Source organism: Heteronotia binoei, chromosome 5 (genome assembly GCF_032191835.1).
Source record: "Heteronotia binoei isolate CCM8104 ecotype False Entrance Well chromosome 5, APGP_CSIRO_Hbin_v1, whole genome shotgun sequence".
Classification (NCBI taxonomy): domain Eukaryota; kingdom Metazoa; phylum Chordata; class Lepidosauria; order Squamata; family Gekkonidae; genus Heteronotia; species Heteronotia binoei.
In genome coordinates, this window is record NC_083227.1 from 111,573,688 (window position 1) to 111,694,328 (window position 120,641).

Consider the following 120,641-nt stretch of genomic DNA (forward strand, 5'->3'; position numbering starts at 1 on the left):
AGATCTTGCCTCACTAACCTGTTACATTTCTTTGAGGGGGTGAACAAACATGTGGACAAAGGAGACCCAATAGATATTGTTTACCTTGATTCCCAGAAAGCTTTTGATAAAGTTCCTCATCAAAGGCTCCTTAGTAAGCTCGAGAGTCATGGAGTAAAAGGACAGGTCCTCTTGTGGATCAAACACTGGCTAATTAATAGGAAGCAGAGAGTGGGTATAAATGGGCAGTTTTTGCAGTGGAGGACGGTAAGTAGTGGAGTGTCACAGGGCTCAGTACTGGGTCCCATGCTCTTTAACTTGTTCATAAATGATTTGGAGTTGAGAGTAAACAGTGAAGTGGCCAAGTTTGCAGATGACACTAAATTGTTCAGGGTGGTGAGAACCAGAGAGGATTGTGAGGAACTCCAAAGGGATCTGTTGAGGCTGGGTGAGTGGGCGTCAACATGGCAGATGAGGTTCAATGTGGCTAAGTGCAAAGTAAGTAATGCACATTGGGGCCAAGAATCCCAGCTACAAATACAAGTTGATGGGGTATAAACTGGCAGAGACTGACCAAGAGAGAGATCTTGGGGTCATGGTAGATAACTCACTGAATATGTCAAGACAGTGTGTGATTGCAATAAAAAAGGCCAACGCCATGCTGGGAATTATTAGGAAGGGAATTGAAAACAAATCAGTCAGTATCATAATGCCCCTGTATAAATCGATGGTGCGGTCTCATTTGGAATACTGTGTGCAATTCTGGTCACCGCACCTCATAAAGGATATTATAGCATTGGAAAAAGTGCAGAAAAGGGCAACTAGAATGATTAAAGGGTTGGAACACTTTCCCTATGAAGAAAGGTTAAAACACCTGGGGTTCTTTAGCTTGGAGAAACGTCGACTGCGGGGTGACATGATAGAGGTTTACAAGATTATGTATGGGATGGAGAAGGTAGAGAAAGAAGTACTTTTCTTCTTTTCTCACAATACAAGAACTCGTGGGCATTCAATGAAATTGCTGAGCAGTCGGGTTAGAACGGATAAAAGGAGGTACCGTACTTTTTCACCCAAAGGGTGATTAACATGTGGAATTCACTGCCCCAGGAGGTGGTGGCGGCTACAAGCATAGCCAGCTTCAAGAGGGGGTTAGATAAAAATATGGAACAGAAGTCCATCAGTGGCTATTAGCCACAGTGTGTATATATATAACATTTTTGGCCAGTGTGACACAGCGTGTTGGACTGGATGGGCCATTGGCCTGATCCAACATGGCTTCTCTTATGTTCTTATATTTTGTTTGTTTTTCTCCTTTCCCCCTCACCCTCTTCTGAGAAGTTAGTTCACCCTATGCATTCCATGCATTCTATAAGCTGATCTCTTTTGAACTTGTCAGTATGTATTCCCTATGTAGGGAGTTTATTTTGCAGCTTTTAATTTTGATCATATTTTATCTAATTCTTGAACTTTGTCTATCTGAACCTGATCCTAGCATAATGGTATAGATGTGTTATTATAGGTTTTTGTCTGGGGGGAGGGAGGATTTAAAGGGTTAAGATTTTGTGACTATTTGACTGCACTTGTTGTATATCGTTTTTTAAGTACATTTAAAAAGGGAATTAACAAAAATAAGTTGGAGGCTCTCCACACCCTTCAATGACGTTTGATGTCCAGGTGATCCTCTCCCTACATCCCATTGAAATTACAACTGCAATAGCTCGGCTCAGAAAAAAAGTTTATTGGAGAGGCGTTTTGAAAAAGCAGTGAACAGTGTTTGGACACAGCCATGATATACACCCCGTGGGTCTCAAGATCTGTTGCAGCAAATATTACTTTCTTCCGCATCTCCTTTGCCTGACTTCTTCTGACCCACGGATTTTAAATCTTAGAAATTCCCGCTTCCTATACCTCATCTTTTCAGGGAGAATCGGACCGTTCTCCTTCCAAAAGGGGAAGGGAGGCTTATTTCCAGAGTACGGAAACGTATTATTACTAAGCACACACAAAAATATAATTTAAATACTGCTGGAGCTCACCACTCCAGTTACTGTTTAGCCGCCCTAGCCCTTTCGAACACCGCCCCCGAAACAAACAGCGCCATAAAAAACACCCGAAGCTACTCAGAAGGGCGGAAGTTTCTTCGCCTCCCGCGTCTAGGGCGCCTTTCCCGGTACCGTCACTTCCTGTCTCTACCGGAAAGAGCTGAGGAAGGAACCGAATTTGAATCCGGTAATCTGGCGAGGCTTACTTTGGTGACGAGGAGGATAAGAGTTCTAGACAGGATTGGGCCTGGGAGTGGTTCTTACCTGCTGCTACGCTTTAGACAGGAACCAGGGCGTTAGTAGGCAGATTGGGTTGTGGTTATTGTGGGGAGGAGTCGTCTCTGTCTTGCGTGGGCAAAAGACTCTGGGCTTTGAATAGCTGCTTAGCTGGTAGATATCGGCAGACGAAGTCATGCCAGGCGTACTTATGGGAAATGCTTAACTTCTTCCTCGTACGCAGGCATTGAGGTACGTGAGTAGTTTATATATTCTGAGTGTGTGAATAGGATAGGGCACGATGGCAGGTACACGGTATTGGTGGTTTTTCAAAAAAAAAAAAAAATCCAGTAAGTGCTTCCCCCACTTTGGTAACTGGCTGTGGTAATGGAAAGGCTCCAAAGGCGACAGGTGACTGGGGAAAGAAGGGTTTCTGTTTTTGTTTTTCCTGTTTGGGGTGGTTCACTTTTGAGTAGGAAAGGGTTCTTTGCTTGTGGTCTGAGAGCTAGTGTGGTGTAGTGGTTAGAGTGCCGGACTGAAACTGGATATTCAAACTCCCACTGGTTTGTGTAGTTTATTGGTCGGCACTGAGCACAATCTATGTCACTCAGCCTAACCTTGTTTACAGGTACACGGGCATTGCCTTGAGCCCCATGGAGCAAGGGTGGAATAGGAAGATGGAAATAGATAAAAGTGGTGGTACCTTCCATCCTTTTGGGGGGGTGGGGCAACAATGGGGTACTGCATATCACTTATGGTGAATCTGCTACCAGTACTGGGTGTCCAGCCACTTAGTCTCTGAGTTCTAAAAAGTCAATATAAAATCTGTTGTTTATACTGATCTGATGTACCAGTCAGTATGCTAAGGAGAAGGGGGATTAGCATACAGTTATACTATTGTTCCTTTCTTCTCTTATTGAGTGGCAGCCATCCAAGGCTGGTTTTCCTTTTACAAAGAAGAGTTCAGTCATTGCACTGTGGCATTTTCTTTGATTTTGCAGTTACAGAGAATGCCTATCCGTGCCCACTGTACTATCTGTTCTGACTTCTTTGACAATGAGAGGGATGTGGCAGCAATTCACTGTGGACACACCTTTCACCATTTGTGGTGAGTATAAAGGGATAGTAAGAGTGGTGGAGAAATGTCCTTGAAGATCAAGACTGTTTCTGTTCTTTCCTCATTACTTATTAGTGAAATAGTACTTGGTGCCATTATACTTGTTTTATTCTGTGTAGTCTTGCTGTTTCTCAAAACTATGAATGATCAAAGGCATTTTGGGTGCCTGACACTGGGTGGAGGCAGTGATGATCAACAAAGTAAAAGTATGAAAGAATGAATATGCCTGCTGGGATTAGGACAAGATGACTTAGAGTCCTGGTCCTAATAAGAGTGCATTTTTAAGAACTCTGAAACAGAAGAAAATACTGAATCAAGACATAGATATAGGAAATTATGTCCATGTAGAATCAACGCTACAAGAGGTGATGTATCGGCCATGGTGGTATGGTAGGAGCATAGGAAAGGAAAGGTCCCCTGTGCAAGCACCAGTCATTTCCAACTCTGGGGTGACGTTGCTTTGACAACGTTTTCACGGCAGACTTTTTACAGGGTGGTTTGCCATTACCTTCCCCAGTCATATACAATTTCCCCCCAGCAAGCTGGGTACTCATTTTACTGACCTCTGAAGGATGGAAGGCTGATTCAACCTCGAGCCAGCTACCTGAAAACCCAGCTTCCACCAGGGATCGAACTCAGGTCGTGAACAGAGCTTAGGACTGCAGTACTGCAGCTTTTAACACTCTGCACAACGGGGCTCTTTAGAAGCATAGACGGGGTATCTATATACTTTTCACATTACAGTATTGGTCTGTGTGAAATGAGTTCACAACCCTTCCTTTACTGTGTCAGTCATTCCTTGTTTTTCATGTTCTGTCAGGGATGCCTATTAGGCCTATTCAAGATGTTCTGAGATGCTGGAAACAATATTAAGACTATAACAGAAAAAACGTCAGGGTGAAACTATATTATCAAAACATATATGTAACAGGAAAAACCCTTTTGGCCTCTACTTCTGAGTAGACTCTGCTCCTAAATAATCTAAGGTGAACAATATAAATGTGCACAAAAGGCACTTTAATATTCCAAAGCTTCTACCTTAAACAGACTGCATTATGAAACACAAGAGTGCACGCAGGCACTTAGGCATAACCTCTGTTCCCAAACAGTCTGCACTAAAATGAATTCTAACACTCTACAGAAAAATAAATCAAAGTGCACACAGGCACTTTTAGAAGGTTAAGAGTCTGCTGTTGACTCATAAACCAAAATAATGAGAAAACAGTCTGTAATGAATTCTTTCATCCAGATTGCCTTCATAGAGAGAGAGTGATACAATGGTCCTTTGAGAACCCACTCCATCTTTACAAAGAATGAGCTAGAGCCTTGTGAGGAAGAGACAGGATTTTTGGGTTCTACTTAAAAGTCATCAGTCTTGAAAAAGGCAACGAAACGTTTGACACCAGCTAACATGTACTGGCTTTATGTGGATGAACTTATTATTTATCCTACACCTCACTATAAAAACAGTGGACTGAATGTGCAAGATGGTGAAGGGGAGGGATGGTGGCTCAGTGGTAGAGCATCTGCTTGGGAAGCAGAAGGTCCCAGGTTCAATCCCTGGCATCTCCAAAAAAGGGTCCAGGCAAATAGGTGTGAAAAACCTCAGCTTGAGACCCTGGAGAGCCGCTGCCAGTCTGAGAAGACAATACTGACTTTGATGGACCAAGGGTCTGATTCAGTATAAGGCAGCTTCATATGTTCAATGTTCATATGTGAAGAGGGATAATTTGTTTCTTTAACTATCTGTGTGCAATCTGGATGAAAGAATTCATTACAGACAATGTTCCCTCTAAACCAGGGGTCCTCAAACTTTTTAAATAGGGGGCCAGTTCACTGTCCCTGAGACTGTTGGAGGGCCGGACTGCCGTTACTGTACAAGGCCGCGGGCCGTCAGTTCTCTGTCTTCTGCATCTCTCTCCCTTCCCCACACCACACACCCCGGCCTGGGAACTCACCTCGGTATCACCTCACACTCTGTCTCCGCCACCTCAGCCCAGTGCTGGAAGTGTGCGCTGCTAACGCGAGTTTAGGTCGAATGTCACTTCCGGTCTGATTTTGCCATAACCCGGCGGGCTGCATAAACGTCCTCAGCGGGCCGCATCTGGCCCACGGGCCATAGTTTGAGGACCCCTGCTCTAAACTGCAGAGTCTTCTGAGCAACAATTCTACGTTGTGAGCTACTGCATAAATTGTTGTGTGGGGTCAATTTTTCTGAGCTAAGACACAATTTTTCTGAGCTAAGGGGGCTGCCTCTGTGTCGAACCCGGAAGCTGCAGCTAGTGCAGAACGCAGCGGCCAGGCTGTTACTAGGACTCCCGAAATGGGAGCACATACAGCCGAGGCTGCGTGAGCTGCACTGGTTGCCAGTTACATACCGGGTTCGCTACAAAGTGCTGGTTATTACCTTTAAAGCCCTATATGGTCGAGGACCGGCCTACCTGAAGGACCGTCTCTCCCCATACGAGCCCCAAAGAGCACTGAGGTCAATAGGGAAGAACAAGCTGACTATCCCTGAGCCAAAGGAGGCGAAATTGCAAAACACTCGCGCACGGGCCTTCTCCGTTGCAGCTCCGTGCCTGTGGAACCAACTCCCGGAAGAGGTGCGGGCCCTGCGGAGCCTGGACCAATTCCGCAGGGCCTGCAAGACCATCCTCTTTAGGCAGGCCTTCGCAGACTGCTGACAAAGGATGGCCCAACTGATGATCCATCAAAGTGACTCTATATAATGATTTTTGCCATTATGTAAACGGACAGAATAGCGCCAGGAACATCATTGTGTTGTTATATGATATAAATTGGAATGGTTTTTAAGATATTATTGATTTAAAAGACTGTATAACTTTTAATGCTGTTTTAAATTACTGTATTTATTGTATAATGTTTTATCTGAATGTTGTTAGCCGCCCTGAGCCTGCCTAGGCGGGGAGGGCGGGATATAAATAAAATTTATTATTATTATTAAGACAAAAATGTGTGAGCTGGAGGTTAAAAATCTGTGAGCTAGCTGATGCTAACTCAGCTTAGAGGGAACATTGATTACAGACTGATTTATTTTTCTGCGGACTGTTTGGGAATAGAGGTTATGTCTAAGTGCCTGCGTGCACTCTTGTGTTTCATATTGCAGTCTGTTTAAGGTAGAAGCTTTGGAATATTAAAGTACCTTTTGTGCATATTTATATTGTTCGCCTTAGATTATTTAGGAGCAGAGCCTACTCAGAAGTAGAGGCCAAAAGGGTTTTTCCTATTACATATATATATGTTTTGATAGTATAGTTTCACCCTGACATTTTTTCTATTATAGTCTTGCTTAAACTCAGGGAGCCCCCCTCCTTTTTTTCTCTCTCTCTGTAGGAAACAATATTAAAGGAGGGTGGATAAATCTGTTTTTTAATCTATGAAGCAAATTGTGTGTGGATGGAAAAAGATGGAGCTCTGTGCGTTGCAGTGATATATTTAGTTGCCTTTATTGCTTTCTGTTACCTGTATGGCTTAAATTAAGAAGCTCTTACATTTATTTACTTAAATCTGATCTAAACATAATATCTGGTCTTTCATCCCTTAGCCTCATCCAGTGGTTTGACACTGCTCCAAGTCGGACTTGCCCACAGTGCAGAATTCAGGTAAATCTGAAGATACCTGTAAACATATAAACTGGTTTATAACAGTGCTGTACAGCTATTATATTGCTAGTATAGTTGAGTGTACAGGGGTATAAATCCCACTTTAGTTCTCTGTGGGACCTATATCATAAGGCTGCATTGTCATTCATGCTTGTAGTCATGAATAATTTTGCTTAAATCTAGCTGTAACAAGCATGTCTATCGGGCATGTTCTTAGTGACTCTAATGTTTATGCCCTAAACTGAAATTTTCCCATTGATCCTCATTAGTACACCTTAGAAAGTATTTGTTAGGTGATATCTGTTCATCTATAAGAGCCATTGCTTTTACTCTGGCACAATTTCAGTTTTACAAGTTTGGTATTTAGAGCTTCCCTGTAAGGTCAGGACTTTGTTGGTGCTGCTTTTGATTATTGTGAAACTCTTTGTTCCACTCTGGCTTTCCACGTTTGTTCCAAGCTTTGGACATTTTAAATACCTGACTAATTTCAGTTTTTTAAACTGGAGCATGTGTTCTTTGTGTTACATTTTGTGGATTTTTTCCAAACAGAAAATTTGTGATTTGCTGTAAAACAGTTATTTTAACAGCCCACACATGGCACCCTGTCATGGGTGATGAAGATGAACTGACATCTGAGCCCTTAGCAGGTCCCATAGTGCTTCTGAGCCTATAGCCAGCCCCTCTAGTGCTCCTGAGGTTGGCAGCATGCTGCAAGCAGTGACACACCCCATCTCATAATATGCTGTTTTACAGGCCATAGACTGGGTTGTTCTTAGTGGCTATGCCACTTACTTTCCTGAGCTGTTTCTGCTTCCTTCTTGAATCTTTTTTTCCTTTTTTATGCACTCTCATTCTATGGTCAAGGCTCGTGCAAGGTTCTCCCACAAACCTTTCTCTCTTATCCTTTCAGCCTTGCTTTTATTCTTGCCCCTATCCTATTTCCTTCCTGATCTTTCTTTTTTGGGGGGAGGGGGGATTGCTTGTGCCCCTTCTCCACTTATCCCTTTTGTATTTTTCTTCCTTTATCTTACAGAATAAACTGTACCTTACAGCATAATAAATAGTGGTTATGTATAATCATTTGGGGTTTGGGCTGCATTTGTTTCAAGATTTGAAAAAGCCAAATTACAGAGCTTCTTATCCATGGTAGGTGCTGAACCACTTTACAGTTAAATAAAAATGTTTGTTTTAAGTCTGCTCATTATGAGTGAAGCTCAAAAAAGAGAGTCAGTTTATAGTGGATTAACTAGCAACTAGGGTTACAAACTGCCTGGAGAAAAAGTATCCTGTCCCTTTAACTGAGGCTTAATGGGATGATATATACCACCATGCCATAAAGACTCTTCAGCTGTCTGTTTCTACACGTTAAAACTCTACTAAAGGTATAGGACACTTTTCTGCAGGCTTGTTGGCAACCGTACTCACAGCGACTACAGAATTCAGACTGAGAATTTGATCTTATACACACACACCACAGAGTTTCTGGCCCTTATGACTACAAGGATACTGTGTGGAAGTTTTTATTTACTTTATTTATAGCCCAGTTTTCTCCCCAATGGAGACTCAAAGCCACTTACAACATTCTGTACTTCTCCATTTTACCCTCACAACAACCTTATGAGAAAGCTTAGACTGAGTGTGTGTTTCTGGCCCAAGGTCACCAAGCAAGCGTCTGTGGCAGAGCAAGAATTTGAACCTGGGTCTCCCAGATTCTAGTCCTGTATTCTAACCACTGCACCACACTGGCTCTTTGTTGAAGTGTGTAACCAAAACTTGCTGAAATCTTAGAAGGCTCTATAAGATTTCCTGGGGTTGCATGTGGGATTTTAGTCTCCTGTACCACTCTGCATTCATCCTCATCACTAAAGGAGCAAGAATGTGCCATGCAAGAGAACAAGGAATTGCAGAATAAGTCATGCAAAGCAGAACTATCTAAGTGTTTCTTTTGGATCATTTATAAAGACTTTTCTTGTGGAATTTTGATGGCATTGGCACAGTGTGGATTAAACAAAGTCCTGTTCATACCCTGATCATTGAATTCAAGTCATAAGCTTAGCACTGGATTTGAATCTCTTGGGCAGCAACCTTATATGTGTCAAGGCAGTTAGTTTTTCAAAATTAAAGTTTCAAAAGCAGTCTATGACACAGTAGAAGACAAGGATTGTGGTCTACAGATCTTAAAGTCAGATGCCCACTGTTTACAAGAAAGACTTGCATATACTTAGGTGAGTTCTTGGGCTAGTGACCATAATGTAGTAGTAGTATTGGTGTAGTAGGAATTGTGGTTAGTCTTTGGTGTTAAATCTGTGCCATATTGCAGGGGTGGCCAACGGTAGCTCTCCAGATGTTTTTTTTTTCCTACAGCTCCCATCAGCCCCAGCCAGCATGGCCAATGGATGGGGCTGATGGGAGTTGTAGGCAAAAAGCATCTGGAGAGCTACCGTTGGCCACCCCAGCCATATTGAATTGTTAGGGAATCTCAGCTTGCAGGTGCCATGCTGCATGTTGCCTTATTATTTTGATCCTGTCTTTTTTCAGTCTTTGCCAGGTCTTGCCCCTTATTGCTCTTCTGACTTGTTGATTCCCTTTATTCTTCACAGCCTCTTGCATCTCTGGGTTACCATGGAGTTATCACAAAATAACATCTTTTGTAGCAGTAACTATGCAATTAGCTGGTGTCATGACTGTATATAATACTTAAAACACAAAGCTGTAGCTGCGTGGGGGAGTGGGGAGAACTATCAAATTCAATTTCGATGATTTTTTTTTCATAAAGCAAGCAGCACATAGTTGGATTTGGCACAGCATGAGCTCAGCCTCAGCTGCTGAGCTGAAGCTGCCAAAGAACAAACTGCACACATTTCCAAGGTGCTCTTGGTTGTTTTTTTGTTGTCAAAATTCCAAGCTCTGTGTTGGAATGATGGCTGCAAATTTGGAAAGTCTGTTAGTGGAATAATGAGCCAAAGGATTTCATAGTGGTATTAGCCATGTGAAGGGTATCATCTGCTGTCGTGTGTCACTTCAGCGTGCTAGACAGGATACATTAACATCCCTTTCGGTGCCTGGTCTACCAAATGACTGTCTTTGAGTCCTCTATGATAAAATCAGGCTCCTTCATTTTAGGTCTAGGGAATGATAGTTGTAATATATCTACTGAAAAGTCAGTACTTGCATTGTCTTGCAGTAAGGTGGCACATGGTAAGTTTTATGTTTTCATTGTACTCATTTAAATGCAGAGCTTCTTCAGTTGGAGGAAAATTCCTTGGTCTTGGAAAAAAGTTCCACACTTAGCTACCTATAGTTTTAAGGTTCCTCCCCCCCAACCCCACCCCAAGTTATGTCCTTGTTCTTTCCATTTTGCATGCAGGTTGGCAAAAGACATATCATCAACAAACTGTTCTTTGATGTTGCCCTGGAGGAGCCATCAGGCCGGGATGCAGAAAGTCTACAGGTAGACTTGCATGCAGCAGCTTATGCCTATAATTAGGACTAATAACCACCCCTTCCAAGTAGATATGAGATATTATTGCTTTAGGTGAGGTCAAAGTTGCTTCTAAATGTGTTGCTTAATTCTGAACTCGTTTGCCACCTCCTGTAAACCCACAGAGGTTGGGCTCCATGATCTGCTCAGTGTCATCAGTTTTAAGCAATTCTGCATTCTAGAAGTAGAATGAAATGAAAGCAGCTACCTAGAGTTCATTTATTTGTTTATGAAGACCATTTATAAGTTCACCTTTCTTCCAAACAACTGGGATACAAGTCATGTAATAGATTAAAAATGAAAGGAAACACAAAGTTTAAAACAGCAAACTATTGAAGCTGCTAGCATAAACCTTATAAATGACATCCCTGCCCCTAAGAACCAACAGACTGTGGAAGTCATCAAGAGATTCTAGAGGCTCTCTTAACTGTTACAAAACTGCAGAAGAGATGGGGCCTTCCTAATTTGTTCTGGAAGGATGTTCTGAGGGCCAGAGCAACTACTGTGAAAGCCTTCAAGTAGGCACCAGCAGAGCACTCCCTCAGAGGTTTTGGGAGAACCAATGGTAGTGCTATATCCTGAGATAATTCTCATAGCATTCACTTCCTTTTCAGTTGCCTTAAATCAGGGATGTCAAACATATGGCCCACGGGCTGAAACTGGCCTGTTTGGGGCTCTTACCCAGTCTGCAAGCCACTGGTGTGAGGTAGAGAGGGCAGGAGATTGCTTGGGGAGGGGATGGGCAGGTGTGCATGGTGAGGTGTGCATGGTGATTGTAGCTGTCAAGAAATAGAAAGGAAATTGCTAGGGAGCAGGGCTAAGAGGCTGAAGTAACTTGGGGGGGGGATGGCAGTGAAGGCAGAAAGAGGAGGTATGGTTTTTTCCCCCTCCTGGGGGATTGGAAAAGCTACTATATAGGGGAGGGCAGAGCCAAGCAGCTGGCATTGCCACCACGATGCCAACTAGCTTCGCATATTTTCAAACAACGGCTGTGAAGGGGATTGGCAAGAGCAGGCACTTGGAGCAGCAGTTTGCCGATGAAGGGATAAGGCTAGCAGGGAAGGGAGGGAGGAGGAGGGCCAGTGTGGGGGTTGGGAGGGGCAACTGGGCTGTCTTGTTCATGCTGCTCTGAGGGAAAAGATGTCCTGACCTTGGAAGAGAGTGGAGGAGCAAAGGGGGGAAAGGGTCACTGCTGCCATCACTGCATATCTGAATGGCCACAGAGGAGGTACACATCATAGGGGTGGTGGTGGTGGTGGTGAGGATGGGGCAGTGGAGAGGGGAGGCTGGTGTGCCTCCTAATCTTCAGGGTTAGGACGGGCAGAAAGAGGAAGCAAAGAGCAAGAGATGGATCATATCTGTGTTTAGCTGCTGAGGCTGGGCACATGGTGGAATGCTGGAAAACTACTTTATTTACTTATAAGGAAGATGACTCATCTCCTAAAAAGCATTAAACATATACAAAGTAACTAATTTGTATGGGAATGCAAGTTACTTCCCCCTTTTATGGTATTCCTTGGGAAAACTGTAGTCTTGCATATGATTAAATACATTCATTGGGGTTTTTGTGGGTTCCTCAGTAAATCTATTGCTTTCACTGCTAGGAATCAATTGTTTTTGCTTGTATTTTGAGGGGAAAATAATGTATTTAATTGGGTTTGCCTGCACCCTTTATAAAGTTTATATCTCCGGTACCTGGCATTACATTTTATGGCATGCATGGCCTTACCCAACCAAGCGAAAGCCATGTAAGATCTGACCCTCCTGACAATTAAATAATAATAATAATAAATTTTTATTTATATCCCGCCCTCCCCACCTTGGCAGGCTCAGGACGGCTAACAACATTTTATAAAAACATACAATAGTAGATAAAAGCCTTAAATTTAACAATATAAAACATTAAAACATTGAACTTAATAACATTAAAACCAATCCCAATAAGTGCAGTTATTCAGCGGTATAGGTCTTCAAACCGCATTGGCGGATCTTTAATTACCGATCTTCTTAGCAGTCCAAGTGTGCAAGTTTAAAAAGGGCGGTCTTGCAGGCCCTGCGGAACTGATCAAGGTTCCACAGGGCCCGCACCTCCTCGGGGAGTCGGTTCCATAGGGTAGGGGCCGCGATTGAAAATGCCCGTGCTCTAGTGTTCTGGTATTTAATCTCCTTCGGCCCAGGGATGGTCATTAGATTTTTCCCGACTGACCTCAGTGCTCTGGGGTTCATACGGGGAAAGACGGTCCCTCAGGTTGGCAGGTCCTCGGCCATATAAGGCTTTAAAGGTAATGACCAACACTTTGTACTGGACCCGGTATATAATCGGCAGCCAGTGCAGTTCACGTAGCCCTGGCCGTATATGTTCCCGTTTTGGGAGTCCCAACAACAGCCTGGCCGCCGCGTTCTGCACTAGCTGCAGTCTCCGAGTCCGGCACAGAGGTAGCCCCAAGTAGAGGGCATTACAGTAGTCTAGTCTTGAGGTGACCGTTGCGTGGATCACTGTTGCGAGGTCCCGGTGCTCAAGGAAAGGGGCCAACTGCCTTGCCCGCTTCAGATGGAAGAATGCTGACTTGGCGGTGGCTGCTATCTGGGCCTCCATCGATAGTGAAGTCTCCAGTAAAACACCCAGGCTCTTTACCTGGCGCGCTGCTTTCAATAGCGCACCATCGAAGGCCGGGAGAGCTATTTCCCTTCCCAGAGCGCCGCGACCCACGCAAAGGACCTCTGTCTTCGCTGGGTTCAACTTCAGCCCACTCAGCCTGAGCCATGTCGCAACAGCCTGTAAGGCCCGGTCGAGATTCCCTGGTGCGGGGTTGGGCCAGCCGTCCATTAGTAGATAGAGCTGGGTGTCATCTGCATATTGATGGCAACCCAGCCCAAACCGCCGGGCAATCTGGGCAAGGGGGCGCATTTAGATGTTGAACAACATCGGGGAGAGCACTGCTCCCTGAGGCACCCCACAATCCAGTGTGCGCCTCCGGGACCGCTCACCCCCAATAGCCACCCTCTGTCCCCGACCCAGGAGAAAAGAGGAAAGCCATTGCAAGGCCGACCCCTCAACCCCAATGTCGGCGAGGCGGCGCGTCAGTAGCCGATGGTTGACTGTATCAAATGCAGCCGACAGATCTAACAGCATCAGCACCGCAACGCCACCTCGATCCAGTTGCCGTTCCCCAGATGTCACCATCTGACACTTCTTTCTTAAAATATTGTGTGGATCAGTGTAATTGTGCTCCACTAAGACTGCTGTTTATTACCTGCTAGTGAGAGCGAAGAGAAGGTTGTTTGTAATCTTTGCACTTGCTAGCTATTAAAGGAATGCTGACAGAGTGTACTCTGAAGAAAGCAGAAAGCTCACAGCCAAAATTACTAAAGACTGAATAATAAAGTTTACATGTATGAAAATTGTCTGTATCAAATCATTTTAGAAAATAAACAATAAATACACAATTTGTACAAAGGCATACCAATATATAGCTCACAAAATTTATGTACAGATTGATTGACTCAAAGTCTTAGACCCCATGAACAGCAGGTGTGTGTGTATACATATATAATGTTCAGTACAGAATTCTCACTGGAGCTCAGGAGAAGCCAGCCTTAACCATTTGACTCGATGTTCATGAGATTTACTACTAATGGATGGTGCTAGTCTTTTGGGTCCCTGGTCCGGTGTCTGCTGAAGTTAATTGTGAAACAGCTGATCACAGCTAGTGGCTCATTGTTAGAACACGCGGGGACACCAGAGATCATTTTTCAAGTCCACAAGAGTGTTTAGAAAAGAGATTATCTCTACAAGAAGAGACTGTTGCTCCTGTGTGGCAGGAAGAGCTTCAGTGAGAATTTTATATTGAACATTATATATGTATGCACACACCCCAGCTGTTCACGGGGTCTAATACTTTGAGTCAATTAATCTGTACATGAATTTTGTGAGCTATATATTGGTATGCCTCAGACAATTTTCATACGCAAACTTTATTATTCTGTAGTAATTTTGGCCGTGAGCTTTTTGCTTTCTTCAGGTTTCATTATATGGCTTCCTCTTATTGTGCAGTTCTTCATTTTAAAGGTTATGACAGAGTTTTCTCTGCACTAGATTTCTCTTAGCATTTAGTTATGCTTTTACTATTATTATGTCTAGGCCATCATTTTTCACTGTAGGCCTTTTTCTCTTTAAACAAAATGTCAGAATTGGAATGTAACGTGTGTATGCATGTATTATATGAGGAGGAACTTTTGTTGGTTCTAAAAGGAAGAAATGACAAATATGAACCTTAAAGTATTCTGTTAGTTTTGTGCAGAAATGTTTTAAAAATATTTAATCTAGAAATGTGTTCAAATCACTCTGTTAATGTTTGGCACCGTGAGCTGGCAATGAAAAATCCTGCATGGAAAGCTACATGAGTTTTCTTCTTTTGACAATAATTTAATCTTAACAAAATGCTATTTCCTTTATATCAAAATTGTTGCGGGGGGGGGGGGGGGGTTCCATTTACCTTAGTATAATGGGACTCTTCTACCCTCTTGTGTTGAAAGCAGGCATCTGCAGTGGTTGCCATTATGAACATTGCCATGACAACAGGGGGTGTTTGTGCATGCGGGACAAAAAATGTGCACAGTGGGACCAGGTACAGAAAGAAAATATGTTTTTACAAATCTGGGGAAAGCTCCAGGTATGCAGGAAGCTCTCTAAAATATTTTTTTCCAAAAGGAGAAGCAGTGTATGGACTTGAGCACACAATCACAACTTCAAAATATTTTAAACAGAGGTTGAGGTCTCTCAAGATCACAGCAGGCATTATAGAGTTGCCTAGCAACTCCATACAACCAGGTATTTGGGGGAAAAATAGAGCAGCCCACAGGAGGGGGAGAAAGCAGCAGCAGTATGGTTGGTGGGAGAGGACCAAAAGGCAGTGGTGACATCTGGGAAAAGAGAAAGAAATGGCAACAGGGACGGGTGGGAGAAGGAGATGGAAACAGGATGGGAGTGTACAAGAAGAGGAAATGGAAACAGGATGGGGGTGTACAAGAAGAAGAAATGATAGCTGGTAGGGATGCTATTCCCTTTCCTCCATGAATTCTTGCAGGTCCACCTCTTGAGTGTGTGTTTACATATAAATAAAATAAATGCATAATTCTCAGATGCTGGTTATAGTTCCATCAGAAATGAAAGTAATGTTCATACAGAACAGATTAAAACCATCCTTCTATACATGAACAGTCATGGTAGTTTTGAGGCTTTAAAAATAGTGCAAAACACACAAGCATTGCTTTGTGTAAGAATTGCTTTTAAACAAGTCAGATGAGTTTTCAATGGACCAGCTATAGAGACAATCTCTGTGGAAAAAGCAATTATCTTGTCAATAATTTTCTTCTTCCACATTCCCTGTATTCTGTTAGAGTCTTTTTCTGGGTGGTAGTTCTGTTATTTCTGTTGAATCCTCCAATGAAGTCCTGTACCAGTTGCTGAAGCATCCCCCAATGAAAAGCTATTGTGGATAAGGATCTTTGAGAGTTAAATGCCGGGCCATTGCAGCAAAAGCTTGCTCTTGCTTTTTTATGGCTACGAGTGCAGTCTATTAACAATGAAAGCTGAAAGCCTGTACAAATGAATCATGATAACTAGTATACTTGGCTAGCCAATATTGTACACTGAAGAAAAGGACTGTGGAGTGCCAGGAGTTGCTTTGAAACATGAAATGGTGAAAACCACATTTTCCAGGACATCTTGAACAATGCTGTGTATGCTTCCTTCAAGGAGCACGGCTAATAGACATCAAATGGGGGAGGGGGGATTGGTGTTCCCAAACCTTTTGCCAGCCTTGCACAATATTATGCTTTCTCTTTTTAAATTTTGTTCCAGTTTTCTAAGCTGTACTCCAATCTTAATTCATACATATTATTCTTTTTGCTATCCAAAGCAAACCCTTGACTGCCCCGAATAGCTGCAGCTTCTGGATCCAGACTGACCTGGGAGATATTTTATTTCCACTCCCCTGTAATTCCAAAGCCATCACCACTTCCCTGTTTATATTTTACTCCGGGATCATCACTTCCAGTTTCTTTACTTTGACACAAGCACACAAATGGAGGCAGTTACCAGCTGTATTCTCCTCTGTCTTGTATTCAGCTTTCTATAAATCTGAATAAATAAATAAATGTTTGGACTCTAATCTGGTTTATATTGTTAGCCTACCTGTAAAACATCTGGTTACTCCCTGTCAGTGGGAGGGAATGAGTGGAGATTCTTGATGTTGCAGTCATATAGAGAAAAAGGGGACCTAAAAAACCCAGTGCATGCACATAAGCTCTTCATACAGCCAAACTATCTCTTCAACTATATTTCACTCCATATTCACTGGACATCTAATCTTTATTGACCATAAAGGGTTTCCTGAATATATACCTGTTGTTTTCTGAACTTTTCTGTTTGCCAGTGTCTTAAGGCAGTGAGAGTCCAGAGAGATGCACAGTGTTCTAGGGTTCCCCATGAATGCCACTATTTCACCGTCATGATTTCTTAGCACAGCTTCAGTACCACTGGTATTTTTGCACTTCTGTTACATTTTTATGAATTTCTAGCTTGTCTAACCTTTACTCTTTCCATGCTTCTCTCACTGAGTCTACTGTGGATGTTTCCTCCACCAAATAGAGATTTACCAAAAAGTGAGTGCTGTTTTCCGCCATTCTCTATCCACCATGCTGTGCCCTTGTTAGTGTCAACAAATACTGTCTCTTCTTTTAGTGGGCTGTTTTCTTCCTTCTTGAATATTAAATATTGCCAGATGTTATCAAGCTCCCTTAGGTGCTTTCTTGGCACCTCTTCCTCAGTTTGGTTCCAATCAGTTTGTCATTGCCCTTTCATCAGCTGCTTGTACAAATTAACTTCTGTATCCAAAGTCATTTAAATGATTACTAAATCTTTTGGTTTGCCTCTGACTTAAACATTTCACTATAGCTCTGTCCAAAAGCATGTGTATATGGCTCATTAGACTGTATCCAAACACTGAGTTTGCAACACTATTGCACGCCAGTGTGTTATTCTTCAGCTACTAATATTAGTGGCAAGTATTCAGTAATAAAATTCTGTCTGGCAGGATCCCCAGCTTTATTGCCTTGTTAAGTTAAAATGGTATGGAAATTCTTCCACAGTGTCTTCCCCATGAGACTCCTAAAGTTTCTCACCAAAAACAAAATGACAATGTGAGAAACAAGAATGACAAGGGTAAGACAAAACAGAGAATTTTCCCTTGTAATATTCTGCCTTGAAGTGTTGCCAATTTTGATGTGTGTGCACACATATGCAAAACATTCTGTTCTAGATTGATACCATTGTATTTTTTAGATCTAACTCTTAATTGTCTATCATATTTGGACACTCTGAGTGTGAAGACTTTTTGCATAAGATTGCAGAGGGTCACTTAAGAGATAAATCCTAAACTGGTCTACTTGGAAATAAGTCTTATTTTATTCTGCAGAGTTTACTCCCAGGTCAGTATTTTTAGGATTGCAGCCTCAGTGGTACTTCTAAACTATGCTGAAGACTTGAGTTGTGGTGCAAGCTAATTTGGTTCTCTATGTACTGTATTTCAGAATGAACTAGACAGGGTGAAAGCCCAGCTCTTCTTGAAAGGTAAGTTGGAAAACAGAGTTTGTTCTACATCAAGATCTGTAAGGAAAACTGGGAGTGACAAGGTTTGTGTGGTGGTTTTATCCTTAAGCCGTGTTTAAGATTAAGAAATGAAGGTAAAACTCCACCCACAGATAGATATGTTTTGGAACACTTGCTGACCAAGGCTGAAAGGGCTATGCTTAGCCATAAAGCTGAGATGAGTGAAGAGCTGGATTAGAATACTCAGAACGCTTAAATTTATTGCCTCTTTGTTAAGAAATTCGTATCTACCTAATGTCAGTGGTCCTGTTGTGGAAAACTGTAGCAGGGTTGCATACAGCTGAGAAACCAAATAGAAGTAGGATATTGGAAAGCAAAGGGGAAGGGAATTTAGCTTGGTGTCCAAATGACAGTCCATGTGCTGACTGCTCATGCACTTCCATTGTCTCACTGCAGTAAAGAGCATTGTAAACTTTAGTTTTTGAAATGGTTTATGGAAGCAGATGAGTGAGAAAGCCCTGGAGACTTTGTTAATAGCTTTAAAGCAGTGTCTGTAGGCAGCTTGTCTTGAAATTTGGGTAATAAGTGGCAAAGAGAAAATGTCACTCTGCTTGAATGACATAAATCTTAAAAACATGAGATGGTTCTGTTTCTAAAGAACTTTGTTCATGATTAGATTTTCTTGCCTTTCCCTGAATGTACGAATTAAGGAGCCAAAAATAAGCTAAGCTTTTTCCCGCCTAAAACAAAGAGGAATTTGATTAACTTGCCCCAAGTGTTTGTACTGGTGCATCCTCGAAATAATAGCGGCAATTAGTAATGTTGAGCTATGCTGAATTAAGCAGCACATTAAATCTCACACATTTTTCTAGGGAGCCCTAGTCAGGGTCAAAAAACAATGTATTTGCTTAAGGTTCTAGGTTCATCTCATAAATTTGCCTTTCATGTGGTGCTGTAAAAAAGTCTTGATGGTACTGTAGACACATACACTGGAGTAGTGTGTATTTGCAGGGATTAAACCAAGTATATTTGAATGATATCTCACCCAGCAGCAAAGGTATGATGTTAATGAGTGACAGAAATAGAAGCAGAACCCTATAGCAGAATAATGGTTCAGTATGTCAGTGCTCTCACCACTCACATCAACATCCAGCAGGTGTTTCCAAACACACACTCAACATACAGGAATTCATACTGCAAGAACAAAATATAGCACCTTCTAAAGCTTTAAAAGTTTGATTCCCAAAAGTCTTTGGTTTGTGATTGTGAATGATGCTGTCTCCCTCCCAATGTACCTAAACTTGTTTTGCTCCTGAGATGGTAGTGGCAGCTAGTTTGCTGATGTTTGTTTATTTATTTTATTATATTTATATCCCGCCCTTCCCTATCGGGCTCAGGGCGGCTAACAACAGTCAACAATTTGATAACAGATTTAAATTAAAATAAAACATTATTAAAATATTAAAACAATTTTAAATACAATTTCAGATGGCGTTCAGTCTTGTTCAAAATCATTTATGTTAATACTGTGGGATGGTGGATACTACGCACCCCCGTAGATGTTAAGAGCACCTCCAGTTAGTTGTTAAAAGCCTGCCTGAACAGGTATGTCTTGCAGGCCCTGTAGAATTGTGGCAAATCCCACAGGGCCCTGGTCTCTTCATTCCAGAGGGCAGGCGCAGCCATGGAAAAGGCTCTTGCCCTCGTAGTAGTCAGATGGGCATTCTGTAGCCCAAGGATCTTTAACAGATTTAACAGATGTTGATAAATGAACTGGCTTTGAAAGAGGACACAGGGTTAATCGGGTATCAAAGGAAGGTTTGACGTTTTTTGGAGCTACTGACAAGGATTACTTGATGTGGCAATATTTTGTAATGGATCAAATTCAGTTATGTCAATCCAGTGGCATGGACAGAGTTCCAAGCCATTTCTAAATCTTTGAAAGTTCTGTGTGCTTCATTCACAGTTTAGGCCGCATGCTTGCCCTTAGTTCACAGGGCTAAAATAGATTATAAGTATTATGTTTTATTTCAGAAAAGGAGAAACGGGATTGCCAATCTGTTGTTGACTCACTGAGGGAAACCCTGGATGTTCGGAATGCCACCATCGAATCTCTTCAGAAAGCTGCATCTGACATGGAAATGCTGTGTTCTACTCTCAAGGTGTGTCAAGTTTTCTTATAATTACGCTAAAGTGATTGGGCTTTGTTTTCTATACAGATGTGAAAACAGCACTATTTCCATATTTCTAAAACCAAGTGAGAAATGTGGACATCCATATCTTGAATAGATTGTATAGTATCGTTTCTAATTTCTAGCACTGGCATCCAGGGATAATAAGCCTCTTGACACCTGGCAGCATGTACAAAGGATAAACCCCCTGGAAGCCAGGCTAGTAACCTTATATTTTAGAGAGATGCTAGGCAGGGCTCTTTTTCTAGCAGGAGCTCCTCTGCATATAGGACCATGCCCCCCTGATGTAGCCAATCCTCCTGGAGCTTACAGTAGGCCCTGTACTAAGAGCCCTCTAAGCTCTTGGAGGATTGGCTACATCAGAGGTGTGTAGCCTAATATGCAGAGGAGCTCCTGCTAGAAAAAGAGCCCTGACTAAGTGATTGCAATGTGTTGGCACCTGGATTTGTTCCCATTTGACCTAATCTGAAAAACTCAGGATATACCCCATACTTCCTTCCTGGTTTTGGAGGTCTGATTTAGGCTTCTGCTGTACAATGATGCGTCACCTTCTCAGTGACAATGTTGCTTGTCAAGAACTGAAATGCATAAATTAAAAAAACTTATGATGGGATCCAGCCTATCCTATGCGATGCCAAACTGACCTCCTGCAAAGATAGTTTATATGTCCTTGGACAACGTAATGATGTTGAGATGGAAAGGAAAACCTGAAAATATAATTTATTGTAGTAAAAGTTGAAGACATTTAAATAAAAATTGTTCTGTCTGTGTTTTTTTGAAGGAATTTGAATGGTTGATTACAAATACTTGTTTCTGCATTTAGATGTCTACTAATACAGATGTTATTTTCTGAATTGGCAAAGGGGACAGGCTTTATTACTTATGTTGGTTCATAAACTGTGTGGTGTTTTATCATGCAAGTTTGGAGGTAGACTGGAAGAGGGAGGTCACTCATGCTTTTCATTCCTATGTCTATAAACTAACCTCCCAGGATGTTGGATGCTGCAATATAATGCACTTTGTTTGCTACTTCCCTTGATCAGGCAAATTTAGCAGCAGCTGTTCTAAGGCGCTGGAAGTTATACCTGTTGATAATTTCAGACAAACCCCTCCCCAGTTTAAAATGGTATCTAGGATTGCTATTGTGTCCTATGTCTGAACTGAAACAAATCTATTCTAATATCTGCAGTCATTCTGTTAAATATACTAATATATTCATTTTTACTTTTGATTTTTGCTATACTGTGTGATCCCTTTCTAGCAATTATAGGAGTTAAATCCATTCTGTCTGGTCTGGCATTATGGGATTGTTAGGGATGTATCTCACTGCAAGACATTGAGTTTTTAGCTGCCACTGAGTTTGCAGAAACAATAAAGTAGCAATATTAAAATGAGTTGTAAAAACTAGGAGATGAATAGAGAAGGGGTACCATCAATTCCAGTTAGCTTGAGCCCCCATCAGGTTGTAAACAATTTTAGACATTGTAACAAGGTGAAGAGCTAGAATTGTCTGTTGCCAAATGCATTTGGAATCCATCACTTTCTGCACAGAGTAGAGCTTTAATATCCTCTTTAACATATTCTAGCCATTGACAAGTCTTTTCTCTGAAGCCTGATCAAACAGCATTGCTCTTTTCTTAGTTTTCAGTGTTGAGGGAGAGTAGGCAGGAGCCTTTGAAGTGTGTGTTAAGCTGACCAGCCCAATCAAAGTCTGGGAAATCACAAGCATATTGAAGAGGGGTTTTTTTCTCCTTCAGATCTGTTGAATCTGTGCAGGTACCATAAAGGAAACTGTTTGTCTCAGTATGTTTGTAAGCTGCCATTGCGTAATTTAAAAGAACTGCTACATGAAGACTTGGAACTGAACTGAATGTTAACTGCAAATAATTGTTCAAGCACTATAATATGATAGTAGTTTACTCATGAGCAGTGAAAAAAGAACTCGAGCAAGATATTTCCCCGATTGCAAAAGAGGAGACATAATTATGTGCATGTTTCTCCCTACCATATTACACTGCTTTTGTTGCTGCATGAGCAGTCATTTGTAGATAGTGTGTGAATCGGTTCAGTTTTCATGTGAAAATTCCTTAATTATTTTTATCACTGTATACTAAAGAAGTAGGATCGGGAAGCACATAGACTGGAGAGATCTGCAGAAAATATGTGGCCTTTCTTCCTAGAACTTCCTGTCTTACCTCTGAATGGTAACTTTAATAATCAGTAATAGAGATGTCATGGATCATCTCTCATAATCAGCACAGAAGAGTTACAGCACAAATATGGAAAGCAGGGTGGATTATTTCAACTGTGTGGGATTTTGAAACCATCTTGATCCTAATAGCAAGAGCAGTAAGGATGGCTCAGAGTTCTGTAGTGGGTTGCCATGGAGCTGCCTTCTAGGCACTGATGGTATTTCTCTTTCTCAGAAACAAATGAAGTATCTGGAGCAGCAGCAAGAAGATACTAAGAGTGCAAAAGAAGAAGCTCGAAAACTGCGAAATAAACTGAAAACTATGGAGAGGTTAGAACATGAGCTTTGCCTGCCTTTCTTTCTGTGTATGCAGACTATGTTGATAGCTTTTTCACCTTTCTAGAAGACGTTGGACTATAATATATTGGAGTTAAAGCTTTTTAACAAATAGCTTTCAAACTGGTATTTGGATTTCCTATGTCTGTCAGTGGAGGTCAGGGACTAATGTGACCATGTTATGATTTTAAGTCAGATGTTATCTTTGCTGCATATTACTTCCTTGACATCCTGTAAGAGCTTAATGCAAACAAAGAACTTTATACCAATCTGTGCCATGATGGGAGATTTACTTGTATTGCTGACCTCACCCCAAAATGATTCTGGATTGGAAATGTCTTCAGGGAATTCTTTTATTAAAATAATTAGTCCTTTGTACATGGCACCAGGAATGCACATTCAGATATTTCAAGTCCAAAACTATATCCAAAAAATACCTTGTCAGTATTTTTCAGATATAACTGGGCAGGGCTTTTTTTGAGCAGGAATGCAGCTTTGGCTGCCTTGGCATCAGAGGATGTGGACTAATTTGCAAATGAGTTCCCGCTGGGCTTTTTCTACAATAAAAAGCCCTGCATCTGGGTATCTGGACCAATATTTGGAATTATTAGAGTGATGGTAATGTGGTCCCGGATATTTCCAGAAATATTTGACAGTATCTGGGGCTGACAATTTAAGGCTCCCAGGCCTGTCTTTCTTCCATTTAACAGGTTTCCCAGCCAATGGGAAGGAGGAGAGAGAGAGCTCTTCTGGGCAATGGGATCAAATGACAAGGGGTGCACTGGAACTGGCTTATCAGTCATCACAATTCTCTCACAGCCTTCCTTGGCTTTCTGAGCATGGACAAAGAGGATAAAATTGGAGTTCTGGTGGTGCTTGCTGCTGCTCTGGTCTGTGCCATGGATTTCTGCTACCTGCCTGGAAAGACCTTCTTCTGTGCCTGAGTAGCCTGAGGATTGGTTTCCTCACAGTGGACTTTATTGTAAAACATTATTTGGAGTTTGTGTTTGATTTTGCATGCTGGGTTGTGATTTCTTGGTTTTATTTTGTGCTGTTTTTAAAAGAATTTAAAAGGCTTATGCTGCTTTGTTGGATTCCCTTCTTGGCTTCTTTAAAAACTTTTTAATTGCTTTGCATTTCTTCTGTTTCTAAAAGTTAATTTCTAAAGGGTTTGTCCTTTGGGGGGTAGATTTTGCAAGTTGTATTGGGCTTGCCACATTAGCCCTGAGTTCTCTTTGGCTTCTGTGGTTTGGCACTGGCTCTTTACTTTATACCCCACATTTCCTCATTATTCAAGATGGCTTGCAACAGTGAACCTTGTTGAAGTTGATTTGACTTTGATTCTCTTATTTGACATTGGTTGTGTTGGCCGGCCACATTGCGTTGTGAGTCTGTTGGAGTTCTCTGGTTTGATGTTAGTTCTGTTGGGGTTGTTGTTTCTGTTTGCATTTGCATTTGGCCAGTGGTTGCTCTTGTGTATTTGGCAGTTGGCTTCTTTGTCTTGCAGAAGGCATTTTTTTCCTCATTGGAAACAGAGGAGACAAGTAGGCTGGTTTGGGGGCACCTTGTTCAGGCATTGATAGAATTGGACTCCTTGATCCAATATGCTTGAAACTTGTGGGGTCTTCTATGTACAGGCAGGACTAGGTTCCCTGCAATTTTGGTGTCACTGGCTTGAAGCCATTTGAGTCCCACCACAGGAAATAACGGACTAAAAATATATATATTCCATGGGGAAAAAATCAAATCCCAAAACAGTATTGGAAACCTGAATAACCAGAACACTAGTATGGAGATTATTCCTGAAATCTGAGAAATATGACTTTTTTTTAACTGCACATCCTTACATGGAACTGCTAAAAACTTTGCATCCAAGCTTAATTGGAAGATCTCAGCTGGAAGTGGGTCAGAATAAAAACTTACTTCAGAAATGGAATAAGAAAAAAAATGTAGACTAGTTTACATCTATAAATGTCACATGAAGTATTCTTTTTCCTGAAATACTAATACTCTGAAACATTTAATTTTGAAGAGATTATTCCATTTGATAGCATTATTTTTTTTTCTAAATAAAAGTATCAGATAAAGTTCAAAATGATTTGATAAATACTTTCTAGCTATTTTTAAAATTAGATTTCCTCCCAATTTTTAATAGTTTTTTGGTTACTTTACATCACCCTATAACTTCTGTCTGATGTAAGGACGTTTCTGTTTTGTTTCTTTTCTTATATACCTTGTAATCAACCACGTCTACACAAATATTCATTCCTTAAATTCTGTCACTGATTTTGGAGTGTTGATCATGTAATAAGATGATAAAACTTAATAATTTAAATAGAACATACTTTCTATTCATGGCCAAATAATTTAACTGGGGGTGTTGCTGTAATCCATCAGATTCAAGTTTCAGGCTGAGTATTGCTCCACTACAGCATGTATATGTCCAGGCCAATCTGCTCTGATTTCCATTTGGGGGGCAAAATGTTCAGCAGCACTTGTACCTGCATGTTCTTGAGCAAGGTATTCAGGGGGGTGGGGTTCAACTGGATGGACAATATCTTGTGCAAGTACCAAGGTTATTTTTTTTACGTAGACTGAAAAACTAAAATTTCTCAGCCTTCCTTAGCTTTGTAGCAAATCCAATGAAACTGATGAGGGATTTATGCATATTGTCACTTTCACTTCTGCCTTGTAGTTTGTGCATCAAATAATAATAATTGTCCTATAGAATTGTGTGTAGTATAGCCAAGCGATCCTAAGATTGTATGGCAGCCCAAAATTGTAACTCCTTTTGCAATATACACCGCTAGGTGGTAAGCTAGACTTTTTTTGTGCTGAGAGAGCTTTGAAAGAACTGTGACTGACCCAAGGTGACCTAGCTGGCTGCATGTGGAGGGGCTGTGGAATCAAATCCAGTTATCTAGATTAGAGTTCATTGCTCTTAACCACTATAGCATGCTGGCTCTCTATGTGCAGCAGTAATACACAGGGATACACAAGCAAATGGGGGAAGAGGTTGAAGAGGCAAAATGCATACAAGAGCAGCAGTTGTTGAGAAACACTGCAGATGTTCTAGGGCCGTCTTGAAGTTTCTTTGGGCATCCAAACAAGATGAGGCAGAACCACTGAAAACTTCCCAGAATTATTTTTTGCCCCTTCTCTCGTTCTTGTATGTTTTGTCGTGCATATGCAGCAAAAAGTTCCATAGAAACTGCCAGTATAAGTCAGATAGTGGATATCTTTGCCCAGTGAACATTCAAAACGTTGGCTCTTAATTCTGGCAGAAGCTCCAGGTTATGAATGCACAGTCATTATCCATTTTAGGAAGTTGTTGCCAATTATAAATATATTCAAGCAATATAATTGAACTTCTAATCCAGGGGTGGGGAACCTCTGTCCCGAGGGCCGTTTGCAGCCCTCAAGATCACTTGATCTGGCCCTCGGGGATTTCTGGGCCACATAGCCTCCCTGAGGCCTGGCTGGCCAGCCAGGATCACTGTAGGGCCTGGAAAAATCACTGTCACAGTTCAGGTAAGTTTCCTCCTCATTTCTTTATTTCCTTTTATTTCTGTTTCTTCCCCCCATTTCTTTGTTTCCCTTTCTTCCCCCTTCATTACTTTCCTTTATTTTTCTTCCTTCCCCCATTTCTTCCCCTTTCTTCCTCCCTTTCTTTATTTTCCTTTATTACCCTTTCTTTCCCCCATTTCTGTATTGCCCTTTCTTTCTATTTCTTCCCCACATTTTTATTTTCCTTTTTTCTCCCCTTTCTTTCTATTTCCCCCCCATTTCTTTATTTCCCTTTCTTCCTCCAATTTCTTTATTTCGCTTTATTACTCTTTCTTCCCTCCATTTCATTTTCCTTTTTTCTCCCCATTTCTTTCCTTTTCTCTCCCCTTTCTCCCTTCCTTCCCTCCTTCCTTCCTCCCTCTCCTTCTCTCTCTCGCTTTCTCTATGTGGATCTCGAGTGATGGGCATTGTGAAGGACTGCTGCTGGAGTATTTGGGTGCCTTTAAAGGTCTGCTGGGAACAGCTGCTGTTTCTGCATGAAACAAGAGATGGGGTGGTGTCAGGGGTGGGGGGCAATGTTCCCTCTAAGCTGCAGAGTCTTGTGAGCAAAAATTCTACTTTGTGAGCTACTGGCATTAAAGCTGTGAGCTACTGCATAAATTAGTGTGCTCTGGGGTCATCCTTCCTGAGCTAAGACAAAAATGTGTGAGCTGGAGGCTAAAAATCTGTGAGCTAGCTCACGCTAACTCAGCTTAGAGGGAACACTGGTGGGGGGTGGGATCCAGTTACTACCAGTTCAGTTTGTACATGATTATCCCAGATGGTGTAGCCTAATATGCTAATGAGTGTGACCTAATATGCTAATATTAGGGGATGTGGTCTAATATGCTAATGAGTTTCTGCTGGGCTTTTTCTACAAAAAAAGCCCTGGACCTAGGCATTTGCCTAGAGCAGCGAGCCAGAGGTGTGTGTGCCAAATTAGGCTCTTCTCACATGACTTCAAATAGAAAAAACAATTATTTGCATTAATTTCACCAGCCTAAATTGTTCTCCCCCAGAGCACTGTTTTTTAAGTTGATAATTTTTGTATGGCCCGCAAATGATATTATAAATATCCAAATGGCCCTTGGCAGATAAAAGGTTCCCCGCCCCTGTTCTAATCTATCACAAGCTCTTTCAGAAAATAAAGCTGATTATTTTATGTTCTTTAATATAGTCAACAACTTTCAGTGTGGATGTGCTTTAAAATGAATTTTGTCTGATCAATATTTTTGCATATAATCTTTTTGCTAAAGTAGTTGCCCGAATTTTATAACGATCATTTAGCGAGGAAGCTGGTGGATAAGATTGTAAACTAGATTTGGGTCTCTCCATGTGTTCCTCCAAGTCCCCTCTCAGTTTCTATGCATGCCAAGGACAGAGAATTATCAAAGTATATATAGGGTAAGTCTGGACCCTCTTATGTTGTAACCTCTAATGTTCTACTTGGCCTTCAAGTTAAATATTTGAGCCCTGACCTGGATAGCCCAGGCAAGTCCAATCTTGTTAGATCTTGGAAATTAAGCAGGGTCGACTCTGGCAAGTACTTATATGAGAGACCTCCTTGGAATACCAGAACCAGAAGCTGGGGCAGACTTTATTCAGCCATCTCTCCGAATATTCTCCATGTCCCCAGTAGGGATCAGTCACCAGAAGTCACCATGACTTCCATGTGCACACATGCACAAAAATGTGTACATAAAAATACAAATACCCCCCCAAATTTAAATATATACTATTTCTGTATGGAGTTGGTAGAAGGACCAACTGTGGCTCCAGTTGTCTATGAGGTCTGTTTCCCAACCCAGAACCTGAGTACTTGATACTCTGCTACAAACAACCTCATATCTGAGTTTGTTTGCTTCAGGGATTTTTAAAAATACCCACTGGGACAGTTTAATTCTATACAACTGAAGCATATTGCTGTGTATCTGAGCCCAGAAGTGGTGAGGGAAAAGTCCTTACTATCCTGTCTTACGTAATATATGTCAAACTGTTTTAGTATTAGGTGGAGCTCAGTTTAGCGGCCACTGTGCCATTAAAAATCCCTCAACCTATCTTCCTTTCATCCTTCCAGGATTGAGCTGTTACTCCAGGGCCAACGTCCAGAAGTGGAGGAGATGATCCGTGATATGGGAGCAGGGCAGGCAGCAGTGGAGCAGCTTGCAGTCTATTGTATTTCACTGAAAAAGTAGGTTTTAAAACTGAGGTAACATGGTGTTTGATTGTGAATTTCCCAAATGAAAAAGGCAGAGAAAAGCAACAGATTTCGGCAGCATGTTGGTTACACTACTGATATATGGTGAAATATAATTAAGGTGGTATAGAGGGAAGATTTCAACACAGCAAGTCTACTTGTTGCATTACTGACACATTCATTGCTATGGAAACAGCCTTCAGAGCTTTGCTGGAGTGCTTAAGAGGTGACTGTTTGATGTGAACCAAGGGAACAAATGATTGTCATGATTCTGAGTAAGGCAGCATGGCCCCTGAATATTTCTCCTGTGCAAAGCAGAGTGCTTTATGTAGCTGTGGCAATAACTATGGTGTAGTCACCAATCCTACTGTGTTTGTTAGAGGTCTTTCTATTTATACCATGTATATTTCACAGTTTGTGCAGGCAGTATCTCACAGCAAATGGGTAATCACGACTTTTATTAATGAGCTTTAGCATGAAGTACCTGCATTGTAATCAGTAATTTCAGTGCTGTTTTATAACAGCATTAAAATGTTTTCAGAAGCTTTTTTTTTTTTTTTAAAGCAAGCGTTGCATCTCATTTCAGTAAGAAAGGTGCACAATATTGCATGTGACTTTTCATTGTTGAAATTCTTTACATTCTGACATGGAAATAACACTGTTGCAGTTTTGGTGACTGCCCCCCTCCCCAAAAGGCAGAATTCTGCCTTTCCATTTTCCCCTCATCCCAAAGCACATGTTTTTTCACCTACTTTATAGTGTTCCTGTGTCCTTAACACTGTACAAATCAATGTTGGCTTGTTCAGCAGTGTTTTCTCTTTAAAATGTGCTTGTGTGCATAATAGAAATTTCTGCAACCACTTAAACTGTGAATTGAATATCTTCTGTCTAAATATGATTACTGGCTCTAGCAAAGAACTTCTTGCTTGGAAGTCTGTTTCACAGACTGACTAATTTGAATCCTTTCCAGGGAATATGAGAACCTGAAGGAGTCTCGGAAAGCATCAAATGAGAAAATAGAAAAGTTGAAAAAGGAGTTGTTTTCTGCAAACCACAAGGTAAAGGGAGAGTGGCTTTTGTGAAGATTTGTTGCTGCAGCGTCTATGCACAACTGTTAAGAAAAATCATTACCTAAATAAATCCTCTTTAGCACAGTTGTTGTCCAGACAGTTATGTTAGCTATGAGGGTAACTAATGGTTATACTGGGAAGTTGAGACACAGATTCCCTAGAACTGATGTGTGGCAAAAAGCACATTGAGAAATCTTTTTCCATAGCCCAGTCACATTGTTTGCTATTCTGGCTATTCCATAATATGGATTCTTCCATAATAAGTATCAAAACAGCAAAGGGCACATAGTTATACATAGAGAACTGCCCAAGGACAGTTTACTGTCCTAAATCAAAGAATATCCGTATCTTTTCTGTTGAACATATTATTCTGTATTAGTATCAGGAAATTGTATTGTGGGTGCAGGAATCTTGGAGGACAGAACAAATTTAAGGATAATCCTTTTGATTAGCTCTTCCTTGGGATCTAAATTGATGAGTCAGAGCCCCCTCTGCAGGATGAGGGCTGGTTCAGAATATCTTTCACAAAGAAGCTGTTCCTGGTTGAGAGGTCTTTATTACTTTTCTTAAAAGAAAAAACCTTCAAAGTCTTAAAGGTGACAGAAGAGTATCCTTTTATTAAGTACATCCATTATAAATACTGAAGTAAAAGCTTTGTTATAGAGGTTTGTTGTGGGAGGGCCAGTTTGGCGTAGTGGTTAAGTGTGCGGACTCTTATCCAGGAAAACCGGCTTTGATTCCCCACTTGAACCTGCTGGAATGGCCTTGGGTCATCCATAGCTCTAGCAGAGGTTGTCCTTGAAAGGGCAGCTGCTGGGAGAGCCCTCTCAGCCCCACCCTCCTCACAGGGTGTCTGTTGTAGGGGAGGAAGATAAAGGAGATTCTGAGCCGCTCTGAGACTCTGAAATTCGGAGTGGAGGGCAGGATATAAATCCAATATCATCATCCCCCTCTTCCTCTACCTCCTCTTTCTCCTCCTCTTCATGTGCCCCCATACTGTGTATTCTGATACTTAGTATTTTATCTGTAGTTACAGAAAACTGTTCTGGAGTTAAAGAAAACAAATGAGGAATTAAAAAGCACCCAGACAGATCTGAGAAATGCAGATAAAGAGATCACGGTAAGGATATTTCTTAAAACTGCAGTAGGTGCTTAGTATTTGTGACCCTATAATTATGCTCCCTTGCCCTCCCACCTTACAGTCCAGTTTACTTTCTAATCTACTTCACTAGGGAGAGAGCAATCTCTTTTTCTGAGTTCCAACATAGTCCATCATTGCAGTTTTCAATTTTCTTTTAAAGAGTCTGAAGAAGAAGATAGAAATCTTGCAAGATACCTTAAAAGTGCCATCAGTAACCGGTGAAGCGCTCAGTCGGCTTGTTTCTGAAAGGTTTGCATTACAGAGAAATGATGCAATAGAGAGAAATTGTATCAACAATACTGTACAATGGGAGCAGTAGAAGGTTGAATGCTTCAGAACAATCCCCAGAAACAGAGGGTTAGATCCAATGGTACATGTGGAAGTTGCTGATGGATGTGGGTTTTTTGCTGCACTCTTCTCCCTCAGCAGGCCTTTCCAGACCTAGGAAAAGCATAGTGGGATGCACTTGGACTAACAGCCACACAGACTTTGGGACTGACAGTAATGAAGGAGAAAGCAGTGTTCTTCTTCTCTTCTCTCCCCCACCCTACTTGCTTTGGCAAATGAGAGGTAGCTGGACAGCTCTGTCTCTTTGACAATTATGATACTACTTTTGCTGCCTCTGGGTGCAGTACCATGGCAACTGAAGTGAATCAGGATGCTTCATTGCAACTTTAAGTGCTGTCTTGGAAGTGGTAGCCCTGACTTGAATAGCATTTTCTACTTTTAGATAGGTGGGCCTAGGATCAAAATGATGGTTTTATTCCAGGCTTGAGAAGCTGAGTGTAAATGACAAGACCCTGAAAGGTGGGATGTGAATGTTTTAATAAACAATATTTTATCATAGTAGCCTGTCTTTTGTAACCAAATCAATTTAATGTGGTGTTTTCCCTAACCCTTGATCACTGAACATCAGAAGCTCTATACACATTGGTAGCTAAATTTATGTATTTGTGCCATCAGATAGGTAGAAGACCCAGTATGGAGCTATGATCTAGGCAGTGCAACATTCATAAATTAACCTGGAAATTGAGATAAATGCACCTTATAGTATACCAATCAGTTGTGCTACTCACTAGTGGTGGTTTGTGTGTAATTTGATCTTGCAGCCCAGTTCCTGTGGAACTACTCAGCCCAAAGCTCCATCGACCAGCTCACAGTGATAACATTGACCTGAATGCCACTTTTGATGTGGAGACGCCAAAGCACCAACCTCATAAGACAGTCCCTGCACCTGCCAAAAAGCTTAAACTGGATAAAAAGTCGTGAGTCATATTCCCTTGCTTCTGCTGGCCCTAGGTGTGTGCTTGGTCTGACTGCCATTCCTGTTTTCACGCCTGCTGAAAGCAATTCTCCAACCAGTTCACATTCCATGGTCATTGCTTTCAGCTGGAACATCTTGTTCAGAAGTTTTTTCATTGCTGTAGAAGAATGAAAGAAGCTACTACGTACCCAGGCTGCTGTACATAAAAACTAAAACTTTTCTCCCAGCCTGCTTATTATCATTTTTATTTATCATGCAGCTAAAATTATTAGATGCCAATAAATGTTTGAAAGACAATTCCCAGCCTGTAGGCTCCCAATCTAAAATTGACTGTAGGAAAGGTAAAGGGTAGATGGGGAGGACAAGGTAGTAATATGTAGTAACATACAGTAACATATTATGCAAATATATGCTCTTGTGCTGAACTAGTATTTCTAATTTATGTTGTTTTTGATAAGTTCTTTCTCTGTTCCAGCTGAGTACAAAAATATGAAGGGAGACTCTTTTCTAATCTCAATAATGAAATATAATTAGAACTTTAAAAATAGATAATGCAGTATTATTGGGACACATTGGAGCTCACTGCTCCCTCGTTTGCTTCTCATTCAAATTGGAAACTATTGGCTATAAGATACGGCAGCAGTTTGCATGGGTTGGTTTTTTTTAACCTTTGGATGTTTTTTCCCTGCAATTTCTAAAAAGTGAAAATTTAGAATTTGGGGTACATTGAATTCATATCTGAATTTTCACAAATGATTACACTTCTGAAAGTAGATTGGATCATGTACTCATGTGTGTATGTGTTTTTCAGGGCCTCTGTGACAAATCTATCAAGAGTTCTGAAAGCAACAGTAGAGGTATAGTAATTCAATAAAAACAAACGGGATCCGAAAGGACTTCCATGGGATTTCTGATTTTCCATTATCCCCCTACCCACCCTACTTCCTCTTTCTCTCATCAGTCCCCAAAGCTTGCTTCCTTTTCCCCTTCCCCCTATCTGCCCCCTCCCCAGTAATAAGAACATGAGCCTGCTGGATCAGACTAGTGATCCATCTAGCCCAGCATTGCATTTCACATGGTAGCCAAGACCCTCACCTTGCTGTTGCCTCCTGCCCTGGTATTCAGAGGTTTGGTACCTCTGAGGTCTGTTCAGAACAGTGACTAGTAGCCATTGATGAACCTCTTCTCCATGAATCTTTCTAACCCCCTTTTAAGTCTATATATGCTCTTGGCCATCATTGTCTCTCTGGCGCTGAATTCCACAGTTTAACTGCTTCTTGTTCTGCTGCTATTTGCCAAGAATTTAATTGGGTGCCTTCAAGTTCTAGTATTATAGAAGAGGGAGAAAAAACTCCACCCCATGCATACTTTTATAAATCTCTATCATGTCTCCAGTAGCCTTCTTTCTTATAGGCTGAGAAGTCCCAGATTCTTTAGTGTTTCTTCATAGGAAAGATGCTCCAACCCCCTAATCGTCTTGGTTGTTTCCCTTTGTACTTTTCCCAGTTCTGCATTGTTCTTTTTGGGATACAGCAACCAGAATAGCACATAGTATTCAAAATGAGGCTGCACCATAGCTTTATATACAGTTGGTCATTTTGTTTTCTATCCCTTTTCTAATAATTCCAATCATGGAGTCTTCCTTTTTCATACTGAGCCAACATTTTCATTGATCTATCTGCAGCATTCCTAAGATCTCTTTCAATCTCATTGTCAGCCAGTTCAGACCCCATCGGTATATATTTATGGAAATTTCCAGCTTTCCCTTTTTTCCCTTCTCCTAGCAACCTCTCCCTGGGAAAAGACTGGCCAAGTCATGTGGTAGCAAGTCACCTGGGTAAGTTGCATGGTGGCTGTTGCCAGATGCAACCAATTTTTGCAAGTTGCACAGTAGCAAGTTGCCCACATGAGTTATCAGCTAGCTGCTGCCAGACCTGGGAGAGTCTCATGACAGCAAGTCACTTAGCAGCCACTGCCAGGCCTGGCCAAGCTATTCAAATTGTGTGGTAGAGATTCATTTGGGTGAGTCCTTTGCTGGACACTACCGGAGTCAATCAATCAGGGGAACATGGGGGCCTTTTCCAGGGCTGTTTTGGCCTTCCAGTCTACCTCTGCTTCCCCATCACTGTCTTTGATTTACAGAAACCAGGGCATGGAAGGCTTGGGAACGTTATTGTGGTTGCCTAGTGACCCCCAAAATGGCCACTGAGATCTCAGATGGTAGTCTCTTGAAAGCTCAGTGGGCATCCATTTCTTAAAGCTATATATGTTGCTTTTATTGTTTTTTGGAGGGCGGTAATCCTCAGTCTTTTAATTTTTTTTAGAGTTCAAATTTTTCTGCACACCTGGGACTTCCTTCAAGCTTGTAGAGAAATCCCCCTGCTTGTCCCTGGCTCTACTTTGTGGATTTATTGATCCATACCCTATGGCCTGATTGATTTTCACCAGTTCCCTTCACTTGGCAGATCTCCAAGATCTTCCCTCATGCTGTCCCAAGGCAGCAAGGGTGGAAGGGAGATAGTTCAGACTGGAGGAGGCAGGGGAGCCATACTCTGTGGCTGCAAATCCCTTTTATCCCTAGAAGCCTTCCAGTGGATCCAACCTATGAGCATCTGAGCCAGTGAATTAAAAAAACCTGAAACCTTCTCTGTTCTGTTTTCTTTAGCAATATTTAGTATTCCCAGAGTCTACTATTTAATTTTCCATACTAGACCAGTCTATCTACTGCATACTACTAAGTGGAGAGGAGGAGGAGATTGGATTTATACCCCACCCTTCACTATCCAAAGGAGTCTCAGAGCAGCTTACAATCTCATTTCCCTTCCCGTCCCCACAACAGATACCCTGTGAGGTAAGTGGGGCTGAGAGAGCTCTCCCATAACTGCTCTTGAGTAGAACAATTCTGAGAGAACTTGTGGCTGACCCAAGGTCACATCAGCAGATGCATGTGGAGGAGTAGGGAATCAAACCCAATTCTCCCAGATAAGTGTCCATGCACTTAACCACTACACCAAACTGGTGTAAATGTATGTTAGCACTGTGAAATGTCCATTTGGAAATAAATTATCACAATATAGGGACTTATGAAAAATTCTAACAATTTTACACCATGCCATACAGGGAAGGGGAGATTGAGATTAGAAATGTTTATCCTGAGCCTAATTTTACACACTCTGTCCTCTCTTTCTTGCTCTTTCCTGGTTAAAATTATTAAAGGCTCAGGTGGACCAATTTCCCTTCTTCATTTTCATTGTTTTTGTTTCATCTTTTATCCGATCCTCAATGGCTCCTAACATTCCATGGCTTTTGGAGACAATAAATATGCCCAGTTCTGGGAGCATGTTTACAATCTGTACCATTACAATTTGTAATTTTTTGTTTTTCTGTAAACTGAGTCCTCAGAGTATGCAATCCCCTCTACCTTGTCTATAGGTGACCATGTTTTTCTGCCATACAGTTAGAAGAGAAATAATATAGATCTAACTCTTAAATGTTCAGAACTGTTCAGCTGATGCAGAAGGTGAGCATCTAGAAGACTTTCTTCCTGCTTTCATCAGAAATTCAGTTCTGTCCAGAAGACCACCTGGAAGCAGCCATTTGATGCCACAGAGGAGCATAGGAATAGTAAGTTGACAAGGGTCTGATCATAGCCAGCAGCCCTCCCCACTCTTGTACTCATGTATGATGCAATTAGTTAAGACAAGTTAATCTTTCCCTGTGGGAGCTTCATTGCTTGTATTGTGGGAGAACAGATTTTTTTTTTTGCACAGCTCTCTTGAAACTTCAGTTTGTTTTCATGGTGTCACTGTTCGCTGTACAACTTATCAGCTATGTAGGGGCTATGGTAACAGGAAGAGTACGTGTCTTTTCCTCACATTCTGAAAGGGGTGGTATACAGGGAGTTCTTCATTTTCAAGTATTCTGATTTCAATGAAGTGCTATAACATATCACAGATGGGTTTCAATTAGAGTTTGGTAGCATAGCTATAACTTTAGAAGGGAACTTGAGAAGCTCAGTGCTTTTATTGCTTAAATTTGAGAATCCTGATTTTGGACCATGCTTATATAAATCATCATGTGTTCTGGCTACCAGGTCCTTGACTGTCCCCAGTTTGTATGCCCATATCAGCAATTTAACTATTTGTGTTATGCTCCATAATGAATAGTTTTCTTTACAAGAAAGGATATGATGGTGTCTGTATTTATAGCTACTGAATTATCTGCTTTGTAGGTGAGAATGGGCTATGATGGCCTGGGAGGCAGAACCAAATTCATACAGCCTGTATCCTTTTCCTAAAGACTGTTGTGAAGAAACTAGAAGGATCTGAATGCAGTTTTAGTGGTGCCAAATGTAGGCTGAATGGTACTTTCACCCAATAAAACAAATTATAGAAAGCGACACTTGCTTAAAACAAATTCCAGCTTGAATAAGGGGATTTTTATTGCTGGAATTTGAGCAGTAAAGGGTAGCTGGGGGGAAATGAATGCTTGAAACAAACCCTACAGAAACTACATTGATTCAAAATGTTATAACATGTAGTTATTGGGAGGAGACAGTCCCTCAACACCAGGCAAAGATTCTTTGAACGTTATCTTATGAAGTATTAGGTTATAAGTTTGTTCTCACCACAGAGTTTATAGGAGTCTCTTATTCTTTAATTGTGTAAATATATTTCCTATTTGATGGAAAATATGCACAGGCTGGTTCTAGCTCCCAGCTTCTACAACAAATAACCTATTATGAGAATTGGAAGCAAATTCTGTAGATTCTGTATATATTTAAAATGCCTGCAGAATTTTGATTGAAGACTTGCTTCACAGGAAATATTCTTTCTAGCAGAGCTGTGTTCATATTAGGGGTGAAGATTCACCCCACCCCAATACACAGGCCAGAAATGAGTAATTTCCATCAAGAGCTTATCTCCCCATAATGAAGAGTGTTCACAGCAACTGCTTAAGATACAACTGTGTGAGGCTGGAAATTGCAAGGTAGCACAGAGGTGAAGCTGCTGTTGAGTGATGCTTCAGGCAGGTAGAAATAATGCTAGGCAAGGGACTTGTCCACTAACATCTCTCAGCAAGCCTCTGGCTAGTTGAAGAATGTTTGTCTATATTAACAGCAAAAGCTTGATCTCTTTTTTCCCAGCTGGGGGCTGAAGACTTTGACCTTAGAGGAAGGATTGGGATGAGGGTGGAATCTAATCAGTGCTCAGATGCAATTATTTATATATTTGATGTATCATGAGAGAGGAATTTCCAGTTTCTTTCTCTTTCAGCTTTCCTGAAATAGCCAGCCATCAGTTTCCTTAAATTATCTCATTTCAGAGTATCCCTGCAGAGATTCGCCCGCTGCCTGTGAAGGGCAAGAAAAAGAATGTTTCTAAACAAACAATAGCAGCAGCTTCTGCTTCTGGCATTAGTCAGGCTAAACTAGACTGCTTCCTTAAGTAACCATGGATTTTGTTAGCAAAAAAATAATACTAATCAGAGGCCTGGAATCTTCTAGCACAGCAGGCAGGCATTCTGGTGACCCCTATGCAGTGGACAGAACACAGGGGAAGTTGAGTACTATGTTCCCCCAGCTTTGGGTTCATGTGACATTTTATTTCCTGTAAATTGAGCTTGGAAGAACAGCCTTGCTATGCTGCCAGCACTTATAGGGAAAGGACTAAAAAAGTTCCAGAATTCCTTGGGCCTTTGGTATCCTGAAGGACTATTCTGTATTATACAGCTGCTGAACCATGGGAATATGGCTCCTGTGAGCTGGACAGCAGTATCAGCTACAAAAGCACACAGTTGGAGACCCAGAGATGTTTAGAGGCATCCTTTCCTTAAAACCCACCTGCAGCAGGAGCATCTCTTCCATGGATTCCTTCGAACTTTATAATGGGGAGAAAATTCTGCCTGCAGCTGTTGAGCTGTGTGGGACTTTGAGCGACCTGAGAAGAGGTCAAGACAAGCACTGGGGTAGTTCTTTTTCTAACACTACAAGTGCAAAATCATGCCTTCTGCCAAAACTTTTCATATCTCTCTGAGCTGCTGTAGCCAGGACAATGATATTTTGTGCTATTTTGGAGGGATTATTTGATGATTAGTAATGAATTTCTGCCTTCCTCTCACTGTTCCTGCGTATTGGCTAAAAATGCTGGTTTGTGTTTCAGAGTTTGTGCTTCAGTAATTATATCAGAATGCCTGCTTGCAAAATGAGACAAAATTCCTGTCTAGCTTGGATAGGAAATCTGAGCAGGATAAGAATTTTCCCTATCTCCTCTTCTGCGAAGCCCCACCTTATCTTTTGTCCTTAAGGAGTTTGTGTGGCAGTGGTAGCAGCTGTGGCAGAAGCATCCTTTTAGTCTTTTCTTTGTCTCTTTGCCTCCCTAACCACTAGCACATGGCAGGGTTGGATGGTGTCTCCTGTGGACAGGAGGGCAGGTAAGGAATTGTGGTGGGAGATACATAGAATTCTGTTTTGTTCTTGGTGACATCAGATGTGCCATGATGCTCTGAGGGCATCAAGAACTTTGGTTCCCTGCTCAATTCAAATGAGCTTTTGGACTTGCTGAAATTTAAGGTGTGCTTTTTTTTGTGGCTTTTTTTTGCAAGTAACTTGTATACTTCACAATTCACAAGGAATTATCTAACTGCTAAAGAAGCCTTTAGGGTATAGAGGTGTGGGCTTACAATCAAGGAGCACTGATAGTTTGTCCCTTAGGTGAAGAGAGGAGAAATCTTCATTATATGCTGAAGGTTTCTGGTTAAACTCAAACCTGCCCCATCCCTTCTGATGCAAACCTGGAGACCTCAACCATCTGGTGATCCAGATATTCAGCAGCCTTTTTCTCTATATTTTTCCCTCCTTAAATTAACAATGTTGTTGAATAGCAAATGCCTTTTTATCTTGTAACATCCTATTCTCTTGGTTCAGGTTTTCAGTTGATTCTTGTCCTTGGTATTCTGCCTTATATCATAGAACAGTGAAAGTAGTATTATTCTTTCAGTTTATTTGCTTCATTGTCTTTGGAGAATATGAACAAGAAATGCACAACAATATCTTTCCCCTGTAATAGGGCCATTCTAGGCTCTTAGTGCTGTGTCTTTGCTTTAAGGTACAGCAAAGTAGGTTCCCAGCTTAATCTTATGTAATGGAAGTTCTGGGTGAAGAAATATTATTTGTCTGAAACTAATCTAGTTTGTGGCATTGTTCAGATTTTGTTTCATTTGCCTTAAGAGATTCTGGCAGAATGTGGTACTGGCCTTAGACTTAACTTAGTCTTTCACATCCTGCAGGAATTTTATAAAACCAACCTCATTATAACCGGAAAGACACTGTTTTTACAATGAAATGAAAAACTAGTCACAGATCTAGCAAGCTTTGTTTGGAGTTCCTAGTTGAACAGGTGTGCTCACACTGAATAAATATTGTATAAAATATTCCTCTTTTGTTAAACTGAAGGGATATAAACTTAAGCTTTATAAGGCACTGCTGTATGCCGAGGCTTTGCAAGCACACATGATGAAATATACATCAGCATCTGTGACAGAAGGCTTGCTGCCTTCCTCCAAATGATAATTTATGATATAAGGAACTAGAATCCCTCTTCTCACAGCTATAACTCCTGGGAGTTTGAAAAGGCTGAATTCCACTAAGGCATTCCCTTTTCTTTTACTTCGCAACCCCATGTAGAAACATCAGTCAGTTAATTTATCTACTTCCCAATGATGATCAGGCACCGAACAATCACCAAGCCTGTTTGGGTTGGGTCTTGAAGGTGAAATAGAATTGGATGTTATCTACCACCTGGAGATAGCAAATGGTGTATCTGTGTTTTTATCAAGTGACCTGGTGTGTACCTTGAATGAGAGAGCTACTATCCACACAAGAACCCATATCAAAACTTTAGGTGGGGTAGACCAGAAAAGTTAACCATCCACAAAATGCGTTACTCTGTCCACTCCCCATATCCAGCAACTGGGCAGTCTATGGCATCCTGTTAGACTGAAATAAAAGTACCAACTAGTCTCCAATTGACACCCTTCCCTGCCTAATCATTAGAAGCAATTCTTACTGTATTTTTCCTTAGGAATAGTTATTTACATTATCAGTAATTCCTCTGAGGAGTTTGCAGTAATATACATATTATACTATTTTAGCTACACAGCTCCCCTCTGAGGTAGCTGAATGATCAAAGGTAACCTGGAGATCCAGTGGCATTGCTAGATCATCCTTGTCACAAGTCAGATACTCTTTCAATTGCCCTGAGTATACAAAAAGGGAAGGGACAGAAGGAGGATAAATGTTAAGTAACCAGTTTTGAAACTTCTATTCTAAGAAACAATTACGTTATCCTGAGAATACCAATTAATATCTATTGTCACATCAATATATTTCAATGAAGGGTTATGTATGGGAATGCCAACGGATAAGTAAGATGTACCTATCCTTGCTAAGTGGTTGGCAGAGTCATACATGTGCAGTCCATGCCATACCCAGGTTAAAAGGCAATCTGGCAGGAAATATAAATTTGACTGCTTGAGGGAAAGTGACTCTTCATCAATTTTAGCTTTAAAAGGAGATTAGAAACAGGATGATATTGAGATCCATCCCAGTTTCATTGACAATTCTAACCCTCCCTCCACTGCCCCCCCCACACCACCCTTGATAATATATTAACAATTGCAGGAAGCAAAGAAGCCAAGTTTAACTGTTTTCATTACAAAAAAAATCAGCTTAAATCTGGCTTTGCAAGTCAGTGTCCAGATGCTCCCAAGCACACTCAATAGGCAGAAAATTACATAAACATGAAGAACTTCCTTCTCTCTAAGGCCTCTTCTGTAAACCAGAACTTATAATGTGGTTGTAGTGGATGCCTGGGCACTGCAGCTAAACCAGCAAGACCATTGAGATGGCAGCCGTCAGTGTCACTGGGCATCCTAGTCTATCCTGAATTTGTCTTTTTGCATCTTCAGAGAATGGATCAAGTTTGAAAAATTAGATCTGAACTAGTGCTTTCAGAAAGCGCTCTTGTTGCCTTAAGGATGGTGTCATTCTCTCCCCTTCCCCCCCAATATTTTAAGAGAAATTTCTAATTATTTCACAGGTGATAAAAAGAAAAGGTTGGAGGTTTCACATTATCACACTTTCTCATTCTCTAGATCTTTCTTTTGAATCTTAAAACACTTTCCTTTTCTGGGTTTGCTTGATTTGTAGAATACTGCAGCCAGGTCAAAATCAAACAAAAGCAAGCCTGTTCCTCTTATACAGCTCAATTTGTAAGAACTGCTTTTGTGAGGAGCCATATCCCCATCTCTCTGATCATGTACCTCAACAGGGTCTTGTGGTTTAGAGCAAGAATTGCTTGGGGGCAAGACCTCTGCATTTCCCTCTGTTCTATACCTATCTTATTTTGCTTCTGTTATTGGGCAATAAGGTGGCATTGTAACATAAAAATGAACTGAGATAAAACAAACATATGAAATGGTATATTCAGAATCTGCTGTTTTTTCTTAAGTCAATGACCAGAGGCATTTTCTCTTGCAATGAGATTACTGAGACAAGGGCAGGCCCAGTTTTCACTTCCAATAAAATTTCATTACCTTTTTTTTCCAGACTTGCATGTTTTTCTCCATATTGACTCATCTCTCCTAAGGGGAAACTGTCAACTCCAATTTAGCCTCAAACCTTAAATTTTGCAATAACCAATTTTTACAGAGCTGAGAGAAATCATGGTTCAGGAGGAGGGAAGCATTAATAATAATAATATTGTTTACCTGAGCATTAGCTCACAGTCTTTGCCACTGAATCTTTGAGGCTTTATGGAGAGGTCGAGGAGGTGAAACTGATCAACTCCCTTACAAAAATGGGATAAATTACACAGTAAATTGTATCATTTAATTTTTCCTTGTCAGAGGAAAAATGAAGTTTCCAAATAATGAAGTGAATGTACTTCTTTCAAGCAGCCTTGGGCTGTTTGAGAATTTCACCATAAACTGCCTATCAAACAAGAAGGTACCTTAGAATATATTTATCTGTGTAGATGCAGGGGTTTCAAACACGCGGCCTAGGGGCCAAATCAGGCCCTTCGAGGGCTCCTATCAGGCCCCTGAGCAACTGGCTGTAATCTGCTTTCTTCTCCCTCTCCCTTGCTTCCTTCTGCATAACAGCTTGCTTTGCCAGGCTTGTTCAATCACATGGGAACTACAGAACAAAAGCTCTGTTTTCTCTATTGGCTGAGGCTCCTCCCTTGGAGAAGAAGGGGAAGAGAGAGAGAGCTTGCTTTGCCAGGCTCTCTCAATTGCACGCAGAGCTACTGAGCCAAGTCTCTCTTCCTTCTATTGGCTAAGGCTCTTCCCCCTCCTGGTCCCCAGGGACGGAAGGAAAGAGCCAGAGCTTCCTTTGCCCAGTTCTCTGGATCCCATGAGAGAAATACAAAGAAAGCACCTTTAAGTCCAACAAGTACTAATGTTTTAAGTTTTTAAAAAAAACTTTGTGTCCTTTATAACGGGTGGCCAATGGTAGCTCTCCAAATGTTTTTTTGCCTACAACTCCCATCAGCCCCAGCCATTGGCCATGCTGGCTGGGGCTGATGGGAGTTGTAGGCAGAAAACATCTGGAGAGCTACCGTTGGTCACCCCTGCTTTATAAAGTTTATATCTCTGCTACCTATTCTTAAATAGGTACACACGGCCCGGCCTGACATGGCTTGGCCCAACAAGGTCTCATTTATGTCAGATCCAGCCCTCTTAACAAATGAGTTTGATACCCCTGGTGTAGAATGTATCTATCTGTGCAATATTCTTAGTCAGTTACTTAGTGAAGGCACTGATCTGCTGTTTTCCTCCTAAACTGCCACACTGACCTCGTTGGGAATGCTGTCAGAAAGCTCAGGAGATGGAGGTAACAGTGTAGGTTTGATCTGTGATGTTGTAATCTGAAGCAGAGTTAAATCTTTAGAATTCAACGGGTATAGAAAGATGGAATTCTGCTTAAGGACTGCATTGTAAATAACCTTACACGGTCTCTTTTCTCCTCTCTGATTGGCTGTGTATTGGGGCTCTAGTGGCTTTGTGACATCACAATACTATGTCCCTGCCTTTTCCCCAAGGCATGGTAACATACCTGGTTTTACCTCCATTTACTGTTTTGTATCACTTGCATCATTTTATCTTGTACCAAGAGCTGACAAGCTGGTTGAATCAACTGGTTGCCAAGCAGCTTCTATATGCTAAGGCTTCAGACCAGTTCCATACCACTGAGAAACGACTTTACCTAAGAATACTGACACGGAGAAGAATATTTTTTTGAACTACTAGAAATTCTGGACTGGAAAACTTTTGTCCAGAAAGTGATCATGAAATTCCGTAGACAACACAGTGCTGGAAAAGGACACATGGGAGAAGGTAGGTCCGACAGAAGCTGGGCTACTGAGAGAGGTAGAGTGTGAGGGAAGAAGCATGTAGGGGATCCAAGAAAGGAGAAATGGAAGAAGCAGAGACTGGAAAAGACAAGTATAGTATAGAATTTATATTGCTGCCAGTGCAACACAGAGTTGGCATTTTAATAAAGTGGGTAAATCAAGGCAGGAAGAGAAGCTCAGCCTGGCACGTCTATCCTCTCCAACACAAGCCTTTCTTTATTACTGGATTTCCATACACAGTACTTCCACTTGGACATCTTACTAGTATTGCAATGCACACCAAGGGTTTTTTCCCTCCTGCATCATCTGGTCATTGGAGGTCAGAAAATATTGAGTTTGTTTTTTGGCTGCTGGTATGCCTACTCAGCCTTAAGGACCTTCTCTCAGTGTGTGTGTGTGTGTCCTCTTTTAAAAAAAATTAGTTCTGCCAGTTGTGCTGTTAATGAAAGAGGTCAGTAGTCTCTAGGAATTTTTTAACCAGAGTATGAAGCCTGCATCCTTCCCTGTTTATAACCATCCTCTTTTCAAAAGTACACTGCTCCTGAACATGGAGGTTCCACTTAGGTCTACCTGTAGATAGGCTTATCTTCCATGAACTTATCAAATCCCCTTTTAAATCCATTTAAGGCAATGGTCATCACCACATTTGAAGCAGTGAATTCCCTAGATCAGTCTTATTGAATTAAAGTATTTTCATTTGTCTGTCCTGTCACTTAATTTAATTAGATGAATATTAGTATTATAAGAGCAAATGAACATTGCTTTATGAACTCTTAATGCCACTCACATTGTAGAAGCCTCTCATGGGTGGAAGGTACAGGAAGAGAACATATTCATTCTAAACTAAAAAATCCCCAAATGTTTTAGCTTTTGATTATGGAGAAGGTGCTGTAACGTTTTATTTATTTTGCCCTTTTTTGAGCTTCCATGCCAGTTTTGTAATGAAGTGATTAGAATCGTACATAGCATTCCTAATGTGGCTATACTATAGATTTCTATAAAGGTATTATACTAGTTGTTTTTTTTCCAGTCCCTTTCCCAATACCTAGTATAGAATTTGTCTTGCTGCCAGTGCAACAGAGTTGTCATTTTAATAAGGCTCTTTATCATATTTAATAAGCCGCCCTGAGCCTGCCTTGGCAGGGAGGGCGGGGTATAAATAAAAAAATTATTTATTTATTATTTATTATCTACTGTGACCTCAATTTCTCACTTGAGCATTGGTTTTCTATATTCTGCTTGGCTCTATAGTTCCTAGTTTAATTTTTGTGATGATTTCATATCTCTATTATACATTTGCAGTGGTATTCACTATTTGTTATAATTCTGCATTTCATTGCCATATTTGACAGGATCACAGTCTTTAAACCTCTCGCACGTGACCTGGGTTCAAATTTCCTTTGAGGTCATGAAACACATTGGGTGAGCCCTGGCCAGTCAATTCTCGCTCAGTCTAATTTATCCAGGTTTGTGGGGAGAAAAGAATGTGATCACCCGATATGCATACTTCAGTTCCTTGGTAGGTAGGGGCTATAAATGTGAGGAATGAATGAATGGCAAAAGGTTCTCTGCAGGGCTTCAGGAACTAAGAAGAAGGTGGTGGTGATTTATGAACAGGCCAGGGTGTTTTTATTTTATTTATTTTATTACACTTGTATCCCGCCCTCCCGCCTATCCCCTTTTTGTTTGTTTTGTTTTTACAATCCAGTTCAGAGAATTATGAAACCAAGCATGCTCAAAAGGATCCACAGCTGGGGAGGAGGAAGATAAATTATATCCTTTTTTGGATGTGGTGCTGGTACCATCTAGTGGTCTATCTAGGTAGTGGCTGAATAGTATTATTCCAGTAGAACAAATTTTTGAGTCCAGTAGAACCTTTAAGACCAACAAAGTTTTATTCAAGGTGTGAGCTTTTGTGTGCATCTACACTTCCTCAAAATGTGTCTAAGGAAGTGTGTGTGTGTATATATAAAAGCTCACACTTTGAATAAAACTTCATTGATCTCAAAGGTTCTACTGGACTCAAAAAAATTTCTACTGCTTCAGACCAACATGGCTGATCTAGTATTCTAGGATTCCTGGATCTAGTATTCTAGGATTATGATAAATATTTTCTTAATGCCAATCGGTGTATAAGCACATAAGAAAAGCCCTGGTCTATCAGCCACTGGTCCACTTAGTCCAGCATTCTTTTTACTCAGTAGCCATCTAGATGCCCTAGAAGGCTAAAAAAAACAGCACAGGCTAGAGGCCACATCTCCACAGGACTGCTTCTTTGGAAATGACAGATGAAAAGCATATTGGAATGTAAAATCTGTTAACAAGAGCTAAGTCTTCCTGTCGTGGAAGCTTGTGACACCTCTGGGCCAGTCACACAAATGAGTAATCTGAAGGCCTCTATTTTTGAATGAATATTCCCCCACATAAGTTCTTCTGTAAACAAAAAACAACCCTTACTTGAGGGGGGGGAGCTAAGAAACAACCCTGTATTCATATCAGAGGCTTGCAATCTTTCCCAAATACTTTTCCATATTGTCCACCATAAGCATTATTTTATCCTAGGCAGGCTCTGTTTTGCAAGACAAGCCCAGATATATAAAGAATTTGCTTGTCTTTCTGCTAACTAAGGTCTTTAAAACACACACATGTCCAATATGAAAGAGGAGGGAAACTCTTAGTTGGGCTTACCCTAGGAGAGTTAATGGACTATATATTTATTTCTGTAAATTTATAGTCCACCCTCTTCCATAGTGGGCTCAGGGTGGATTCCAACATGGTAAAAGAATTAAAAACCAACAATACAGCAATCAAATAAATAAACAACAGGGCAGTCAAACAGTTAACACAGATTAAAAATTAAAACAAGCCATTAGTTTAGAATTAATTTAAAACAGCATTTATGGTGTGGACATATAAATTAGACCATACTTGTCACAGCTTAGGTGTCCAAAAGATGTCAACTATATTGGCCCGATTTTTAGCAATCAAGATGGCAGTCAGTGCTGGGAGGCCAGTTAGATGGTGTAATAAAATAAGGACGCCCGCCTGTCTCAACCATAGGCCTGGTGGAACAGCTTCGTCTTGCAGGCCCTCCGGAATGGCAACAAATCCGGTAGGGCCCGAATCTCCTTAGGGAGCAAATTCCACCAGGTCGGGGCCAGAGCCAAAAAAGCCCTGGCCCTGGTTATGGCAAGCCGGACATCCCTTGGGCCAGGGATGGTCAAAAGATGATGGCTGGCCCATCGTAATGATCTCCGGGGCTCATATAACTGCCTATCTGTTCCTTTTAGGGTCTCTTCTCATGTCTCTCAATTCAGAAACTGTACAGCTTACTCTGGTCTGGCTGACATATTACTTTTTGATTATTATAACTGAACATTAATCCAACAAAAGATATTGCAAGTCCTCTGATTCCAGCTGGAATGGCATGGGTACTCAGCTTTCTCCTGTTGAAATCCACATGGTTTTAAATACCTAACTTTGACCAGATTGTGCCATTAGTATTATATACCATTTCTTTCACTGTTCAAAGTATCACGCAGACATCATCTAGATAATCCTTACAGCAGCCCCATACAGTAGTTTGGCATTAGTGTTCCTGTAGCACAGACTAGAGCCAGAGTTTTAGACTAGGATCTGGGAGACTCAGGTTCAAGTCCCAACTCTGCCATGGAAGCTTGCTGGAAGACCTTGGAAAGTCACATGCACTCAGCCTATCCTAACTCACAGGATTGTTGTGAGGATAAAAAGGAGAGGAACAATAAAAGCTGCTTTGGGTCTCTGCTGAGGAGAAAGGTATAAATGTAATAAATGCCATTGAGAAAGGTGCCAAAATCCTTTGGATGATATTTATCATGTGTATTTCAGGAGAATCAGTATTCATTACACAGACACATGAAGCTGCCTTATGCTGAGTTAGGCCCTTGCTCCATCAAAATCGGTACTGTCTACTCAGGCTGGCAATGACTCTCCAAGGTCTCCAGCAGGGGTCTTTCACATCACCTACTGCCAGACTTTTTAAATTGACAACACCAACAAACACCTGGGGCCTTCTGCATGCCAAGCAGATATTCTGCCACTGAGCCACAGCCTCCCCTATCAGGGCAACCCGCCATCCCTTTACATAGTTTGCACCATTGGAGATGCAAAACAAAAAGAAATGTGCCATGTGAAACATAATGAAAAAAACACCACCCAGTCATTTTTTGATATGGTAAAGTGGGCCTCTGTGTCCACCTGCAATCAGACTACACATGGAAAGCAAAGGTTGTAGGTCTTCATACTTCCAGACCTGGGATCTACATTTAATGCCCAAATCACAGCGTGGGCCCCACTTAACAAGTGCATGATAGGAAAGTGCAGGACAGGAAGACAGGTAGAGTGATGAAGCCAAAATTGTGGACAGGAGACCAAGAGTCAAGGACAGGAAATATAAGCCAAGTATCATCAAGTGTACTGTAGTGAGAAGGAAGCTAAGGACATGAAGGAATCCTCTCCGCTTGCCTTTCTGTCCTCTCAGGAGGTGTGGAGTCCTTAATGTCTGTATCTGCACACTAGCAGCAGTTCCTTCCAAAAAGCAGCAAATAAATATGACAGATGTTTAAGGACTTACAGCTCATCAAATAGGGATTTGCAACCCACCTGAGGGTCCCAGCCTAGGAGTTAGTCCACTGTTTTAGAATATGCCTGATGATTGGTGACTTCTGCAGCCTGAAATACATTGGACAAAGATTTCAATTTCCCCTAATGATTTAAGACATAATTGACTGATACATGAGAGACCCATAATCTGACTTCTGTCATCTTTAATTTTAATTAGAATAGAAGTAGCTGAGGGGAGAAAACTAAATTGGGGAAATGGTGTTGAAGGCCCATGTTCAGCAGCATGGCTACAATCCAATTCACAGGCGCGCACAATTGCTTTTGAACAAATTTAAAGATGTCAGGAGATCCAATCACAAATCTCATGTAGTTGTCTTATGTGTTTCTACATCTTTTATTTGGCGCTGTATCATAGGGTAGTAGCCAACGGTGTTTCCAATTTCCTTCCTGATCCCTTTTGCAAGCTGCAAAGCTAAACAATGGTCATGTAGACTTCCAATCCTTTAATAATTTTTATTTCTCCTTTATCTCCTTTTCCTACATTGCTACAACTGTTCAACAAAACGTATAAAAACCTGTTGATTCCCTAAAAATATATGATCCTGGAAGCTAAGACAGCCATGCAGGACTAGGAAACACTGTTGCAGCTTGTACTGTTTCTCTCATTGCAAGGAACAGGGAACAGTTTCCCTGGCAGGTAGCAGCAGTGCTAGACAATTCTGCTTGCCAGAACTGGCATACTGTACAAGTCTCTACTTGTGCCACCACTGAGCCCCTTACTTCAAAGGTGGGAATTGCAAATAAGAGGCTCTTTATTATTAATAAAACCTCCCACCTGAAAGTACACTTCGAGGTTTCAGAGAGTCATGACTTTCAGTTGTAAATTTCCATTTTGCAAGCCCCTCTCCTAGTAGTAAAAGCAACAACACTGTTAAAAGCAGGCTTTTTCATGGGAACAAGTTCTATTGTGAACTAATTCCCAACTGTGCCCCCTATCTGAAGCGCCTTAAATTCACAGATCAGGATCACACTAATGCGAAACATATTTTTCTGCAAACTTGGGGCACTCCCCATGTTTGCAGAAAAATGCAAAAAGCTTTTAAGAACACACCAGGGGGTTAAATTTCCCCCATTTTTTAAAAAAGTTGTCTACACATGCAGACAATGCACTTACCAGTTGAGCTGGCAGCAGAGGTGGCTGCTGTAGATAACTCTGGACCAGCTGCCATGGTGACGGATGCCAGAAGTAGCCAAGGGCCCTGCTGCTGCTACAGCAGATGCCGGCAGAAGCTCTAAGCCTGGCCACACCAGCAGAGCACTTGGGGAGCCACTCCCTACCTGGCTGCCAAGATGGAGCACTGTGGGAGCCATTCTGAGCCCAGCTGCATGGCAGAGGACTCAAAGAGAGTCTCTGGAGGCAACCACAGTAGTGGAGGATACTGGGAGCCAGTCTGGGCTCAGAGTGGCTCCCAAATGCTGACGCTGTCACTGTAGGTGGGTGGTGGGGCCTGGAGTTGTCATGGAGGAGGAAGAGATGGCATTCTCCACACCCCCCCCCCAGCAAGTCTTGCAGGCCTCTCCCACTTGTTCCTTCTAACAACAAACCCTGTAGTTCATGAGCAACAACAGATGTGATATCAGATAAGGTGGCTGACAAAACGTATGCTGTTCTGAAAAGTGTATGTGTATCTATTATGTTTTGATGTTTTCACAAATTACCTCTACCTAATCCACAATTGCTCTACCTAATCCAAATAGTCACCTGAAGTATATTGACAATTGTAGCTTATTCTTTTGCCTTTCCAAAGAGCCATGGCATGAAGAAATTATATTTGATATAGTTTGACACATGAGAATGGATCCATGCTATGTGATTGTTATTCAAATGCAACTGGATAATATTACTGCAAAGAAACATCTTTTAGTTTGATGAGATCAGCAACTGTTCAAAATGTGTTATGACAAGGGGGGGATTTTGAATCCCGACTGCTGCTGCCAATTATGAGACTTGCGTGACCAATTTAAATAGCACTTCACTAAAATTGATCACCCTGTCACTATTTGTTTGAAAAATTTAACCCTCAAAAAACAGCACAGTAGTATGCAAAGGGAAGGATTAAACAAAAGCTGTTTTATCAAAACAAACTGGCAGGGAAGGGGGTTAATATGTTCACAGATGTTTGGTCTTTAGCAGATGTAAACAGACATTTAAAACTACACATAGAACACTTCTGAAGTGACTAGCTACACATGATACTGTTTCCCTGAAATTTGCCTCACTTTCCCTAAAGGTTTCAAATATCTTTCTGGTTTAATTTTGGACGACTGGACTATACTTCTAGTTAATGTTTCCACTTCACAATTTCACACAAACTTGAATGCCCTGTGCTTTGTCCCAGTGGATATAAGACCAAGGTGTTTGAACTAGACCTTCTCCTGATAGTACAATAGTTATTATCTGCCCAATCAGACTGGAACCTGGGCATTTGGCTCCTTTTGAGGCACTGTCACTTCAAAATTCCTTTTCCAAAGCCTGATCTGCCAGCCTTTCAGTCTTTTTCCCCTTTTGGACACTAAGCTTCATAAAGGGACCGTTTTTCCCCTTAGATGTACTTATTTGATTGACAAATACAGAAACTGTTCTTCACTTCTTAGAGCAATCTCTCACCAGTCTCTCATAAGATTTAAAATCCCACTTCACGGGCTCTGCATTAGACTCTATCTTGTGACTTTTGTCACACTCTCAAGAACATCTCTAAAAGACCTCTGGTCTTTTCTCCAGTCAATCTTCAATTCCCTTCAGCTCCATAACTCACTTTTTCAACTGCCTAACTGCCACTCTCCTTTGACAGTTTGAAGCAGTCCACCGATGAGAGTGAGTTCTATCAGCATTCACTCAATGGTCCTTCGAATGCATATTGCTGTTCATCACATAAGTGTTACACTATCTTTCCACAATTGCTAACATTTAATATTTTATTAAAATATTTTTTAATGTTCAGTATCTCTGTAACCATCTTCTGAATCATCAAACTACAAAGTTCACATCCATTTTTTTTTGTTTTCTGGTTGCAACATGTTTGTAGTTTCCTCATATAGGACAGGCCATTGACAGGAATGGCAACACTTGCATGATAGCACCTCCAAAACTGCAGCTGCTACAGGTATTTGTCATAGAACGGGTAGGGAACATTGGCTCTCCAGATGTTTTTTGCCTACAACTCCCATCAGCCCCAGCCAGCAGGGCCAATGGCTGGGGCTGACAGGAGTTGTAGGCAAAAAACATCTAGAGAGCCAACGTTCCCTACCCATCATAGAATCATAGAGTTGGAAGGGACCTCCAGAGTCATCTAGTCCAATCCCCTGCACAATGCAGGAAGTTCACAAATACCTCCCCCTAAGTTGCTGATGTATCCTATTGATGACAAAATTGCCACTTCTGTCCGTCAGGCACACTTGGCTGACCTTCTTTAAAAAAACTCTGTAGTGATTTCCCATGTCTTCCTTTGTTGACAATGTGTGTCCTGATGAGGTTTCCCTCCCCCCTTTTCTCAGTAGTTTCAAGGGCATTAACTTAAAAGTACTCACAGTGACACAGCCAGTGAAGGCATATAAGTCCACCCAAGGTGGCATGCACACTCTGTCTAAAGTGAACTTCTGAATTTGCTTAGGTCAATCAATCTGATGTGACTGTCATTTCACATTTCACACCTTGTTCACTTGCAGATATCCAAAGCACAGCATGAGTACATATGCATCTTTTGGAACACCAAAAGATTTTGCCCCACCCTTTGCTGCATGTAATGCACGCAACATCCTAATGTCAGCTTTTTCTTGTGTAGACCTCAGCTCACACCCTTCCAATGGTCTTTTGTGATCTTGAAACAGGCCTCCTCACTTAGTTGCATAAAGAATAATCTACAATTGTCTAATAGACTTTAGGTGACCATGTGGATTAGGTAAAGCATCTGCAGTAAATGATATAAAAATTGGGAAATTTACTTTTCCCTTGATTTATGCCTTACATCATGAAAATGGTAATTATACAGGTATTGTTATTTGTTCAGGGACTCAGCCTCTAAAAGTGCTTTAAAATTTGAAACTGGTACCTTGGTTCACAAGGCTCAAATCAGAAAAGGAAGGGGAAATTGTTTTTAGTCACCTTGATGGCATCATTTAAAAACTCTGTACATATACACATTTCAGAAAAACAGAAGTTTTGCCCCTAAATCTGATACCAATGCATTAATTTTTTGGCTCTTGGGGCATGGACTAATGGTCTGCAGATGGACAGGCCTGTTTCACCACCAAGGCTGAGATTTCTGAACATATGGAACTTTGTAAGTATGAAAAGTATTTGTGAATTTTGAAATACCCCTCCCCCTCGCAAAAAGACTTGATGAGGACTGAGCATGTTGATGGGCCTTAGAACATTAAGAGCAGCTAAAAGTTAAAAGCTAAGGAAAATGAGGTAATTGGCCAATTCAAGCCCCTAAAAGTGTCCTGGAAGGCAAAACTGAGATTGTTTCCAATTGTTTGTTATCTCTCTATGCATTTTTTCATGGGCTAGGCATGTTCCCAGTTCCCAGCAGGGGAAAGCCTTACTTCAACAGCCACTATGTGCCTTTAAACCTCAGCAGTCTTAGAATACTCTTGCAACTGTTTGTGTTTTGGAATGTGTGTGCCTTTAAATCTCAGCAGCAGGAAAGCAGGGGGCAGAGCAAGCAGGCAAAGCCACCAGTGTGTGAAGCTGTGAGAAAGGCAGAGAGCAACATCCATTTTGCATTCATTTCAGAAGTCATTTCTATAGTAAAATGTATAGGAAAGAGCTTAAACCTGATTATGGGATGGAGGAAAACTCCACCCCCTAGGCTGTTCTTTCCTGTTCCTGTCTGAAGCAGCTGGTAGAAATACAGCAGATTGTTACATTCAGCAGCTCCCATGAGTAAATTGTCCCGGTGAAATCACGCAAGCGTGGGTTGCAAACTCTGTTTATTTTGGTTGCTTTGTGAGTGTCCGTTAAAAAGCTATGAAAATATTTCCAAAGCCCGACAAGGGGACTTGGGGGGGGGGGCGAGATGACAAATTTCACTTTCATTTAGCGGAAGTGCAGTTGCCAGGGAAGGCAAAATAAGTGGATGAGAAAATGAAGGCCTGTATTCAGGGGAGCGCTGCTGTACTTTTTATTTATTTAGGGAATGGGAAAGTCTCCTGGCTCCACCCCTGAAGTTCCCAGATATTTCCTGAGTCAGTCCTGGCAATTCTATTATGGGTCCTTAAGTTGTGATGTGTTAATATAACATTTTCTGTCTTATTTTTATTAGAATTGTAAAATCTAAAAGTCAGGAATTCCAAATTACACCGAGTTGCAGCCTTATCATTCTCTTATTTAAAAATTCTCAAAACGATGAAAATCGTTTAAATAGTTTTCTGGACCTTTGTATGTTTAAAGATCCAAGTGGGCAGCCGTGTTGGTCTGAAGCAGTAGAACAAAGCAGGAGCCAAGTTGCAGCTTTAAGACCAACAAAGTTTTAATCAATGTAAGCTTTCATGTGCTCTAAGCACACTTCATCAGACGAGGAATCAGGTACAGTGAGCTGTGGTTTAGAATGCAGAATGGTACAAATTTAAGATCCAATGACAGAATAGTAAAATTAACGAATTGCGCAAACCTTTGATCTGGGTAGCATGAGCATGAGAAAGCAATAAAACAGTAGCATGTCAAAATGTGAGAATGTCTGTTAATCACTCTATTGTTATAAGCCTGGGTCAAAAAGAGGGCATTTCTTTCTCATAATACAATAAAATATAGTGAAAATGGGTTAAGTATATGTAATGAGATAAACAGCCAATATCCCTATGTTGAGTATGTCAACACAAAAAAATTATTCTGATACTCTTTTCTAAAAGATAAATACATTGGAATACTGTGGATGTTGTAAACCCACTCAGTGAGAGTGGGTTTAGCATCTGTAATGAGATAAAAAAAACAATATCCCTGTTCAGTCCTGGGGAGGTGTTTGTTCCAAGTTTCATAATAATTTGTAATTCAGCAGTTTCTCTCTCCATTCTGTTCTTGAAGTTCCTTTGCAGTAAAACAGCTACTTTGAGGTCACCCATTGAATGCTCTGAAAGGTTAAAGTGTTCTCCCACGGGTTTCTCAGTTCTGTAATTTCTGATGTCAGATTTGTGTCCATTTATCCTTTGGTGGAGGGTTTGTCCTGTTTGCCCTATCTAGAGAACGGAAGGGCATTGTTGGCATTTAATGGCATATATAATGTTGGATGATGAACAAGTGAATATTTAAGGTATGAATCTAGTATCAATGGAACTGACATTATTTTAAAGCTGCTAAAATTAAGGACTTTATTTGCCTCCTTGGGGGGACCACCCTCTTTGCCATCTTCAGAGATGTCTGCATTATATCAAGTAAAGTAAACAGGCTAGGACTGTGGAACTCCTTTCCTTGTGCTTCACTGTTGAGTTTCTAGCTTCAGCAATGCTGTATGAAAAGCAGCTACTTGTTTTTTGTTTAAATCTATACACGCCTTTTATATCAGCTGGCTAAATCCGTTTCTGGTTTTGTACTTTTTTTGTGTTATGGAAATGTAAGGTAGAATATATACTTGGCAGGAATCAGTTTTGACAAAAAAAATCTGCTCTCCTGTAAAATTCAAATTCAGTTTTACTGGTGTCTCCAATTGTTGTTTGGCGCATACACCCAATAACATCTATCAAAATCAACATACAGCTAACAGAAAAGTATCAAATATTGTTTTCAAAAGTCTCCCAATCTCTCTCACACCTTGTATTTTTATAGACAAATGAACCTAGTGTAGTATAGAAGGAAAGTTAACAAACTGTGTTTCCTGATTTAAATGTCACCTCTGCCACAAACTCACCAGATGGCTCCAGGCAAACACTCTCTAAGCTCCATCTGTAATAGTGCTCTATTGAACAGTAAAGTGGTAGGCTCATGTGCATAAGGAAAGGTGCAAAACAAGCCCCTCAAACAAATTATATATTCTCTACCTACTTGGGCAGCTCCCCAGCAATGCATAAAAATAAGTCTTTGTACCGTAAGGGGGAGAACCCTACTAATGACAATTCTCTGCATTGTGTACAGCATGTCATATCTTATACTTTTTTGCATTGTTTTCTAATTTTGTACTCCTTGCCCTATTGCATTTTTTATATTTTGTAATCCCCCTTAAGTCTCAGCAACAAATTATATATTCTCTACCTACTTGGGCAGCTCTCCAGCAATGCATAAAAATAAGTCTTTGTACCGTAAGGGGGAGAACCCTACTAATGACAATTCTCTGCATTGTGTACAGCATGTAATATCTTATACTTTTTTGCATTGTTTTCTAATTTTGTACTCCTTGCCCTATTGCATTTTTTATATTTTGTAATCCCCCTTAAGTCTCAGCAAGATTGGTGGACTGAAGTAAATAAATAAAATGTTCCAGGACAGTCAGAATGTTGGAAGTGACTAAGGACAGGGGTAGACAGCCTGCTCAAGCCCTAGAGAGTTCAGAAAATCCTTGAGATGAAATCTTAAGTGCTAGAAGAGAATGTTCACATTATTGTCTCCTGCAGTGATTCCTTGTAGAACCACAGCTTTGGGGAATAATAACACTGGTCTACAATAGAAGGAAAATGTGTGAAGTACTTTGAATACAAAAAGCACTATTTACTCCATTGGTCCACAGTAATGGAAGAAAGAGTATCTAGTACTCTGAACACTTTTGAGGTTAGGGACCTTCTTATATTGAAGAAGATGAAGAAGATATTGGATTTATATCCCCCCCTCCACTCCAAAGAGTCTCAGAGCGGCTCACAATCTCATTTACCCTCCTCCCCCACAACAAACACCCTGTGAGGTGGGTGGGGCTGGAGAGGGCTCTCACAGCAGCTGCCCTTTCAAGGACAACCTCTGCCAGAGCTATGGCTGACCCAAGGCCATGCTAGCAGGTGCAAGTGGAGGAGTGGGGAATCAAACCCGGTTCTCGCAGATAAGAGTCCGCACACTTAACCACTACATCAAACTGGCTCTGAAACTCGAAAGGTTCTGATTGTTTCCCAGAGTTATTAGTTCAACTTTTTGTTGTTGAAGCCTACCTTTGTAGCACAGTCCTATAAAATTAAATATCACAAAAAGAAAAACTACTGGTTCAATAAAGAATGTAGTCAATTTAAAAAGGTACAACAAAAAAAATCATAAGGAAACATCGTGATCCAAGATTTCTTCAGATTCTATTTCAACTTAAATACAAATTTAGGCCTGTACTTCAAAATAAAAAGTGTGAAGCTGTAAAAAAAGAAAAAAAACAACTTGGAGTTCACATAATGGCCATTGAAAGTAATAATCCAAAGGAATTTTGGCAAATGGCACCACCAGCATTTTACTCCAGGAAAGTATTACCTTTCTGTATCTCTGCTCAAAGTTGAAACATATTTTACTATATTTTTTTTTTTGCCTCATCAACTCCAAATGAAGTGCCTTAGGAGCACACAAAAGCTTACGTTCTAAATAAAAATTGGTTAGTCTTAAAGGTGCCACTTGACTCCTGCTTTGTTCAACTGCTTCAGACCAACATGGCTGCCTGCTTGGATCTATCCAAATTGGGTGCCTTTGACCACTTGCGATAATTTTTCTCCCTGGCCACCAGTCGCAAGTGAAGAAGTTGAGAGCTTAATTAGAAAAGTGAAATCAAGCAAAGCAGCAGGATTCAATATCATCCCCTATGAACTTCTCGTTCTGACATAAGCTTTTGGAGTAAATTGCTTATGTCAGCATTTTCTCTTATAAATCGGATGGGCAAAATTCCTGAGACCTGGAAAAGAGCAGTAATTGTCCCAGTATGTAAGAAAGAGAATAGAATAGATCCATTATATTATAGACGTATTAGCCTTTTATCTATGTTGAGCAAATTATATGCATCCTGGCATTAGCAGATACTTAGAGTGGGCTTATGGAAATAAAATTGGACCAGAGCAAGCTGGATTTATGAGAGGTCTACAATAGACTATTATGCAGTTCTTTATTATTTAGCAAAAAAAATCACATCTGTTCCTAATGGTCACTGGTACATTGCTTTTATGAATTTGTAGGCAGCTTTTGACTCAATTCCTGTAACTGTGGTATAAATTAGACATGGACCCTAAGCAGGGTGGATTTAATTTAAATCATAGTTTTCTACATAAAGACTCATTTTTGCTGGTATAACAATATTCACAATTAGATGAAGATTTCATTTTTAGAATAACTGTTCATATTAGTTTTACATTTATATAAAAATATTGATTTTAACACTATTAGAAACACGTTATAGATAGGTAGAGGAACTTCATTAAAATATTCCCAAACTTGGTCTCTTTTACAGCCTTTTGCCATTAGGTTTTCTCCTTCAGGGAAAGAATGTGATAAACCTCGGGTTATACATACAAAAGATCCAAAGTCTTGTGGAGTAGTCTGCTCAAAAAGTTTCACTTTCATTTTTACTGCTTGCCCCTCCCTCCTCACACTTAAGTTTCTTCTTGTGCAGATCTATTCCCCTTGAATCGATCTAGTGCAGGCAGATCTATTCAACGAATAGAAAAAGCAATCTTTTTCTATTCATTGAACTTTTTGAAACTTAGCACTTAAGGGGTTGATTCTGTGTACATAGGTTTGTAGAATAATGAGATTAATGTCTTTTTCTCAACTCTATTCATTTTATAACATTTCTGCTGTGTAGAAGAGGCATGTGATCTCTGCAGACACAAATTACAGTTTTGAGAACTGCAAAACCAAGCATCTGTGTTCTGTGATAATATCTTGTAGCTAGAGAAACTGCCCAGTAATCTTACAGAAACCTCTGGAAGAGCATGACATTGTGAATGGATTAATAGAATTTACCGTATTACCGAAAAATTTAAACATTGCATGAATATACAGCCTTATGCTTCAGAATTAAAAACTAATCCTTATTTCATGATGGAATAACCTTTGGATGATACCGCCTCGGTGGGGTAGGGCGGGATATAAATAAAAAAAATGAAAATTTTCCTCAAAAAGCATTTTATTTTTAAAAAATCTGATTTAAATGTTAAAAATCTGATTTTTTTTTATTTTTTTAAAAAAATCATTTATTTTTATCCACCTTGACCCTAAGCTGTTCTGGTTGAATTGCCAACTATATGTTCCCACCACAGCACAAGTACAATGTAGTGCTGAAGGACATATATCAGATTAGATCAGATTTAGATTTATTAACAGCTGACGGCCAGTATAATTGACAGCCTTATAAAAAGTGGACTGCAGTTGCAGATAAAGGTACCTTTAAAAGCTTCCTGCAAGTTTTTTTTTAAAGCAACAACTGCCCCTTGGAAATGAAGGGTCTAATCCAATCAATTCCCTGTAGAGCTAGTTTTCTAGCTGAAGCGTCTTCTAAAAGCGAACACTGCAAACATGCGAGTTGGATGATGCAACTCCACCCACCACAGCCTACAATGGTGCTGGCCACTCGTTTCTACCTCTGATTTCACACCTTTTCCTCTCTGCGCTTCCCTGTGTCACCCTTTACTCCTCCTCTCTCAATCAAATGTTATCTAACTTCTACATAAGTAATATTATGCTCTCTAAATGAGGTGAAAATCCCATGCTCTGATCTTGGCTGAACTGGCAATACCAATATTTTGTGCTCATTACGCAGTAATGTGTGTGCTAGGACAGTCTTTTTTGTTGCTGTTTTTTACAGCTTCACACTTTTTATTTTGAAGTACAGGTTTGCTCCAATTGATAAAGGTCTACATGTTTCAACTATGATAAATCTAAAGTCATGGTCTTTCTAGGTCACAGTCTCCAAAATACATCTGGAGAACTGGAAAGCAAACGTTTGAACAAGTTAATCAGTTTTGTTACTTAGCAGTCTACTTCAAGACAAATTTGTGATTGAAGATCCTCCATCTTAAAAAATGTTTCAAAAAGGCCCTGATAACTTCCAAAGCCATTACTCTTTTTTCTATACTAAGGGCAGGCAATATCTTCCTGCTGCAGTGAAAGTATTAAATTCCAAGGTAGAAACATTAGTTCTATACAGCACTCTGTTTTAGATACAAGCTAGTCAAGAAACATCAGACCAGGGGTGGGCAAACTTGCTTCACGTAAGAGCCACACAGAATAAATGTCAGATGTTTGAAAGCCGCAAGACATGAATGTCAGATGTTAGAGAGCCACAAAAAAGGAAAGCAAACAGAAGAGGGAGGAGAGGTGGAAAGAAAGTAACTTTAAATGTGTTCTCCAAGCTGCTAGCTTGCTTGGAGAAGTGATTTAAAGAGACAAATGCCTTCTCTAAACCAGCCAATGGGTGCTTCAAGAGCTACACAATACATACGAACGAGCCATATGTGGTTCCCGAGCTGGAATTTGGCCACTCCTGCATTGGACCATCCACTGACAATATTTTTGTGTAGTCTTACTGGAGTTCCTAAATCTGTAACAGGAACAGTTTTGAGATCAAAACTTGGTGTTCACTTCCTTGAAGCCTAAGCTGGGGCAGCTGCCCTTAGGATGCAGTTAAAAATTATATTTGCTTTAGAAAAAAACAGTTGCCTTTTATTGTTAAGAAAGGACTCTCATATAAGCTCTTGGAAACAACTGATAGAAACTTGGTTATCTATGTTGGGAATTCAAATTCCTGAGTTAGAGTTGATAATAGGCTTTGAGAGAGCTAGAAAGATAATTTTGGAGCATTTATATTATTTTGATTTTCTAAGCTCTTATTTTAGAGTTCCACTTGGGATTGTCCTATCCCAGAAGTCTACCACTATACATTAAGTGGTTAACTGCACCTCATTATAGGAGAGCTTATATGATCCCTCTGTGGGATTCTATACCATCTGCAGTAATGAATGGTCATTCTAGGAACATGCCCTCAAAGAGGCTGTGCTTATGTGCTATTGAGAAAACTGATACACAGGGACACTGTTTATTGGAATGTCCCTTTTTCCCCTCAAACAAAAGACATTTGTGGATTATTTCCTCCCCAGGTGGGATGGCAGATGGATCAATGAATGGAAAATTAGGGAGACTTCTGGCTGAGGTAGATTAGAAATTACTTAGGCTGTTGCAAAAAAAAATGTTACAAAAATTATACATTATAGCAAGCAGAAAATTATTTTAAGATATCAGTTTACCCTGGATTATACAGATTCTAATGTGGCACCACTCAAAACTTGTAGGTTAAATGAGTAGTATCATTTAAGTAAGTAAAAGTGCTATATACATGCTTATTACTGTTAGAAATCTTAGCCATCTTGATCACCTGTATTCTGTGCAAAGAAAACACACACCTCTATAATACAGCAAAACTTAATGGAATGTCCTTCATACCCACAGGCCAAAGTTAATATCAAAATTCTTCCAAGAAGGGATGTACTTTGATTAGGAAAGCACTTTTTACTGCCACACAGATGCTGCTAATTCTGTTATATGAAACAAGTAAAGCCTTTAATGTGTTCTGTTTCTTTCCCTGTTATTTTGCTTGTAATTATTATGACTTTAATAGATACCTTTAAAAACTGCCTTTTTATCTCACCCTTCCTTCAAGGAGGCCAGAAAAGCATTATGTTGTTCTTCCTTCTCCATTTGATCTTCTTAGCAACCCTGTGAGGTAAGTTAGGCTCAGACAGTATCACTAGTTCAATGACACCCAGGAAGCTTTGTGGTAGTATGGGGATTTGAACCCCAGATCTCCCAGATTCTAGTCTGACTCTTTAACTACTACATCATGCTGGCATCTGTGTTGCTGGTTGTTTTTTGTTATTGATGTTTTAGGGTCCATTTGGTGTTTGAATTTGTTGATATTTTGATTATTGGTACATGGGTTTTACATGGTTGTGAAATGTTCTAGACATCTATAGTGCAGTAGTATATTTGAAATAAATAAATCCATGGCCCAAAAGACATGTTTGTCCTCAACTTGGGCCAGGGCCTTTTTGGCCCTAGCCCTGACCTGGTAGAATAAGCTCCCCATAGAGATCATGGCCCTGGAGAACTTGTTGCAATTCTGCAGGCCTGTAAGGCAGAGCTATTCTGCCAGGCTTTTAGTTGAGGCAGCGGACATCAGAAAGGACCAGTCCCTCCCACTCCAAAACACAAACCTTCTCAAATCTGCTCTGTCTTAAAGTGCCTATCTATTTGGCTTGAACCACCATTGAGCAGACTTATTAAACAGCTGACCCGACACAAGGAGTAAATGTTTGCCATCTTAATGCTATTCATTAGCTTTAAACTAATGAAAAGTGGGGTTTTTTGATAATATCATATATTTATTGTACTGATTCTGCAACCAGTATATATCCATTAAATAAACTGAATTTTCCCTTAAGATGTGGGGGAGAACTACCGTTTCAGGGTAAAACGGACTTAGAAGCAGAGAGTTGAGCTTGCTCCTACTTATTCAACTGGTACATTAGATTAATGCTGGTAGTCCTAACGAAGAGACTAGATTGTTTTTCTTGTCAGGAGGCAAGCTAAGCATGCTTTCCAGATACTCTCAGTCCCAACCAACTGGATAAAGCCCAAACCACCACCAGTTTGCGGTAATCACATAATCATCGCTGATCAAACGTTTCTACAGGGTTTCCAGAACCGATTCGACTAAATACAGTAGCGAAAAAAACCGAGTACGATCGTCCAGCTTCAAGTCCATCAAAGGTTATCGTCAGTCTTCATCCTCCCACTGCGGCTGCGGGTTGTTACATACACGCCTCACGCGACTGAGTCGGTAGCAGCTTTTCAAGGAATGGCCAGCACAAGAAAGGACCACGGGGGTGGTGGGGATTTGTTCCCTAGGCAGCTCGTGATAATGATAAATGTCTCCGCTTGCACCCAGCCCACTCCACCTAATACCGTCTTTTCTGGACCACCTCCCAAATAACATCTTCGATCACGTAGACTCGTAGAGCAAGGTACAAGCAAAACCCCCTGACCTCTCACCGCGCCTCCACAACACAAAACACACGAATACGTACAACTGTCTGCGCGCGTCTCTAGCTCTGCCCCACCTAGTCTCTACACTACCGGAAAAAGTTAGAGCTCGTTCGTAAATAGATTGCAGGCTTTTATAGCGCCTTTTCCCGGCAGCCTCCGCACCCCAAGCGTGGATTGGCTGCTGAGACGCGAGGGGGGCGTGAACGCGCACGTCGCGTTTTGTATGAGCGTGGACGCGCTTTCCCTCCCGCCCCGCCTCAGCGGTTTCCGTTCTTAGCCGCTGCCGGAGTTTGGGCCTGTAGAAGAATAAGGAAGCTGCGCCAGGGAGGCACACAGGAGCCCTTTCAGGTAGTGGGTAGGAGGTGCGGCAGAGCTCCTTCGGGGCCCTTTCTGTGTTTCACGTATAATTGAGGGGAGGCAGGCAGGGGGATGAGGCGAGGCGAATCTAGCCCTGCGTGGCCGCTCCCTGTGCGGCCTGCCCCACCCGCCTGCCAGTGGCCGCTGAGGGAGCGGGAATCTTCGCTGCCCTTCCTGACGACGCGGTGAGGATAGGAAGTTTTCCGCTGTTGTTGAGCTGGGGGAGGGAGTGAGAGTCGAGCTGCGTCTTCTTTCCTCGACTTTATTGCCATTGCGGTGCGTGACTCGAGTGGACCGGGGGGGGGGGTGTATTTTGCTGATTCTTTATCGTGAAAATGCCTTGGCTTCCGCCTTCACCCTCTGGGTGGAGTTCAGGAGCTGTTTGGATAAGGGGGAGGAGAGAGAGGTGGGTCTCCAGGTGGACCTGGGCTTCAAGAACATCATTTTCCATGCGGTTATTTCGTTTCAACATAAAGTTTCTTGCTTTTATGAGGGCGAGTAACGAGCGGTGTTTTCAACTGTCTTTGAGTTCGTTCTGTTTTTCTCCTTCCTCCCCCATTTTGTAACCTATTACAAAAAGAGAGCAGGAAAAAGTAAAAATCTCTATGGAGATGAATGCAAAACTTAACGATTTAACAATTCTGTTGCTGTATCCTTGGTTCTTTCTCTTTTAAAAAATGTTTTATAGAGTTTCAATATGACCTTTTGTTTTCAGTTAAAATATTAAATAGTCCCTGAAAACTTACTGTAAAGTAAATGATTTTAAAAGCCCTCTTTTTTTAGTTGGTTAGTGATTTAAAAGAGACACTAGTCATATTCATACAATTCTTCACGAGTCTATGTTTTGAGGCACCTTTTTGTTAAAGTATTTCCTGATGATGGTGATATGTATTTAGGCATAAGAATATAAAGTGTTTCATGGACACTATTTTGTTTAAATGGTCTTCAGAAGTATGCTAGTGTCTCCAAATTGAGGCCAGAGCACAATGGATGACTTGAGGCCACCAGGAATTCTCTTGACCAAGTTGTGAAGTCTCTAGTTGAAATTTTCCTGAAAATCATTTTATGGACAGCTAATGGGGAGAGCATTGTACAAGCCTGAGTTCAAATCTACAGCTGTCTAGGAAGCTTATTGTTATTGGCCAGTTATTGTGTCTGGTAGGCTAGTTAGTGTCTCCTGGGCTAGTAAGAAATAGATGAAGTTTATGCTTTTTAAGAGAAAAAAGCAAACTGTCTTGCTACTAGTATCTCTGCCTGGTTTAGTATACATAGTATGTACAGAAGATGTTTGGATCATGTCTGGATCATACCAGGAATAATAGTCTGGAAGACTGTATCTGTTCTTAAAATGGGACTTGGGCCCCAAACCAGTATGGTAATGTTGACATGGATGAAAAAGCAAATTAACAGTAGTGGCCTGAAGTACTGCTAGGTCAAGTGGTAACTACAGGAAGTAACAGGCAGATATTGGTCAGCACCCCTGTTCCTGAGTAGCTCATTTAATATAATGTCTGCTGAAATCAACAAGCTCATCTTGCTATCCACCTATCAAAACTACTGAAGGACTCTAGCCATATTGTTATGATTGGAATTGCTATGGCAGTCTTTTGTGTTTGCTGCCTCATAGTACTACCCTCCCATCACAATTGCAGGTAGAAAGAGAGCATTTGTACAATATTCTCAAACAAGATTGAAATTCAGATGTGTGTTGTGGTGGTCACTTTTCATAAACTAGAATTCCCATTGATTTGAGCATTCATGATGTCAAGTGACTTGGATGGATGCAATGTGAAAATTGTCACTGGATGTTTTGTATGTAGCTTGGTATGTGCTGATTTTGAAAAAAATAGAATATCAGCTATAGTTAATAAAACTTTTACTTCCTGCCCAGTAGCAACTCTTCACAAGCATTCACATACCTTGTTGCTATTAACAAACCATGGTAAACTCCTTCACCCTCATTTCCAGGTTTTGGCACACTCTTGCATTGAGAACTGTTGGCTTACATAAGAACATAAGAGAAGCCAATGGCCCATTCAGTCCAACACTCTGTGTCACACACCACCACCTTCTGTGGCAGTGAATTCCACATGTTAATCACCCTTTGGGTGAAGAAGTACTTCCTTTTATCCGTTTTAACCTGACTGCTCAGCAATTTCATTGAATGCCCACAAGTTCTTGTATTGTGAGAAAGGGAGAAAAGTATTTCTTTCTCTGCTTTCTCTATCCCATGCATAAACTTGTAAGCCTCTATCATGTCACCCCGCAGTTGATGTTTCTCCAAGCTAAAGAGCCCCAAGCGTTTTAACCTTTCCTCATAGGGAAAGTGTTCCAAACCTTTAATCATTCTAGTTGCCCTTTTCTGCACTTTTTCCAATGCTATAATATCCTTTTTGAGGTGCGGTGACCAGAATTGCACACAGTATTCCAAATGAGACCGCACCATCAATTTATACAGGGGCATTATGATACTGACTGATTTGTTTTCAATTCCCTTCCTAATAATTCCCAGCATGGTGTTGGCCTTTTTTATTGCAATCGCACACAGTCTTGACATTTTCAGTGAGTTATCTACCACGACCCCAAGATCTCTCTCTTGGTCAGTCTCTACCAGTTCACACCCCATCAACTTGTATTTGTAGCTGGGATTCTTGGCCCCAATGTGCATTACTTTGCACTTGGCCACATTGAACCTCATCTGCCACGTTGACGCCCACTCACCCAGCCTCAACAGATCCCTTTGGAGTGCCTCACAATCCTCTCTGGTTCTCACCATCCTGAACAATTTAGTGTCATCTGCAAACTTGGCCACTTCACTGCTTACTCCCAACTCCAGATCATTAATGAACAAGTTAAAGAGCATGGGACCCAGTTATTGCTTGCCCTTTCCTGTTTTTCTTAAAAGTAGCCAATAAATCTCTCTAATGGATTTGACCTGAACAACGTCCATGTAAGTTTCTAATTCCATTTAATGTTTAGTCTCGTTTAAATCTATTTTGCCTTTCACTGTTCCTGAGATGTGCCAACTGTACTATATTAGTATCCTGGATCTTCCATTCCCTAGTGTAATGTGTTGGAGATGGGGTACCCTCTGAGCTTATTCTTCTTTCTTGTTTCTTCTCCTTCTGTTTTGGTGAGGGTATTTTTCCAGATTACTTGGCATTTAAATCAAAAGTGCTAGTTGAGTTAAATATGTCACATGTAAACACAGGTGTGAAAGTGAGCTGATATGTGCCCATGTGGTGTGCTTTTAAGAAAGCGGCTGAAATGTTAGGTCCCATCTTCTGCCTGGAGTTCTCCCAAGTGTCCCCCCCCCCCCCGAATAGTGCCAGGAAATTTTTTTTGTCCTTTGAGCATTAATTCTTGCGTTGAACATTAATTCTTAAATGGTTACTGATTTGTTTCTTAATTACCTATAGCACTTTGGTAAATGAGCATTTGATTCTTGGTTGTTTTTCATGTCTGAGATCCACCTTTGAAACCAGTTGTATTTTAACAGTCCCTCATTGCAGAAAGATTTTCATACCAGAGCAGAATGGAGAAAGTTGAACAGTTGCCATTTAAAATAATTGCTATGCTTATTATTAGTGCAGTTTCTCTGTAAAGGAAAAGGTTTACTTGATGGGATGTTGTTGAAAATGCAGAATGTAGAAGTAATCCAACCTTTGTTTTGCTGTTTCCCATTTTACTCACATATGACTTGTACATGATATTTCTTGCACACCTAGGAAAAGGGATTACTTCGGCATTCAGTTGGAGTGGGAAACTCTATCATTGTTTGACAAACTACTTCTTGGTTTTATTATTTGCAGCCAAGTTGGTCTGAAGCAATAGAACAGAGTCTGAGTCCAGTGACACCTTTAAGGCTAACAAAATTTAATTCTGGGTATAAGTTGTAATGTGTGTGCACACAAAGTTATATCCAGAATTAAACTTCGTTAGTCTTAAACTTTGTAAGTCTTAAAGGTGTCACTGGACTCAAACTTTATTTATTATTCGTTGCAATAGAGATTTATTATTTATTCGTTGCAATAGAGATATAGACTTGAGATATTGTGAGAGTGCAGAACAGATTCAGGTTGTGAAAGCATCACCTGAACACACTTTTCTTATGAAGATGTCTTTTGAGAAGATTACAGTGGTAATGTTGTGGGGGAAGAAGATAAAGGAGATTGTAAGGCACTCTGAGACTGATTCAGAGAGAAGGGTGGGGTATAAATCAATGGTCTTCCTTCCTTCCCCAGAGGACCAGGAGGGAGAGGACCATCAACCAATGGAGAAAATAGAGGTTTTGTTCTGTAGCTCCTGTGCTGTTGAGCAAGCCTGGCAAAGCAAGCTGTGATACAGAAGGAAGTAAGAGAGGGAGAAGAAAGCAGATAGCCAGTTGCTCGGGGACCTTATTGGAGTCCTCCAGGGGCCTGATTTGTCCCCCGGGCTGCATGTTTAACACCCCTGCCCTAACCTTTTCCTATGTTGGTCTTACGGGGACTGTTATTTCTAGCTTTTGTTTTTTAAAAAGTCTCCTCATAGCATGGTCATGTTGTAAAGTGCATACATACATATTTTATCTTTCTGTGATAAGAAAGTTTTAAGAGTTTTAATAAAGATGTGTGTTTAACATTTGTTCACATCTTACAGCTGTCAAGGATCTGATGTTTCTTCTGTGTGGCTCTTACATTAAGCAAATTTGGCCACCCTTGCTCTAGAACAACATGTAATGCAATATGGAGTCTAGAACAAAAAGACAGAATTGCCTAACATTATTTCCCTTTTTTAAGCAGAACTTTCACTGCTAGTTTGAGTTTCATTTGTACAGATATGGGGTGCTGAGCTGATTCCCCTTTCTTGCTGTAGCTGAGCTGATTTCGCTTTCTTGATAATTCCCTCTTGCTAACCCTCAGCAGTTGATTTTGTGAAAGGTAGGTTGTTGGAGAAAGGTACAAGAATCACTTGTTAACTGTGTTATGTACTGTGCAAATTTGCACATCAATATTGAGCTCGAGTTTCGTGATATAGTTTGAATTATCTTGCTATAGTATCTTGAAATACCAGGGGCAGTAGTATGCCCCTGTCTGCAATCAGGTCTTTTATGCACCTTTTAAAAATGGTATTTCAGAACAGTAGTCTTCATAGTACACACATAACATGGCAGCTTACCAACATTCAGTGAGTGGAGGAATCCAGGCATCCTTCAACCTAAAGAACCTTCCTCCAACTTATTGGGTCTTCCTCTAGTGAAAGAGCCACAAGTTGGAGGAAGGCTTCAGTTTTTACTTAAAAGAAGTGGGAGGAGCCATCCTAGTAATTTCTGACATTTCTGTTCCTTTACATTATTTACCATTGTTACCTTTTAAATATTTTATTCCTGTTCCTTGAATAATAAATCTTTCTGCAGTGATTCAGAGAGGATCACCTTGTTGAGAGCAAATGTGTTGCCTCTCATGCTTTAATTCTCCTTTCTAAGATAGAAAATATCCTAATGAATTAATATGTATCTCATTGATAGGAGAATGTTTTAATTCTCAGATCTATGCAAGTGGATATAGAATCTTGACATATTAAATTATCTACTTTTATTCCAAGGATCTCAAGGCAGTTTACATGGTTTTTCCCCATTCCTCAACTTTTATCCTCAAAACAGTCCAATGACATAGGTTAGAGAGACAGTTAACTTGTTATCTTTGTTGCAATCTAGTTAATATTTTTTTTGAAATGTCTTCCCTTTATAATTCTGCACTGAATTCACTAATATCCAGAAATGAACATGCTTTACAATATATAATTAAACAGGCCTCTACAGATCTTACTAGGGATGAGACCTTCTGCTTAACGTAAGATGTTCTCTGCCCTTTTGCCAAGTTGAGAAACTCCTGTTCTCCATGCCCACGCGGCTTTGGAACTGGAAGAAGGCACAAAAGACTAACTGCTTCTGTCTGATCCAATATACCATTATAATATAAGAGCACTTCTCCGTGTATACATTCCTGAGTCTTGTGGCATGCGCAGAGGACATGCACTCTGGGAGTAGTAGTCTAGTAAGACAAGGCAAAATGTATGGATTCTTCCAGTTCATTGTGAGTTTATTGCTACAGAGAGGTTCTGATAAGATTATCAAGATTCAGAGGCACTGAAAGTGGGGCACTTGTAATGATTTAATTAGAGTATAAGAGACCTAATTTTCTCTGGTTTTATTTCCACATATGGTGCTTTGTTTGTGCGGTTTGTGACTCCAAATGAAGTGAAGAAACTCGGTTGACTGGAGTTAATACAAGTGATCGCCTTTATTGCTTCTTATGAGGGAACAGATGGTGACTACAATTTTGTACAGATGCCGTCTACTAAGCAAGCAAGAGCATCCCTGGATGCAGGTGATTAGATGCACCCAGTATTCGTTAAAAACTACCATGCAGTCATGCATCCCTGTGAATTTGGAACCCTGTATAAAGGAGATTAATTCTTGTACCCCTGTACAGTTTCACTTAACCTCCCCCCAACAATGTTATTAACTTTGAAATGGCAAAAGCTATATGCCTGTCCCCTCTCCCCTTTCAAGGTTGATGGGGAGCTAAATGAAACTATGTTGGGACCCAAGGATTAAATCTCCCCTTTCTTGTTGGTGTCTCCCCAGTCCAAACTGAGAACATACAGCCTAGGTGCTATTTATAATGGTCAGAATGCTAAGACCAGTTTTTAATAGCATTAAGCAGTTTTTGATTTCTGGATAGGTGCACCATATGTAAATAAAATCATCACCTTGTTAGTTAGACCCTTCTGTTAGATTTTTTTTTATTATTTAGTGCTATAGAGATCACCTTGAAAACATTTAATGCCTGCAAAAAAGACCATTGGAGGAGGAGGAGGAGGAGAAGATGGTGATGGTGGTGGTGGTGATGATATTGGATTTATATCCTGCCCTATACTCTTGAGTCTCAGAGTGGTCACAATCTTCTTTACCTTCCCATCCCCACCCCCCACAACAGACACCCTGTGAGGTAGGTGGGACTGATCTGCTGCCCTTACAGCAGCTGCCCTTTCAAGGACAACTTCTGAGAGAGCTATGGCTGACCCAAAGCCATTCCAGCAGCTGCACATGGAGGAGTGAGGAATCAAACCTGGTTCTCCCAGATAAGAGTCCACACACTTAACCACTACACCAAACTGGCTCTGGTACTTTTGCATAGTTTTTTGTCTTGGTTTTGGTCTCAAATCATATTTTTCCCGTTAGCATGGTTGTGACATAGCACCAGGCATAAATGAGCTTTGAAAGAGGAGCTTCAGCCTCATGCATGTGATTTCCATCTTCTTTTCACTGGCTGCAAGTTAGTTCCTGGATTTTGTCAAACCAGAGTATTCCATTACATTTGAACCACTGTACCATGGCTTTCAAATCCTACCTTCATTGAAATTGCAGATTATACTGTGCTAGTTTCTCTCTCTCGGCTTGGCTTCGCGAACGAAGATTTAAGAAGGGTGCAATAGTCCACGTTTGCTGCAGGCTCGCTGGTGGCTGACAAGACCAATGCGGGACAGGCAGGTCCGGCCACAGTGGCTGCAGGGAAAAGTCTGATTTGGGGTTGGTGCTGTAGCAGTGCGATTCTTCCTCAATCTCCTTTTGTCCTCAAGACCAGCTATGCGTGCGTTCTCAAAGGAAGAGACAGCCTGGTGGATGGTGTGCCTCCATGCTTTGCGATCTGAGGCTAGGTCAGACCACTGGTGATGGTTGATGTGACAGGTGCTAAGGGATTTCTTCAAGGAGTCCTTGTACCTCTTCTTTGGTGCCCCTCTATTTCGATGGCCGGTGGAGAGTTCGCCATACAGGGCAATCTTGGGAAGGCGGTGGTTTTCCATCCTAGAAATATGCCCTGCCCAGCGCAGCTGCGTCTTCAACAGCAGTGCCTCGATGCTGGTAACCTCTGCCCGCTTGAGGACTTCAGTGTTGGTCACAAAGTCACTCCAGTGGATGTTGAGGATGGTGCGAAGGCAGCGCTGATGAAAGCGCTCAAGGAGTCGCAGGTGATGACGGTATAAAACCCACGATTCGGAGCCATAGATGAGGGTTGTCATCACAACCGCTTTGTAAACATTGATCTTTGTGCCTTTTTTCAGATGCTTGTTGCTCCACACTCTTTTGTGCAGTCGGCCAAATGCACGGTTTGCCTTTGCCAGCCTGTTGTCAATCTCCTTGTCGATCTTGGCATCTGAGGAGATGATGCACCCCAGGTAGCTGAACTGCTGGACTGTCTTCAGAACTGATTCACCCACAGTGATGCAGGGAGGGTGACAATCTTCCTGGGGTGCAGGCTGGTGGAGAACTTCTGTCTTCTTCAGACTAACTTCTAGGCCGAATAGCTTGGCAGCCTCTGCAAAGCAGGACGTCATATGCTGCAGAGCTGATACCGAGTGGGAGACGAGTGCAGCATCATCAGCAAACAGTAGCTCTCGGATGAGTTTTTCCATTGTCTTGGAGTGTGCCTTTAGTCGCCTCAGGTTGAACAGGCTGCCATCGGTGCGATAGCGGATGTAGACACCATCGTCCTCATCTAGATCTACTGCGGCTCTTTGAAGCATCATGCTAAAGAAGATCGTGAAGAGAGTTGGCGCAAGAACGCAGCCTTGCTTTACACCTGTGCCTATTGGGAAGGGCTCCGAGAGGTCGTTGCAGTGTCTGACTTGGCCTCGCTGGTCTTCGTGTAGCTGGATGATCATGCTGAGGAACCTTGGGGGACATCCTAAACGTTCCAAGATTTGCCACAGGCCTTTCCTGCTAACTGTATCGAAAGCTTTGGTAAGGTCGACAAAAGTCACATACAGACCCTTGTTCTGTTCCCTGCATTTCTCTTGGAGCTGCCTGAGAACAAATACCATGTCGGTGGTGCTCCTGTTAGCTCTGAAGCCGCACTGGCTCTCTGGGAGGAGTTCTTCTGCAATGGTGGGCACCAGTCTGTTCAGGAGTATTCTGGCAAGGATTTTGCCTGCGATGGAGAGCAGGGTTATCCCCCGGTAGTTGGAGCAGTCTGACTTTTCCCCTTTGTTCTTGTATAGGGTGATGATGATTGCATCGCGAAAGTCCTGTGGTAATTTGCCTTGTTCCCAGCAGGTGACAAGTACTTTGTGAAGTGAGCTATGTAGTACTGTGCCCCCATGCTTCCAGATCTCTGGTGGAATTCCATCAACTCCTGCTGCCTTGCCACTTTTCAGTTGCTTGATGGCTTTAACAGTCTCTTCTAGGGTGGGGATCTCATCCAACTCTGTTTTCACCGGTTGAAGTGGGGTGAGGTGGATTGCTGAATCTTGAACTACGCGGTTGGCACTGAAGAGAACCTGAAAATACTCCGACCACCGGTTCAGTATGGATGCCTTGTCTGTGAGGAGCACTTGGCCGTCTGCACTATGCAAGGGACTCTGAGCCTGATATGATGGACCATATACTGCCTTCAGGGCTTCGTAGAACCCTCTTAAATCACCAGTGTCTGCACACAGCTGGGTTCTCTCTGCAAGCTTGGTCCACCACTCGTTCTGAATGTCTCGAAGCTTGCGCTGGAGGTTGCTACATGCAGCGCGAAAGGTTGCTTTTTTCCCGGGACAGGAGGGCTGAGCAAGATGTGCTTGGTAGGCAGATCTCTTTTTTGCCAGTAATTCTTGGATCTCTTGATTGTTCTCATCAAACCAGTCCTTGTTCTTCCTTGTGGAGAACCCGAGGACTTCTTCAGAGATCTGCAGGACGGTAGTTTTTAGGTGTTCCCAGAGTGCTTCTGGAGAAGGGTCTGTGGGGCAACTGAGGTCCTCAATTCTTGACTGGAGTTTTGCCTGGAAGGCAGCTTTAACTTCAGCTGACTGGAGGCTGCCAACCTGAAACTTCCTCCGAGGGATACCTCCTCTCCTGGGTGTGGGTTTAAAGTGAAGACGGAGATTGCAGCGTACAAGACGATGATCCGTATGACATTCTGCGCTGGGCATTACTCGGGTGTGTAAGACATCTCGAAGGTCTCTCTGGCGCACCAGAATGTAGTCGATAAGGTGCCAATGCTTGGACCGTGGGTGCATCCAGGTTGTCTTCAGACTGTTCTTCTGCTGGAAGATAGTGTTGGTGATGGTGAGCTGGTGCTCCATGCAGAATTCTAGCAGGAGGCGCCCGTTGTCATTGCAGTTGCCAATGCCGTGTTTGCCAAGTACTCCTTTCCAGGCTTCCGAGTCTTTACCTACTCTGGCATTGAAGTCGCCAAGGATGATCACCTTGTCCTCTGTAGGGGTCTTCCGTACGAGGTTGCGTAGATCAGCATAGAACTTGTTCTTTTCTGCAGGATCTGCTTGAAGGGTTGGGGCATACACACTGAAGAGTGTTGCATGCTGCTTGTTTTGAAGTGGGAGGCGCATGGACATGATGCGATCTGAGTGACCTGTTGGAAGGTTTTCGAGTTTGGAGGCAATGGAATTCCTGACCATGAAGCCAACGCCAGAAAGGCGGCTCTCAGCCTTTGACTTACCCGACCAGTAGAGGGTATAGCCAGCACCGTGTTCTTGAAGACTACCTTCCTCAGGGAGACGGACCTCACTGAGAGCTGCTATGTCGATATTCAACCTGAGAAGTTCGTGGGCAACTAGAGCAGAGCGTCGTTCAGGGCGACCACTGCCTACTGTGTCAAGCATGGTTCTGATGTTCCAACACGCAAGCTTTAGTCTTTGCACACTTTGTGAGGCAGGTGCATGCCTTTTCTTTGTTGTTATTTTTCGACCGCAAGTAAGGATGCCCGTTGACCGCGGCTAGCCAACTGGGGTGGGGGAGACGAGCTTTGTTTAGGCCACCTTTTCTAGGCCCCTCTCCGTGTGGAGCAAGCAGTGCTGTCCCTAGATAAGGCTGCTTGGTCGTTCAGGGTGCTGCCGAAAGATGCTTTCGTCTCCAGGTTAGCATCAGGCGACCAATATCCTGAACCGCCTACATGCAGGATCGGGACTGCGGCTTCCAGTGGCACCTTCCACCTGCCGTTTCGCCCCTTGCCTATCGCTGCAGGACTTGATGCGTTGTGGGTTGTGTGTGTGGATATGCCCTTCAGGCCTGCGCAGAGGGATTTTTTAGGTGAAGCGCAGTGTGCGCGGTACTGGCTCCACCCTTTCACCTGGGGGTCATCTGCCATGGCCCAGTAAGCCGGGACGCCGGCAGTGAGTCCTCCAGGTGGTAGGTGTTACATTAACGAGCTCTATCTGCCCGGGTTTGATGTTAGAGTTTTCCTTCTCTTAGGCTGACGAAGTTGGTGGGCCCAGCCTGCCCATCCGGTTATACCGCCGGACAATTCGGTCGCACCATGACGTAGCAAACTCTGTGAAAACGGGGGGGACCAGCGAGAAGGTGTTGCTACGGATGCAGTAATGCAGGAGAGGCCATTGCAGTGACCATCTGCCAGGCATAGCCAGACAGTGACCACGCGGCATTCACTACACCGGGAGAGGAGAGGCTATGTATTGCGCATGCACTTTCCCTGGGGGGGTAGGATTCCCAGAGGGAGCCCACCCCCCACCACCCCCCCCACTGTGCTAGTTTAATTTAACAGAAAATAATATTTTTCAGAAAAAAGAAGCAGCTAATTATTACTGCAGAAGGGGGCATAGGATGGAGTGAATCCCTGTGCTTAGGTGTTTTCATGTGGCATTTGAACCATGCCACTGTAGTGATCTCCAGTGTTCATAACTAATGCTTCTAGTGTGTATTTGTAAAGGAATTCACAAATATTTGATAGTGAATTCAGAGTAAGACTTCCTTTTTTGCATATTTGCTAATTTTGCATTTGTCTGACTTCAAGTACAGTGCTAGGAGTTCTCTTTGTTTTCTGTATTGTCACTGAACATAAATGCTCTTTTTCCTACTGTTACATTCTGAAAGCAGGAGTTCATTGTTTTTATATAGCTAGTTTACAGAAAGACAGTCACAGTTGTATGTATACTTGGAGGTGTGCCCAATTTATGGAGTTCAGAAAGAATTTTTCTTTGTCCCAAGATCTCAAAACTAGTAACTATTGTTGCTACACTCTGTCAAAAATTGCAGACAGCATCAGACCACTCTTGGGGTTGATTCCTGTTCAAGCCCATAATGTCTTGGAAATATGGCCTGACACTTCTGAAAGTCTTCTGGTTCACATGGGAAAACATAAATATTCACATTGTGTTAGCAAATTATGTAGGACAAGTTAATCTGTTTATCTTGGAGTTACTTGCTTCTAGCTTGGGCTGTGGAAAGTCACTGTATTCTGCCATGCAAGCCTACCATCACAGAATACATCCTGTCTTTGTGTGTGTGTGTGTGTGTGTGTGTGTGTGTGTGTGTGTGTGTGTGTGTGCATACACCATTCTTTGGGTCAAGGAAAGTGAGACTTCGACAGCTTGTAGCATGAGCTCTGCGTTGTGGGCAAAGTACACAGTACTGTAAAGAAATTCTGCCCCCTCCCCTTCCTTCATCAGGTTTATTTATCTTCAGTATGCTAGGTTGTATTTACAGCTCTAGGTATGCTAGGTTGTATTTACGGCTGCCTAGTTTGCTGCTTTCAGAAAAGAATGAAGAATACAGAAACATGGATACACACAGATGTGTAAAAAATTTCCAGATATTCTATGAATTTCTGGTTTATTGTGGGTAGGCCTGTTGAGTCTGTAACAACATCAGTGCATGTTAAACTTAGCCAGAAATTTGATTTTTCTTTTCAGTCTGTTCTTTAAGTTCAGTCAACTTCAAAATAATGGTTCCAGACCTATTCCTAGTCAGATTTGGTTAATTTTCTGGTTAACTTTTTTTTTATTGTGTTCTTGTATGTCAGGACTTCTGCCCATTTTGTTTATGATGATACGGCAGTTGTTCACTCACAATAGTTGCTCTTACCGCATGGAGCTAAATCAGAAGAAAGTTTCTCCTCACTTGTGCGTCCTTTTAATAAAATGACAAACACTTCCATTTTATGTGTGAACAAAAGTAGCTCTCTGTATCTTCCACTATCATCACTTTTTGTTCCCTTTAAAGCCATTGCCTTTTCTTTTATGGGAAGGAGGAGGAGTCATATCCATGCATGCCCTTGGCTCCTCATATGAAAACAGCACCAGCACCATTTCCCAACTGCTTCTCCTCCTCTGTAATATACAGTGTGCACTCTTGCTCTGGACAGAAAAACAGTGTGCTTTCCCCTGCTTCAAATCTGCTATTTACCTTTTTCCAGGGAATACAGAGGCGATTGTGTATTTTTTTTCCAGCTGGGCAAGTTACAAGGGGGAGGGAAGGTTTTACGAAAAGAGCAAAGGAGGAGTTTCCCCATTCAGGCACTACAATCTGTTCTGGAATGCTGTGATTTTTGTACAAGCTGCCATTTTCTGTACAGCTTTACCCGCTGAATTCCATGTTGTGATTGGTAGCTTTTTGCTTTTTTAATCAGCTGATTATGGTTGTGTGTAGCATAGTTCTTAATAAGCTACCTAGTGGGAATAGAAATATTTAAAACAAATTAGGGCTTTTGGTGACTTCCAAACTAAAGCAGCGAAATTGATCATAAATTCTATCACTATTAAAAATGATATATTAAAGATGATTTCTGTGAGCATAGGTGAAAAATACATCTGTTGATACATTATTAGTTTTAAAATATTAACATTGAAAACGTAACTTTGGTGTCTAGGTTCCTTTTAAAGATAGAAAAATGATGTTGATGTGAAAGTGCATGGGAATTCAAGCCCTGTTGCCCATGTGTCCCTTTATTCTTAATTGTTTTTCTGTAATTGGGACAGGCACGTAAGACCATTTTTTAAACTATGTATAGCTTTGTACTCACGGCATCTAATGTTTCAAAACACATATTTTTGATTCCAATTGAATGGGATGGGTATGGATAGTCACTGGAAGAATGTTCAACGTCTGGGTACAAAAGTGACATTACATTGGATCCAGCACTAGGACTGTATGAGGTCCATGAAAGGATGCTTAACTTCTCTCCCCCAACCATTTTAAGCAGTTGGAAAACATTTTCAGCTTTGTGGAGCATTTGTGTAATAATTGCACAGGATGTAAGGATGCAATGAGGAGGGAGAAAAGGAGTGAAATTTCTCCCTCTGTCAGCAGAAGAGATGGTAGGAAGTGATTTTACCCTCTTCCTCCTCTCCAATGCCCCGCCCCCTGCATGATTGTGACTGCACATAGGTCCCACAGCCTAGAAGTAAACTTTCCTGAGGTTGGAAATGGTGGGAGGGGTGAGCTGCAAAGATATTGACAGCCTTCAGCACCTTCTTCTGACGGATCATGGGATCCAATCCATGCTATTTTGGTGTTTTCCTGGGACTTGCCTCCACTTCTGCTGCAGACTTCTGATTCCCCTTCGTGCTGTTCCCAAAGTTCCTTAGTCTGTGAGCAGCAACATTGTTGGAGGAGGGAGGCAAGAAAGTCGTGCTGCTGATAGAAATTCATTTAATCCGCGGCTTAGATTTCACCAGAAATTTCCAATAATTCCATTTGCTGCTGTGTTCTTTACAGACTGCTTATCTTTTGCTCTCCTTTTTCAGATGCTATATTTTAATTCAGTGGTGTCAAACATATGGCTGAGGGGATGGAACCAGTCCATCCAGGTCTGTTATCTGGCTCATGAGTAAGGAAGAGAAGACTGATGGTGGCAAGACCAGTGAAAAGACCCCTATCAAGTTGACTGGCTGGACAGTCCCCCCTTCCTCTCTCTCTCGGGCCAGGCTGCGCATGTGCAGCCGCCACCCCCTCTCCTCCTGCCAGAGGTGGGGAAGTCACCACCTCTCAGTCATTGTGCATGTGTGGTGGGCCCCTCCGCTTTTGCTTCAGCAGCAGAAGTTGCTTCTTTTGCCACTACCTCCACCATCATCTTCACTGCCCATCTGTCTCACTTTCTCTGTCTGGCTTCCGGCCGGGCCATGGGACGGAGACGGTGTTGGTCGCCTTGATGGATGACCTCCAGCAGCAACTGGATCGAGGCGGCGTTGCGGTGCTGATGCTGTTAGACCTGTCGGCGGCATTTGACACAGTCGACCATCAGCTACTGACGCGCCGCCTCGCCGACATTGGGGTTGGGGGGTCGGCCTTACAATGGCTTTTCTCCTTTCTCCTGGGTTGGGGACAGAGGGTGGCCATCGGGGGTGAACGGTCCCGGAGGCACACACTGGACTGTGGGGTGCCTCAGGGAGCAGTTCTCTCCCCGATGTTGTTCAGCATCTATATGCGCCCCCTTGCCCAGATTGCCCGGCGGTTTGGGCTGGGTTGCCATCAATATGCAGATGACACCCAGCTCTATCTGTTAATGGACGGCCGCCCCGACTCCGCCCCAGGGAACCTCGACCGGGCTTTACAGGCTGTTGCAACGTGGCTTAGACTGAGTGGGCTGAAGTTGAACCCAGCGAAGACAGAGGTCCTTTGTGTGGGTCGCGGCGCACTGGGAGGGGGAATAGCTCTCCCGGCCTTCGACGGTGCGCCATTGAAAGCTGCGCACCAGGTAAAGAGCCTGGGTGTTCTACTGGAGCCTTCATTATCCATGGAGGCCCAGATAGCAGCCACTGCCAAGTCAGCATTCTTCCACCTGAAGCGGGCAAGGCAGTTGGCCCCTTTCCTTGAGCGCCGGGACCTCGCAATAGTGATCCATGCAACAGTCACCTCAAGATTGGACTACTGTAATGCCCTCTACTTGGGGCTACCTTTGTGCCGGACCCGGAAGCTGCAGCTAGTGCAGAACGCGGCGGCCAGGCTGTTGTTGGGACTCCCGAAAGGGGAACATATACGGCCGGGGCTACGTGGACTGCACTGGCTGCCGATTATATACCGTGTCCAGTACAAAGTGTTGGTCATTACCTTTAAAGCCTTATATGGCCGAGGACCCGCCTACCTGAGGGACCGTCTTTCCCCATACGAACCCCAGAGAGCACTGAGGTCAGCTGGGAAAAATCTAATGGCTATCCCTGGGCCGAAAGAGATTAAACATCAAAATGTCAGAGCACGGGCCTTTTCAACCGCGGCCCCTGCCCTATGGAACCAACTCCCTGAGGAGGTGCGGGCCCTGCGGAACCTTGACCACTTCCGCAGGGCCTGCAAGACCACCCTTTTTAAACTTGCTTACCCAGACTGCTGAAGAAGGCTGTTAATAAGGATCCGCCAATGCGGCTTAAAGATCTAGACCGCTGTATATAAACTGGCAGAACTAGTGTCAAACATCATCAGCACTGTCAGACTAAACTATTTAATTGTATAGACTGGTTTTTAATGTTGTTAAATAATGTTTTATATCGTTTTATATTGTCAAATTTAAAGGTTTTATTATATTGTATGTTATTGAGAAATGCTGTTAGCCGCCCTGAGCCTGCCGAGGCGGGGAGGGCGGGATACAAATAAAATTTATTATTATTATTATTATTGTTGTTGTTGTTGTTGTGGTGCCCAAGAAGTGGCCCTTTGGGAGGAGGGAAGGGAGGGAGAAACTCATTATGTGGGAAGGTGGTGGGGGCCTGCAGACAGAAACAGGTGTTGGGGGAAGTGTAGGAATGGGAATAGCAGTGTATTTGGGGGTTGGGGTATAAGGGACTGGAGGGAAGGGCACAGAAGTGCATGCATTGGAGTGTGTAGTGGGAACTGTGCCGTGAAAGCCAAAGGAGTGGGGGGGACAAATATAGTTATTTGGGTGAAGGAAGGTGTTGAGTGTTTGGGGGGTGGCATACAAAAGCAGGGGGTGTAGTTGGAGGTTAAGATAAAACAGGAGTCTTGAGCCACCTTAAAGACTTATGAGATTTTGTTGCATCAATTTTATTTTTTAAGCACCTCTACCTTGCTTTTCTCCCCAAATGGGACCTCAAACAATTTACAGATATCATTCTCTCTATTTATATTTTTCTTCTCACAAAAGCTCTGCAGGGTATGTTATGCTGAGAGAGTGACTAGCCAAAGTCACCCAGCAACTTCTATAGCAGAATGGTATTTATGAACCTGGGTCTGTCAGTTGTTAGTTTCCACGCTCAAGCGTCTGCATCGTGGGGTGTATATATGTCTTTGAGGAAGGTTAGGCCTCCCAAGTGGGACTGAAGTAGAAGGAAAGGAGTGGTCAGTGGGCGAAGACTTGATATTTGGAGGAAAGTTATAGATGAGTCACACAGAGGTGGTTGGAGAAAAGGGCTGATTTAGAAGTTCTGGTCATTGACAAGCGGCTGGTGAATTTGTGCAGCATTCATGATTTTTGTGGTGGTTTGAGGAAGTGTTGAGGTCAGTGGCTCCAGTTCCCTGGAGAGTTTATATTATATGTGTACATTTTGAGATGGGCTTCAATAACTGAGGGAGAAACCCTGCCTTTCACACACACAAATGCTTTCACAGTTACAGAGAAAAAATGTTAAGATCTAGTGCAGTGGGGATGGGAAGTGTATTTCCAGAGATGGAAGAAGACCCCTGAGATTACTTTGGGGGGGGGGGGTAAACAGGAAAAGTTTCTCTAAGATGGGAGTCGTACTCAAAACGGATTACACATAGTGAGTCAGTACAGTCAACAATATGTAATGTTTCACTTCTCCCACCTACCAGTGAAAGGATATCACAAATCACGGGTAGGTGGGGAAGCAGTGTGATGTTGTATTGAAGATAAGCTTTCTGAAGTTCACGTTAGCAAATTTTACCCGCTTTTGGATCCCAATTACCCCAATGTAACATTTTTGCTTCTAAAATTCTAAGTTTGGGACAATGCACATCTGAACAGCTATTTTCTGTAATAAATGATAAAAGTACATTCTCAGCTTAGATACACATTGAAACAGCATACTCAAGTACAAACATTGACTCCAGATTGCAATAATTCAGGGCAAATTGTGTTAGTTATCACAGACTGATAAAGGAAATAGTGTAAGATTGTTCATATTTTAAGCATATTTGTATTTTGAGTTAAAAATATCATGAATTGGTTTTGCCTTGTCCTTTATATAGTTTATATCTCTGATTCTTGGTATTAAATTTTAAGGGACGCCTGGCCTGGCCTAACAAAGTTACATTCTGGCCTTCATAACAAGTGTGTTGACACCTCTGTTTTAATTGTCTTAATGAATGGTTATCAAAATTTTAACTAATGTGGTTTCCCATTACTCTTAAGTGTGTGTGTGTGTGTATGTATATGACCTTGGATACTGCATTGATCAAATAAACTCAGAGTATTTGATGTCAACCTACCTAATATTGCAGAATTACTACGCTGAAATGTAAAGGCTAATATACTCCGCTCTGAAGAAAATGTGCCTTAGGAAGGGCTGGTGATATCAGAAGCAAACCTGTAAATTCCATGACTGCAGCAAATTGGTATTGGCTGCGCAATTCAATTAAGGGAATTGCAACTCTTTAGAGTGAGAGCATTTATAAAAAAAATAACTTACTCCAATTATCAAATGTTTAATTTGTTATGCAAGTGGCAGGAGCTATACTTGGTTTAAAGTAACTTCTGTAGAGCAGAGCATGCACTTTCCAATTTAAGGCAAGATAGAACTTTTTTGTTTTTGGCTTTTAAAATTTTATTTTTCCCTAGTCTTTTCTCTGATTATATATACTGTTTGCTCAGGCACTAATGTGAAATATTTTCTTCTATTTGTCATCATTCCTTTTCTCTTAACATTGCTAAACTATTGTTTTATAGTTCTTTGTCTAATGTAGCTTTTTAAGCTTTCTTGGAACCAAGTTCCATCAAAAACTAAAATACATGGGTCAGTAACAGCTTGGTGCTTGCACCTTTTTATGTGAAGCACATTTTATGATATAGTCTCATTAGCAATACTTGCACACAGTGGGGGTTACATTTATGTTCATGTATCTGTTGGCTAGATGTTTATCCCCCCCCCCCCAAAAAAAAAATTACTATCTAGCAGGTTGTCATTCTGACTTTCAGACTTCGTGAAAATTTATGCTTAGAGTTGCACGGGTGGCTGCCCTGAAGAGGGAGAACTAGAAGACATTATCCTCAAATATAAATACCAAGCACTAATTTGATTGCAAATCAGCATTCTATAGGGTGGATAAAAATCATTGATTTTTTAAAAATAATAATAAATGGATTTTTAAAAAATAATATGTATTTTTAGGAAAAATCTATCTAAAGATAGTTTTCTATTAAGAGACATTATAGTCCAAAGGTTATTCATTATGAAATAAGGATTTAGTTTTCAGTTATGTATTGTGGGGCTGCATATTCATGCAGTGTTTAAACTTTTTGGTAAATGAATTCCATTAATCCATTCACAATAATATGCATTCCCAGAGGTTTCTGTAAGATTATTTTGAGCAGTTTTTCTATCTAGAAGATATTATCACTGATGCTTGGTTTTACAGTTCTCAACACTTTGAATTTGTGTCTGCAGAGATAACGCCTCTTCACAGTAAAAATGTAACAAAATAAACATACAGAATTAAGAAACTTCAGTCCTATTGGTCCTCTGCAAATCTATGCACACAGACTCAGCCACTTAACTCTTAAGTGCTAAGTTTCAAGAAGTTCAGTGAATATATAGATTGTTTGGATGGAATATCTCTGGATAAGGGCCTGGATAAGGATGTTAAGAGCTAAGTGTGAGGAGGGAGGGGCAACTAGTAGAAATGAAGGTGAAACTTGTTGAGCAGAACACTCTAGAAATCTTGATCTCGAGTGTGTCCTCATGGACGCGTAAGCAAATACAAGGATACATATGCTATGTATTGTTGTTTTGATTAAATAAAGCAATTGAAATTGTTTATTTTTATCCTTTAAATAAAGTACAGCAAAAAGTTGTCCAAATATGAATTATTAACCTGTTAAACTGGAGATAGTTCACCTTGTAGTGATTTTATTATCTATGTAACAAGAACTAACCTTAAAAGTCATTATACTAAAATGAAACCTTTATCTGGATTGTAAATCTTAAGGACAGCAAGAATTAGCCTTTATGTAGAAAACTATGATTTAAATCGCATCTTACTGACTAGTGATTTAAATCTTGATTTAAATCAAATCCACCCTGCCATTCTATATTTTCTGTTTTGTTCTAGTACTTGGGTCTAAGCAAATTAAAGTTTGCCTTTGTCTTTTTAATTACTATGGTGGATCCTACAAACAGTGATCAGGTAGTGATTACAAATCTTTCCCACCTCCCTCTTCTACCTGACTTCCTGAAAGTTTTTTCTTGGAGTGGCACAGATGGCTGCTCTGAAGAGGGAGAATTAGAAGACATCACTTCATTGCCATTTTGTTCTTGATAGCCTTATGTATAACTGAAAGTCCCTGGTAGAACAGTGAAGAGCAGCACCACTGCCTGATTGTCATCACAACTCTTTCCCCCACCCTTTATGTTTTGCATAGGGCTCCTAAGATCTCTAAGCAACTGCTTTTCAGAGGCCTAAGGGTGACCTCCAGAGGCAGTGGGAGATTTGCAATGGTAATTAGAACCAGCCCCTGACAGCTTCAGACTTCACTGACAATAAACTGTCACTTACTCATTGGAATCTTCAGAATGCTGCTGCTTTGGGATCTAGCTCATGGTACAAGAGTGATTCCTAAGAACATCCAGCCCTGCTGGATCAGACTAGCAGTCCATCTGGAGGGAAACTACAGGGCATAGAGCCAAGGCTCTCCCCTATGTTGCCTCCTGGCACTGTTATCCATGGGTTTACTGCCTCTGAATGTAGAGGTTAGCCTAGGATGGACGCTCTCCTCCATGATCTGTGTAATCCCCTTTTAAAGCCATCAGTGCTTCTGGCCATCAATATATCTGCTGGCAGTGAATTCCACATCTTCATCACTCATTCACATTTCCTTTTGTCCACCCTAGAATCAGAGTTGGGATGGACCTCCAGGAACATCTAGTCCAACCCCTGCACCATGCAGGAAATTCACAAATACCACCCCCCACACACCCCCAGTGACACCAGCTAGGCACCCAAATGGCCAAAAAGCCCTCTATTATCCCTGGCAATACAGTCCTGGGGAAAAATTACTGCCTGACCCCAGAGTAGTGAACAGTATTCCCTGGGCGTGTTAGAAAGGGCCATTAGAGCTAAGCATTGATGCAACCTATCCAGCCCTTCTTCTCATGATCTGCCTATATTGACAGAATTAATTAATTTTATTCGGTTTTTAGCCTGCCCTTCCTGTAAGACAAGCTCAGGGCGGGTTACATCATAAAAACAATCAACAATAAAAACAATAAAAGACCAATTTAAAATATCAGCATTGCTGTCAGATGGCCATCTACCCTTTTTTTAAAAACCTCTAAGGAAGGAGGGCCCACCACCTCCTAAGTTCTTCCTAATATTTAGTTGAAAACTATTCTGATTTAATTTCAAACTGTTGGTTCTTGTCCAACCTTCTAGGGCCATAGAAAACAATTCCACACCATCCTCTATATGACAGCCCTTCAAATACTTGATGATGGTGATCATAACACCTTTCAGTCATCTCTCCAGGCTAAACATACCCAGCTCCTTCAGCCTTTCCTCGTAAGACTTAGACTCCAGATCCCTCACCACCTCCTGAGGAAGCCTATTCCACTGAGAAATTTCTAACCATCAGGAAGTTCTACCTGATGTTTAGTCGAAAACTCTTGTGATTTATTTTCAATCCATTGGTTCTGGTCCAATATTCTTCTAGGACAACAGAAAACAACTCAGCACCATCCTCTATATGACAGCCCTTCAAGTACTTGAGGATAGTTATTATATCACCTTTCAGTCATATCCTCTCCAAGCTAAACATACCCATAAACATCTCAAAGCTTCAACCTTCCTTCATAGGACTTGGTCACCATCTTCATTGCTGGCCTCTGGACACATTCCAGCTTGTCTATATTCTCCTTAAATTGTGGTGCCAAAAACTGAACACAATACTTTAGGTGAGGTCTAACCAGAGCAGAGGAAAGCAATACTAGCACTTCATGAGATCTGAACACTATATTCGGGGTGTCAAACATGCAGTTCGGGGGCCGAATCAGGCCCCCAAGCAACTGGCTGTCATCTGCTTCCTTTTCCTTGTATCATGCTTCCATCTGCATAATAGCTTGCTTTGCAAGGCTTGCTCGATTGCACAGGAGCTACAGAGCAAAACCTCTGTTTTCTCCATTGGCTGAGTCTCCTCCCTTGGGGAGGAAGGGGAGAGGAATAGCTTGCTTTGCCAGGCTCTCTCAATTGCAGAGCAGAGCCACTGAGCCAAGCCTCTCTTCCTTCTATTAGCTGAGGCTCATCCCCTTCCCAGTTCCCCAGGGAGGAAAGGAAAGAGCCAGAGCTTCCTTTGCCCAGTTCCCTGAATCCCATGGGAGAAATACAAAGAAAGCATCTTTAAGACCAATGAGTGCTAACGGTTTACGCATGTTTTAAGTTTTTAAAAAATATATTTTTATTTGTGTTCTTTATAAAATTTATATCTCTGCTACCTAATCTTATATGGGTACACACATGGCCCAGCACGACATGGCTCAGCCCAACCCGATATGGCCCGGCCCAACAGGATCTCATTTATGTCAGATCCTGTCCTCACAACAAATGAGTTCGACACCCCTGCTATACATGATACAGCCCAAAATTGCATTTGCCTCTTTAGCTACCACATCACACTGCTGATTCATGTTCAGTGTATGGTCCACTAAGACTCTTAGATCCTTTTCACACTTACTACTGCCAAGACAAGTCCTCCCCCATCCTATAATTATGCACTGGATTTTTCCTACATAAATGCAGAACTTTACATTTATCCCAGCTAAAATTCATTTTATTTGTTTTAGCCCAGCTTTCCAGCCTGTCAAGATTATCCTGTATCCTGACTGCCTTCTACTGTATTTGTGACCCCTCACAATTTACTATCATCTGCAGATTTAACAAGCATTCTCTCCATTCCTTCATCCAAATAATTTATGAAGATATTAAACAAAACAGGTCCCAGGGCAGATCCTTCAGGCGCTCCACTTGCCACTCCTCTCCAAGAGGATGAGGAACAATTAACAAGCATTCTTTGTGTGTGATCTGTCAACCAGTTACAGATCTATGCAACAGTAATAGGATCCAAACCACATTTTACCAACTTGTCAACTAGAATATTATGAGGAACCTTATCAAAAGCCTTACTGAAATCAAGATAAACTGTGCCTTCAGCATTCCCCTGATCCAGCAAGGTAGTCTCTTTCTCAGAAAAAGAGAGACATGACACTAAAGTGTGACATGACTTATTCTTGAGAAACCCATGCAATCACAGCCATCCTTTCTAAATGCTCAAGGACTGACTGATAATTTGTTCTAAAACTTTTCCAGATATAGACATCAAGATGACGGGTCAGTAATTACCTGGATCCTCCTTTTTCACCTTCTTGAAGATGGGGACAATATTTGCCCACTTCCAATCTTCCAGCATTTGTTCTCCAAGAATTCTCAAAAATAATGGTCAGAAGCTCAGAAATTATGTTTACAAGTTCTTTTAGTACCCTTGGATGCAGTTCATCTGACCCCAAGGATGTAGTTTTATTTAAAGCAACTAGGTCTTTATGTAGTATCCCATGTCAAACCTAGGCTACAGCTCCCTTCCCTCATGTGTTCTGTTTTTGACATTTTGAGCACCTTTTCCCCCACAAGAGAAGACTGAGGAAAAGTAGGAATTGAGCAGTTCTCTTCATCACCTGATACAATTTCATTTTTCCTGTCCCTTTTTCTTACTTTGAGCATAAGAACCCTTTTTTCCTTCTTTTTAGCATATCTTGTTAAAGCTTTAGCTTTCCTAACTTTCTCTCTACAAGCACTGGTTATTTGTTTATATTCATCTTTGGTTATAAGGTCCTCCTTTCTTTTCCTAAATGAGTATTTTATTTCTCAAGTCCTTAGAAAGCTGTTTATGGAGCTACCTTGGCTTTTTTAGGCTCCTCCCATTTTTCTTTCTCATAGAAATTATTCATGATTGTGCCTTTAATATTTTGCTTTCAAGAAACTCTCACCCTTCTTGAACTCCCTTCTCAAGTATTTCTGGCCATGGGATTCTACCCTTCTGATAAGAGCATACACAACAAGAGGAAGCCATGAGATAAATGCCTACAAAAAAACTCAAAGGTTCACGGCTGCAAATTACTGGCAACAAATTTATAATCAATTTAAAGAATATAATTGTGAAAAATTTCAAAAAAGTGCAGTGTAAACATTAAAATTTCATATATGTTGTGTTCATCCAAATTTCACTTTGACCTGATAAACTCCCAGTGCAACCGGCAGACAACAAACCAGCAGTTCAGAATGCACTTAAATCCACTCCAATCATTCCATTGATTCAGAGGCAGACAACAGTGCCATTCTTCAGAGACTGTCAGTGGCAAAGAAGCTTAATCCCAATTCCATAGGTTGGTCATGGTGCCGCATGCTGGAACCAGCCATTTCTCACGGAGTCTTCTTCAGGTGTTCACATTGGGGTTATACAGATCTTCATATCTGAATATAAAAATATTATCAACCATGCTGTTCCAGTCTTATACACCAAATTTTAAAATGCACGTTATAACTTACATTCATACTTAATTCAAGTCAAAGGTGCTGGTTCCTGCAAGGACGTTCAGGAAGAATGCCCAGGAGCCTCACATTTTAGAAAGTCTTAATTTCGCAAAGCTGCAAACATGCCACTAAATGCTTAAAGGTACAGAACTATATTACAAGACTATACAAAACATGAATCTTCTGAAACAGGATGCATTTTAACATAGAAAATACAAGAAGACACCATCTGCAAACCAAAAAACCTCATAAATAACAAGAAAAGTCCAAATTCACATTCAAACCATTGGGAGCAAGGGTACCTAATTTGAAAGCCCAAAAAGTCTCTTTCCTAAGTAGTACCTTCTTTATATTCTGCTCCAGACCAATTTTCCCTTCAAATTTATACAAAACAAAAAATTGGAAGTCCTCTGCTCCATGTCCTTTCTCTATAAAATGGCCAACAAGAGGGGTGTCTGGCATGACCAGACGAACCCGGGATTTATGTTCCAAGATCCTAGTCCTTAATTGTCACATGGTATTTCCCACATATCGTTTAGGTCACGGGCAGGTCAAACAATAGACTACCCGTGATGTTCAGCAATTGCTAAAATGTTTTAGGGTGACCCTCACCCCATTGGGACTCAAATTCTTTCCCTTGCCAGGATTGGGGATAAACTGAGCAACCAGAGCGTTTTAAATGGCCAACTACATTTAAAGATGTACTACTTTCTGTTCTCAATCTCGCTCTCACCAAGTGGTCTGGAAGACTTTTAATGCGTCTGAAACCCACAAGAGGTCTGGTTTCACACCCTGGCACATCAGATAATAAGGGCCAATGTTGATAAATAACCCTGCAAATAGACTCAGATAGCGGGGTGTAGTCAATCTACTCTGTTTGTTTTCTTCATTTCTCCTAGATCCTAGTAGGGTGGTCCTATCTATATCCCTTCCTTCCTTCTAGCACAATCTATAACCTTCCTCGGATATCCTCTCCTCACTAGATCTTGTGTGACCCTATCACATTCGTTAAAATTTTCTATCTCAGTTGCATTGTGTTTTAACCTAAGTAACTGGCCATAAGGGAGATTTTGTCCCAAGTGTTTGGGATGGAAGGAATTATATTTTAGATAGGAGTTTTTATCTCTTGGTTTTCAAAATGGTTTTGCAGCCAGACAGTCATTACAGTCCCGGTAGACCATCACGTCTAAAAAATTGACGTGTTCACTATTGCCTTTCCCCAGAATATTTTATGCCGGGATGAATGCTATTCAGCCATTGAATAAAAGGATGTAAGGTCTCTCTATCTCTCAGAACTTAAAAGATGATGTCAGTATATCTAAAATACATGATTATGCTGTTATGAAATGGATAACCAATAATCTTTGCAGATTATTAAATAACCTGGAACTTTGGCATTTGAGGACAGCACACCCTTTGCCAAATCCTGAGCATCCAGAGTGACAATCTTTTCCAACTGGACAGTAAACTTAATATTGGAGAACTAAAATTACCTCTCAAGATGTGATTCTTCGTTTTACACACAGAGAGACTGTTGGGAACAGTCTCCCACCAGAGTGTCTCATATATTCCAAGCCACTCCACATTGGCTCTGATACAGACTCTGCTTTATTAGACTATTCTCCCTCTGAGTACAGGAGGACATCTTGGGTGCTTTCCACCATCTTGTCAGGGAGGCAGGAAATAGAATAATTCTTCTTCCTCTTCCTTGACCCTGGAGCACCCAGATCTCCTCAGTTTCTTTCCTGCCTCTAAAGGGAGAGCAGCTAGCTAGCTTAGCTCCTAGAAGATAGGAAGCAATTTTAATCCTATTCTTTATTCCTAATCTAATTCTTCCTTTTTTTCCAACCTTACTCCTCTGTCTAACAATCTTCTTAAGTTCCAGTGTTACACTGAGCTACTTTCACTTTCCATCTGCCTTCACACCTTCACAGTAGTTGGGAGAGCGGCGCAGCTGCTTTTGAAGCGGCGCAGCTGCTTTTGAAGCGGCTGACTCTTTTCTTTTTTTTCCTTGCCTTCACTTGCGGAGCGCGGCAAAGAGCGGCGGATAGAAAATTTCAGGGACGAGTTCCTAGAAGACGCATCCTCCGTAAGTCCTCGCACTGAAGCTGTGGGAGTGGACCCCGGGACCGGCATGTCTTCCTGGCTTGCTGCGGTTCCCGGCAATGTTGCCCGTTTTAGTGACTTTAGTCACCGCGGGCCGAAATGTCCAGGGGCTTCAACGGAAGGGCTTGAAGTTCCTCCCCACCAGAGGCTCGCATCTGATGGCAGCCATTTTGAAGGAGGATTTTTGGCACGCATTTCTCCAGACAGGCGCCAGGAGCCTTATGCTTTGCCCCTTGGGGTGGTTACCAATCTCCCAGCGGGAGACAATACAGGAGGCCAACCCCTATCGGATCACGCCTCCACGGTCGACCCAGCCCTAATACAACAAAGTGGTAATGTACTGTACCCTAAAGGACCACTTTCTATTGAATTTATGACTATGCTCCAGCAAACAATTAGAGCAGAAATGTTTAATGCCTGTCAATCAGGGGCTATGGGCATGGGGTCAGTGGGATCCAGATCTCCTTCCCCTCCTTCTTCCTCCTCAAGGCACCCAGAGAAAAATCTTTCCAGAGAGCTCAACTGGCCAACTAAGGCAGCCAGAAAAGAGATCTCTAACTCTAGATTGTTAGAGGAAGATTCAGAGGAGAATCAGTCGGATGTGGAGTCACAATCCAAAGATCAAGAGAGTTTTATTTCAGATGAGGAAGTGGAGGATGTCTGTGTCCCAGAGCAGTCAGTTTGCTGCTTTAAAGCTGATGACTATCAGTATTTGTTAACCAGAGTCATGGCAGCACTGGCGCTCCAAGATTCTGCCTCTGGTGAGGAGAATCCCAGTACCGAGACCAGTCCCAGGAATAAGACTACTGAGGATAGGGAGTTTTTCCCAGGCTCACACACCACTACCAAGGTTTTCCCTTTTCCACAATTCTTTGAGAGACAATTAAAAGCTGAATGGGGAAAATCTAACTCTAATCGGCAGTTTCCTGCCTTTGTAAAAAAGTTATATGATTTGCCTGTTTTTACAAACAAAATGTTGCAGGTTCCAGTAATGGACGCACCAGTGACGGCTCTTCAAAATCCGGGTTTGGTGTCAGAAGACAGGCACGGTTCCATTAGAGACAATTGGGACAAGAAAATTGACCTAGCCCTCAAAAGATCACATGAGGCGGTAACTATGGCAATTAAGGCATATACTGCATCGTCTATTGTATCTAGAGCAGTCATAGTCTGGGCTAGGAGACTCTCTCAATTGCTACCAGAAAATAATAAGAAATTGATGGAGGGAACCACCAGACTACTTAAAGCAGCAGAGTTCATGGCTGACGCTTCTCTAGATGCCCTCACCTTCTGTTCCAGAGGTCTGGCGTCAGGGGCAGTAGCCAGAAGAGGCATCTGGCTTAGAGCATGGCCTGCAGACAACCATTCCAAACAAATGGTGATATCGTATCGGTTTCAAGGAGAAAAGCTCTTTGGTAGTGCCTTAGATAAGAACTTAGTGGAAACCAAAGACAAAAAGAAAGCCATACCAAGGAACATTCGCAGAACTGACAGAAGAAGCTTCTATTCTCAGTCCTTTCGTTCCTCACACACATTGCCAGATCAAGATCCCATGCAGCCAAGACAACCCTTCAGAAAAGGGTTCAATAATCCTAGATTCAACAAGGAGAATTCAGAGCGTAGAGACAAGCAGGACCGGGAGCCAAAATTCAACAAGGTGTGACTGGACTTCAACTCCGGTAGGGTGAAGACTTCAATATTTTCAAGATGTTTGGGAGGCTTCCCAAACAGATTGCTGCACATTAGAAATCGTATCAGGCGGGTATGCAGTAGAATTCAAAAGCATTCCACCAGAACGTTTTCTGGTGTCCCCGATCCGGAAGAACTCTACAAAAAGATCTATAATGAACAAGACCATCACACATCTCTTAGAGATCAATGCCATAGAACACGTTCCAACAGATCAGAGGGGTCGAGGTGTTTATTCAATATTCTTCACAGTTCCCAAGAAAAATGGGGACTGGAGAGCAATACTCAATCTGAAGTTTCTCAACAGATTCATTCATCTACGACACTTTCGTATGGAGACCCTGAAGTCAATCACAGAGGTCTTACAACCAGGAGAGTTCCTCACCTCACTGGATCTCACAGAAGCTTATTGGCACATTCCGATCCAGCTATCTCATCGCCTGTTCCTTTGGTTCTGTGTGGGGAACAGGCACTTTCAATTCAGAGCGCTTCCCTTCGGTCTAGCCATGGCCCCCAGGGTATTCACGAAGGTGATGGTAAATGTTGTAGCACATCTCAGTCAACAGGGGATACACGTTCATCTATACCTAGACGACCCTCTGATCAGATTGGCATCCAAACGGAAAGCTCTGTCGGATGTCCAAGCAACTATGCAGTGTCTACAGGAACACATATTTCTTATAACACGTATTTCTTCTAGAGAGCCAAGAGCTCTCTAGAACCAACACAAAGGTTGGAACACTTGGGGATGATTATAGATACACAAAAGAACTCTATTTCTTCCGAACGACAAGATACAGAAAACCAAGCAACTCATGAATTTAGTCATTCGGAACACTCACACTCCATTATTGACTTTAGCCAAATTGATGGGTTTGCTCATCTCAAACATAGATGCAGTTCAGTGGGGCAGATTACATACAAGACTGTTACAAAGTTTAATCCGCCCTCACCAGTACCAGATCATGACAAAACAGAATCCACAGATCACATTAGAGGTTAAGAAATCTCTGATGTGGTGGTCCAGGGATTCCAATCTGCGACAAGGGAGAGTTTACTATCTTCCCAGAGAGATGCAGCTGTTCACAGATGCCAGTCTGTCAGGTTGGGGAGCAACGCTCGACAACATACCAACGCAGGGTCGATGGTTACCATCAGAAACCCAACTGCCGATCAATGTATTGGAACTACGAGCAATACGCCTAGCCCTGTTATTCTTCACTGATTGGTACAGAAACAGCATGTACTAGTAAGAACAGACAATGTGGCTGCAAAGTCCTACCTGAACCATCAGGGGGGGCTCAAGGTCAGCTCTGTCCAGGGAAACAAAGACATTATTCAACTGGGCAGAACACCACCTTCTTTCCATCAGGTCAGAACACATCAAGGGCATTGCCAGTGTTCAAGCAGATTGGCTCAGCCGAACGACCATACAACCAGGGGAATGGAGATTAAAGACGTCAATATTCCAGCAGATCGTCAAACAGTTTGGTCAACCTATAATGGACATGTTTGCTTCTCACAACAACTACCAGGTAACAGCCTTTTGCACCAGATTTTTTCACCCGGCTGCAGCAGCGGTGGACGCACTGACAGTGAGTTGGCCTCAGGGCCTACTGTATGCCTTCCCCCCCCCAATTCCGGTGTTATCAAGGTTTCTTCGACAGATACAACATCAGAAAGCACGGGTCATATTAGTAGTGGTGGCCACGATGCCTATGGTTCTCATCTATCCAATCAACCACTCAGCATCTCCGGCTAGAAATCGTTCCAGACATGTTGACTCAGGGTCCAGATTGGCTGCAATTGACCGTGTGGAAATTGAACGGTCTACATTCCTGAAGTTAGGTTATTCTTCAGAGATCACTGACACATTATTGGCCTCCAGAAAGAAGTCCACCATTAGAATTTACAATACCACTTGGAAAGTTTTTCATAGGTGGTGTCGCAGAAAAGCAAAAGAGTGTGTGGACTCTTATCTGGGAGAACCGGGTTTGATTCCCCACTCCTCCACCTGCACCTGCTGGAATGGCCTTGGGTCAGCCATAGCTCTGGCAGAGGTTGTCCTTGAAAGGACAGCTGCTGTGAGAGCCCTCTCCAGCCCCACCCACCTCACAGGGTGTCTGTTGTGGAGGAGGAAGATAAAGGAGATTGTGAGCCGCTCTGAGACTCTTTGGAGTGGAGGGCGGGATATAAATCCAATATCTTCTTCTTCAATTCAAGACAGATTGGAATTTCTACAAAATGGATTACAATCTGGACTGAAACCAGCCACCTTACGGAGACAGGTAGAAGCACTATCTTCCATATTGGGACTGATACAAGGTAAAGATCCCTCGAGGCACGCACATGTACAGAGGTTCTTAAGGGGAGCCACCCTCAAGTGCCCTCCACAGACTCATAGGTTTCCGACGTGGCGTCTACACACTGTCTTGTCTGCACTCACTAAAACACCCTTTGAGCCTATTCAAGGCATTTCTCTAAGATGGTTACACTCAAAGACAATCTTCTTAATAGCGATCACTTCAGCAAGAAGGGTGTCGGAGATCAATGCACTGTCTGTAAAGAAAGAACTTTGTATTTTTCACAAAGACAAAGTAGTTCTTCATACAGATCCTACTTTTCAACCCAAGATTGTGTCAAAATTTCAGAAGTCTCAAGAACTTCACTTGCCATCATTTTGTCCAGACCCTAAGGGAGACCCTTTACAGACCCTAGGGAGTGAATGTGGCATAATTTAGATGTCATACGCTGTCTAAAAGCATCCAGGTTAGGATTTATGTGGAGCATTCTCACTTCTTGTCAGATTAAAGCTCTTTATGTTTATGAAATTGCCTTAATTAGCAGAACAGAAAATGCAGTTTACAGTAGTATTACAGTATAGCCCCATCAGCTGATGTAACATTGGCATGACACAAATGTAACATCCAAAGAACCATGCAATTCTGCTTGCTCAGTGGATTTGCTAAAACAGCAGCCCCCTATGCTAAACAGATGCCACTAAAACACAGGATAATTTTATAAGCCATTTGTGAAGAAACAGGAGTCGGTTAAGAGGGATCAACTTCCACTGTTCTTGAACAAGCCCTTGGTTATGCCTCAAGTAGTTCTGTAAATGCTAGTTTATGTACATTTGTATTATTAAGCACAGAATCCTGAGTACGTTGTGTAAAGGGTGCACATACACCATTATTTCTCTGTTAGGATAATCTCCTTAACCCAGCTGAAACAAATTTGTGGACTCAAGTCTGAATTAATTTTCTTTTTCAGGCTAGTTAGTCAAGCAAGACAGCCTGCTCATGGCTGAAAAATTGAATCTATGAACATTTGCAGGTTAATTAAACATATCAAGCTTTAAGGTTTTGTTGAAATCTCCTAATTTGCATAAAATGTTAGTACAGAATTGCTTAATGCACCATCAGAAAAATTGTGGCTTGGCTAAAGCTACAAAAATCATCTAAAAATTGATGCTTAATGTCTTTATAGGTGTAACATAAAATTGCATTTGTCTTACGTTGAATTTCTATATTTTGGTGCAGAACAGAATGATCTGTATACCTTTTATCGTTGTGTGTACTAGTTGAAAAGCTGACACAAGTCACCAAAATAATGCATACAAAGCAAGTTTTGTTCTGTTTTAAGTCTTTAATTTAGAACGCTAACGTGGCAGTTGGCAGCAGCTTACCTCATACACTTAATTTAAGTTCAGGAAAGTAACTTTTAATTTTTTTTACACGCCATTCAATTGATAATGCAGAAGAGATTCTGCAGCATTAGCAATGTATCCACATATTATGTTGATCCTATGGTTAGGATACTTGGCCTTTTGTAGCATATAAAACTTGGTAGGAGGGGAGAAACCTTGACAGAACCAAAGGAAGATAGGAGAAAATAAAATAAAGCTACCGTATTTTTCGGACTATAAGACTCACTTCCCCCCCCCCCAAAAAAGTGGGGGGGAAGTGTGTGCGTCTTATGGTCCGAAGGTACGTGCCTTCGGGGGGGGGGGTGATCTGCTGCCTCTTCCTCCGATCCGGCGCTTCCCCCGTGCCTGCCTGCCTGGCTCCATCTTCTTCAGGCAAGCGCTGGGATTGCTCCACGTGGCCCCAGCGCTTTGCAAGCGCCGGCTGCGGAGGGGGCAGCGTGCTTCCTTCTTGCCTGTGTGCCTGCCTTCAGCTGTGATGTTTAAAGTAAGCGCTGGGATTGGAGGTGGGAGGGAGCGATCCCAGCACTTGCTTTAAACATCACAGCTGAAGGCAGGCACACAGGCAAGGAGAAAGCACGCTGCCCTCTCCACAGCCGGCGCTCGCAAAGCGCTGGGTTTGCGGAGGGGGCGGGTGCTTCCTACTTGCCTGTGTGCCTGCCTTCAGCTGTGATGTTTAAAGCAAGCGCTGGGATCGCTCCCTCCCTCGCTCTGTATGGCGAACTTTCCACCAGCCATCGAAATAGAGGGGCACCAAAGAAGAGGTACAAGGACTCCTTGAAGAAATCCCTTGGCACCTGTCGCATCAACCATCACCAGTGGTCTGACCTAGCCTCAGATCGCAAAGCATGGAGGCATACCATCCAGCAGGCTGTCTTCCTTTGAGAACGCATGCATAGCTGGTCTTGAGGACAAAAGGAGATTGAGGAAGAATCGCACTGCTACAGCACCAACCCCAAATCAGACTTTTCCCTGCAGCCACTGTGGCCGGATCTGCCTGTCCCACATTGGTCTTGTCAGCCACCAGCGAGCCTGCAGCAGACGTGGACTACTGCACCCTTCTTAAATCTTCGTTCGCGAAGTCAAGCCGAGAGAGAGAGAGGGTGACCTAATATGCTAATATTAGGGGATGTGGTTTAATATACTACTGATTTCCTGCTGCACTTTTTCTACAAAAAAGTCCTGGACCTATGCATTTGCCTAGGGTGACGGGCCCAGTGTGTGTGTGCGCACGTGCACCAGATTAGGCTCTCCCTACATGACTTCAAATAGAAAAGTAATTATTTTATTAATTTTGCTGGCCTGAATCATTCTCCCTCTGTGGAGCACTGTTTTTTAAGTTGATAATTTTTATGGCCCATGAATGATGTTATAAATATCCATATGGCCCTTGGCAGAAAAAAGGTTCCCCACCCCAGTCTTAAAGGTTCCACTGGACTCTAGCTTTCTGAAATTTCTGTTTTGCTGAACTTTTCCTTTAGGCTAGTTTGCTATGCTGAAGAAATTGGTTTTATCCAGTGGTCCCCCTTCTGCTAAAAGAAGACTTTTCTATTGATGGAAGGCTTCTTCTGTTGGAGAAAGGAATCCTTCCTCTAATGATAATCTTGTCCAATAGAAGATTCTTCACTTAGCCAAAAGGAATAGTTAGATCAACCCATTGTGCTGATGTCACTTTTGGTCTTACATTGACATGGGGACCTACAAGGATCTCATAAGGTAGGGGAAATTCATACACACATCCTTGCCCTGCTAGCTCCTGCCGTTGCCATAATGTTGTTCTCTCAGTCCTGATGCTGCCACTTTCTGCCCACCTCTCTAAGTCAGTCCCCATTTCCTTTAAATGTATGGCTATAATGCTGATCATGACATCACAATATCTGTAAGCAATTTTTTTCCTTTGACTTGCACAATTGCAAACTTAGCTGTTCACTTTGGGGGGGTGGTCTCTTAAAACTTTTGCAGGTACTTTGGAAGTATTTATGCAAACTTGGGAATTTCCATGAGTTTGTAAAACCCTTCCCAATTGTGTGGATTCTGGGGCCATTGTTGTAAGTTGTAATGAACAAGTAGTCTTTTAATTTTCAAGACATTTTAATTGTTAAGTTTTCTGTTTAAATTCCAACTGTATTGTAAGTTGTAGACAAGTTGCATCTTTAAGACCAACTAAGTTTTACTCAGAATGTAAGCTTTTGTATGCTCTAAGCATATACATATGCTTAGAGCATATGAAAGCTTACATTCTAAATAAAATTTAGTTGGTCTTAAAGGTGCTACTTGTGTACTGCTTTGTTCTATTGCTTCAGACCAACACGACTGCCCACTTGGATCTATCTGTATTGTAAGTTGTTTTGTGGGTTATTAATGAGTGGTATAAAATATGAACACCTCTCTCTCTAGATATTTATTCAGACTGTTTCTATACTGAGTCCTTTTCAAGCCAACTTACAGTTAAAAACCATAGTATAAAACATAAATAGCATTAAAATGTCCATAAAACAGAAAACCATTAAAAAGCTGATAAAATACAACCCCTAATTAAAAGCTTAGGTTAAAAAAAAGTGTTTTAGCTTGTCGCCTAAAACTAAAGTAGGCACTAGGTGAGCCTCAAAGGAAGAGGAATTTCAAAGGCCAAGGTGCCACAACAGAAAATGCCCTGTCACATTGCCATCTGTCTCACCTCTGAAGGGCAGGGGTATGAAGAGCAGGGCTTGGGAGGCAAGTCTCCCAAGGTAGTATGGGGGGGGATGGTCTTTGAAGTACACTGGCCTCAAGCCATGAATGGCCTTAAAAGTAAGAATCAGCATTTGGAATTGTGCCTGGAAACAGATGCATAGTTAGTGAACATCTTTTAGCACAGGTGTAATATGTTCCCTGTAACCAACCAATGACAAGACCCTGGCTGCCACACTTTGGATCAGTTGAAGTTTCCAAACTATTTTCAAAGGCAACTTTATATAGAGCACATTATAGTAATCTAACACGGAGGAGATCTGAGCCTGCAACTATAGACCAGGATCTAGTAGCACCCTCAGCCTATGACTGCTTCTTCAGGGGAGCGCACCCTCTCCAGGACAGGCTAGCTCTGCTTTTAAAATTTAGCCTTTAGAAGCATCAACACAGTGGGTGGCCAGTTCTAGTTTTCTTTCTTTGTTTTGCTTCTGGGCTACCAAGTATTGATATTCAATGCAAATCTTCTGTATGCTCAGTGAGAATATATTTCATTGAACTCTAAGCATAGCATATCCTTTTAATTGTCAGGGCTGACTTCGGTGGGGCAGTGAGGGCTCCACCTCTCTTTGTATTTCCAGCACCCTGCCCCCATTGGCTGGGGAGGGATCCACGGGACGGATGGTGCTGTGGTTTCTCTGAAGTATGCTGCTGTCCTACCTGCCTCAGACAGAGGGAGCAGAAGGCTGGGAAATCCTTGCCTGGCTTTTCTTCCGAGTGCCAGAAGTTTCTGCCACCTCTTCTCCTGCTCCCAGGGCTTGTGGCAGCAAGGAGACAAGCAAGCTCAGGCAGCAAGGAGGGGGAGGGCAAGCCTAGCACTAGAGGTTGCCACGTCCTCTTCTTCTGCTCCTGGGGCCACCGGTGGCAAAGAAGTGGGTGAGCCTGCTGGTTAGGGCTTCAAATAGGGGGAATTTGGGATCAGAAGGGGCACTTCCCACTCTTGGAGCTGTCCGACTGCACCAGCCACTCTTGCAGCCAGCCTGCAAAGTGCCTGGCTGGGACGGAGCACACGGCTGGGGCAGAACTGAGGGGGATGTGTTGCTTCCTACTTGGTGGGAGGATCTATTGCCATGCCTTGTTGCTTTAGTAGAGCCTCTTCCCCACTCCACCACTTGGGCAGACCTGCCTTTGCAGAAAAAAAGAGGGGGGCGGCACAAGAGGCAATCAAGGAAGGGCTCCTCTGAGGGACCCCTTTGGGTTGTCTGGTGGGCTGTCTAGGGGGTTTGCACACAGGCTCCTTGGGATCAGGAATGCCGTCCTTCCTTCAGGCTCCTCCCTGCCATGCCTTCCTGCAAGTGGCACAGGAGGACAAAGAAAAGCTCCAGCAGCGAGTGAGAAGGGAAAACTGAGAGGGCAAGCTGAGCGCTGGAGGTTGCCAGTGCCCCTTCTCCTGCTCCCAAGGCTGGCGGTGGGCCCAGTAGCAGCCACCAGCTGCTTAATTAAATTACTGCCCCCCATTGGCCCTTCCAAAAATATTCCTGATTACAGCCCTGACTGTGGCATTTTTTACCATTCTCATGTGTGAGCTGAAAGTTTAGAGGCATGAGAGTGCTTCTGTTAACATTTTGTATTTTGGCGAAATATCTTGGACTCACTGAGGGTGCTCTAAGTAAGAAATCCACGGTATGCCAGTCTTTTTCTTCTCATGGTGCTATATTCCTCATAAAAGATCTATATGATGACACATTTTTACTTCAAGATTGACAGATCAGAAGATTTAAATAGGTTGTAGACTGTTCCTTCTTAGTCAAGGTACCTAGCAAATAACATGCTTTGGGAGGCGAAAAATGTGCCAAATGAAATTATATCCATTAATGCTGTACTGTCCTGAGGTTCTGCTTCAATTTGATTCCCAATCAATTCCTTTAGGTTAAATAGAGCCTGATACCAGTTACACAGATCATTAAGTCTTGTTAGAGTGCTGTGCAAATTTCTCAGCCAAAAATTAACAGATACTAGAGCACTTAATAATAATAATAATAATAGATTTTATTTATATCCCACCCTCCCCGCCTAGGCGGCTCAGGGCGGCTAACAACATTCCATACGTTAACATAAATAGGTAAAACTTTAAATTTAACAATTAAAAATTAAACATATAAAAACCAATTAATTGAGTTAAATTACATAATTTAAGTTACATTAAATGTATCTGGCAGCAATAAAACTGTTCTGGCGCTGGTTCTGCCAGTTTAGTGCTATTAAGATGAAAAGTTGATTGCAAAGATGTATAAATTGTTATTGAAATGGTCTACAGAAGACGAAGTAGTAAAATCTCAAATGATTAAATGGGCAATAAATAGGAATAAAGAAATTTCAATGGAGACATGGGAACATGGGAACACCTATGGAAGAACTCTATGAAAATATTGACATGTAATAATATAAAAGAAAACTTTGAAAATGCAATACAGGAGGTATATGACACCTAAGAAGTTAGCAAAAATGAACAAGCAGGCATTTGATCGGTGTTAGAAATGTAAAAAGCATGAAGGCTCTTTTTACCATATGTGGTGGACATGTGAAAAAGCAAGACAATTTTGGCAATTGATTCAAGAGATGTCAAAGATTTTGGGATATGCAGTTAAAAGGGCACCAGATACCTTTCTGGTAGGATTACAAATGGAAAATTTTCCGAAGCAAGACAGGACTTTGGTGTGGTATATGTTGTCAGCTGCAAGAACATTATTTGCACAAAGGTGGAAGGAAGCTGAAATACCAGATAAATGGGACTGGATTTTAAAAACTACATTGGAGTGAAATGGATAGACTTACTAGAATCTTGAAAGACAGTGATGCAGAAAAATTTAAAGATGAATGGAAGAAGTTTCAGGACTATATTGAAAAGCAATATAGAGTTAAGAGACATTTGGTGGTTTTTGAAAGTATAACCTGAAATTGGGAGAAATGGGGGAGACAGGTGATTAGAAAGAATTTTTGGAATCAATATACGATAGCTCCTTTTATTAGCAGTTAGAAAATATAGTGATAATTACAACAGTTGTAATTGATGTGATAATAGATCGATGAAAGATAAGTGTAATACTGTGGGTGAACTAGAAGTTCTCCCTAAGAGGCGGAGGACATCTTGGGTGTTTCCCACCGTCCAATCAGGGAGGCAGGATCAAAAATCTTCCTCTTCCTGTTGCTGTGGGAACCACCCTCTTGCTCAGTTCATTTCCTGCCTCGACAGGGAGAGCAAGTTTCCAGGATAGGCTCCTATCCCTTTTTCCTTATTCTTACTCTTAACTTACAAAAAAAAAAAATACCTTCCTCTTCTTCTTATATTTAACCCTTCTACCTTCTACCTTCATTTCACCTCTCTTGAATAATTTTCCCTTTACCTCAACTCTGAGGGAAGGGAGCGCTGAACAGGCTCAGGCCCCTTTAAGGGACAGCCGCAGCGCGAAGAAAAGGCGCGATGCAACGCCGTCCCAGGGACGACTTTATGGATGACCCCGACTCCGATGCCTGGCATGGGGCTGAAGAACGGGGATCCTCCGGAGCCGGCATGACCCGCGGGCTTGCGGCGGCTACCGGCAACGTGCCCTGTAGGGGCGGGCCGCCGGCGAGCGGCAGAAAGCGGCGCTGGTCGTCCTCGGCCACAGAAGAAGCGCGCGCTGCGTTCTCTTCCCCCGTCGGCCATTTTGAAGCGCGAAAAACAGCGCGAAGCGGGCCCGGGCAGCGGCAACCCTTTGCTGAGCAGCAAGGGCTTCCAGAGGCCAACCTCCAGCCAGGAGACTTCAATCACGGCCTCCAAGAGAACGCACAGACATCTCAGCCCCTGGTGGGGCAGGGTAACGTACCCTCAATGGGAACTTCTTCTTCTTTTACATTTGATTTTTTAGAATGCATTAAGCAAACAGTAGACAGTGCAGTCAGAGCTGCAACTCTTAAAAGACCTTATGCTGCGAGCTCTGTCTCTTCCTCCAGGTCTCCCTCCCCAAAGAGGTCCAAAAGCCGTACCTGGCTCACCAAAGCACAGAAAAAGACCCTAGCAAGTGAATGTGCAGGGAGAGCGGGATCACCTGAAGTGGATCACTCTGAGGATTCTGAGAGGGAGGACCGGGAGGAGGGCGAGTTTATCTCAGATGAAGAAATAGAATGCAGTGCAGATCCAGAGCCTTCCTTAAGATTTTTTAAAGCAGAGGAGTATCAACCACTCCTAGCCAAGGTACTGGCAGCCTTAGACCTCTATGAATCACCTGAAGAGCAGGAGGCTAGTTGTCCCCTAGCAAATCTTAAGAACAAACCTAAGGGGAACACAGAGTTCTTCCCTTGGTACCGTGCCACGGATAAGGTTTTTCCTTTCCCTGAGTTTTTTGAACGCCAGTTGAAGGCGGAGTGGGCCAAACCCAATTCTAATCGCCAGGTGCCAGGTTTCCTTAAAAAATTGTATGCATTGCCTTCTTTTGCAAATGACATGCTGCAGGTACCGCTGGTTGATGCGCCAGTGTCGGCCCTGCAGTCACAAGGACTCTTGTCTGAGGACGGACATGGATCGGTTCGAGACAGCTGGGACAGAAAGATCGACCTAGCTCTGAAAAGAAACCATGAGGCCACGGCCTTGGCAATTAAGGCAGCGGCTACAAACTCTATCGTGTCTCGTGCAGCAATCGTTTGGGTTCGACGCTTAACCCAACTACTTCCCAACACAGATAGGAGGATCCTCGAGGGCACCAATAGACTTCTGAGAGCGGCCGAGTTTTCTGTGGATGCTTCTTTGGATACTCTTACCTTCGCCGCCAGAGCAATGGCGTCATCGGCAGTAGCGAGAAGGGGGCTGTGGCTTCGGGCCTGGCCGGCAGACATTCATTCCAAATCAATAGTGTCTTCCTATCCCTTCCAGGGTGAGAAGCTGTTTGGAGACGCTCTGGACAAGATACTCGTGGAGACACGTGATAAAAAGAAGGCTATGCCTAAGTACCTCAGACGTCCAGAAAGGAAGGGCTTCGGATCCAGTTCCTTTCGAGCTTCAAACAACAACTCCAAGCCAAAACAGGACTTTCGAAAGTCACCCTGGGGGCAGCCCAGACAAGGGTTTCGCAAGAACTTCGGTAACCAGAGATTCCAGAGGCACCAGTCCGACAGATCGAATAAGCCAGACAGGGACTCTAAGCCCAATAAGGCCTGACTGGACTTCCATTCCCGTTGGGGGTCGCCTTCTTCATTTCCAGCAGATCTGGGCGACTTCACTAGCCAACTCTTGGACTTTAGAAATTGTCTCCCAGGGATACGCCATAGAGTTTCGAAGAACCCCTCCAAATCGTTTTCTTGTATCCCCTCTTCGTTCAGACCCAACCAGGAGAGACATCACTTTCAAGGCAATTCATCACCTATTGGAGTGCGCAGCGATAGAACCAGTTCCACAGAATCAGAGATGTCAAGGTGTCTATTCGATTTTTTTTACGGTTCCCAAGAAAAACGGGGACTGGAGAGCAATCCTGGAATTGAAATTTCTGAACAGGGCCATCAAACTCCGTCACTTTCGTATGGAGTCCCTCAAATCCATAACGGAAGCTCTCCATCATCAGGACTACATGACATCTTTAGATTTGACAGAAGCATATCTGCACATACCAATTCTTCTGGCACATCGCAAGTTTCTGCGTTTCTGCGTGAACGGGTCGCACTTCCAATTCAGGGCTCTACCATTCGGCCTGGCAACAGCACCCAGGGTGTTCACCAAAGTACTGGTGAACATAATAGCTCTGCTCAGACAACAGGGGATACATGTACACCCGTATCTCGACGACCTGTTAATAAGGTCATCGTCCATGAGGAGTGCCCTACAAGATGTACAACACACCATCAGTTGTCTGCAACAACACGGCTTTATAGTCAACCTCTCCAAGAGTCATTTGCGCCCGACTCAGAGGCTGGAACATCTGGGCATGGTCATAGACACGAACCGGAATGCCCTCTTCCTACCAGAGGACAAGGTGCCGAGAACCAAGACTATGGTAAATCAGGTGATCAAGGAAAGTTCATCATCCCTCCAGTCCCTGGCAAGACTCATGGGTCTGTTGGTCTCGAATCTCGAGGCGGTCCAGTGGGGACGATTCCATACCAGGTCATTGCAGATGTTTTTACGACCTTACCAGCTCCAGATTATGGAAAAGCGTACCCTGTCTCTGACAGTACCTCTAGAAGTGAAGAAGAGTCTAAGATGGTGGACAATAGATACCAACCTACGACAAGGGAAGATCTTCTGGGTGGAGAAGGAGATGCAGATCTTCTCAGACGTCAGCCTTTCAGGTTGGGGGGCGACCCTTGACGAGAAGCCCACGCAGGGTCAGTGGTCCACCAGGGAAGCAAAGCTCCCGATCAACCTATTGGAGCTCCGGGCCATTCGATTAGCACTACTCCACTTCCAGGACCAGATCATCAGTCAACATGTCTTAATCCGGACAGACAACATAGCGGCCAAAGCATATTTGAACAACCAAGGGGGATCCAGGTCCTCAGCTCTGTACAAGGAGGCCGTGAAGTTGTTCAGCTGGGCGGAAGACCATGTGAAATCAATCAGAGCAGAGCACATTCAGGGAATCTGCAACATCAAGGCGGACTGGCTCAGCAGAGAGAGCATTCAATCCGGGGAGTGGTCGCTCAACAAATTGTTGTTTCAGAAAATAGTGGATCACTGCGGTCTACTGATCCTGGACCTCTTTGCATCAGGTCAAAATCACCAGCTTCCAAGGTTCTTCACAAGATTCTTCCACAGCTAGGCAGAGTCCACAGATGCTCTAACATCCCCGTGGCCTCAAGGTCTTCTTTACGCCTTTCCTCCGATACCTGTCATTCCAAAACTGCTCAGAAGAGTCAAGCTTCTGAGAGCCGAGATTTTGCTGGTTGCTCCCTGGTGGCCGCGACGTCCATGGTTCTCCTCAATTCACCAGATGTCGACAACGGAACCACTCCACCTGCCTATGTGGCCAGACGCGCTATTACAGGGACCGGTGTGGCACCCGCATCCCGACTGGCTGCGATTGACCGCGTGGAGGTTGAGAGGAGATCGTTGCTAGATCTGGGATATTCAACAGAAGTAGCTAGCACTATCTTAGCATCCAGAAAAGACTCCACCACACGTATATATAACGCCTCATGGAAAGCCTTCCACAGATGGTGTCGAAGAAAGGGGGTGGACCCTTTACAGCCTTCTATTCCGAAGATCTTGCAATTCCTCCAGGATGGCTTACGCACAGGTCTTAAACCGGCCACCCTTAGACGTCAGCTGGCAGCACTTTCATCAGTACTTCACCAGGTGGAGGGGTACAAGTTGTCAGCTCACCCTCATATTCGCCGTTTCCTAAGAGGAGCCTCACTAACATCTCCTCCTCAATCTCATCGTTTTCCTACGTGGCGACTAAATCCAGTGCTGTCAGCCTTAACCAACCCCCCATTCGAGCCTTTAATGTCGGTTCCTTTGAGGATGCTGCGTATGAAGGTCATCTTTCTGGTGGCAATAACATCGGCCAGAAGGGTTTCCGAACTCGGGGCTCTATCCGTCAAGTGGGAACTATGTGTATTTCACAAAGATAAGGTGGTCCTCTACACAGACCCCACCTTCCAGCCGAAGGTTTCCTCTAAATTTCATAAAAACCAGGAAATCAACTTACCATCGTTTTGCCCGAATCCCAAACATCACAAGGAGAAGGTATGGCATACACTGGATGTGCGTAGAGCACTAAAGATCTATCTGGCCAGAACTGAACAGATTCGTCAGTCAGAGTCTATGTTCATCAAAGTGCCCGAGGGGATTACCGCTCATTCAACAAGAAGCGCAGCAACCAACGCCGCACTTGAGAAGAACGCTTCGGTCGAAGAAGTTTGCAAAGCAGCCACGTGGTCATCTGTCTCCACATTTGTCAGACATTACAAGATCAACACTTATGCCTCTGCGGACGCAGCCTTTGGCAGACGGATATTGCAGCACGTGCTGCCCGATTAGGGCGATCCCTCCCTGACTAACACTGCTCTGGGAGCACCCAAGATGTCCTCCGCCTCTTAGGGAGAACGACCCTTGGCACTTACCGTGAGGGGTCCTTCTCCTAAGAGGATAGGAGGACATCTTGCCCTCCCGTCTATCGCCCTATCTGTGGAATGTTATATCTCTTTTCCTTCTGGCTAGCACCAAATTTCCAATGTTTATTAGGTCAAATACTATGACCTGTCCTTTTCTCTTTATACCAGTTGTTTTTTCACAGCAATATCTTTCGGATTAAAGTTGCAGTTTTTGATGTTTATATATAGGTTAAGTTATTCATACTGCTGCTCGGAGTCACCCGAACTGAGCAAGAGGGTGGTTCCCACAGCAACAGGAAGAGGAAGTTTTTTGATCCTGCCTCCCTGATTGGACGGTGGGAAACACCCAAGATGTCCTCCTATCCTCTTAGGAGAAGGACCCCTCATGGTAAGTGCCAAGGGTCGGTTAAGGTGATATGATTTAGTATATTGAGATAAATAAGTTCAGGATGTTCTAACAATGTCCTGAAGGAAAGCTAGAAGACCAAATTATAAATAGAGATATAGAGATGTTTGGTCTTCTAGCTGAAGGAAAGCTAGAAGACCAAATTATAAATAGAGATAAAGAGATGTTATTAGATTTTATGTAAGTTCTATAGTGCAAGTTCCTAAAACGGACGGTACCTTAATTGTTTTTTCTCAATAGCTTGAGGCACCGACGGAGGTCAAAGAAAAGAGGTGGGGGAAGTGAGGGGGGAAAAAAAGAAAATGTGTAATGATAAGGATTGAAATATTGCTTTTTTTCTTTTTTATTATTTGAAATACATTTCAATATATTGCAAAAAATTAATAAATTTGGTTAACACAAAAAAAGAATGGCCTTGGGTCAGCCATAGCTCTGGCAGACGTTGTCCTTGAAAGGGCAGCTGTTGTGAAAGTCCTCTCAGCCCCACCAACCTCGCAGGGTGTCTGTTGTGGGGGAAGAAGATAAAGGAGATTGTGAGCCGCTCTGAGATTCGGAGTGGAGGGCGGAATATAAATCCAATATCATCATCATCTCCCTAAATTTCTATTTTTCTGGGAATGAGAGCAGGCTCTTATGGCTTCAAAACCTCCAGACATTTATTTATTTATTTGATTTATATCCCGCCCTCCCCACCGAGGTGGGCTCAGAGCGGCTTACAACATAAAATCGAAGAACAATAAAATTAGTAAATATTAAAAGTACATATTCAATAATAATTTACAGTAATTAAAACAATTAAAACAGAAAAAACAGAAACAGTCTATTAATTTGGTGCTATTCTGATGGTGACAGCCTTCCTCCGCAGTTCTTAAATGCCAGTCAGTTGTATGCCAACCGAAAGAGGACAGTCTTGCAGGCCTTGAAGAACTGCCCAAGGTTCCGCAAGGCCCTCACTTCATCTGGTAGCTGGTTCCACCAGCAGGGGGCTGTGATTGAAAAGGCCCTATCTCTGGTTGATTTCAGTCGGGCCTCTTTCGAATGCTGCTGATAGGTCTAACAGCATCAGTACTGCCGAGCCGCCTCGATCCAGGTGCCGCTGGAGGTCATCCACCAGGGCGACCAGCACTGTCTCCACCTCATGGCCTGGGCGAAAGCCGGACTGGTGGGGGTCTAGAACGGAAGCGTCCTCCAGAAAGCTCTGTAACTGCAGCGCCACTGCCCTCTCAATAATTTTACCCAAGAAGGGTAAATTCGAGACCGGCCAGTAAAGTGCCAATTCGGCCGGATCTAGTGTTGATTTTTTCAGGAGGGGGCGGACCACAGCCTCCTTAAAAGGTGTTGGGAAACGCCCTTCCATAAGGGATCTATTCTCGATATCCTGTATAGGATATTGGAGCTCCCTCTGGCAAGCTTTAATAAGCCAGGAGGAGCAAGGGTCCAGATCACAAGTTGTAGGGCGTGCAGTAGAGAGGATCCTGTCAACTTCCTCTAAGCTTGAGTACTGAAGCAATCCAGAGCAAAACCAGAAGTCAGGCACGGGGCCTTGAGTTCACGTACTGTCTCCAATTTGGTGGGAAGGTCGTGGCAGAGCGACAAGATCTTATCTGCAAAGAAATTCGTAAAGGCCTCACAGCCGATCTCCGATTCCTTAGAATTTGGCCTGCCTTGTGGCAGCGTTGTAAGGATCCAAATTGTATTGAACAATTGTGCCGGACGCGAAATTGCAGATGCAGTCTTGGCGCAAAGTGCATTTTCTTTGTGGCTTTGACTGCCATCTCATAGGACCTCATAAACTCTCGAGTATGCCGCCATTGCCTCTCTAGTAGTCTGAGTCCTCGCTTCATCTGCTGTAATTCCAGGTTATACCATGGTGCCAGCTTTGAATGAGGGCGCAGAAGACACCGATGTGCGATCTCATCGATGGCTCTGGAAAGTCTGTCAATATCAAGACTCCATCAGGTCATCTAGGGAATCGCCAGGAGCCCAGGGATCCCATAGAGCCACCTGGAACCATTCCGGGTCCATCTGGCTCTGCGGGCGAGCTAAAATATGCTCACTGCCTAAACGGGCTTGGGGTGGGACATCCACATGAGCCTTGAGGGCATAGTGGTCCGACCATGGCACTGCTTCAGCAGTAATGCCGTCCACTAAAACTCCCCCCGCAAAGATCAAGTCTAACATGTGCCCTGCCTGGTGAGTGGGCGTTGTAACAATTTGGGAGAGTCCCAGTGTCGCCATGGATGACACTAGATCCATCGCCTGGCTGGAGGTCATGTCATCAACATGAACATTGAAGTCACCTATGATCAAAAGCGTTGGGTACTCCAATGCCCAGCCCATTACGGCCTCCATCAGGGATGGTAAGGTGCCAGCTGGTGCATTAGGTGGACGGTACACCGGCCAACCCCTCCCCAGTGTCCCACGCCAGATCGGCACATTCAGTGCCCTTAATCTCTGGGGCCGGGAGAGCCCAAAAGGAATAGAGCCTCTCTTATGAATAGAGCCACCCCTCCCCCTGCCCACTAGTCCATGACTGGTGAAAGACTGAGTATCCTGGGGGGGGGGGCATCTGGGAGAGAGCTACAGTCTCCCCATCGCGCACCCAGGTCTCAGTCATGCAAGCCAGGTCCACATCCTGCTCAAGCAAGAACTCCCGAAGGATTGAGGTCTTATTGTTTATGGACCTGGCATTGCATAACACCAGTGACAGAGGCAAGTAATTCAACCTGGTCCCACTACCTGCCACTATCGGGATGGGATGCAGACTGGAAGGGGGCCAAGCACTATCATGTCTTGGCCTCCTTCCCTTATAATTCTGTCTGTTCCCACCATCATACCTTCCCCTCCCCAAGAGTACTGGAATCCCCAGGCCGGTCATCCCTTGCCAGTCTCCGCCACAGCCTCAGACCAGTTGTAGATAATATCTAGAGCTATCCATATACGTGGGAATGTCCTCTTAATTTGTCCTTGACTGTACTGAATGGCTAAGGAGTATGCCTAATGCAGCTAACAGCTCTTTTAAACAGTTCTTTTATACAGTCACAACCAGTAGCTGTCTTGGTCTGCACTTGGAACCAAGATTGTTCTGAAGGATATACTTCTGCTGTGTTGCTAAGCATTCCCTGTAGCTCAGTTATGTCTAGGTCTGATACTATATGAAATTCTGGTAACTGTTATGGTAATACCATGATAAATGAGCACCATGGTTCTCTGGTCTTAACCTATGAATCAGTATGATTGTTAATGGTATCAACTGGTATATCAGGTCATTTGGGGAAACTTGTCTTAAAGCAATCATGACTAGATTTTTCCTGTGGTCAACAGCTTTGTTATATGAACATATGAAACTGCCTTATACTGAATCAGACCCTTGGTCAATCAAAGTCAGTATTGTCTTCTCAGACTGGCAGCGGCTCTCCAGGGTCTCAAGCTGAGGTTTTGCACACCTATTTGCCTGGACCCTTTTTTGGAGATGCCGGGGATTGAACCTGGGACCTTCTGCTTCCCAAGCAGATGCTCTACCACTGAGCCACTGTCCCTCCCATAGTGAGCCTTCTGTATGTATCTCTGCCCTGTAAAGATCTTCAGGTCAAATTTGTGTGTCAAAGATTAAGGAAATGTTTTAAAATATGGTTATACCTTGCATAGGATTGTTATGGACAGAAGGAAGTATTTCTAACAAATAGAAGCAGGCTACTCCTTATATTTAGACAGATTTATTGCTTCATGACTGTGTTTGAGAACTTTATCCTGTACAATGAAGCAGCTAAATGAGGCTGCTCAGTAGCAAATAAAAAGCCATTGTCTTTGGGTGGGGATGAGAGGAACAAATGTATCTGCTGTTATCAAGCAGGACCCGAGGGGATTACTGACACACATGTACAAGGAAATAAAATTGCGAAGTCTTTCTCAAGAGAGACCTCAGGGTTTCAGCTTCATATTCTTAAAGTGCATTATGAATAAGAATCTAAAGTGCAATGTGAGTGTCACGTTATTCCTTCTCATGCCATGGCTCCTTATTTGTTTGAGTCAGACTTTGCCACATTGATCCATGTGATGGTCACCTTCAGATTGGACTACTTCAATTCACCCTATGAATTCATCCTTGAAAATGCTTCAGAGACTGTAGGTGGTCCAGAATGCAGTTGCTAGGTTGCTGACCAGAACATCATGGTCAGTTCATATTACTCCAGTTCTGTGGCAGCTGCACTGGCTGCCAATTAGTCTCCAGATCCAATTCAAGTTGTTGATGTTAACCTTTAAATCCCTTAATGGTTTGGATTTGGAATCCTCATGCCTACAGAACTGCCTCTCTTGCCACAAACCCCCCCCCCCCCCCCCCCGTTCCCTTTGTTCACATCTGGGCCCTCCTGCAAGTGCCTGCCCCCAGGATGGCTTGATTAGTTGTCACCAGCGGAAGGGCTTTTCAGTTCTGGCCCCTACCCAGTGAAATGCACTCTTGGATGTCACCTGTGCCCTGCTGGACTTATTTAGTTTCTACAGAACATACAAGGCCAAATTATTAGGTTGACCACATTTTGGTTGTTTTTATTGGTGGTATGGGTGCTATCCACATATTTTAATTTTGTAATGTTAATATTTTATATTTGCTTGTATGTTGTTTTTACCTTATTATATGGTTTTAATGTTGTGAGTCACCACAAGTCCTTTTTGATGAGTGGCGATTAAAATCTAATAAATAAATACATGGGTGCCTAACAGTGAGGATTGGGCAGACCTTTCCAGAGCTAGCCAAGTCACTCTTCAGTTATAATTTGGGGGAAGGTAGTAAACAAAGACTTTGTGTTTAAAGTATCTTTTATATCCTGGTTTGGCGACCAGTGCTGCCAATTCCTGTTGTCCTTCCCCTTTCTTTGGCCATAACACAGGACAAACTTGGCTGGTTTAGAAAGCATTTTCCCATTCTTGTAGATAAAGGTTGGGAGGGGCTTTACAAAGCTAGCCAAGCTCCTTTTATTATAGTCAGGGAGTGGGAGTAAACAAGAATTGTCTGGAGCTCTAGCAGCCAAGCTAATAGAAATGGAAGGCAAGGTGTTCTACCACTGCTGCTATGGGTATCTGTTAGGTCAAAAGTTTGGCCCTCTGTTTTAAATTTGACTCTTCTGACTTGGGAGTAATGGTACTACAAAGAGGTAGTGTTTAGTGGTTTAATGTTCTTTCCCTCACCTTCCAGTATTCATGTGTGTAGCTGTGTTGGTCTGAAGTAGCAGAACAAGTCCAATAGCACCTTTAGAAAAACCTTCAAAGTGTAAGTTTTTGTGTGCATGCACACTTCTTAGTTTGGTCTTAAAGATGCCACTGGACTTGAACTTTGTTCTGCTGCCTCAGAATTCAGTGAGCCTCATTGTCATGGTATAGCAGAGATTCTTGTGCTAATCAGATTGTTTCTCTTTTGCAGTTATGGCAGCCATTCGGAAAAAGCTGGTTATAGTGGGTGATGGTGCCTGTGGCAAGACTTGTCTTCTCATTGTATTTAGTAAAGACCAGTTTCCTGAAGTTTATGTCCCCACAGTATTTGAAAACTATGTAGCAGATATTGAAGTTGATGGGAAGCAGGTGAGTGAACTTGTTACTACAGCACTGGGTTTTTTCTATAGTATCTGAAAGTTAGCGTGTGAAAGTAAGATTGCCTGTTTTAAATTTTTGTATTTCTTATCCCAGAAGCTTTAGTTTGCAGTCTTAAATATACAAAGAAAATGTTTCCCATGAAACCAGTAGACTGACATGAGGAAATGTTACAAACTAGGTGATTACATTTGATCTTTATGTTCTTATATTGTTGCTAACCCAGAGATCCAAAGGAAGTTCTGCTCATGGAATAGGAATTTCTTGCTTCTCCTGTCCTGTTACAGCCTCCTTTGCCTCCTAAAAAGCAGATTCTGAGGGTCAGGGGAATCTTAGAAAACAGTATTTTAGGAAGTGCATGTGTAAACAGTAGTACCTTCTACTTGTGGAAGTGGGGGGTTGATTCCAGCTCTGTATAAACAGCACTCTCACTAAACTGAAGCTCTGAAAAACTGAACATTAACATTATCTGCCCTTATCATTGGGATGAAATCATATAAAATTAAAGAGAACCAAGATACTTATTCTGTTGTGAGGGGCTACATTGTATTTTGCTAAAGTAAATGGTAGTAAGATTTTTTTAAAAAAATGTAGTTTATGTAATCATCACAGAGTGCTTTTGCATTTCAGTATTTCACATTGGTAGAAATGTTCTAGTAAACTATAATAGTGAGTAGAATAACTTCCAAAAAAATCTGTTGTCAGGTTCAAGGGGTAGAAATTGTTAGATTAATTAATAACTTGGTTTTAGTCTGTTTTCTTTAAAAATACCCTTCAAATTTAAGACCCTGGACACTTGACTTTGCTGTTCGGCTTTTCTGCTTTCAAAATGGTGATTGTGTGCATATGAATTATTTTAAATGATATTTCTACTAATCACATGATCTATATCAGGATGCCAGTGGCCCTAAATATTGTAAAAGATTTTGAGGAATTGATTAAACTGATTTTTCCGATTGAAAGTTAGAAGCTTTGGAAAGCAGATTTATGGGGTTGCTTATAGTTTCTTTGGTTCTATGTTTAGGTGTATAATGCCATTTATACCCTGCCATTTACCAGAATGACACACACAGTTTTACAAAACAGTTAAACAAAGGTTCTCTAAATTTAAAGAAAAAATATTAAATTGCAGTGATCCCAAATCATTATTTTTCTCTGCAGTGCTGTTTGAGTATTGGGAAGGAGGGCAGACACAAAGCTAAAAAGTACCCACTTCAGATTTTTGGTGCTGTAGCAAGCATGGGATTGAGGAGGGAAAATAACACTGCCCTCCATCACTGAGTAACTTGGCTGTAGTTGTCAACATTCACTGAGGCACAGCTTCTCAACTGAGCTGAAGTTTATAAGAAAGCTATTTATCTTCTGCTGTGTAGTGCTCCCAGAGGACATAGCTGACTGTCTTTAACCTAGCCCTTCAATAATCCTGTTGCTGCCATGGCTGGTGTATAATTCAGTATTAAAACCACCAAACAACAATTTACTACAGTTCTTTGGAAGAAAATTTACTTGATGTTTTTGAAGCAGCCCAGTTATGACAGGTTTAAACTTGTTCCTTCTACTGTACTAAACAAATAGGCTCTAAGGAGACAAATAAAAGTGAATTTCAGACTCTTGAAAGAGGATATTCTAAGAGCTTGCTCCTGTACTGAAAAGACCCTGCTCCATCCCACAGCTATTCTTGCCATTGCCAAAAATGGCATACAAAGCAGGACCCTTTCTAAAATAATTCATAAACAAAGAAGACTTATGAGGAAGAACCTATTTCAGACCAAGATCTTTCAGAATATCTTGACCAAATTTGTGTGTGCTCAATACAGATGCCTTATTGCCCTTGTCCTTCCTGCAGGTGGAGTTGGCCTTATGGGATACAGCAGGACAAGAAGACTATGATCGACTTAGGCCGCTTTCATACCCAGACACCGATGTTATACTTATGTGTTTTTCAATTGATAGCCCTGATAGTTTAGGTAAGTAGATCCAATTTAAATCTGTACCATGTTCCCTGCTGTGTTGTCTACCAAATTTACAGGAAGCCGCAACTTCAGAAGACATGCTTTTTCAATGGAAATACTAGTTTTCTTTTGGGACAGAACACAGTTCTTTTTATGAAAAATAGGAAATTTTAAAGGTCCACTGCCTTTGACAACCAGTGTGTATGTACCTTACTGAGTATATTCATATAGTCACACTAAACCCTTTGTCATGGAGCCAGCCTTTTCCTGAAGGTGATGGAGATAAAAGGTCTAGGAGATAATTCTGCATTTTTAGAACTAGAACTTAGAATATTTGTAAGCATACAGAATATGAAACAACACTTTATCCTCCTCTTAAAGGTGTCATGTGATTGTGGAGGCACGGTGGCTCAGTGGTAGAGCATCTGCTTGGGAAGCAGAAGGTCCCAGGTTCAATCCCTGGCATCTCCAAAAAAGGGTCCAGGCAAATAGGTGTGAAAAACCTCAGCTTGAGACCCTGGAGAGCCACTGCCAGTCTGAGAAGACAATACTAACTTTGATGGACCAAAGGTCTGATTCAGTATAACGCAGCTTCAGATGTGAGGGATATGGAACAAGGGGAAATTGTTCCTCTATTCAAAACTAGAGAACTCTTCTTGATATTGGAATATTAACAAGTTTCTAGATTCTGTTGCTATAATATATTATGGCTTTTTGAAAAGTCTTGATTGAAAGTTGGAGCATGATTTAATTTTATTGTACTTTAGAGAACATTCCAGAGAAGTGGACACCAGAGGTAAAACATTTTTGCCCCAACGTACCCATCATCCTGGTAGGCAATAAGAAGGATTTGAGAAATGATGAACACACAAGACGGGAACTGGCCAAAATGAAGCAGGCAAGTCTTGTACATACTACTTTTTGTCTAGTGAATAATCTTCATTCTTGTAGTAATAATTATGTATTATGGTCTTTTGACCAATATAAATTTCATTCTTCTAATAAGAAAATACATACACAGGGTTTGTGTAAAAGTAAAATTGCAGTGCTTTACCATCTGCCTTATTAAGTGTGTGGATTTTTGTAAGCCGCACTTACTATGGCCAGATCATGAATGGGTGCTTTTTATTTTATTCATCTTAGACAGCTGTTTATTTCTGGAGTTTTCCTTGCTGATCTTTATTAGAAACTAGATTTATTGTCATGATAAGGATTTAACAGCCTTTAGAAGGGAGTCTTCTAAAGGAACTTGGTCACCAAAATCATTAACATAGATTTCTCTCATTCATTACATAGAACACTGGTCCATTTAATGTATCCACATTTGTATCTGAAAGACTTCAGAAATAGACATGTCTATAAAAAGGAAAATTGACATGTCTTTACAGTAGTAAAGGAGCCCCATGGTGCAGTGGTAAGCTGCAGTACTGCAGTCCAAGCTCTGCTCATGACCAGTGTTCCCTCTAAGCTGAGTTAGTGTGAGTTAGCTCACAGATTTTTAGCCTCCAACTCACACATTTTTGTCTTCACTCAGGAAGAATGACCCCAGAGCACACTAATTTATGCAGTAGCTCACAATATTAATGCCAGCAGCTCACAAAGTAGAATTTTTGCTCACCAGACTCTGCAGCTTAGAGGGAACCATTGCTCATGACCTGAGTTTGATCCCAGCAGAAGCTGGGTTCAGGTAGCTTGCTCAAGGTTGACTCAGCCTTCTATCCTTCTGAGGTTGGTAAAATGATTACCCAGATTTCGGAGGTAGATGACTGGGGAAGGCAATGGCAAACCACCCTGTAAAAAGTCTGTCATGAAATGTTGTGATGCGACGTCACTCCAGAGTCAGAAACAACTGGTGCTTGCACAGAGGACTACCTTTTCTTTTTTTTACAGTAGTAAACAGATTCTTTCAAGTTTGTGCTGTATGTAAAATTGTATTTCAGTTTTTTTCAATTAATAGGTGGCACATTCTACCAGCGGTTCAGTATCTGCACTGGTTTTCCTTTCTGTGCTGGTTTGAAACCTGAGAGGTTTCAAAACCTGTTTTAGTGCTCTTTGTCCATGTACACTGTACACGTAGCATAATGACGTACAGAGCCTTACTTCAAGCTGTACTGTTTTAGGATTCTTCAGGATCTCAAATCAACAGAAGAATGTCTTTGGAATTAAAACCTGAAATTCTCTTAGTTTTGGAATCATGAAGAATAAGATCGATTATGGTAGAATTTTAACATTTGTTAGCTGCGTATATCTTATCTCTGGGTGGAATAACTACAAATCAGATAAAGAGATTTTTAACTCACTGGTCTTGCCTTGAGTCAGAAAGACTGGCTAGCAGTGTTTCCCAGGTTACAGTGCTTGTGATTCATGGTGAGCTTATATTAGCTGTTTACTGCTCAGCTTCACAACTGAAGTACACTAGGAAAAAGAATAAAGTTCTTTCCTTTTAAATGATTGCTTTGCTCTAGAAATTCATAGCATTCCAAAAATTGCAGTTTTGTAATATGTTAAAATGCAAAAATACAAAGATTAAAATATTTTTAACATGGTTTTCTTTTCTGCAATTACCTCATTCTGTATATTTCCAGATTTTTTTAAAAAACAAGATGTGTATAGTTGCTTGTCACACTGAAAGTTTTAGAAGTCTGCATTCAAGGTCATGTCCTGTGAGCTGAGATTATTGCTTATAAATATAATCTGTTCTGTACTTTATACCATTCTCTTGCTGTTCTTGTGAACTTTTAAAGTTAAAAAAAAACAGTGTTTCACCCTTTAACAACATGTTGAAGCCTTTTCCAAATTATCCTTCAGTGCTGTGTTTTCAAATACATTGCTCTAACCTTACTAATGAAACAGTGGCTCTTAAAAGATCAGCATAGTAAAAGCCCATATAGTGAAACCCTTGTAATCTGTGTTGAAACATCTAGTTGAATTTTCTCCATAATACAGGACCTTGAAGAGATAATCTCTCTGCAGCTGCATCTTGTCAGGAAATAGGTAGAGAATGCAAGAGAAGTTTGGGCTGACTTTCCTAATTAGAAACAGGAAATAGATTTAGCAGCTTTCTGTTGTTTTTGACAACTCAGAACAATGACAGTGACAAGGCAGCAGTGCAGATGTTTTTAAGGACTGGCTGTTTATCCCTACTCTGTTTCTCATGCATTTCCTTCCTCTTCTTCCCTTGCCACCACACCCTATCTGTCATAGCATCCTGCTATTTGGCTCCTGCTGGCTCCACATCACAATCTTAGAACTTTTGGGGATTTTAGAACTTTTGGTTGGAAAAAGCTGATTTTTTTTCCCTTCTCCCCAGTAATGGAAAACTGGGTAAGCAGTGTACTGTGGTATAGCAACTGCCACTGTCTCCTGGCTTAAAAGTAACTTTGTATGCTAACCACAGTGGTACAGTTGCTACCAAAGAAGAGGCTTCCATTGGGGATTGGTATCATGTAGAACTTATATAATCAGCCCCACATCATTTTAGGGCTTGCTGTGGAAAGGAGTAGTTGATTAGTACTAAACAGCACCTTAAAATGTATTTTAAATTGTTATTTTATCATTTTAAATTATAATTGTAATTTTTTTAATTGAGTGTCAGCCACCCTGAGTCCGCTTGCAGAGGGGGCAGGAGATAAGACTGACGTAATAAATAAATAATGCATAAATAGAATTATAGCATAATAAAAAGTTGACTTTTTGGAATTGAAATAGTCATAGGGAATAATAAACCAGTTCCTTTTAGCCTCCATGTTGGGATCTCTGACTGCATTCACATATTGTTGTTGAAAGGGAAGTATGATATTTCCTAAGTAACTCTCATCATCTTTGAAGATAACTATGTACCTGGAAAAAAAATAGATCATGGCATTTCAGTCTTCCAAGTGGATATTACAGACTGGGCAGACAGCATTGACTCTACATGGAAATTTGCAGGGCTTGCTTGTCATGGGGAAGCTTGGTAGGCAATATGTTCAGTATCTAACACATTATAATATGGCGAAATTAGACTTTCCCACTACAGTTTAACTTCTATCTTTGAACTTACAGTATCCATTCAAATCGTTAATGTAAATCACAAACATAATACTCCTGTAACAACTGCACAGCAGCATCGGCAGTAAATTCCATAAATGTAGTAGTGACTAGTAGGGAAAAGCTTGGTTCAAGGCTCATGAACCAGGTGGCCCCAAACCAAACCCCCCAAGTAAAAATGCTTCCCAAACTGAACCAGCTCAAGTACCCTTGGGCAACAGACTCATATAACTTCTGGCTGCCCCTAATGCACCCCCGTTACCTGGAAGTGACATGAGCACATCAAGCGACACATTCGCATCACTTCCAGATGACACAGGCATGTTGCGGTGGTGCACAATTCCACCTGGAAGTGGCATGCATATGTCAGGGGCCAAACACCTGAACTGAGCAGAAGCTCAGTGAGTGTTCAGGGAAGACACCTTTTCCAAACCACATTTTGGGGTTTGCAAACCAGGCAATGCCCATGCCGAACTTTGGCTCAGGTTTGCATCTTTGGCCATATATAGTAACAAGCTCTCCCTATTGTTTCTATGTTTTCCATTATTCTTCCATAAATAAAGGGTTTTATTATTTTATCTTCAATGTGACATTGAGAAACAGAATGTTGGTTTAAAATTCAAACTGCTTGTGGTGGTTGTTGCTCACACACTCCTATCAAACCTACTGGCTGCGTACTAATGTTAAGTGTTCACCCTTCAATTACAGGAGGACTCCCTTGACTAAAAGTCTATTGCTAAAAACTTGTTCTGATCATATTTGTAGCAGAATAAGCTGCTTGTATCTGAACAGAGAAGGTGAAAAAAATTAACCTGTTTGATTTCCTGTTCAGCTGTGTTAATTAGCTATTCTTGTGTTTGTACAGGAACCAGTCAAACCTGAAGAGGGCAGGGATATGGCAAACCGCATTGGTGCTTTTGGATACATGGAGTGCAGTGCAAAGACCAAAGACGGTGTGAGGGAAGTTTTTGAAATGGCCACTAGAGCTGCTTTACAAGCCCGGCGTGGCAAGAAAAAATCTGGGTGCCTTCTCTTGTAAAGCACAGCCATGGGAAGACGGCTGAAGCAGCGCCCTACACTCAATACATTTTTGAAGTGCTGTTTATTAATCTTAGTGTATTATTACCAGCCTTTTTTCATTTATCTATAATTTACTTAAGAGATTTAAAATCGAGTCTTGCTACCAGTATTTAGAAGCCAACCATGATTTTTTTTATAATGGTCTGCATCAAGTACATCTGTGCACACAAGGGTTAACTTCAACATTCCTTTAACAAGTCTTTCTCTGCACTTGCAGGATATGCCAGGCGCTAATTCAAAACAATTCTCTAACTTCTTGCTTTTTTAGAAATCGGAAAAAAGCTGGTAACACTGAGAATTGGGCTGTAACTACTTCATAACTAACATGTTCTAGCCTATTCAGGTACAGCAGACATGGCTGCTGATGAGGCCCTGTGTAACTTCAGTGTTTTCACAAAGAGGAGAGTTTGATTTTTCCCCCTGCCCCCTGCTCCAAGGATCTGAAGTATAAAATGATAGTTGAAAAATGTGATCACTCTGAAATGACCAAAGTCCCATCCAGCTATGGAAAGTGACAGTTCTGTGGTTTCATGTTAGTTACCTTATAGTTACTGTGTAATTAGTGCCACTTAAATGTATGTTACCAAAAATAAATCTATATACCCCAGCCTAGATGTAGTATTTTTTGTATAATTGGATTTCCTAATACTGTTGCTTGTAACTTCTGCGTAAGGTGTTCTGGGTTTTTTAAGAGTGTATTTACAAATAAAATCAAATGGAGAGTGATGCCCACTCTTCTCACATTTGTAATTGTCCAGCTCATTTGTATTACTTAACCATACCCAGAAAGCTCATCTTATACCTCTTCCAGGAGCAAGGGAAATGCAGCTATTACCTTGACTGTAAGGGGACGTTTCAGAAGCTTTAAGTTAACCCCTGTTGGATCCAGCTCCAGTCTGAAAATGGAAGCTCTTGCTTACCATCTGCTGGCCAAATTCCCATCCTGTGAACTTCTTGCTGTTCTGCAGCAAACTAAACTCTCTTCTGTATTTCCTGTTTCCAACAACTAATAGAATAAAGGCAGTTTTCTAAGTTCCCTGTATTCTGGTGTTTGTGTTCCTCACTGTGCAGAATTCTGAGACTATAAACCTGCTCTAAGGCTTGAGAACAGCAAGTCCATTTCAGTATATCTGTCCACAGCAGAGTTCCAGCAGTGATAATTGCAGAGTGAAAAGGCCCAGCTGTTAAATGCAGAAAAACAAGTCACTCACTGTGTCTTAAGTGGCTGACCTTTTGGCTAAAAGAAAAAGTTCAATGCCCCCAGCACAACAGCTTGCTCTTCTTTGCAAGATATCTAGCAAACAAATGAAAAGATCCATGTTTATAGCACAAAAAACCAATAACCACAACACAGTTTCAATGAAGCAGTCATATGTACCAAACAAAGGCATGATCATGTCACATATTTATCAGTTTGTTTTTGAGAATCAAGCTCAGTTACACATATGAACCAGGATTTGTATTAATATACCTATAATTAGAAATGTTAGGTTTACATTTTAGGAAGTGGATTTTAGAGGTTGTATTGATAAGGTGCCTGTTGGCATAACTCAAAGCAATTTGCAGATGCTCGATACAAGGTGTACTGTTAGCCAGTCTTATTGGGCATTCCAGTCTAATAGAACAAGATTGCCAATATCCAGCATATACATAATAGGATTTTTGAACAGGTAAAAGTAAAGTTCAGCTGTCTATTATTCTGATGTATAATGACCCAGTTTCTCCATAATAATACATTTCACCAGCTTGCACATTTTATGTTTTGTATAGTTCTAAGCTGTCAGTTGCACAACCACCTTCTTGTATGTGAAGAAATTTAGCTGATAATGGTCCACCAGGCAAGTAGGTACTAATGGCAATGTTTTTTCAGGCATGCAGCACCCTAAATATTGCCTTTTAGCCATTCCACAAACAGTGGGGAAAGGGCTGGTCTAACTGGTTGAGCAGTATAGAAGATGATGATACTGGATTTATATCCCACCTTTCACTCTGAATCTCAGAGCACCTAACACTCTCCTTTACCTTGCTCCCCTACAGCAGATACCCTGTGAGGAAGGTGGGGCTGAGAGAGCTCTCACAGAAGTTGCCCGTTCAAAGCCAGCTCTGTGAGAGCTGTGACTGACCCAAGGCCATTCCAGCAGCTGCAAGTGAGGAATCAAATCCAGTTCTCCCAGATAAGAGTCCATGCACTTAACCACTACACCAAACTGGCTCTGATCATGGTGGATATTGGCTTCAGATTGAAGCACTAAAAAAAGAGGAACACTCTGAAATCAAAAGGACAGTTATCAAGCTATTTAAAAGTATTAGTGCATATTTACGGATGCATAATATTTCTGCTCTGGTAATTTTTAAGTGTTTGCAAAGAGGCAGTTGTTTACTACCAGTGTATCTTATTGGATGCATCACTCAATAGCCATGTGCTTTGCCGTGTGATTAAGTGCTATCTTGTCCTTTCCTATCTTACACCACATTGGGGTTTCCAGTGACACAGCA

General features: G+C 42.1%; 2 protein-coding genes across 4 annotated transcripts; both read left to right on the forward strand.

The window, feature by feature from the left end:
• Window positions 1-2,105: 2,105 nt before the first annotated feature.
• TRAIP (TRAF interacting protein) lies at window positions 2,106-41,615 on the forward strand. 3 transcript variants are annotated; one of them, XM_060240067.1, is made up of 16 exons: window positions 2,106-2,208; window positions 3,239-3,345; window positions 6,920-6,977; window positions 10,345-10,428; window positions 18,052-18,091; window positions 20,105-20,232; window positions 22,689-22,783; window positions 28,413-28,526; window positions 29,503-29,590; window positions 30,633-30,722; window positions 30,904-30,992; window positions 31,853-32,008; window positions 32,819-32,864; window positions 35,506-35,631; window positions 36,239-36,289; window positions 37,333-41,615. In XM_060240067.1, exons 2-16 carry the CDS (start codon window positions 3,248-3,250, stop codon window positions 37,456-37,458), a joined length of 1,389 nt encoding a protein of 462 aa, XP_060096050.1. In that variant the 5' UTR covers window positions 2,106-2,208; window positions 3,239-3,247; the 3' UTR covers window positions 37,459-41,615. The 3 variants fall into 3 exon arrangements, with proteins under 3 accessions (XP_060096050.1, XP_060096049.1, XP_060096051.1); XM_060240066.1 differs by having other exon boundaries at window positions 2,179-2,489; XM_060240068.1 differs by lacking the exons at window positions 2,106-2,208; window positions 3,239-3,345; window positions 6,920-6,977; window positions 10,345-10,428 and adding an exon at window positions 17,624-17,683.
• Window positions 41,616-110,886: 69,271 nt separating this feature from the next.
• On the forward strand, window positions 110,887-119,177 carry RHOA (ras homolog family member A). Its single transcript, XM_060240069.1, has 4 exons — window positions 110,887-111,075; window positions 112,931-113,051; window positions 113,804-113,934; window positions 117,931-119,177. The coding sequence occupies exons 1-4, from the start codon at window positions 110,920-110,922 to the stop codon at window positions 118,102-118,104; spliced, it is 582 nt and encodes a 193-aa protein (XP_060096052.1). The 5' UTR covers window positions 110,887-110,919; the 3' UTR covers window positions 118,105-119,177.
• Window positions 119,178-120,641: the final 1,464 nt, after the last annotated feature.

Coding starts and splice junctions, on each gene's coding strand:
- TRAIP (XM_060240067.1), top strand. CDS start 3,248: ATGCCTATCCGTGCCCACTGTACTATCTGTTCTGACTTCTTTGACAAT. Junction 22,784..28,412: donor AAACTGAAAACTATGGAGAG/GTTAGAACATGA, acceptor TCATCCTTCCAG/GATTGAGCTGTTACTCCAGG. Junction 28,527..29,502: donor TATTGTATTTCACTGAAAAA/GTAGGTTTTAAA, acceptor AATCCTTTCCAG/GGAATATGAGAACCTGAAGG.
- RHOA (XM_060240069.1), top strand. CDS start 110,920: ATGGCAGCCATTCGGAAAAAGCTGGTTATAGTGGGTGATGGTGCCTGT. Junction 111,076..112,930: donor TTGAAGTTGATGGGAAGCAG/GTGAGTGAACTT, acceptor TCCTTCCTGCAG/GTGGAGTTGGCCTTATGGGA. Junction 113,935..117,930: donor AACTGGCCAAAATGAAGCAG/GCAAGTCTTGTA, acceptor GTGTTTGTACAG/GAACCAGTCAAACCTGAAGA.